This window comes from Bradysia coprophila, unplaced genomic scaffold, assembly GCF_014529535.1.
Source record: "Bradysia coprophila strain Holo2 unplaced genomic scaffold, BU_Bcop_v1 contig_358, whole genome shotgun sequence".
Classification (NCBI taxonomy): Eukaryota; Metazoa; Arthropoda; class Insecta; order Diptera; family Sciaridae; genus Bradysia; species Bradysia coprophila.
Window position 1 is genome coordinate 7591 of NW_023503616.1, and position 110911 is coordinate 118501.

At 33.9% G+C, this 110911-nt stretch overlaps 9 protein-coding genes across 20 annotated transcripts; 5 read left to right on the top strand and 4 right to left on the bottom strand.

Moving 5' to 3' along the window:
- Positions 1-2618: 2618 nt before the first annotated feature.
- Positions 2619-3612, top strand: LOC119081874 (protein Asterix). Its single transcript, XM_037191114.1, has 4 exons — positions 2619-2766; positions 2835-2943; positions 3286-3401; positions 3459-3612. Exons 2-4 carry the CDS (start codon positions 2835-2837, stop codon positions 3546-3548), a joined length of 315 nt encoding a protein of 104 aa, XP_037047009.1. The 5' UTR covers positions 2619-2766; the 3' UTR covers positions 3549-3612.
- Positions 3613-4538: 926 nt separating this feature from the next.
- LOC119081608 (eukaryotic translation initiation factor eIF1) lies at positions 4539-7304 on the top strand. Its single transcript, XM_037190650.1, has 3 exons — positions 4539-4708; positions 6500-6657; positions 6751-7304. Exons 1-3 carry the CDS (start codon positions 4681-4683, stop codon positions 6895-6897), a joined length of 333 nt encoding a protein of 110 aa, XP_037046545.1. The 5' UTR covers positions 4539-4680; the 3' UTR covers positions 6898-7304.
- Positions 7305-16388: 9084 nt separating this feature from the next.
- Positions 16389-41129, top strand: LOC119081606 (la-related protein Larp4B). 8 transcript variants are annotated; one of them, XM_037190644.1, is made up of 10 exons: positions 16390-17073; positions 28460-28598; positions 34791-35157; positions 35248-35497; positions 35566-35706; positions 35773-35988; positions 36053-36811; positions 36871-37693; positions 37754-38521; positions 39774-41129. In XM_037190644.1, exons 1-10 carry the CDS (start codon positions 16912-16914, stop codon positions 39965-39967), a joined length of 3819 nt encoding a protein of 1272 aa, XP_037046539.1. In that variant the 5' UTR covers positions 16390-16911; the 3' UTR covers positions 39968-41129. The 8 variants fall into 8 exon arrangements, with proteins under 8 accessions (XP_037046540.1, XP_037046541.1, XP_037046539.1 ...); XM_037190643.1 differs by having other exon boundaries at positions 36053-36766; positions 36797-36811; positions 36871-38521; XM_037190645.1 differs by having other exon boundaries at positions 16389-17073; positions 36871-38528.
- Positions 41130-52854: 11725 nt separating this feature from the next.
- LOC119081610 (mitogen-activated protein kinase kinase kinase 12) lies at positions 52855-73668 on the top strand. Of its 4 annotated transcripts, none has more exons than XM_037190652.1 (9): positions 52855-52989; positions 55555-55989; positions 67350-67784; positions 67851-68042; positions 68102-68635; positions 68698-68817; positions 68876-69023; positions 69095-69903; positions 69971-73668. In XM_037190652.1, the coding sequence occupies exons 2-9, from the start codon at positions 55868-55870 to the stop codon at positions 70323-70325; spliced, it is 2715 nt and encodes a 904-aa protein (XP_037046547.1). In that variant the 5' UTR covers positions 52855-52989; positions 55555-55867; the 3' UTR covers positions 70326-73668. The 4 variants fall into 4 exon arrangements, with proteins under 4 accessions (XP_037046547.1, XP_037046546.1, XP_037046548.1 ...); XM_037190651.1 differs by lacking the exon at positions 52855-52989 and adding an exon at positions 53596-53824; XM_037190653.1 differs by lacking the exon at positions 52855-52989 and adding an exon at positions 55407-55470.
- A 2567-nt stretch (positions 73669-76235) lies between these two features.
- LOC119081223 (proteasome inhibitor PI31 subunit-like) lies at positions 76236-77039 on the bottom strand. Its single transcript, XM_037189947.1, has 4 exons — positions 76911-77039; positions 76679-76828; positions 76322-76620; positions 76236-76251 (listed from the first exon to the last, which is right to left on the bottom strand). The coding sequence occupies exons 1-4, from the start codon at positions 77037-77039 to the stop codon at positions 76236-76238; spliced, it is 594 nt and encodes a 197-aa protein (XP_037045842.1).
- A 1516-nt stretch (positions 77040-78555) lies between these two features.
- LOC119081611 lies at positions 78556-80803 on the bottom strand. The gene is made up of 3 exons (XM_037190656.1): positions 80417-80803; positions 80218-80355; positions 78556-80147 (listed from the first exon to the last, which is right to left on the bottom strand). Exons 1-3 carry the CDS (start codon positions 80654-80656, stop codon positions 78573-78575), a joined length of 1953 nt encoding a protein of 650 aa, XP_037046551.1. The 5' UTR covers positions 80657-80803; the 3' UTR covers positions 78556-78572.
- A 74-nt stretch (positions 80804-80877) lies between these two features.
- Positions 80878-83383, top strand: LOC119081612. Of its 2 annotated transcripts, none has more exons than XM_037190657.1 (10): positions 80878-80933; positions 81105-81235; positions 81297-81476; positions 81538-81715; positions 81786-81905; positions 81956-82137; positions 82205-82532; positions 82588-82820; positions 82884-83061; positions 83137-83383. In XM_037190657.1, exons 1-10 carry the CDS (start codon positions 80931-80933, stop codon positions 83293-83295), a joined length of 1692 nt encoding a protein of 563 aa, XP_037046552.1. In that variant the 5' UTR covers positions 80878-80930; the 3' UTR covers positions 83296-83383. The 2 variants fall into 2 exon arrangements, with proteins under 2 accessions (XP_037046552.1, XP_037046553.1); XM_037190658.1 differs by having other exon boundaries at positions 81959-82137.
- Positions 83384-86178: 2795 nt separating this feature from the next.
- On the bottom strand, positions 86179-88233 carry LOC119081613 (cyclic AMP-dependent transcription factor ATF-7). The gene is made up of 4 exons (XM_037190659.1): positions 87853-88233; positions 86815-87787; positions 86493-86641; positions 86179-86432 (listed from the first exon to the last, which is right to left on the bottom strand). The coding sequence occupies exons 1-4, from the start codon at positions 87992-87994 to the stop codon at positions 86284-86286; spliced, it is 1413 nt and encodes a 470-aa protein (XP_037046554.1). The 5' UTR covers positions 87995-88233; the 3' UTR covers positions 86179-86283.
- Positions 88234-89724: 1491 nt separating this feature from the next.
- Positions 89725-92699, bottom strand: LOC119081614 (cilia- and flagella-associated protein 52). Its single transcript, XM_037190660.1, has 11 exons — positions 92571-92699; positions 92151-92514; positions 91983-92086; positions 91796-91924; positions 91443-91726; positions 91214-91386; positions 91042-91129; positions 90613-90971; positions 90311-90548; positions 90108-90251; positions 89725-90048 (listed from the first exon to the last, which is right to left on the bottom strand). Exons 1-11 carry the CDS (start codon positions 92632-92634, stop codon positions 89842-89844), a joined length of 2154 nt encoding a protein of 717 aa, XP_037046555.1. The 5' UTR covers positions 92635-92699; the 3' UTR covers positions 89725-89841.
- Positions 92700-110911: the final 18212 nt, after the last annotated feature.

Here is a 110911-nt window from a genome sequence, read left to right on the forward strand (position 1 = left end):
GTTTTCGTCTTCACAAAAATTTCCATAATTTTTTTTTTTTTCAAGAAACATGCTCCATTTTGGCTAATTTTAAGTTTTCGTCTTCACAAAAATTTCCATAATTTTTTTTTTTTCAAGAAACATGCTCTATTTTGGCTAATTTTAAGTTTTCGTCTTCACAAAAATTTCCATACAAATTTTTTTTTTTTTTTCAAGAAACATGCTCCATTTTGGCTAATTTTAAGTTTTCGTCTTCACAAAAATTTCCATACAAAATTTTATTTTTCAAGAAACATGCTCCATTTTGGCTAATTTTAAGTTTTCGTCTTCACAAAAATTTCCATACAAAATTTTTTTTTCAAGAAACATGCTCCATTTTGGCTAATTTTAAGTTTTCGTCTTCACAAAAATTTCCAAATTTTTTTTTTTTTCAAGAAACATGCTCCATTTTGGCTAATTTTAAGTTTTCGTCTTCACAAAAATTTCCATACAAATTTTTTTTTTTCAAGAAACATGCTCCATTTTGGCTAATTTTAAGTTTTCGTCTTCACAAAAATTTCCATAATTTTTTTTTCAAGAAACATGCTCCATTTTGGCTAATTTTAAGTTTTCGTCTTCACCAAAATTTCCATAATTTTTTTTTTCAAGAAACATGCTCCATTTTGGCTAATTTTAAGTTTTCGCCTTCACAAAAATTTCCATACAAATTTTTTTTTTCAAGAAACATGCCCCATTTTGGCTAATTTTAAGTTTTCGTCTTCACAAAAATTTCCATACAAAATTTTTTTTTTTCAAGAAACATGCTCCATTTTGGTTAATTTTAAGTTTTCGTCTTCACAAAAATTTCCATAATTTTTTTTTTTTCAAGAAACATGCTCCATTTTGGCTAATTTTAAGTTTTCGTCTTCACAAAAATTTCCATACAAAATTTTATTTTTCAAGAAACATGCTCCATTTTGGCCAATTTTAAGTTTTCGTCTTCACAAAAATTTCCATACAAAATTTTATTTTTCAAGAAACATGCTCCATTTTGGCTAATTTTAAGTTTTCATCTTCACAAAAAATTCCATACAAAATTTTTTTTTGAAGAAACGTGCTCCATTTTGGCCAATTTTAAGTTTTCGTCTTCACTAAAATAATAATCCAGAACAATAATATCATTTAAAACTTAGTTTTTTAAAAACAATCATGACGATATCATCGTCCAGTACTTAATAGCACCTAAGGGAGACTATTTTTACGATGTGTAAATGGCACCCAAGAGGCACTTTTTGCACGACGGACAAATAGCAGCGGCCCAGACGTACATCACTGTTTGAAAGTTGACCATACTTTGACTGATGGCTGGCCATGGTGGTGGTGAGTACGGACGTCAGAGTGGGCTCAATTTGTCGGCCGTGTGTAGACCAACAATCCTACAAATTTTAGCATATTTGGTTCCTCCGTACTCAAGATATTGCTAAAACAGTGTTTTAACCACCCTCTGAGATCATATGTCATGTAGACATATTACATTCGAACTGGATTTTGTTTAAAAAAAATACAGATACATGTTCGCTAGAATTGAATCCAATGAGCTACAACTCAATCATATCGGAGCGAGCTTGTTTTCCAAATGTCTGAGTAATTGGCGAATTGACTCTTAATATAAACTTGTCGAATATCCAATTAAATTAGGATCAGTCAAGGGACCTGACCCATCCACAAGATGGGACCTAGTCAATACTATACTATTTGATAAGGTTTTTATAGAGCAGAGCACGCTTTAATGGCTTATTAACTAGTAATTGAGAAACACTAACATTAGAGTGAATTTCTGTAAAGATTGAACAAAAGTTTCGTCATCCAAGCTAAACAGTGCCCGAGTCGATTTTTTAACTCTGGGTACGAAATGTACTGTCATGTGTGTGGTACGAATTTAGAGTTGTTTACGCATATGTAACTGTCCATAGCACAGCTAGTGAAAATCGACCTTTTCACAATAAATGAAAATCGTCTACTCTATTTCTCCCTAATTGAGTTAAATGTTCCTGAGTCAGGAATCCTGACTAAAATGGATGTCGAATTGCTTCTTTGTTTGGCAATTGAAATATTCTGTAATATAGGGTGAATACCTATCAGTGAAAAAAGTTTATGAAATTCGGTTCACCAGAGCGTGAGCAGGCATCCCATATGTGGACATCTATATATATCTATATGTTCTGAGATATATCATAGCATATATATCTGTAAAGTCATCATTTATAGTAAAAATATAGATAATAGGAATTTATTAAATTTGACTTCGTACCCTTCGTACTGTGCTGTCGACATTGCCTCCGGCAATTTCTTTATGCATGATAACAAGGCAAAGAATGGATAATGTATGTGATTTTAGGGCTCATGGCTTTTCACCAGGAAAGATAATGAAGTGAGAGGAGACGATGAGTTTAACATAAAAGGCTTTTGATACGAATAGGAGTTTCGTACGGGTCGGCGTCAGCTTATGTTTATTAGATTCTTTTGATCATTTTTTTTAGCTTGGCTGAAATTGGAACAGTCATAGGCTAAATAAATCTACATCGTGTTATATGAATTTTTTGCGCGAAATTGTAATAGAATTGGTTCAGTTTACTAATGCCGTAATGTTCGAATCGTTCGAACCGTTAATTCGAACGGCGAGCTGAGAGTGATGTAAATTCAACATACTCTGACAGATTGTATTTTTTCGGTGTCATCCGTGTCATCATATTATTTTTGAAGATTATTTTCATTTGTGCTTCATTCGTTAATATATTTTTCTAAATCGTAATGAACAATTTGCAGACAAAATTCACTTTTTCAAACAAATGTTAACTTTATTTTTGTATTTTCAGATGAATTCACCGGTGGATCCACGACGGGCAGATAAAATTAATCGCTACAAACCACCCAGTCAGGGTGCTGGCAGCGAGGATCTTGTGCCCGATTACATGAATATTTTAGGTAATTTGTAACCATTGTGTAGGACTCATAAATGTTTCGTGACATAAAATTGATTTCATTTGGTGAAACAAGTTTTTGAGTGTACTTACTCCTAGTTCAGTCAAATGATATTGATTTGAACTGAGTTTACAATGGCTGCTCTGCTAATGAGTTATCGTTAATTACTATACTTCGGAGTCTTATTGGCATTCGTTGACGTGACTCTTATTTTCCAATAAATTCAACTCGATTAGCCAATCTCACTTACAGTTTTAGATCGGCTCAATAATTAAGCATAGAAATAAGCAACAACCATATGACTCCACCTATGATCAACATAGTTTTACTGATTTCAATTCACAGGTATGATATTTTCCATGTGTGGTCTCATGATGAAGTTGAAATGGTGTGCTTGGATAGCCCTTTATTGCTCTTGCATCAGCTTTGCCAACTCCAGAGCGTCAGATGACGCAAAACAGGTATAATTCATCATTCTAGAATATAATTAAATGAAACTAGAATCGAATCGTTCTTAGGTGCTGTCTTCGTTTATGCTGAGTGTTAGTGCAGTCGTCATGTCATATCTTCAAAATCCAGCCCCAATGACCCCACCCTGGGCTTCATAATTATACATCCACTAAGCTAATATACGGATCAAATAAAGATACCTTTAAGTGAACAACTGGCAAGGAATTGTTATTTTTTAATCAGGACGAACCTATAGTTAAGGTGTTTGCCAGAATTTCAGATTGGTAGCATTATAAGAGTTCATGTGACCAAGGTGTTTTTTTCTCTCGTAATTGGTTGTGTCACTATTGTATGATTTGATGTTGTGTTTGTGGAATAAATTTGTCAAGAATAGGCTCTGGTCATCCCACAGGTAAATGGTTGTATTTTATGCAAGCAAGAGATTCATATAGTAACAAAAAATTGTGGTTCGCTATCGTAGAAAATCTAATAAAAGACCAACAAATGCCCGAGAACAAGAATCCCAACAGGAGCTTCTTAAAAATCTGTGCGAAACTCTACTATGATTATGTATAGCTCCAGAAAGCAAAACTCGAGAATTTCAATTGAAGCTTTGCAAAGTTTCCTAGATATTATCGAATGAGACAGCTGAGAGGATTTCTCTTTTCTCTACCTAAATATTAAACAGATGCCGTACATTATCACCATTTATAATCATTGAATCTTGTACTTCTTTTGCTCAAACTTTCAACTAGTCTTTGACCCAAGATCTAGAACTTCTTTTGTCTTTAACATACATTTTAGTCACGCCCATCGTCTTCTTTTTGTTGTTCAAGATAAGTAAAACAGATGACCCTCGAGATGACCTATATAACTTGTAGTCTCTGAGGAAAATAAATTGATTGTAACGCATACAGTACAGGTATTTCGGAGAAGCTAAGAAACCGAATTTAAATTTTATAAAAATTTAGAGGCTACTTGGAAAACCATATATGAGTTAGAGGCTAGTCCTACATCCAACATTTGTAGCAAAACTTAGTAAGATTCAAATAATTTCACCAATAGCATCAAAAGATTCGCCAAAACTATGAGCACAAACAAACATAGCTAACTTCATTTCGAAATGAATATTCGAAATTTTTTGACATTTTGTTTCCTTTTCAAAGTGACAAGAAGCTAACAAGAAGTAACGCGTTTTAGCTCTTGCAATTTTTTCAGTTTATCCGAACAGTTTGTTGTACCTGCGTCTGCAGTAAAATTATTTTGATCGTACATTATTTGTTATATCGTATGTCCATCCAGAATTTAAACACATTTGGTGAGTTGATTTTACGTTTTGAAATCGAAAAATTCTTTTGTTCATTCGAAATTTCGAGACAAAATGGCCGATTTAGCGATTTTTGAGGTCTCATAAATTTTGTGCCGAAATCTGATTTTATGAATCCTATCTATGTATGCCCACCGATGTTTTATGTGTAAAGCAAAAGAAAAAAATCTGAATATTTTGAAGTGAATTTTGTACCAATTCGAGTTTAAATTTGTGATATGAATGACGTATGCACATTATTGTTATACACCTGCAAGTTCAATGTTATAAACTCCCTAAGTAAATTTTTCGCAATGTCACCGACCGTGATAAATATTTGCTTTCGGCAATGCATCTTGTAAACCGTTAACAAATATAATTTCTCGGCTCATTACGTCATCAAATTATAAATAATTTTTTTTTCTGATGTTTCGATTTTCGTTTACCTAAAAAGCATGTCCAATCCAAAGTTGTAACTGTTTTCATTTCCGTTCGCTTTCAATGATTTCAATGATCAGTCGAACACGTTACCACAGCACCTTTAATATTGTGCATTAATATCAGTTTCGATGAGTTGTTCAATTGAATCAATTAAAAAGTATCATGCGGTCAAGTGATGATTCACTTTGTCATCATGTTATTAATATAGAGCTTTTTGCATGAGAGAAAATATTGGAGGCCCACCGGTAATTTCTATTGCTTCAGGGCGACGATTCTCGTATTTTTGTAACTTCAAATATTCGTAACTTGACAGTTGTGTGTGTCAAATCCCATAAGAACTGTCAAATTACGAATTCTTAAAGTTTAAAGTTACGAATGCTTTGAGAATCGGCACGATTGGCACCCAGAATATTTTCAGCTAGATTCAATCGTTCTTGTTAAAACAATTCAGAAAAGCAAATGAAATAATTCCAAGTTCTTGCGATAATCCCACTCGTTGACATTGTAACGTTGTAATAATGTGAACGACTAGAACTTGGTTCGTCGTAGAACTTGAATTTATTTGTTTTGCAATTGGCACATTCTGATCGTGACAACAGGTAAAGACTCAGAAATTTTCTATTGCTATAAGTTTACAGTTGGCTCGGAAGGTCTTCGTTTTTTTTTCTTATTTTCAGTTTTACGTTGTTGACTATTTAACGTGTTCTTTTTTGAGTGATAAATTTCCTGACTTGACTTGACGTGACTATTTAAATCAAACCGAAAGGGCACAAGCAATATGGTTCAACTTATAAAACATCAGGTTGTCTCTGTGTACTTGTTGTAGCTTTTATTTAAGAGCAATGAACCCATTGCACATTTTTAGCCTACATTTAGGCGTAAAAATATTCGTTTTTTGATGATTTCTCTGAACCAAATGTTTTTTTTTTGAAAAAATGTCTCAATTTTAAATTAAAAATTGGTTTGTGAGTCATGACTTAACCCACTTGGAGAAACCTGTGCAGATTACATAAATTCACACAATCTACAAACGTTTCGCCAAGTGGGATAAGTTATCACCCACAAACCAATTTTCAAATCAAATCAAATCATCAAAAAACGATTATTTTTCCGCCTAAATCTAGACTACAAATTTGTAAAGGACCCCCTGCTCTTAATACACAAATCAGCTATAAAAATGTTTCGTGCTCCTTTTCTAACAGAATGATATCATGCGGCGCCATTCCATTTTTTTTATCAATAAAAATTGTGACGAAATAAAGAAACATTCCATGAAATTCCCACCGGTCTCAGTTGTATAATTTTAAGTGAAATGTTAATCAGCCAGGAAATCTACAATATTTTTTCTATGTTCTTTTACAGACCCGTTTGCTGATGCAAGTAAGGGCTCTGATGATAATGTGCAAGACGGTCTCGTGCACATAAGAATACAGCAACGAAATGGTCGCAAAACATTAACAACGGTGCAAGGATTATCTGCGGAATATGACTTGAAAAAAATCGTTCGGGCATGTAAGAAAGTAAGTAACGACAACCTTAAGTTCCTTGACTGTATACATTCTAAAATATGACCAAAGGACTAAGACAATTCTTTTCTATTTGGTAATTTTCAGGAGTTTGCATGTAACGGCACAGTAATTGAGCACCCAGAATACGGTGAAGTCTTACAGTTACAGGGCGATCAGCGTGAAAACATTTGTCAGTGGCTTACTAAATCCGGTCTAGCAAAATCGGATCAATTGAAAGTTCATGGTTTCTAAGCGTATTTAAACTGAACAACATTAGATCAATAAACTCCATGAACGTTTATCATTAACAACACTATTCCTCATAATCAAATCGAAACATTAAAAAAATAATAATTTAAAAATTTAAAAAAATTAAATAAAAATCGAACATCCCCTAGCAAAAAATCAATAGAATTATAATCCGAGCTAATAATTGCATAAGCGGACACACCATTTGTCAGTGCTATGTCAATAATGCAAAAAAAATCTCATTGATTTTTGGTTATCATGAGCACACACAATTTTGATAATAGACTAAACACAAACAAACACATACACAGACACTTTAATGTAATGTTGTAGCTATGAAAAATCTTGTTCCAATGATGTAGAATTTTTACAGACACACAAAAAGAAAGAATAAAAACTTAAAAACAAAATTTGAAAAAAAAAATTGAAACTTAAAATATGATGAAAAATGCGGTCGGAAAATATGAAACCATTGTGCCCGCAGCATCCAATTTGATCATTTTCAAACGTTAAAACGTATATTTCTGTTTAGCAAAAAAAAATTAAATTAATTTTTGAAAAATTGATTTCGATTTTATACATTTAGCGAATAGGACATGTATATTGATGCAATCGATGTATTTAGGGAGGGACAGTGATGCGCGCAATGTTCTATCAAATTTGAAATGATTTTTTTTTTTTGATTTTTGATTATTCTTTTTTTTTACATTTTGTTAAAGCAAACAATTTCCTAGATGAATTCTTAGTTTATTTAAAATCATCATTATTATCGACACGGTCATTATTACTATTAGTGATTCTTGAATTAAAACAAAAATTTTCTTTTCTTTTCACTTTTTTTTATTAAAATAAATTTTCATGGAAATAAAAACAGAATGATTCGATTACTTTTATAATTTTGTGTTAAATCTCAACTCTATACAAATGAAATAAAATAATTTTTTTATTATTAAAACACGTGACGCTTTTCCTAACCCAACGTTGTTAATCGAATAATATTCGTCTAAGCTCTGTCTGAGATCAACTTGTGAAAAAAGTGGTTCTGAATTCAATCTACTCCAAAAGAAGACATTTCATTCATTCGCTGTGGTCCAGTTTCTTTGGCATTATTTTTTTTTGTAGTTTTAAAAAACTCAGGGTCAGACTTGAGGGCCTGCATACAATTCATTTGTAAAAAAACGAAACAAATCAATTTTCAAACAGAGAGGCACTTCGGGAATCGCTCAAATCATCAGTATAGTCAGTCCTTGGAATTATTTTTTAGTTTTGAAGGACTCTACAAACAGATTTAACTGAAAGTGCGGGTGTTAACGTCCAATAGTTACAGTTTTGGGTAATCTAAATTTGAAAGATTGGGTTATGTAGAGTATCCCAGGGCACACATTTATGGAAGGGGTGCCCAAAAATTCCGATCGAAAATCTCGAGTTATTCGTAAAAAACCGAAAAAAATGATGTTAAGTGCAAGCATTTTTTAGTTGTTCTACCAAAACCCGGGTTTTCAAACTTTTTCTTGAATAATTATTTTTACCACATTCTTGATACCCCCAAGGCCCAAAGTATCCAAAACCACTTAAAAACAAAACAAGGCATCAGAACAGTCGGAGCGTTTGCTGCGACTTAGCTCCGTACGACCCGTAATCCTATTTCGTCCGTAACCATAATACGTCCGTAGCCGTAATACGCCCGGAAGCCTAATACGTCTACAACCCTCTAATGCGTCTGTTACCAAAATGCAAGTCAAGTTGAGCATGGTCAAATTTACTGAAAGTGTTCATTTTTAAAATTACGCATAGGATGGGCGATTTTGTGTCGACCCCTCCCGAGCTGGGGCCCCATAAGTGCTTTAACGTTTTCCAAAGATTTCTCTGGCCATTTAAAGGCTACACTTGTAAGTGATACATTAAATGAACGGTATTTACAATACCTATCGACAAAAAAAAAGTTTATGGAAATTGGATGACCGACTCGTGAGTTAGACCCCTTGGTGTGAACTAGGTACAGGGCGGCAAGCCGTTTTTGCTTGTAGGTTAGTCAAATTTGAACGGATTTAGATGGATTTTGATTTATTTGATAGGTATTGACCGAACCAATCAGGGAAAAAATTCGGTTTACCGGAGTGTGAGCTAGGTCTCTTGGAGTGAGCTTATATGTGGCTACTCGGCAGTACAGTGAAGGTGGTGTTTTTTGTTAATATCTCGAGTAAAATTTAACCGAATTTCATGTATTTTTTTTTGTTTGAAAGGTACTAACGAATGTAAAGCAGCCGTTGTACTTTTCACCTCCTAACAAAATGGCCGTCGGCCGCCATTTTGGATTTTTGTAAAATCAATATAAATAGGTGAAAATGATAATTCCAAAATCACTGATCAGTGGGAAGTGTAGTTTGTGTTACATTTGAAAGGAACGTCGTACGGGGCTTCGTAATTGCGCTGTGCGCAATTTTTAAGACGTACGCATTGCATAAGAATTTTACGACGTTTACGGGCGCAGTAGGCTTACGGTAAGAGTAGGGCGACGGACGAAGTAGGGTCACGTGCGCAATAGATGTACGGGTTTGTACGGGGCTCAGTCGCAGCAAACGCTCCGACTGTTCTGACGGCTCGTTTTTATTGCGGATTCGTCATCTATTAACATAACCAAATGCTTTGCCCTTACTGTCTGCTTCCAATTCGACGTGTTACAAACGGCATATTAATCTTATAAGCCCCCAGTACTTCGTACGGGGCTAAAAAAGTTTTTTTACTCGTGAGAAATGAAGTTTCAAAGTCGAAATTTCATGAAAAATTTGATGCTGAAAACAAACGAGCATTCAAAACGTATTTTGGTCCTTGTTTTCATGACGAAATTGTCGCAACTGTCAAATAAATTTAGAAATTTCTCTATCGAAAATTGCGATTGCTGCATTTGTCAATGAAAACTAGGACCAAAACACGTTTTCAATGTCTCGTTTGTTTTCAGCATGACCCCTGCGAAACCAAACTTTGACTTTATACCGTCATACTGAAGGTGCGTTCCACCAAATTTTTGCGGAAAGTGGCTTAAAAACATCCGTGGACTATCCTGAACATTTTATAAGCAGCATGTCATAACTTTTTTCCACAAACAAAAATTTTTCTGGCATGTCGAAAATTTGCTTACACGCTAAAAAATGGCCGACTCGCAGGAAATTCTGTGAAGAATTTTCGATTATATTTTGTTTGAAATGAATTTATATTGGATGGAAATGCGCAGAATTTATGGATTGATTAAGTGCCGGTGATGCGGTCCGAGAGGACGAATTGCTTCCACCATTCACCAATAACGATTGTTGGCGATTTTGTGGAAACTGTTATCCATACTGAGAATTGAATTGTTGCGCTTGATTTTGTGGTGGCAGTTGCTGATGGGGCGGCAGCTTATTTTGCATTTGATGAGTCATTGGTGGCTGCGGCTGATATTGTCCGGTGATTGATGGAGGTTGAAAGTTGTATGAATCCGATTGAGTTGCCGCTGGGAAGTCCATTTGTAATGGTTGAGATGGAAACGACATTTTCGCATTAAGTATCAAGAGTTTAGATCAGTTTTGTCATTGTCAGTGGACACTTAGACTATTAGAGTCGCATTTACATTCGTTACATTAAACGCTCACAATTAGGGGGAAAATCATTTCATTTCAACAACAGATACGATACTAAATCCAACCGACGTATAAGCGATTTTCCTGGCATTATTATGTCGCGTCGCTCCATCCCTGGACGTTTTCACCACCTGGGTCTAAACCCTTTTTATGTAACATACTATTTCTTTCAGATAGAGTTAAACCCCGTTTTATTTGTTCGGAAATGTGATCTGCCGCCTGGTACAAACGAACTCAATATTAACTCACAGTTGGAAAACACTCATGGACATAATGGTGGTTTTCTTTGTTTAGATTCAGAGACTTTTATACTTTTATATCCATTGTAAGTTTAAGGGACCGATAGAATTTTTAAATTTTACCGAAAACTTTTTTTATTTCAGATCTGTCCGAATAAAAAGGTGGCTAAAGAGTTTAGAGCTGAAGGCCTTAATTTCGGGCAAACGTAATATCAGCTCTCACACTACCTTTTTTATTTTGTAAATAATCAAATTCTGTTTACAGACATGTTCAAATCCACGTTCTTCTACATCATTCGATGTGGCTCAAATGTCACCACAAGGTTTAATTGAACCAATTCATCGCCAGGGACAGTGATGCGTGCAATGTTCTATCAATGATTTTTACTTTTGATTTTTGATTATTCTTTTTTTTTTACATTTTGTTAAAGCAAACAATTTCCTAGATGAATTCTTAGTTTATTTAAAATCATCATTATTATCGACACGGTCATTATTACTATTAGTGATTCTTGAATTAAAACAAAAATTTCTTTTCTTTTCACTTTTTTTTATTAAAATAAATTTTCATGGAAATAAAAACAGAATGATTCGATTACTTTTATAATTTTGTGTTTAAATCTCAACTCTATACAAATGAAATAAAATATTTTTTTTTTATTATTAAAACACGTGACGCTTCTCCTAACCCAACGATGATAATCTCCAGACGTTGATAATTCACACATTAAATCGTTGATAGCTAATTGGAAGAGTTAGTATTCGTCTAAAAGCTCTGTCTGAGATCAACTTGTGAAAAAAGTGGTTCTGAATTCAATCTACTCCAAAAGAAGACATTTCATTCATTCGCTGTGGTCCTGTTTCTTTGGCATTTTTTTTAGTTTTAAAAAACTCAGGGTCAAACTTCAGGGCCTGCATACAATTCATTTGTAAAAAAACGAAACAAATCAATTTTCAAACCGAGTGGCACTTCGGAAATCGCTCAAATCATCAGTATGGTCAGTCCTTGGAATTATTTTTTAATTTTGAAGGACTCTACAAGCAGATTTAACTGACGCAACACTAGGTTCACAAAAAAAGAAATGATTCGTCAATTGTATGTAATGCGAGCAGGTCACGCTTGTCCGTATCTCATTTGGACGAAACCGCTGTGAAATTGTGGTACAGGTCGATTGAATTTTTGGAATTTTACCGGACTATTTACAGTGAATTAAGTCATGTTTTCTGATGAAGGTGATCAGGGGTTGTTGTGGTATGTATTTGTGTGTAAAAGTAATTTTTGAATTTAAAAAAAATGGTGTGCTTGGATAGCCCTTTATTCCTCTTGCATCAACTTTGCCAACTCCAGAGCGTCAGATGATGCAAAACAGGTATAATTCAACATTCCAGATTATAATTTAATGAAACTAAAGTCAATCGAATCTTCTCAGGTGCTGTCCTCGTTTATGATGAGTGTTAGTGCAGTTGTCATGTCATATCTTCACAATCCAGCCCATATGACCCCACGGTGGGCTTCATAATTATACATCCACTAAGCTGTTATACGGATCAAATAAAGATACCTTTAAGTGTACATCTGGCAAGAAATTTTTATTTCTGATTAAACGAACCTATAGTTAAGGAATATGCCAGAATTTCAGTTTGGTAGCATCCTATAATATAAGAGCCCATGTGACACATACAGGTGTAACTTTCCTCTCGTAATTGGTTGTATCACTACTGTGTGATTTAATGTAGTGTATGCGGAATAAATTTATCAAAAATTGGCTCTGGTCATCCTACAGGGCTTCATGCAAGCAACAGATTCATAAAGTAACAAAAAACGGTTGTTCCGAGAACAACAATCCCAACAGGAGCTTAATCATTTCTCCTGCCCACCTTCCAAGTAATCTTTGCTTCTCTTTGCTTTATAAAAATCTGTGCAAAATTCAACAATGATTATCCCCGGTTATGTATAGCAAAACTCGAGAATTTCAATTAACGTTTTGCAAAGTGCCCTAGATATGTACATTAGCGAATGAGACAGCTGAGAGGATTTCTCTTTTTCTCTTCCTAAATATCACATAATGGCCTTCTCTTTGTCGTTTAAGATAAGTAAAACAGATGACCAAAACTTGTAGTCTCTGAGGAAAATAAATTGCTTGTCATCGCTTGCAATCTACTCCAAATGAAGACATTTCATTAATTGCGGTGGACCCGTTACCTTGGCATTTTTTTTTTAGTTTTAAAAAACTCAGGAACAGACTTCGGGGCCTGCATACAATTCATTTGTAAAAAAACGAAACAAATCAATTTTCAAACAGAGAGGCACTTCGGGAATCGCTCAAATCATCAGTATGGTCAGTCCTTGGAATTATTTTTTAGTTTTGAAGGACTCTACAAGCAGATTTAACTGACGCAACACTAGGTTCACAAAAAAAGAAATGATTCGTCAATTGTATGTAATGCGAGCAGGTCACGCTTGTTCGTATCTCATTTGTACGAGGTGAAACCGGTGTGAAAATGTGGTACAGGTCGATTGAATTTTTGGAAACAAAATGGAATCGATTGGAATTTTAGTGCAATATTTGCGAAGGAAAGTGAATTTCGTCATGTTCTCTGATGTAGGAGATGAGGGTTTGTGGTGGTATGTATTGGAACGTTTGCGAACATGCAAAGAAATTTTTGAATTTTCTGATCAACCTTATAGTCCGGTAGCCATGGAAGTGCCAGTGTCCATGAAAGGTGCACGGGATGTATTGGGTGATTTGGATAGCTCTTGGCACCCTGAAAAAGAAAAGTTCGGCGACTCACCTGAGACAACTTTTTAACATTTTTCAATAAACAGCCAAAAGGCAAAGTTGTGTTTCATTGGAGGTCCGGGTATAAGTGCTACCCGTAATATCCTGTAGCCATTCCACAACTTCCAATATATATTTGTGATTTCAAAAACTCCTTGAACATAAAAAAGTTCAAGATCAGTCTTACATCAGATTCTAAAATACAATATCTAAAAAATTGAGTAAATAAGTAAGGCAAGCTCTATAATTTGATTGATGAAACTCATGTATACTTGAAAACATTTTCTTGATGAGAGGAATGTATGTTGGACAAAATTTCAAAGTTTGAACAGGGCCCATGTTCACAGCTAAAAATTGTCTGATACTAACGTTTCACAAGCGACATTTTTCGATACGAATATTTTCAATTTCAACAGGTTTATACAGATTTTACGTGTTACGGACAGCAAACATGTGACCAGTATTATAATCTAGTCTATCATCATAGATCAAAGTATTTGTAATCGGTTTATTTCAAATCTTGTACTTCAATTTTTTTAACATGCATGTTACTATATGAAGGGCTTTATTACCAAGAGCTTATCATTATTTTTGTCGTCGTTATCGATAACAGATAACAGATGTGACATGTTAACATGCATTTTTTAATTTTTTCAGTGCAGTGTTCAATTTTCAAATAATGAAAAACCGATGAAGCTCAATGAATTTTTTCGTAGAAGACTTTTCTCGTTGCTAGAATAGTCGCCTGAAAATCAGAAATACATTTATCCGAGCTGTATCATATGTATCAACTTCGTAGGGCAAATCCCGTTCTTTTTCTTATCTACAATTCGATATTTTACAGACAGAAGCGCTTTCAATTCAATTTCACGTATCAATTGTCTCGCGCCTAACGTTATTAAAAGAGGAAAAAAAAACTATGCTAAAGAACAGTTCTTCTAGTACGCTAAAGGTTTCACTGGCTTTTTCAAAGATGGTAGACTGGTACTACTACTGAAATAGGTATACTGCATAGGGTTTCCATATATTTTTTTATATTTTTCGAGGAACTGCCCTCCGAGGATGAAGCGAAATGACCTGTAAATGCACTCGGAATTATCTACTCCACCTTGTTGGCAAACCTACATCAGCATCCAAGGTTACCCCATCATATCCCAGAAATCTATGGACGAACTTTTATGCACATATATTTTCGGAATCGAGAAGAAACGACCTATGTACCATGGTATACATGAATACCTTCATAAGCAAGTGATACATTCAACACGTAGCCACAATAAGACATAATACAACTGTAACTCAACATACATATATTATATATCGGTGCAAGAGCAAAACATTTTGATTTGATAAAGACGCATGCGCTGCAATTTGCAATTTGAATAATATGAAACTGTACTCTTAACACACAGTTTGCGACTATATTCTCTCTTTTTTCAACTCTTTCATGTAAAGACGAAAGTACGTCAAAGGCCGTAATCAAGTAAATAAGATGTCAAAACAGCATATAGAGGCATACTTATACAAAACAAACTTAAATGTTTTTCTTCTCTTCCAAATCAGCAATTACAGGAATCGGCTAATACATGATAATATGCACATTCTGAGTGCTCCCATCCGTTACTTACATTTTCATAATAATATACAGTCACACTGTTAAATTTTTGCATACAACCAAGAACGCTTGTAATCAGGATTACTCCCGTACACCAGATATTTTGACTACATGCAATGCACTTCAAGCATGATTGGTACTCTAAATAAATTTTGGCACTGTAAAAAAATGTGTCAACGTTTTTCATACGAAATAGTACTCTTTTTGACTGTCAAATTTTCACAGCTGTTTCAAAGACGAGTAGTGTGCTGCAGATGATGTCATCTTAAACAGCAAAGTTTAGATCAAGTAGTATATTCGATAACCGTTTTACTTCAGATCATAAATGCCAAGAAAAAGTAAAAAATTATCGGACTGAATTGTTCGAAAATTTCAACCAACAAGAGTGTATGTTGCACATGAAGTACTTGGTATAATTGACAACGTTATTCGATTTCCAAATGATCATTTTCTTATAACTGCTTGCCTGACTCGTTTTTTAATCATTTTGCCTTTTGATACTTCGGAACGCTCAAATATTTTCCTAATATAAAGAATTTTGTTTTGTCAAGTTATTTTTTCTTGAATTGATTATGCTACACGATAAAATGTGATTACAATTGTTGGTTTTCCTCGTTCGCAATTCTCAATTTGAATAATGCTTTTTTGCAAATCAATTGATTTCTTTTCTGAAAAAAAGCAATAAACATTCCCTACAAAATGGACAAAAAATTGATTGATGCATGGTCATCAATCTAAATGGTAAAAATTAAGTATTGTTTTAACGTGTCACATACGGCTATTCATTTGTTATCGATTCGACGACAAAAATAATGACAATCTCTGGTTAATATGGTCCCTTATATAGAAAAGTGCATGGTAAAATAATTGAAGTACAAGATTTGAAATCAACCGATTAAAGATGCTTTGATTGATGGAAGTAATAGACCCGATAATAATATTGGTCATATGCTTGCCGTCTGTAACAACTTAAATATTTTTCTGGTATACGAGTAAGTACTACACACTTACTTGTTTATGCATGTAGTTAATAATATTGAGAGAATTATGTATGTTATGCCAACCGATTCAGACATGTTATGTTCGACATTCACATTTTTCTGTTATAAAATCGAGACAGTACGAGCGTGATATGTATATATGTATATATAGACTCTGCTCAGTATATAGCTCAGTATATAGCTTCAGCAAAAAAAGCATATGGCAAAAATCAGAATTTTCTCCTCGCCACCACTAAATCTCTTCAGTATATTCGTGTAAATTGTTGCGTTTAGTCGGTCGTTCCATATAAACTTGTGTTGGAAAAACCAAATCTTAAATATCAAAGATTGTGAATACGGTATATTGTTTGTGCTTTATTCGTTTTGGTAGCAAAATAGACCACCGATTTAATTGTATTAACTCAAAAGTGTAGCCGTGGAATTGAAACAGAAAAGAATTCGAAAAGAAATTTATATTGGCACTTTGGGTGCTCAACAGGTCGGCATGATATAAAAATAATCCGTTTTAAAGTCGCGATAAGCGTCGAAGCAATTTAATTATTATTATTTTTTCTGTTTTTATACTTTACTTAACTAAAACTTGTATCCGTACAAACAATACAAATACATACGTATTACGTGACCAATATAAATAAATTTAAAAAAAATATTTTTTTTTGTAAAATCTTATTGAAATTAGAACAACGTCCACAAGTTTTTGTTTGTTTGTTTTTTTTTTTCTTCATTACTGGTGTATTAAAGTTGTTCGGTGCTTATATTCGTTAAATGCCACTAAACCAAATACGTGGATTATTGGGCGATTCGCAGTCAACATCAACGATACATTCAACTGTTACACGGCCTATCAACGATACTGCCTGCATGGACTGCATGGACGGTACATATATTTGTACGGCGTACAATCCACGATGCTTTCTCTTACAAAAGGTAAAATTATCATTTCCATTGTATGTTCAAAAGCCCCAAATTTTTTACGGAATTGTAATACTCGTCTTGTAAATCGTACAATCGGCCAAATGCAATTCAGAGTAAAATATCTCCAAACAAACTTGGTCGTTTCGTCCGGATATAATCTAAACCATTTCATCGTTACCATATGTCGCAATTGTTTTTAATTAAATAGGTTTGTCGAAAGCGTTTTACTCTGATGGTGTCTTTGATTGTCTAAGTTACATGACTTCGAATCATTTATAAGGTGTCAGTGAATTGATATCAAAATACATTTGATTTATTGCGACACATATTTTTCTTGTTATGTACAAATATACGGCCATATTGGATCAATAGAAATTCTTCTATATGAGGTATAGAGAGTGCTAGCACAGCTGATTTTCAATTTGTGTATTGGTATTTGAATGTATAGTTTCGTGTGTATACATTGTCGAGTTCAGAACAAGTACTTTTTGTGTACAGTATCACATCAATGGAGAGTGTGCGGAGAAGGTAATGGAAAATGCGTTGGTGGAACCCATTCCTCTTTTTCAATAATTTCTAAATTTTGATGTATGTACTTGAATCATACATATATTGTACATCGAATGATGTTTATATTCATTGAATATTATTCATATTCACACGTAAAAAGTTTGAGAAAAGAGCAGTCCCAACACCACACAAAATTCTATTTAAAAATTTAATTTCTCTTTTAAACATTATCTTTCGTTGTAGCTATGTAGAACTTTGTGCATTTTTTTTATTTTACTGAAAATTGTTGTTCCTTTTTCTTCTGAATCGGTGGTCTTTGCATATACTAATCTATCGACTCAAGTTTATTTTTTCGCCACTGTTATCTGTCTCGCAAATTCCTTTAAACGATTTTTGCTGGTTGAGTCACTTCGTTCACGTCAATTTGGTGAACATTGTACCTATTTTAGGTATATAAATACATAAATGTAATTTGAATATTTATTTCGATGATGTCAAATACAAATTGTTTTGTTGAGACTTTACATTTTATTTGTCAATTAAATAATTTGTTCACATTCTTTTACCGAAGTATTTTATAGCATTATCTTCACTCAGTATAGTAAACTCTGTGCATACTCATACTGTATAAGGTCTCTTATATAATTCATATACTTTGTAAGAGCTATAAAATTTACATAAAATGATAAATTTGAACATTGAAACAATAAATCGTACGATGCTTTAAGGTCTAGTCTTCAATCAAACCCTGCGAAGGCAGGAGAATTTCAGAAAACACCATTTCCACTTTCGTCGGACTAGCACAGGCACTTGATGTAATCGTCAGATAGTAAATTTTTAAGTGATGAGATTTATCATCCTCCATTGTTACAGTAAGATCCTAAAATGTACTACATATCCGATAAGTAATATCTCCACTTCAATATTTCCTTTTATATCATTACTGTATTCAGTCAACATTTGTAAGTAATAGAATAGAGAAATTTCTAATCGTAAATTTTCGTAAAATCAACAGCAGCTCCATCCATAAACGTTTCTGTATTTAACGTGTAAACACACACTGTTCCTTGAACCCTTTAGTCGAATGATATATCAGAAACATCACAGTATACAGCCACACGCAGCTCCATAGGACGTCTTACAACAGAAAATCACTTAAGTTGTTAAACGTTATTCTCGTTAGCTGTGTACACGTTCTAAAACTTCTCCAACACTGTATCAACACTGTATCAAGATGTCAAGTCAACTTATATCCGATTGTGGTAGTTGCGAAAATATGATTCTCATGAGTGATTTTAGGAATCATTGACATGCCAGAGGCAATGGTGAATTTTTGTCAAGGCAGCAGTTAAGCTCTTTCGACCTTTTTTTCCAATTAATTTTAACGCTTTTTGTGTTGTTATTGCGTGATGTATTAGACATAGACATAAGGTTTAATAGTATTTTACATGACTAGGGATGCAACGATGTAAAGTAAAGTTTTCGTGAGAATTTTGTTTAACCGAGGCGTAGCCGGAGTAAAACGGAATGATATAGAATAATCTACTAGCCATCAAAGACATTCATTTCAATGATATCAATGATATTTCCATATGCGATATCAACGTTGTCATACATATACCATACTACTATATGAACGGAGATGAATACTGATGCATTCTGTGTATTGCATCATCAAAATGAAGTCGGATGCAATGATGAAAGTTTTAATTCTGTATCTGTATCGTTGTCATAAATTGTTTGACTCTCAGTTCATTAATTATTTTTATTGTCAAAAATGTTACATATAAACTTAATTTTATCTGGGGTCAGTAGATCTTCCTAGGCTTTTCCCTACAACACCAAATGTATTTATTCTGAACGATGACCATAGCTGCATGAAATGCGACATGTATACTCACTCATACTATTTGCTTGTTATCTTATGAATATTAATAACAACACGATGACTAATTCATTAAAGACTAACTTGTCTCCGCTTGTCTGACTGATATTTGAAATGAATGAATACATCAACAACAGAAAAAAAATTGATGAAACGACGCAAGCCGATAGAAGTAAATACAAAATAATCGAATTAATTGAGCGAAATTTCCGTGGACGGAAGGGATTTTAATTAAATTATTCCTTGAATTTAGATTTCGAGAACGGTCGTCAAAACATGTTTTTTTTTTGAAAAACCAAAGTAAAATTTTACTGGAAATACATATAATTCGACGAACGATTAGCATCAGATAATTTTATATGGCGAGTTCGACCGTCAATCCTATCTGCGGTTTGTCGTTCGTACAACTTTTGGTTTGTATGTAGTTTTTGTTTCCAGTCTATGCATTAACCTGTTACAGACGGCAAACATATGACCAGATCAGTGTTATTATTGGGACCGTTACTTCCATCGATCAAAGCATTATTAATCGGTTGATTTCAAATCTTGTACTTCAATATTTTTAACACATATTTGATTATATGAATGACCATATTAACCGCACTTGTCATTATTTTTGTCGTCGTTATCGATAACAAATGAATAGCCGTGTGTGACTGGTTAACGCACAACTTCTTCCGTTTCTTTCAAAGTTATTTTGACATATTGCTTTTACCACGTTCGATTCAGAAATATATCGAGCTTTGATAAAAACGATAAGACCAATACCCTCTCTAGCATACCAACTAGGAAAATTAGAGTTGTACAGTTACAGTATATGCTTTCATGTAAAATTTTACACGTCTAAAAATAAATTAAATGAAGTATGAGCAGCGATGTCCTTTTTTGTGTTGAAAATATTACGTATCACCGCACCATTAAGAAAATTGCAAAAATGAAATAAAGTTTCAAGTTTGTGTTTTTCGTGTGATGTTATTGCTTTTAGAAGATAGCGCGGCACAACAACTCCATTACAAAAAAGTCAGTGTCAAATTTGTGAAAATAAGATGGTATTTTGACTGCGTCAAAACAAAAATTGGTTGCTGGAGAGGGTATTGATAAACCATAAAGGAACGCAAAGTTTGACAACTGTAAACGTCAGTTAGATTTGTTAGATTGGGACATGAATTTGCTTGCCTCAGCGGTTTTTCAGCTGATCAACTCATACAAAAAAAAAACCTGCTTATACGTTTTTATACAGCTTTACGACTTCGACGTGAGTGTAACTGTTTCACCGATCAAAGACGTATAAGATTTTTTTTTTATTCCAGAGGGACCAGTTGAAAAACAGCTAAAGGACATTCATGTCTAAATCTCACTGACGTCGACTGTAATATCTCTGAAAATTTAGATGTGATATGAATACTCAAAGCTTACGCGATTTCGCAAATTCGGAAAATCCCATTACATCATTTGACGTTTTGTAAACTATTTTCATGCTAGATATAAAGTTTAATTTAAAACTAAACTAAATTTATTAAGAGGATCAAACATATATACTACTATGCGTACATACGAATACTATATCCGACGCCGAATTAATTATTAATAAGACTAGTCATTGATCAGATCCCTTATTAGCTCGAAATCCACGAGCTATTAAACTTTCTAGTGAAATTCCATACGCATTCAAAAACAGTGTCGTTAACCACTGGTGATAACCGTGATTACCTCGACTTCCTAGATAGCAGCGGTTAAAGACTCCTCAGGTAATTTGTACTTTTCACAGCAGTAAGGTGAGGTCCGAAATTGGTTTTCTCGTCTAAATCAATTCCTAGATACGACGCCGTTTTGGTGAACTTGATCTCTTTACCTTCGAAGATAGGTGGTGTAGTTTGCTTCCTTTTCGGTGAGTTCCTGACGGGGAATATCGTCGCTTGGGTTTTGGCAGCATTTAGTTGAACTTTTCACTTTTTGAGATATTTGTTGCACGACTTAAGGACATTAACGCCGTAAGTGCGGTCAAAATTCAAAATCTTTCTCGTGCAAGTCTTTTTAAGGCAGCGTCATTTTCACACAAGGAAGCGTTGAAATGTATTTTTCGGTTCGCTTTTTCATCGACTCGTTCAATTGGAATTCAAATTTTGGGCAAACTTACAGCGTGAATTGTGTAGCTTTTTGACAATTGTTTTTGTATATTTGGCTGCAATTAGGAGACCAGTGTCGTCAGCGTAAAATGACCTACAATGTACAGTCCACAACATAACTATTATTTTCTTCAAAGTGGACGAAAACGCGGATTTTCGCAAAACGCAAGCATGAAGAACGTTGTGTTCACCTCGGGGAGAAATAGGAAATTCTAACTTTCGCTAATGGTGAAATTTCTTATTTTTTCCCCTTGCTTAACAAATAAATATTTCTCAAGTCAGTAACTTATTTTAAGTAATTTCTGGGTGGGGATTTGTATAACCTATTTTGCTGCTGTTGAACAGACATCAGTGTTGTTGACAACCTATACTGTACAGTCTGTTTCTCTAAATCCATATGTGTGTAACAAATATCAGTTGAAAAGTTCTACTGTACACCTTTTATTAAAGCCGAAGCCATCACGAGATAAAAATCATATTATGACATATGCAGTGAGTAAGAAGTACTGACTTCCGGAAACGTTTCCCTGTCCGGAAATAATTTTTAAAATCCTTATGTTCGAATTCACTTCATTTTACAAACCTCTAAACTTTGTATAGTTGAATATGTTGCATCAGCAAAGAACTACTAAAATATAAATAAGTAAAAGAAGGTTGACGCTCTCGGAAATTTTACCTTTACTTCAATAATAAATATTCGTTTGTTAGGATTTGAACATGTAATGCCCAATTATTATTTTTTCGAAATCGAACAATAATTTGACAAAATTTAATCGAAATTCAAATATCGTACGAAGTGTATCATTACTATAATTTGACAGTAACATCGACAAAAGTCGTGTAAAAACCATAGTATATTCATAAATAATTCGTTATCAAAAGATTAATCTCAAAAGTATTGGGTTTCCTCTATGTAATTGAGGATGTATATTAAATGATATGTAGGCTTCTAAAATAAATCCTATCCAAATGAATTTCAGCTGGTTTCAACAACCATCGGTTGATTATTTTCCGAGATGACACTTGAAATAGAAAATGTACCACTTAATCTCCTCTCTCTCCTCTCTACCTCTTTCATATTAACGAACATTTGGATTTTATAAATTTTAGAAAATAAAAAACAGAAATGTAAATTGAATTTTTTGCCGTCATTGGCTAAACTATGTAATCACACAAGAGGTATAATGTAGATTACTGATACGGTGGGTCAATTTTTCGTATGTAGATTCTTCTTTTTACGGGTCAGGGGTGGTATATTGAAAGAGAATGACAAACATAAAGAATAGAAGACATTCGAAGGTGATTTCTTTAGCGGATCCACTTTGTTATCATATTACAAACAATATATTTGTCCGTCTTTATGTTCTACCACGAATTTAGGATTGTTATATAACACCCAATCCAGAAAAACAATCTCATTTACTAACTTAAACTTTAAATAACTTGGAACATAAAGTTTTATTTGATAATAACTCTAACGTCTCATTTGATATGAATGAATATTACAACTCTCATGGTTAATTTACTTTATCTACTATTTTAGTGCATACACACAATGCATTAATTCCTCATTCCGATAGTTATTTTCGTAACAACTCATGTGACACATACACACAAACGACAATATTTTTATCACAGAGCGCCACACTATTTCAAGCATAATGCGTGTACCGACGGTTTTGCCTCACAATAAAATAATCAGTTGAAACTTCAGTTAAACATTATTTATATATTTCAGTTGAGATAGTAAAACAGAATAATATCGGTATCTGTTATAATTCCTGGAACAATAATGCAACACTGAATATCCGACAGAACAGAAAAATTGGATTTATTTTATCTTATTAGTCAGAGTGTAGTTGGTAATATTTTGCTGATAGGGTAACTGTGCTAACATATAGAGTTCCAAGCGTTTTAAATCTATCTCTTATATCTCCACAGACTGTGTAGGTCATAAATTAAATTTAAAATATTCGAAAACAAAATAAACAAATTGAATTTAATGGAACGTTGTCCAGATATTGTAAGTCATCACATTTATGACTCGTTTGCTCTTTTCATTCATTCAATATTATTTTGGAATATGAAAAATTTCTAGCGAATTATTCGTATACATCCAGCGGTCTACCACACAGGGGTGTAACTTAGAACGATTTTTATTGTCGCTGTTTAGAACATTTTTGATTTTTGTACCAGCCTGTTGAATGTCGCTCAAAAATATTGGCAATTACCGGCAATTGCCCAAAATCTGGTATCTTACGACAATTTTCACAAGTAAATCACATTCATTAATCCTAAATTTGTACCTGTACATGACACAAATTCTACCCATGGAGTGGCTTCTATTCTTAACAAAAATTACCCTACTCTATTTATCCAGAACCATGGAAACTGGCCTGATTCAGGAGAATCAGGGGAAAACATTAACTATCGTTTTTTATTCTCATTCGAAAGAAGATAATAAACCTCGTCCAATGACTGGGTTGACGGCAATGTACCGAGCACAGAACCTGAATTTCCACGTTGAATGTCTATGGATAGTCTCTGCCGAAGGAAAAGCGTAGCTCTCTTCTCGTTAGTGATATTCGAGATTCTCTTGCCTAATTCGGAAACAAATTGCTTTGCATGAGGACCCCATGGACCAAGCGTTTCAAAACCTAAAGGAACAAAGATGTATTGGCCAATTAAAGAATTATATAGTGTGATCTTTTTATCCTCTGCCGTTTTTGTTACCCAACCAACATGTCTTGAACTGTTCATCAAATACGATTTTGCAACTGTGTCTCGGCAAGTTGCGTCCCACAGTAAACATTTTCCAGCAGACCATGGTATCAAGGTGAGTCCATCGGGATGTTTTCCATCTTCACGCGCGACTCCAGGTGGTTTCAAAATTGCTGGAACTCCTGCAGAAACTATACCTCTTCTAAGTGTTTCATTCAAAGATTTATGTCTCGGATGTCGGCCTGATGCTTTTATCCAGCTCAACCCATGATAGCCATAAGAATCAACGTCTTTGCCGCAGACGCATTTATGGGGGTGACAAATTTTTGCTCCAATTCGTAAAGCAACCGAAATTCTTAAGGTGTCGTTATCGAGGCATAGACCAAGAGATGTTGAAGGTAAAGCACTCAACCACAGTCCAGATTCTTCCTGAGATGATGCTAGTAAACGGGCTTTCTGACAGGCATCATTTTCAAAAAAAAGTAGCAGGTTGGCAAATTTTCATGGTAAAGTGGTACGTACACCCGTGGGTCGTACAAAATTTATATCTCGTTGCATTACTATTTACCAACGATTTCAAGAAAGAAAGACAAAATGCGGTAAAAATTTGATTGTGAGTAAAGTAGTCGATAAAAATTCGATAATAACTTCCGACCTCGATTCCGATAAACAGATCAAATGGAAATTTATTTCAATTTCAACTGTGAGCAAATTTAACTAAAAATAGCTCAATTCATAATACTTGATAAAAAAAACCATACAGCACGTATGCTTTATCAGAGCCCAGCATAGATAAAATCGCTTTCAAATACTGTGAAAAGTATTCTCATTTAACCGAACTTAGTACTTACAGTTAAGGACAATTGAATGTGTGCCTAGGCCTGCTGCAGCTGTTTCCACGCATGTTGTTATTCATTATTAGATTTCTAATTCATTTTTTTACATTCGAAACTGGCTATCCGCACTTATATAGTATTTTGTCAATACGTCCCAAAAAATTACTTATCTTGGTCATACGTCTCTACGTTTTCTCTCACTGGATTGCCATTTTAGATCTTCCTTGTAGGAGTGCCTTGGACCATGGCTATTTCTAACCACGAGCATAAATATTACGGTATGATAATTCAAGTCATTTTCGCCAACATCAATCAGCTAGACTGTAGAATGTTTCTGACTGAGCTGAGAGTTATGAGTCCTCGTTATGCTATGCCATCCACGATAAGAAATGCCATCCACGTTAAATCCACGTTAAAAAAATCTCATACAAATGAATGAATGAACGAAACATTTAACGAAACTTAAGTGAGGTTACGTGTGAAAGTACCGTATTTTGGATATAGAGAGAACCGTTGTTATTGTTCGTTTGAAAGCAGAGATCGATTGACTGCGTTTAGTGCAGGTACGAATTCAAATAGTTAGAAATTATTTATTACAAATCGTCTGCTGTAGCATGTTCCCAATCCTAACCATCCTAACTGTAAACGAGTGTCCCAACCGAAAATATATATCTAGCTACGCTAGATATCTTAGTTGCTCATTATTTTCATTTGAAACTCATTATTGGTTTTTCGAAGATTTATAGATATCAGGCATAACCTCGCCTACTTCTAAATTTATCCTTTTATCATTCTTAATAAAACCATATTTATTAACAACAATATAGCAGATGTACACGATGCGTGTGTTGTCTACTGCCACGTAGTTGTATCGAAATTTCTGGCACAGTTTTCAAGTACAATATAATTACTTGTCATTGTCATATAATACACCCTATGCGCCGTGAACAATATACTGACAAAGGAAAAGCAGATGTGAAAAAATCACTTACACACTGCCAAGAGAAGACAAATATCGGTCTTTTGAAATAAAATGAAGAAAAAAAAAAACGATCGCAAGGAAAAATGGCAATAGCTTCAATAACATCGGACTTTTTGTTTTTCCGTAGAAAAAAGTTTGTGGGTTTCATTGTCATAAACTTTAGGTGTGTCAGCACACACCGTCATCCCTACTGCTTCTTATGTGTACACCAGCCTTGGGTGCACTTCCTTAATTATTTGACAACTGACGCATTTTAGTAAAAACGTTTTCACAGGTTATTTTAAATCGACTGAAAATATAGCTCTAAACCAAATTGTTCTATGGTATGCCTCTAAGGTGCATCAATTTTTTTACAACCCTGATCGAAGAAATTAATATTGATTGATATAAGTACTCATTAGGCCCTGCTTAGTCAATGAAGTAATGGCTCATTTTTCGTGGGTGCGGTGAGTAATATATATTATAGGTGACATTTCTTCACTAACGTATAAACAAAAGTCCAAATTGTTTTCTTGACTACTAAAATTACAGTCCTTGTCGTCGGCTCCAACTCGGCGCCTGAACGAAAACTAACATGAATTGGCATTTTTAACAATTAACTTTATTACCCCCACCCCATTATTAGAACTTTGGAGAAAACAAAAACTTGATTGAAGCAGATTGAGGTCCAAGGTCATACGAATTGTCAAATTACTGTCAAATTTCATCCATAGAGACATAATCTCATCAATATTCGTATGAAAACCAATCTCTGTAGATGAAATCGTGTTCGTTCGGCAAAATTTGTGTTTACAGTTACTTGGAACAAACCTATCGAATGTTTCTATAAGCTAAAGTTCAGGCTTATTTGAAATGTCAAAAATCATCCACAGATAACGTTTCACTTCGTGCAAAGCAGTTCGATTGACTAGATTCAATATTTTTTTTCTAAATAACTGATAGCTGTGTCTGACGTTTGGAAGGTCATGAACATGATCTTAGTTTGAGTTTTCTTGTAAAATAGTGAGCTATTCAAGAAACCATTATAGATCATCTTCAAGGCCGTTTGAAATGCCATTAACGATAGGAAATGCCATCCACGTTAAAAAATCTCATAGAAGTGAATGAATGAGCGAAACATTTAACGAAACTTAAGTGAGTTTACGTCTGCAAGTACTGTATCTTGAAGATGATCTATAATTGCACCATTTATACTTTGGAAGTCTCTGAAATTTAACGTTTTTGTTGTTCCAAACGGCTCAATACATTCAATTTTGATTACTGAGTTTAAGTATTTCGTTTTCCATAAGGTGGCATCCAATGATATGAATGTACAAACCAGCAATGAAAGTATACTCTATAGGTATGGTCTAATGTCTAAAGTCAAAATTTGTATGGAGCGGAGGAAATCAATGAACCAGGTATGGTCTATCCATACAAGCCGGAGGAAATAGCGATTTCATATAAACAAACTCACCTCTCAATGATTTTCAATTTTTTTTTTAAAAGGTGAGTTTGTTTCTATGAATGCGCTATTTCCTCCGCTCCATACAAATTTTGATATTAGGGCATACCTAAATAGTATAGGTTTCTTCCATCATACGGTAAAAACGAATTTTGACAGGCCGAAAACAGCCAACCGTCATCCACAGATGCAAACATAACCGCAACTTAAACAAATTTGTTCTTTAAAACTTCAAAGTGAGGTTGTGTTGGCCTGTCTGTGGATGACGATTGACATTTTGAACGGCCTTGGAAGAAACCTATACTTTCATTGGTGGCATCTCCCAGTGTAGACTCAAACTCTACCTAAATTTTTTTTTAACTCACATCAGTACACACAAAAATTCATTTTCGAAAAGTGGTCACCCTACTGCATAGAAATCTAAAATCTCATGACATACCAGCGAGTCGTACCAACAGTGAAAACTTGAAAAGAAACAGTTTCTTGGTGAAAGTAATTGTTGTGAATAAACTGATTTTTCGTTTAATTTTATTAAGAATTTCCTAATAAACTTTTATTATTACTAAATGAAATATGTTACCATAAACACTACTATATCGGCAACATTAAATTAATTCGATCAAAAGCAGTAATTAATTTGTTATACGAATAAGTGTGCTGCATTCGAGTTCCGTTCTGATTTTCATTACATGTGTCAAATGAACTTTTTTTTCCATCATCGGTCACATATATAAAATATCATCGGTCATATAACATAAGTTTTTTTTTTGTGTGAAAACCATTTTGACTTTTTTTTGTGGTGGATACGATCATTTCCACATATAAACCGGCAAGAAATCAGCCTAAACTCGTGATTTGTGCAATTGATTTTTATTTCGGAACATTAAATTGCAGGTTGCACAAAATCCATCACCATCGATTTTGGAATTGGCCAGGGATAATTCGGAACTGAAAGTAGAATCAACGTTCGTAGACAGTTTTCATTCACCAGACTTTTGCTTTGAACATGATACAAATTTTATGGCAAGTGATGGTAAGTTGAATTGCGATTCGGTCGCTTCATTCATTTATTTTTCGTTCATTAATACATTTTTCGGTAATGAATTTTTTCCTCAATGTTCATAATGGTCTTATTGTGATATTCTCGTTTACCGGTTCATATCTACATTGAAATAATATGCTTGACGGAATCACGATTCCTTGTGTATATGTTTAGCCTAAATTTTTAATTAAGGTCCATTCATTTATTGTTCTCCTTTTTTAATTGTCTTAATTTTTGTAGAACTGAATGAATTTCATAGATGGCTTCATCACACTATTCCATCAAAATGTTTTTTTTTTACATTTTTTTTAGTTTCTCACATTTTTGATTGATATATTGTGAGATCCGTAGAAAATACGCAAGATGTCTCTGTAACGTTAGTGTCATTTCAATTTTCGAACTTATCGTCCCAGTAGTAAAAATGCAAGTCGACTTTTTCTTGCAAAAGGCCGCATCGTTTTCACGAATTTAATTGAAATACTAATCTTGATTGGTTGATTGTCCACATTTTATAACAATGAATTGCTATGCAAGTGTAATGACATCATCATAAACCTTTGTTCATGCATTTTATCATTGTTTAACCGTTTTTACGTTAACTTATATTTACTGGGGACGATGGAAGTGTGCACTGTGTGTGTGTAATGTGCCCAGTAAACCGACATCAGACTATTTAATTTCAATCAAATTTTCGAACATCGCCATTTTGGATATTCCGTGTGAAAATTTGTGAAGAAATTTTTTTGCAAAAATTCACACTGATAATTTACAATTAATTTAATTTGATTAACTGTAAAATTGCGGTGAATAGTTCGTTGATAGTTTAAACAATGTGTAGTGAACGGCGAGTTTGATGTGATGTGCTAAATCGGTATGCATTGAACGAAAAGCGTAATGACATTGCTAAGAAATTTGTCGTGACCATCCGCACCTAAAATTTAAAAAAGAAAAAAATGTGCTGTACAAAAATTTCCTTGTGAAAAAAATATTCTATTATGGAAGTTGTTCGTTTGTGATAATCGCACATGGTTTTTAAACATATATTGATTTGACAGTGAATATTTCAATATTACGGGAACCAGTTTTTTTTTGCAATTTATGTTCTATTCGCTGGATCTTTCGTAATTTTTCTTTTTGTTACAATTTTCTTTCGGGTTTTTTTTTTGGAGTTTGATAACCTTTTTTATGAGAAATTTGTGATCTTTTAACGAATAGTGTGCATATATGCCAACTACTGAAAGCCACTCCTATTGGATAGTTTGAATTTCATTCCATGTAAACTTGTGAACGATTGTAAACTTGGATGACTTTTCCAATAATTTATTGAAAAATATGGATGTCGGTGGTAAGTTTACATATCACAATTAAAATTCTATTCAATAGAAAAGTAAATCCACATCACATTCGGTGTGTGCGGTTCTTTTTTCTCTCTCCTCTTCTGAACAGCACTGGTTCGCGAAAATTGATGTAATAAAAATAGATAGATAGAGTCTGTGTCCGACATACCAATTATACGATTTTTTTTTCTACTTACTTTCTTTCGTCTTTGCATCTCTAGCACGGTTCGATCACACACATTTTTTACTTGTGTGTAATAGACAAAGTTAAAAGTTTCTTTAAATGAAATTTCCAATTCGAATTCAACTTATTTCATGTTTCATAACTGAAAATTCGGAGCCAGTCATTAGCTAAAACTCATCAAGATTTGCAATCTCATTGCAAAAAAATATTTTTTTTTGTAGAAAAAAATCTATTAACGAATTCAGTATTAGAATTACCATTGTCAATCTTATCGCTTACTCTTACGTCTGGGTGGAAATATTTTCTTTTTTATGTATTCTAATGTTTAAGTCTGGCACTCGGCAGACAAATATTCCCATTGCGATAACCGACATACTCTAATTTTGGTAAACATTTAATCACAATGAAACGTATTCTCTCCTCAGACTTCGGATTAGCTAGTAGTTATATATATACACAATGCGTAGCTGTGTAAATATTGATTACGTACTAGTTTCGAGATTTTTATTTTGACTGTGTCGTAAAAATGAAAATCGCCAAAGTAGTACATTTTACTTGCGAAAACCACCGGAAACGATTGTCTTTGATAGGAAACGAGTTTTCCGGGGCGTAGTGAGACGTATTCGATATACCTGAAATATAGGCTGGCTCACTGTTTCTGTTTGTCATTTCTTGCAATTCCAATGTTCTCCAAAAAAAAAACTAAATTGAAACTAATCACTAAATCGATTGATGACTTATCGTATGTATACCCTACGACCCGCCACGTATACGTACGAAAATCTAAAAATTTGTTGCAAAAAAAACCAGACTTCCATCTGTAATCGCTAGACAACCAAATCATTTTTTCATTATACAAGGTGCCATATCGACAGCACAATTTGTATGATTGATAGATATACACCTTTTAGCAGTTAAAATATTTAAAAAAAAAAACTTAATTAAATAATGGGTTCTGACCGTTTCTACAGCCAAAAGATGCATAAATATTCAATTGCAAATGATATAACACACAACTATAAGCGATCGCATAGTTTATATTTAAGGAAATAAGTAAATAGAAAAAAAAAACGACACAATCACAACACACATTGATCATCGTAGTTTAGTAATATATTTATACATCCATGTATAGATAGATATATAGAGCTCATTCACTGTCGTACTGCACTACATATATGTACACATTTTGTACTTATATCAATAATCCAAACACACTACTCACTCAAAGTAATAAACATTTCTCTGCCATTATTCCTCCATTCCATTTTTATTAGATATTTCACATTGTTGGCTATGTATATACATATATGTAAGACTGTGTCTAACTATATTTTTTTTTTATTATAAAAGTACTAACTTATTTGAAGCGAATATATATGTATACAAAGACACATTCCAACATTCTTTTTATTTTAAAATTTTTCGATTTTTTTTTTAATTTGAATTTTTGTTACGAATTTTGAGTTTGCAATTATTTAGGTAACATTACTAACCAACAACAACGTTCATTACCGATGATTTATTTAGTGATTATCCGTTTTTTTTGATCGTTTTTTTTCTTCTCTTCTCTTCTTTCACCAAAACATTTTCTGTAGGTTTCAGATCGACAGTGCATTTTCAACGTTTTAAAAACTAAAAAAAAAACGAAAAAATAATTTCTCTAGTCTTGTTCGATTGTAAATCTTTGGTCGACATTTAGTTGGCAAAAAGTAATGCTCTCTATTAACGGGTGGGATGTAATATCTAAACACGTTATTCATTAGTAGTATGCGAAAACATTTTTTATGTTTTTCAGTCTCCATGATTTTTCGAGTAAATTTTCTGGTGAATCTACTTGCACAATTTGTACATATATACGTGGACAGAGACGTTATACTAAAAGTTCGTACATCGCTCATTGATTTCCCATTACTTTATCTCGTGGCATTGTTACACCTTTTCAAATAGAAAAAGTTTTGAACGATTGAAGGAATATTTATCGTTTAACAGAAATTGTATTCAGCTAAAATTTAGTCATTTCTGCTTGTCTGTTATCGACTATCAAGTGAATAAATAGATCGAAAAATATGAACTAATATGAGGACAAAGTTTTGTACGAATATTTCGCTTCGCGCATTGCTCTTATTCCAATATAAATGAACGTTCATGATCGACCATTATCATTATTACTTATAGATACACACATATTTTTGACAAATGATTAGTCGATTGCGTCTTTGTTTCGTTAGTTTTCGTTGTCTTTGTTTCGCCGAAAGCTAAACCAGGGGGCTGTGGAAAAATCTCCGAACGTATTATCGTCAGGGACGTTTCTTGTGACAATAATATCGTTCGTTCGTCGATAATACAGCTTTTTGAGACGATAATAACATTTGTAAAAGGGAAAATCTAGTTCGACAATATTATTGTTTCTGTTACGATAATATCGCCCGAGTGACAACCATATCACTGGACGTGACAATATTATCACCTGTGCACTCGGAGATCTTTCCCGTCACCAAAAATTACGTACCCAAGTTATTTTACTCGAAACGCTCTGCGGAAATTAAATTATCTGGAACTCCATCATGAGAATAACTCATTCCGTAAGGTGCTACGAGTGAAAGGCTTCACCATTTTTGAAATATTAATTATCGAAGTGAGGACGCAGAAATATTTTGCTTGGAGTATGGAGTAAGCTCAATAATTCATTCTTGAAAAAAGATTTAGGGGAGTGGAAATCAGAAAAATCAGAACGATGAAACTGGCGTCAGATATCTACCGAATAAATATGTAGCACTAGCACGTCTTTAAAATTTTATTTTTGCTTCAAATTGTTTTTCCCCACTAATCTTGAATTCAGTCAGTTCATTGCAAAGATCAAATAATTGCCGCTGTATCTACCGTAAAGAATTGTTACTATTTATTGCTTTTAAGTAAAATCATCAACCATAAAAAGTTGTTAGGCTCGTAAAATTTAATTAATTTCAATTCACCTATTACGACAATGCAATCTCGTCATCTAAATTTTTCTTATCGGCAAAAAATTGTTTTTTTTTTCGTATTTCAATACTCTCAATGTTGATGTGTGTGTCAGTATAATGCTGCAAAACAATATGTTTTGTAATAAAATATGACTTAGGATGACCTAATCTATTACATAATTTCGAAAAATGATATCAAATGTTAGAACAATATCTATAGTTAGCAGTAACCAATCTAGTTTAATGGTTTCATTACATCTATAATCCGCAGTAAGATAAACTACTTCAGGTGCAGTATTTTATGTTCTTTGAAAACTCAATTGAACCAGTAAGGAATATTTACGCATGAGAGGTTTGATTTTCAGAAGACTACAGTTTAGTCAACATTTTACTGACAAAGCAGATAGTATGCGAATAAAGCAAATTTAAAGGAAACGCTTCACTAAAATTACATTTTCTACGACCTACCACCCATATTACAATAATTCTAAACCGATAATGTTCTAAAAAGCTTATCTCATGATTTTAAATGAAATTTCATTGTGACAAATTCGTTTCTGAGTCCTATAATAAATAGGCAATCTCAGCATTAAAACTTGTTCAAACATTTGAATACACACAAAAACTATGTTATGACATGACAGAAATTATCAAACATCTGAAGCTATTCAAAATTGTAGAGAGGATTGCTCTTGAGGGCTATAACATTTTCTCAAACAATTTGTCGATCGTTGCACTCGAAAAGGAACTATATCCCAGATAGTTTCCCATAAACAGTAAAATTTCGATAGTTTAACGTTTCAGTTGATAGCTTTCAACATTATTATCTTCTCTAGAAATTGTGGTCAGAACTAATTTTTCCGCTCTTATATTCACATTCTCGATATCAACTAGCTTGATGTGGTTGCACTTATTTACGACAAACCGATAGCGAAAAGTGACATTTTATTTTTAAAAAAATGGTGCGGTTGCGGTAGTTATGTATTATTTTCGAGAAATTTTACAAAACAACCTTACTGAGGTAACGCAAACACTGGTTCAGTTGACGAAAGCAGCGCTCTATATTCCACAAGTACAGTTTTCATGATGAATCGAATACAATTTCCATTACAATTATCAAATTTATCGAAGTTCTACCTTCAAGTTTTTCTTTCTACAAAATTTGAGGCGGTAATATCGGAATAGCTAATCCGATGATAAAAAGGGAATTAGTAAATGTCCGTCCGATATAACTTCGACGAAAAAGACAAATTGAACATTCAGTAATTGTTCGAAAGCAATTGTTCAAAAAAGATCGCTATCCTACACAATAAACACAAACCAAACAATGAATAACTATCGTCAGTGAATGTTGTACTAAGTTTAATATTTCTTTATTTCGTAGCATTACGTATGTGATTGTATATCCGTCATACGGGTATCACCACATGAAATATATGCAATTAAGTGATTTACAACTTCGTATATGTTTTCGTCATCAATAACACGCAGAAAGAGACACACAAAAACATTTCTGTTCTAAATGTCCCTTAGTGACGACTTGAAGAGTTCATTGTTTTGTTCTGATTTGATGTCGATATGGGGATGGGTAAACTTTACCATGGTTATGACTTTGTTTTCAAAATGTTCTGAACACCAACGAACGAACACCGACAATTAACGTAAATTCATTCCATTGTTTTTTTCTCGATCACTTCAGGTTATGTGTACATGAATGGAGAAACAGACAAGTCATCCGTTGGAACGATGTATGCGTCTTCTCCGGACCAACCAATAACAACTGTAACGCCGAACGAACAGCAATCGACATCGGTCACAGCAAATGCTAGCATTTTAACACAATCGTCATACGTATCACGTTCACTCGCTGGAACTGGTGTTCAAGACACGGAATTTTCAAATATGAATGGTGCAATGTCCGGTTCATCGTCAGATGGTGCTGAAATGTATCCGGATACAGCTGGCAACGGTGATGGTACTACATTTACGACACCTGAAGGCAACAGTATGCCAATGGATCAGTTGAAGCAAATGTTGTGCAGTCAATTAGAATATTATTTTTCGAGGTACGTCCAGACCATATCGGAACTCACATAACCGATGTTGAAAAATTTATTTTGAATTTTCACTGATAAAATTTTCCATCCCTTTTGCAGAGAGAATTTGGCCAATGACACATACTTGGTATCCCAAATGGATAACGACCAGTATGTACTGATTTGGACGGTTGCTAATTTCAATCAAGTTAAAAAGCTAACGACTGATATCAAATTAATCACGGACGTTCTACGAGAATCGTCTGTTGTCCAAGTGGACGAAGAAGGACTAAAAGTTCGTCCAAACCATAAGCGCTGTATCGTAATTTTAAGAGAAATTCCAGACAACACTCCCATCGAGGATGTTAAGGTAAAATATTGACGAATTCAATTAATTTTGGTCAATGTTCATTCAAATGAAAATTGTCAATTTTGTAGAATTTATTCAATGGGGAGAGTTGCCCCCGGTTCATATCATGTGAGTTCGCTCACAACAATAACTGGTATGTGACATTTGAGTCTGAAGAAGATGCCCAGCAGGCGTATAATTTCTTACGCGAAGTGGTCAAAGAGTTTCAGGTATTTAGACGATCAAGTTTGAGAGACACCCAGATCGAATGATTAAAAATTTTGATATTTTTGCAGGGAAAACCCATCAAGGCTCGTATAAAAGCCAAACCCATGAACAGGCTTCCGATTGCACCACCAGTGCAAATTCCTAACAAAAATGGCTTTCGGACGACTCCTCCTCCTCCCGTATACGATCCAAACACTTATGCTACTGCTCAGCCACGTTATGTGTACACAAACGGTGCAATTCCTCAAGGAACAGTTCCTTCTTATAATGGTCAAGTTATGTTTGTAAGTATAGCTTGCGTCTCTGTTCCCTTAAACGGATTTCTTTTCAATGTGCCCATATTTATAGCCATTCCAGCAACAATTTTATCAACCATTGATGCAACCATGGCCTACTCAAGCACCACCACCTGGTCAAAGCTACTACGAGCTTGGCAACGTTTTTTCAGCGAATGGCCTAACGCCACAAGTAGCGTTTGCGTCAAAGCCTCAGGCGCGATTCCCGAACCACCGTACTATAAGGAATAAACGAATTATGAATCACGACCATCGACAGACTGTTGATCAGTCCATACATCAGATGCAAAATCAAACGCTGAACAATCACCGAACACTACACGGTACTCCGGGCAATATGTCGCATCATAGCAATTCCACACAACAGCAACAATCACAGCAGCTTATCACCAGTCAACACGTGAATAGTTCTCAGCAATCACAATCGGTGCCGGCCAATGCAGCTATGTATAAATCACAATCAATTTTAAGTCACGGAAGTAGTTCGAAATCCTCAGATGCCTACCACTCAAACAAAATGCCCAAAGATAGTTCTTCGTTTCCCGTATCGTCCAATGTGCCACAAAACATTAGTCATAGCCATCACCATCCTCCCCCTCATTATCATCAACATCACCATCCTCATGCCCATCCGCATGCACATCCACATCCTCAGCCATCGCAACACTACAATTACCAACAACATCAGCAACAACAACAACAACAGCAGCAGCAACAACAACAGCAACAACAACACCAGCAACAGCAGCAGCATCAACAGCAGCAGCAGCAGCAGCAGCAACAACAACAACAACAACAACAACAACAACAGGTAATTATTACAGAACATTTGATTAGCGGAACCTGAAATAACCGTCAACTCATTTGCAGCAACACCATCAACACATGGACCAAAACGATGGCGTTCCATCAAACTCTGTTCAGTCGACAACCAAATTGGTTGCAGATAACGAAGATTATAGCAATGCGCACCGACCAATGCCAGTTTCGGGCAAAGAGCAATGGATTCCTCGTCGACGTCGACGAAAAGACGAAGAAATTAATGTCAGTGCTCGTTCAAGCAACAGTTCCAGCGGTAATCCAGGAAGCCATCATAATAAAATATCTCCAGCTAGTCCAAACCAGCCAGCATTTAGCGGTAACAATCGTGATGCTACGACAAGTGGTAATTCCGTTACATCGAGTGGGCATACAATCAATACTAGGCCGATAGCACAACAGCAATTCGATTTGGCAGAATCTTCCTTTCCACCACTACCAGTTCTTGACCAAAATATACCGACTTCTGCGGCTGCGCCAGCCAATCAAAATGTTATGAACAACGTTTCCAAATCAACGGAAGGCTCAACATCGGGAGACGTTGCTGGGACATTGGATGCAACACCCAATAAACTAGTGGCTGCAATTGTGCCATCAACGGCTGCTTGGGGAGAAAGCCGTCTTGCTGATGTGGTCAAAGGTACTGCCAAAACCAAGTCCAGCAAAACGGATAAAGATGTACACAGTGATACTCGATCGAATTCGGCCTCGCCAACTCCGGCATCACATCAAAATCAACAGCAATTCCACTCAGTGGGTAGCCAAAAATCAAACGAAAATAGTCATACCGTGATATCAGTGAAAACTTTACAAAATGTAGACACTTCTCTTGCTCAACGTAGCGGCGGAGCAGTAGGCGAACAACAAACAGAAGGTGAATTGAATGTGCTTAGTAGTGTTGCTTCACTTCCCCTGACGCCTCCCTTTTCACCAGAACAATGTGTCGCCCCAATAATAGCGACGTCAAACAATCCCAATAACAAAATCAAACCACCTGTGATAATCAAATGTACAACCGCTGACAAATCCACAAAGACTGACGAGTCGTTACTGAACGGCTTGACTTCAAATGCATCGTCTAGCCCATCGTCAGCGGACAACGCATCGACCATTCAAAATCAACTGTTGAACAGTTCATTTGAGAATATTTCGGTTAGTGGGGGTGTTGCAACAACCACTAGTGTTGCCACAATGACATCCATGGAAACTACTTACGGAAGCTCATCAGTTGCCAAACCTTCGATTGGTTCAGTAGTGTCAACGTCGACGATGACAACATCAATACCGAAGGCCCATACTCAGCAATACAAACAGAATACATCGAAACCAATTCAACAGCAAAAGTCCTCCACGAATAATCCTAGCCAAACTCAAGTCTTCATCTCACAAACGCAACCAACTTCTCCATCACCTGCATCGCCCGGTACGGGCCATTTAACCGAAAATTTTGTTGCACTTGCATCGCCACCGTTAGCTAATAATGTAATTGTTGATCATAATACTGCCTCATCATCGGCCCGATTGAGCTACGCTCAAGTTGCACAACACAATAAGGAATTGCTGAGCAAAACTGCCGAACCGCAATCAGTTCCAACGCAGCAAACGGACAAGCAGGAAAAACACGTTGAAAAGGATCATAAGCGAAAGGACTTTTCGCCGCAACGTGTTACTTCCCATGGCGATGCTAGATTGGAACGAGCAGGTAAGACGTAGGTACACAATCAATGTTTTTATGTTTTGTTGTCTTCTTCTTTCCTTCTTTACATAGAAAGATGTGACTTTTAGCTAAGATCGTTTAATTCATTGATCATCGATCATTGAATTTTAATTTCTATCTTGTGGACGAAATTAGTTTCTCTTTGTGAAGTTGATTTTACCGAATTCGACCTACGACTAGTAGATGGTAGATCACAATAGCTATTTCCATAGCATGTGCGGTAATGGTAATTGTGCGTAGTAGATGTAAAAATTATCAACCCAATGTATGCTGAAAATTTTAGTTATTTGTGTAGTCGTATAGTCCATTGCTAAGGCGCAACGTAAAAAATACTGTATTGAGTACTTCATGAGAAATAGGGTTGTTTTTTGTCACTAGATCGTTTGATAATCACATTGTGTGACAAAAGCATGTAATTTCTCAACGTCTTGCATTCAGTGATTTCTGCAACCAGCTACGAAATGCAAAACATACAGAACGCTTTGAAAATTGGTTCACTGCGCTTATATATATCTCAATGGCCGAATGGTTAGAGGTCAGGCATGACATTTATTATTATCGGTCAATGATTCAAGAGGAATCACAAAAAGTATTTTCTCAGTGGCGCTCAAATGACGCCCACTTTTTACAGCGCCGTCGAAGAAAATGATTTTATTCAACTCAGTATCATAATAAACTGCGCACTGTCGATGCCTCTGTTGCATAAAACTTCCTATGAATTTCGATGCAAAGTGCTTAGACACTAGATGTGTAATTGTGGCACTCGAAATAACTATTATTTACATGATTAGGATCTTCAAACGTCACATTTACGCACTAGTGCGTATGCGTAAATACATAGATGAAAAACTATATATGAAATACTTCGATCGCACTGCAGTACATAAATATCTACATTCAAAATAATTGCGGCTTGTCAACTTTCGGCACCCTGGACTTTACTTAAATACTCGTGGAATACCTCCAAATAAATTTCTAAAAATCTAGAATTCAGTTTTTGATTTTTAGAAATTTATTTGGAGGCATTCCTTGACTATTTAAGTAAAGTCCAGGGTGCCGAAAGTTGGCAAGCCGCAATTAATTTCAATTTGTTAAAATGTGTCGAAACATTGAAGTCTTTTTCTTACTATCTTTTTTTTGTGGCTCTAAAATCTAGTTCTTCTTCTCTACTTTCAATTGCTGCATGCAACGAAAAATGTTTCAAATTAAAACTCAACATTCCATTTCAATATTCCAGATAATATTCGCGATGTTCGCAATAACAACAACAACAATAACAACAATCATCCTCGTAAAGAACATCATCACATCAAAGAAAATCATCGATCGAATGGATCAAATGTAAATAAGGCTGTCGAGTCACGTCATCGTTCGAATCGAACCCATCAATTCAAAGATTTTTTACAGCAGGGACCACGAAGTCCCAATTGACAGGTGATTTTTTGGTTTTAAAAAAAGCTATTTACAACAACAAACCTACATAAAAAACAATAATTGGTTTCGAATTACTATTTTTTTGTTTTCGATTTCTCTTCTTCATGATTTTTCATTAAATTGCCGAAATTAAATTTAAAAATGAAAATTTTGATTGAGATAATTTTTTTGCAAAAAAAAATGTAAATTTAACAAACAAAAAAAAAGTAACAAAATGAAATGTAGTAGTTAATGGTCTTAAATTTGGTGCTTAAAGATACGTATATTGTTTCCAAAACGGACACTTCATTTATAAAAAAAAGATACGAATGACTGGACTTAGGAGAAATCCAAGACAATTGAATATTTTTTTTTCGTTTTCCGTATTTTTGATGTAATTTGAATTGCTGACTCAAACTATTTTTTTTTTCTTGTATGTTTTGCATTTTTTGGTTGATGTACGTATCTTTAAGTACATATTTCGTTACCTATTTGTGCATAAACTACATTTATAAATGCCAATAAAGAAGAAGAAGAAAAAAAAACTGAGTGATGAGAGAGCTAGAGAGAAGAGGGTCGATTTATTGTTTTTCTTTTTTTTTAAATATATATATGAATGTAATGTTACTTTATAAACATAGATAAAACCTTATAAAATCTAAAATAATATTTAATATTAAACAAAAAAAAATAATTTAAATTGAATTAAGTAATAAACACAACAAAAAAAAACATAAAACATGATTTATGAACTAAAAAAAGTAAAAAAATAAATTATTCTTATAAATATTATATATTATGAGTGTGTGTATAAAAACAAAACAAGAAAAAAAATTAAAATAAAAAAACTAAAGTTAAAATAACGATAATGAAAATTAAAAAAATGCAAAACATTTAATGAAATTTAAATTCGGATAATTAATTAAATGTAGACCATCCATTTTGTAGGAATAAAAAGAAAGAAAATTTAAAAAAAAATGTTAAAAGAACTACAGACAGACACACCCACAACACAATATATATACACACACACAGCCACCACAAACCACTTATTATAGACACAGAGTCACATATTGAAGAATTTGATGTCTGAAATTTAATAAAAGCAAAACAAAAAGAAAGAAAAACCGAAAAATTTTATCGAACAAATAAACAAAGTGTTTACAGTAACTGCAAAAAATGAATTTTATATTTTTTTTCCTTCTGTTTAAAAATAAATAAATAAAAAAAAAAACAAGAAATGATAATAATTTTTACAAAACATAAAATCAATTTATGCATTAAAATATCTTAATATTCGATCACATTTAAAGGTAAATAAAATTCAGGATGTTATTTGTGTTGAGTTTTCTTTTCATACTTTTTTTTATCATTTAAATAAAAACAATAAAAACAATATTGCATAATATCCAAACAAACAAACAAACAAATAGTGGAAAATATACAAAGAAAAATATTTTAATAATGTTTGATGAAACTATATAAACGAAAACACAAAAACAGCAAGTTAAATGGCAAATCAGAAACAAAACTGAAAGAAAGAATATTATTTAAACGATAAATTACAATTAAATGTTCTTAGTTTATCTTTTCTTTTTTTTATTTTTGTGGGTGAGAATATAAAATAATTTTTTTTCATAATTTTTAGTTGGCTGAACTAATGAATTTAAAATGAGAGAGAGAGAGAGGGAATTGCGTTTATTTTCTAATTTTATTTATCGAAATTAGGATGTAATTCATTTAGATAAAACAAAACAAACAACAAACCGATATTCACGATCCAATTTAATAAGAAAAGAATTAATTTTTAATAATGCAGGCTTTCGACCAAAATATATAATTGTCCCCCTTTGTTTGTCTTTAAATTTCTTTTTTGAAAATTATTTTTGTCTTAGACGCATTACGTATCTGCGCGGATTGAGTGTTACTTTCAATTACTTTTTTTCTTTTGTTTTTAATCAACTAATTCTTTTAATTAATTATAAAGAAAAACAAAGAAGACATTTATTTGAAGATAATTTGAGAGAATTCGGGGCTGAAGTTGCTGTGGTTGGATAGTGTAATCATTTTCGTTAAAATTCATTCAACTGTGCAAATGCCGAGAATTGATGATTTCGGCATGAATTTCCGTCTTCAGTTTTGTATTATTTAAAATTTCATCTTCGCAAAACAAAAGTTCTGGAAGAATACTCTATCTCGTCTACTATACGCATAAAATGTTAAAATTTCTGTCTGTGATTGCACTAGGATCTTGGTTGGAATGAAAAATAAAAATATTGAAATCGCTTGACTGAAATGGTGGGAATCGTGAATTAAATATTTTTATTGACTGGACTGATATTATGAATCGGGGAGAAAATCCCATAGTTTATTTGCAGTGTTTGTGGATAACGACCGTGCCACAAAATATATGATGCACACATCATATTCAATTTTACACACGATTTGACAGATAAAATGACAAATCTGACGAAATGTATGAAATATTGGCGGGCAATATTGTGTCTAAGAGTGAATATTACATACAACCGATGCACGATTCTCTCAAATTGATAACCGATTTTCATTAGAGAAACTTTGACTATAACGATTTTGTGAATAAGTGCTGAGAGTGAACTAATTTCTTGTATTTAAAATCAGTTTTTAATATTTTCATTCTATTAAGTGGAACGACAATGTCATAATTGACAGAGTAAGAGCAAACAAAGCAACTAGGAAATGAGATAGATACAGAAATTTTAGCCTAAACAATTTTTTTTTGTCGTCAATGTGTACAGTGATCGATCGATCAAAATTAGCTTCAGAATTTGCTGATCAAAAGACAGATGAAAAAACAAAACAAAATAATTGAAAAATTGCTGAAATTATTCTCTTCCAGGTATGGGAGGAATTTTATTTAGGATTTTTTTTTTCTTCTCTTGTATATTTATAATCTTCTCTATTTAAATTTTCTTTTCAATTTAAAGTTTTTTTTATTTTATAATTTCTGTATAGTTTGCTGTGTAGACCAAACGGTTTTTTAGCATAAAATTTAAAAATTAATTCAATTTTTAAAAAAACGAAAAAAAAACATTATTCACAAAATGTAAAAAAAAGAAACAAAAAAAAATATTGAATAAGTTTTGAAGGAAAATTAATTTTTTTTTGAAAAGTTTATTGAAATGTTATCGATGATTTTAACTATTATTAAAAAGAAACAAAAAAAAAAGAAACAAAACAAAAAGCAAAATTCATTTTTATTTTCATTTTTCCTTCGTTTGTTTTCGTTTGGTTCATCTTTTGTTTGCTGATTGAAGACTTTGATTTCGACATTGAATTTTCAACGTCTAACGAGTCTGTGTCTAAAAGCTCCAAAAACCACATTTCTGCCGGCAACATGCGAACTGTGTGTGTGTATATTCATCGTACTGTTCCATTTATAATCGAACAAGGACATCTAAAAAGAAAACCTAATATCCCAACGCATATAGATAACAGCTCTTAGCGAACATTATCAATCATCGTCGGACACTCTTGTCTAATTACAATAATTCAATGGTCCCACTTCCTATACAACGCTTGATTATTCTAACATCTCTGCTAAGCTGAACGGTAAGATGTCTCATCATTTTCTTTTAAGTTGTGTAATGTCCAGTAGATTGGTGCGATTAAAATCTGATCATCGCCGAAAATAAACTCAAAATTATTTGTTACAATAAAAATTCTGTCTACCTACCCGTCGATGAGATATCGTTACCTACTGCTGTTCGATGACTAATATTTATATCAAGTTGTCGTTGAACTGTCTTATCTTACAAATATGGCACAATAGAAAAGTTCTCCAGATTTTCATGCGAAATTAGATTGTGTGTCATTGTGTAACAGTTTCGTTATTGTTTTTTCTTCATCTGTTCCGTACAAATTACATTATCGTCGAAAGGATCAGTAGAAGTAAATCTGCTAAATTGCTGAAACATTGCTGAAAATCGAGTGTAGATGCGATGGGAGAACTAATTTGTTTTTAGTCTGCGGGTAAACAGACCAGACAATATAGGATTGTGTTAGTCGTGTTCTGTGTGTTCTGTGTGCAGGATTAAGTTACTACACACGTATACAATATTTCAGTTTAATCAGTGCCGAGACAATTTGAAATCGATTTTTATAAGTCTATTAAGTGAGGATAGAAAATGTGAAGGTAATGAACGTAAGGTAAACTAATGGGGAAACGGATTAGAAACTCAGTCATTAAAGTAATTTTTAGTTCAATTGACGTGATATTAGTTTAAGGTTCGGACAAGAAGAGACATATTTATACAGTAATAAAATTCACTGCCAACAAGGCTATTCTCAATCCGTTTATTTACCTTCTTATATTTTTCCTTGTTGAAACTATTGCAATGTCAATTGGAGTTACAGAACTGGTCCTTTCAGATTTACGGTCTCAATTCCCTTTTTTTTTTGACACACACATGAGAACTCATATTACAATTTTGAATATAATTTCGTGATAACTGTTGATTGGGTCGGTTCCTTTCCACTAATAGGTCTGTTCCATCGTACCATAAAAACGATTTTTGACAAGCCGAAAACAACCTAATAGCCATAACCTCAACACTTTTGTAAACAATAATTTTTTGGTAATGTCCTTATGGATGACGTTTTGACAGCTGAAATAACCTTGGAACAGACATATTTTTGGAGAGACTAAAATTATCTGAGAAGAGCAGCAATAATCAACGACTTTTGCACATCTGAATTTAATTATCGGATTCATTGAAATAATTTGGATGCGCCTTTATGAATTATAGATGTCGCTTTCGAATTGATTTTTCACTGACAAAATATTGTTTCTCTTTGCATCAAATTCGCAAAGAAAATTACATTTTAATCGCAATAAATGTTAACATGATGTTTACTTTTTATAATATAAATTAAATTCAATGTTTGTACGTTCTACAAATAAAATTCACAAAATTTCTTAAGAAAAAAAAGAGACAAAAAAATAATAATAATTACATGTGCATTTTGCTCCTTTACAAAATTACTAAATGTACTTATATTAATAAAATGTAATTATATCCTAATCCTGTCCGAAATTATAATTTGAATGGCAAACAAAATATTAAATTAAAAAAAAATATCAAAAAAAATATTTAAGGTAAAAGTAAATAGTGAACGTGGATAGTTATAAAAATTTAAAGAAAATGGAAATAGAATGAACAAAAAAATGGTAAATAGATTCAACCTACAACAACAAAAGAAGTTATCACAAAAACAATACCAACCAATTTAAAAGTAAAAAAAAGGAAAGCTGCAATTCGATAATTAGATTTTTAGATTAATTAATTCTCATTACAGACTAAAGTGCCTAATTCTTTTTTCAATGTTGAAATCAATTTTTATGTTTTCTGATTTTATGAAATTCGATTTGTTTGACGTTAAAAGAACAAAACAGAATTCATCCCAACATCAGCTGACTTAGTGTTAAATTATTTCGAATTTCTTTTAAAATCTTTAAGGCTACTTAGTACCAGGTAACAACAATATGCCAAGCAATAGATTAATCATTAGAAACTCATAAAAATTGCTAGCAACATTGAATATATTAACCGGAAACAGCATTGTAATATCAGCTTGTTTGAGAGGTTTTTTTTACATAAAATATTAAAATAAGTAAAACCAGAATTTATTAACGAAAATAAAATGATTAAATCGTAGATTGCATTATGAATTTAACAAGCTATACAAATTGGTTAAAATATTTTTTTTTTCTTGGATTGAATCCACAATTAATTTTCCCCTAATTTTTAGAAAGAAACAGAAAAAAAATAGAATTTAGATTTTAGAAATTTTAGACACATAAAATTATGATACAAGCTGATCTACACTGGCATATACGGGAATTTATTATGAATTTGAAGAAAGAAGAAGAAAAACAAAGAATTCAGTTGGTTTAATGACAATATTTGTTACTAGCTCAACAATAAAATATCTTTGGGCGCGTTGAATTTCTACTCAACTCAGTTGAACAGAAAAAACATTTTTTTGTGGAAAATTGTAACTATTTTTGAGACTGATTTGAATTTGGCATTTCCATTGTGAAAAGTCTAATCTTTTACAAATGGAAAGTAACCTGCTATCGACAACGATTACATAGATAAGCGACGAGCTGTTTCTCATTATGTTAAGCTTGTATCGTTCGGCGATATTTTACTCAAAAGATGTAGCAGATTAATTATAATTTTACAATGTAAACACCACAACAAGTTTGGAGATCTCAAAATTATGTTCAATCTTGAATTTGTGACTGATACTGAACACGAAAAGCTACATAAATTATTTGAATTTGATAATCATTTACCTCTCATTACACACTATAGACAGATTACCTTACATTGAGTTTCGTCGATTGTTGTTCGTATTGTTTGTGACTATTTTTGTCCATACTCTTCAATTTTATCGAAAGTCAAAAACTACCGACGAGGAAATTGAGTCCGCAATTCTAATTTTCTTCCATTACCCATAAAAAGTGTACTAATCATTGCAGAATGATTTATTTAAGATAGTCAGTACCGGACTGGCCACACTGGGAATTCGAGCGATTTTCGAAGGGCATTTTGCATTTTTGGAAGGGCCTTTTTTGAATTGTTAGGGTCTTTTCCCGATTTTTACGTAGGGCCCTTTGGTAGCCCATCCGGCACTGAAGATAGTTTTGTCTGTGATAGATTTATCGTGTCGAGGCAGCGTAAAAGATCGGAGTACATCAGCCCACTCCGTCTTTTACTCACCGAAACTAGGAAAATTCGATTTACAGTTTCTGACACCTTCAGTGACCGCACACAGAACTTTTAGAAAAATGTCAAAAGAACCAAGAGCAGTGCTATGGTGTCGCGCGTATTCTAAGTTTTGTTTCTTTTTTGTTTAAGTTTTAGGGGTCAAAACTCATTGAATGTCACATTATAAATTAGGACTTAGCACAAAAATGGCTATTTGGTTTCAGTGGTTGGACCTAGCACTGCTGAATCTACATAAAACGATCTTTTAAACAAAGCGTTATCAGTAATCAAGCTGCGAGTTTTACATTGACAACTTTTGCTTTAACACCCGGTATCTGAGTCTATAATTTGATTTTTTGAGATCAGATCTAAATAGCGTAACTTAACCTTTTACGAACAGCGGCATTATCATATGTTATAGCCAACGACGACAAAAGTATCTTCATGCACAGCACAATTTTTACTTGTTAAAACAAATGAAGTAAAAGATTGTATTTTAGAAAATATCTAGTAATGGATTCAATAACTGTCATTGATATGCTTGCCGTCTGTGAAAGGTTAAATGCTCAACGACTAACATTGAATAGAATTTTTGAAGATCTGATCAATTCATTGAATCATTCAAAATATGATCATCTAGCGATCAACGTAATTGATGTACTATTCATTACACATAAGACGTACGTATCGTAACATGACGTATCGCCTATCGTATTTGGAATGCATAGAATAGTTTGGATCATATAAAATTCGTTCCTTGTAGCAAAGTACAAATAAATCAAATTTTCGGTTTATTTTGTTAAATGTTGCAGTCCTTATTCCTGCATATGAATGAAGTGACAAGATCATATTCGTCCTGATTATATCTGAAGAAAAGAAGTGCTAAAAAGCAGAATAATAGCATGGTGTTTGAGAAAGATTTCGTTTATAAAATCACTCAGTGTTTAAGCAGGAAGTCATTGTTTATAGAATTAAAACTGGAGCCAATATTGGTAAATTTTGATTTATTTTTCCTTCGAATGTCAAAAAGGCTAAACGAAAGAACGACTTGTAAATACATTATAAAATTAAACAAAGAACACAATTACATTTAGTTGCATATAAAAGGAAATAAAACAAAAAGATTAAAAAAACTATGGTGTAAAGGTGTAAAAAAATTATATATTAAAATGTATAAAAATAACAAATTAAAAAGAAGAAAATTAGCGTATACAACAAAAAATATGAAAATTATACCTACAAACAAAAAAAAAACATATAAAATTAGTGTATCGTAAGAAATAACGACCTTATCATAGAATGGAGAATAATGAAAATTAATTTAACATTTTTTAATTAAAGTTTTCATTTCAGAAAAAAAAATTATTTAAAACTTTTGTTAAAAGAATGAAAGGTTTTTATTTTCGTTTCTCAACTTATCAAATTGATTTTTTTTTTTTTTAAACAAAAAACATATACTGAAATGTATGGAGTTCGTTATGGTGTTGCAGAGTTTGTTACAGATGCAATAATCTAACATAAAATAATGTCATCGATGTAACTAAAAATTGAACTGATTAACAAAACAAGTTACTTGCGAGAAAAATAAAAACTAAAATCAATCTTTTTTTTGTGTTTTCGAGAATTTATACTAAAAAACAAAAAATCAATTTAAAAATGTTTTTCCTGATCCAAGTGTTAGCTTCCTTAACTGTACAACTTTACTTTATAAGCTTTTCTAACGAACTCTGTTCAACCGACCGAACATGCGGACATCCATTGTTTTTATTTTGATTTTGATTTTTTAATGACAAAAAAAAAACAAAAAAAAACCTAATTGAATAATTCATAAAGTGCTTTCAAATTATATAAAAATAAAAAAAATGAAAAAAATATGTTATAAAAATAAAACTTTAAATTTTATATTTTTTGAATTTAAAAAAAAGATGAAGAAAACAAAAATATTAATAATACTAAACATAAACAATAAAATTATTTAAAAATGACGAGAGAGTGTATGAATGAGGAAAAATTGGATTTATAGATGACGAGAATTAATAAAACACAAGAAAACATAAAAAAGTGAAAACGGTGATTGTACAGAAGGAATTTATTATTATTTTAATTTTTTAATCATTGCTTAGTGGTATAATTATCATTATGATTATTAATTAATATTATTATAATGGAGATCAATTAATTGATTTTCATTTTTTTTAGTTTAAGGAAAAGTTGTTTTTGCTGTTACGAAAAATAAGAAATTTATTGGTTGGAAATAAAATCTGAAACGAAATTTTACGTTGTTTTTGTTTACATATGTAGCAGCATCTATGTAGTCAATACCCTCTCTTGAAAGAATCAAGTAGCCTTTGGAATTTGGATGCACATTACAGCGGAGTCAGTACATAAAATATAAAGAAATAAGGTGTGAATTTGACACAGAGAACTGAGAGTTTGTTTGCTAGAGAGAGTATTGATGTAGTTCAAAATGTCAATCTTCGGCAATCAGTCAAACAAAACACTAACATATAGAATTCATCCCAGTAAAACCTGATTCCATCTCAGAATCCTAACTAATTTTGGCATGGTTTCCTTCTTAATGTGAGTGCCCGAATTTTTGACAATAATTTCCGAAGATATTGTCTTTTACTGTTGCTGCCATGATTCGGCTCGTGCTATAGCATTACTAACACTTCGCTAAGAACTAATACTTCGCACGAACGAAAAGCATACACATCGAAACATCGTGAATCTAACATAAAAATGCTTTTACTAGGTCTCTGACCGTGACTGAAGTTCAAATTACGGCATTCCTGTTCGTGCTACAAGGTTCACTTAAGGATGTGAGAGGTACAGTTGAGTTCAGATAACAGTAAAATACGTACTTGCTTGGACATTACTATTTTTACGAGGCCAAAGTCCCGATAGGAATTTAAAATAACGTCAAAATAACTCAGACTTAGACAACGCGATACATTTTTTGTTAAAGATAACATGGTCTGTAATTCTTATATATGCCTGGTCGCCAGGCCCTGGCGACAAATAATCGTCATTGAATCTATTACTTATTTTGTTCAAAGTCTTTTACTACATTCATTATACTTTTCATTATATATAAGACATCAGAAGGCATTGCTCATTTTTGTCATGGTTGTCTATAACAGATGATGATTCCTGATGGATCTCTGATCTGCCAACATAGCCACAGAGAAGATGCAAAGAATTACATAAGAACGGTTCTATTCAAATTGCTTTCAATTTGTCGATTATTTGAATTTGAGAAGAATAGTGATGGACTGTACTTTAGACAAGATTATCATGATTGAAGAAATTAATCTCAACAAACCTTTAAAATGTCGTATTGTTCTAACCAATTAATATTGAATCAATTAATGGTGAAATTCTAACAAGTTCGTCTTAACGATCATTTCATAGATATTTTTCTGCTTAAAATGCATTCATCTAATCAATTGCAGTGGCTGTCGTAGTGTTTTTTTTTCATATTGTCTCGACTCACTATGTAAATCGTGACACTAGATGTAATTTGAAGTTCGTTGATACAGCCTCGTATGCACATACGCCTCCTCTCTCCAATAATTACTTCTATAACAAAAATTATAAAGACATACTGTCTCCCCTTCTACATCCTGATGTTATAGCATTCAAGTTCACAGCAGTATTTTTAGTGCCAACAAAAATAAGGAAATTTATAATATCCGTCCGAGTATATTTGTATCGATTGAATATAAATTCGCCGATAGAATAAAAGAAAAAAGCATAACAACGGGAAAGCGCATGTGTATGATAATCCCACGCTTCTTTTCCATTTGTGTGGTATTTCCTTTAAACCGTGTACTTGTATACGTCGTAGTGTCTGCAAGTACTCAAAATGTTCATAAAATTTATTTTATATGTGGATTGGGTTGGGGGTGGTTAAATAAACAGAGACAATATCAATTTCTGTATGAGAATAAGCGGGCAGACAGTGTTAGACTTTTCCGAGGCTTTTCTTGGAAATTCACCATACCAGTTCTGGTATCTGTTCTCTCAACAAAAAAGAAGAGAATTTTTTGGAAAGAAAAAAATGTTTTCAATGAAATATTGACTGTATCAAACGGAATAAAACAAATGCTCGGACAATATTCAATATCCTAAATTCCAAGAATTTAAGAATGAATGGACAAAATTTCTTCGTCTTTTATTTTGTATTTCTGTATAGGCAAAGAATATGCCAATTACTATGCGTGAAATAAAATCCATCCTTGTACGTGCTTTTGGCATTATTTTCAACATGCAGGTGTTTCAAGTTATTGCATTTTTGCTTTGTTGTTGTTTTATGACAACATAAAACGAAAAAGGAGAATGGTCCCGTTCAAACGGCATAAGTAGCTCGTTTGCATTTTTAATAACTTTCTTAAAGGATCAGCGAGAGTAAAAGGTATAGTCAATGCAAAAAGGTTGATTTGGTTTTTCTGAGAAACCAGTTTGTTTATCGGATATCATTCTTAAATTCCATCAGTGTAAAAATAAATAAATCGAGTAGTACCACCTCGTTTTTTTGCTTATATTGGTGGTACACTTCCTTTATAGTGTACCACCAATATAAGCAAAAAAACGAGGTGGTACTACTCGATTTATTTATTTTTACACTTAAACAATTATTTTGTACATACAGTTACAGACAGTGAAATTTCAGCATGAATTTACTGCAGCTGTTTTTCAGCTGATCCACACAAACAACCAAAACTGTTTATACGTCTTTATACGATTTTACCACTGCCATGCGCGTGCGTGTAGCAGCTTCAACTGGATCAGCTGAAGCAAATTTATGCTGAAATTTCACTGCCTCTGACCGTATGAACCATATTATTTTTGTACACAAGAAATATTAATTTTATACTCAAAAACCATTTTTGTAGAAAATAATTGCATATATCGTATGCAAAAGTAGAAATCATTAATTTTCCGATAAGAATTGTGTACAAAATATTTTTCACTTTACATAATCAATTTTGCTTGTGCACAAAAAATCCTTATTCGGTCCACAAAAAACCGTTTTTCTTGTACAAAACTAACATTTTGTGTACAAAGGGCATATATTTGAAAAAATGTTCTTCTCTTGTTTTAATTTTAAGAACAGAATCCATTGTTGTGAACAAAATAAAATGAACCGTAATATGTAGTTCAAATATGCAGTTTTTATATTAAGTTATCATTATTATTTTCACCGCAACACCCGTCACACTTCACGTAATAAATGTGAAAATTGTCAACCCGAGTCGAAGCCAAGGTTGACAATGCATTATATGTGCAAAGTAAATTCCTAATTTTTACACACAAAAAAATCAATTTACGCACTAATGTCACTACTAAACATGGTTATTTATGCTACTCAGCATCATAATATGCAAAATTTGCAATTTTTGGATGCCTCTGTGGCATAGAAAGTTGTATGAATCTCGGTGCGAAGTACTTTATTAGGCTCATTAGGCAAATTTTACATATTATGATGCTGAGTGGCATAATAGTTATTTGTGACATCGAGTGCGAAGTACTTTATTAGGCTATAGATGTGTATTATGACACTCTATGTCTTAATAACTATTATGACGTCGAGTGCAAAGTATTTTAAAAGCTCTAGATGTGTGATTGTGACGCGAGGTCGCAGGCCGATTCATATACAACGACTTATGCAACAGAGGCATCTACAGTTTCCAAATTTTGCACATTATGATGTTGAGTTGCATAAAGGCAATTTATGTAATGCAGTTTTCACAAGTTATTTTTAATTGACGCATACCTTATTGCTTAGTATATAACGTCGACAATTTGTGACAACTTCTTCCCCCATTATCATTACTTATAGATTAAAAATAAATTAGTTTCTGCAGAGACACACGAGACATTTAGGTTATTCTTCTCATGAACGACCAAATTATTGTCTCTAATGATAGAATGGAATAATACGGATCATTACTTCAACATAAGGTCTCGCTTTTCTATTGTAAAAACAGAAAACCACATAAGCATCCTTAAACTACGTACGAGCCAAAAAGGACATACATAACACCTAAAAGCTTTCATTCATTGGAGAGATTTCAATAAAATCAACTATAAACGAAGTGAATTGAGTATATTTTTGTTGGTAAAAGATACGCAGTGTGACAGTGTTGAGGCGACTATCGGTCGGTGCGAAGGATTCTTTCAAATAAAAAGAGTTTCGTGGAATTTACAATCGATTAGTGGTAATTTTGTTAATGCAATTACTTGAGTGAATTATCCATACAACATTGCAGTGCTGAGACGGTTAGTGTAAAGCTCATTTTAAACTTTTCTTTACGGTCTTTCATGAACTTTCATTTAATAATTACAAATCAATGGTACAAGTTCACACAATATATCGCTCTCTTTTGTTTCACCATGTTCGACACTCTTTTCTGCATGTTAAAGTGGATGGCATACATGTACCACGTTGACTGACCACTCTTTAAATAATCTTGAATGTTATCTAATGAAGAGCGAAATTATTGGGGTGAATCAGTTAATATTGAAATCAACTTTCGCTGTTTGATTCATCAGCATAATGTTAGTCCAACATCAATTAATTCCAACAAAAAAAAGCAATAAATTTTAGTGGTACTACCTTTTCTTCATACATCAATAATGATTCACATTCACTATTGTATGTGTATGTTTTTCAGCTGAACGCCAAGAGAATATTTTCTTGTGGTTATGTAAAATTTTTTAGATACGAATTATTATGTTGATGGTATATCTGAGGGTATTTTCACATGTATACGTATACGTATGCTATAATGTTGAGTGTGCGCAGCGCACAAGAAGTTACAGAGGTAAATGCGCCATCTTGTTGTTTATGTCTTTCTGTATGAGTGTTACGATCTTTTGCCATATTATTTAGCATATAGAATACAACAAGACAACAGTGTTCCATTCTTGGATTGACGGTGTTCTTAATTATTGTTATTCAAATTCAACTTAAACTCAGTCGTTTAACTTTTCTTTAAAGTATAATTGCTCGGAATCAGTCACTTCAATTGTTTTTCATTTAAAAGTTATTTCCATGAAGAGTGCGGGTTTTAGTAATTAGATAATCGCTTAAAACAAAACATTACTATAAAAGGTGAGTTCTGGAAATCAATATTGGCCAATATAATAATGTCGAAGAATATTATCGTCTAAACGTGTTGTTCTATACGTTTGACATACACGATTTTTAATTTAATTTGCTAAAATAAACAACAAAAAATCGATAGTCAGTACGATATGGTATAATATGAAGTGAAAAATACGGAATTTATTCGGCAAAAGACCATAATCTTTAACAATGAAATTTATTTTCTACCTGTCGTACAGTGGTGGTCTAAAGTAACCCATGATGCATAACAAAAAAAAGGTGCAACATAAGATGTATACAAATTCTCGTTTGTATTATTGTAAATATTTCTATGTGTTAAGGTTCCACAAGTAAACCTGCTGATCAGAAAAGAGAATTGAATAAAAAAACAAGTTTTAGTTAAAGTAGAAAAAAAAGTTCTAGTTCTGGTTATTACACATAAATGAAAGAGGGGTGAAAATGTTGTTATTGCTTTCCATGGTGGTATTATAATATTCTTACAGAGGGTGTATCGAGGAACGGCTAAAGTATACATTTAAGTGAATTTTATATTTTTGCATTCGGTTATTCTGATAATTTTTAGCGTACGATAATTTTTCTTCTATCTTAAGTATCAAAATTGCCTTGATCAAATGAATTTTTTGTGTAAATATTATTGGAATATTATGTGTGCTAATGGTTGAATAAAATTTAAACGTAAAAAAAGTCTTCAAGGATTTAGAAAATGAATTTATAGATTACGGTAATGATATGATGCCTTCTGAAATACCGAAAGACACCATTAAGATAGATATGTTACACAAATGACTATAAGCAGTCGATTTATTAGTTCAAAATGTGTCCAGTCTCCAGAGTCGTGTCTACTATACGCACAAATTTAATCTAATTTTTCGAATTTGGGGTCTTGTTGGAGAACCAAAATTTTTTTGATCTTATCCAATGCCCTGGACAATTGTCCAAATGGTCTTAAAACACGGCACTACCTGTCTCAACGCGTCTTAAATGGCGAGATATTTTATAATATCCAATTTATTTTGTTCTCTAACAACAAAATGGTTTTTTCCATGTTTTTTTGAGCTGGGAAAGGTAATTAAACTGAAAGAAATCGATTCGGAGAGCAGAAGGAAAAAAATACGCACATACACGTCCGCAAAAGCGCTACGAGCTTGATACTAAAACAAGACGACTAAACAATCAATACGAGTGATTTGTTAATAATATAATTTTTGTGAAAGTATTGACTTTAGTAAGTCAAGTATTAGAAGTCTGATTTCGAAAGACTCTGATGCGGATAAATAGAATTTGTCGCGTATATGTTTGTGAAAAGCATCCCCAAGTGATTTTCTACTGGCAAAACCGCATTTACACCTTTAATAAAGGTTCTCCATCGACAGAACTTGTTTCTATTGAGGCAATATGATTTTGAATGACGAAAAAAGACGACAAACAAAAAAACATTTGCATATTGACAAACATTTAATATTTAAATAATAAAAAAGATTTCATCAAAAATGAGACCAGATGAGCCAGACATTGACGAAAAGACATTGACTTTATACTGTTTAAGATCAACAATCGCATCGTATTTTCTCTTTCGTGGACAGCGATTTTAATTGCAAAGCACGTGTTCACTCACTACACAAGCAAGAATTGTACACATTCTCTAGATCCATTGAAAATCAAATTGTCAATTTATTTACTACAGATTAATGTGAAAAAAAATTCCTTTTTCGCAGATTGAATGGATACATAACGTCGTCACAACGTAACACAAAAAAATACATCGAAAATTTCGCAACATGTGCTCATGGTCAACCAATAAGAAAGAAATGTTTTTGTATTACTAAAGTGCAAATAATTAACAAAATATAGAAATTAAATGGTGGTGTGTTCGTGGGCTTGAATATAATTTAAAAAAATAATTGCCTCCTGAATTGTACAGCATATATGAACAATTAGAGAAAAATGTGTGTAACATACTTGGAACAGTGAACAAAAATAAAAAATGCAAATGAAATTGAAAATGATAATGTGGACAACAGAAGTAATATGCACCCTTTAAGTAATACCATGGAGCAACACAATCTACAAAATCCAGGTGACATAATGGGGGATGTTAAACAGGAACAATATGGTTCGACGCATTCGTTGGACAATGCTGAACGCAAAAGGTATTTTCGCTTTTGAGATTATAATTTAATGAAAACGCAATTTACTTTCGATGTCATGAACCTTCTCAATTACTTACATACCGACAAAATATATTTTCACGCATATAAATATTAGTGACAATTTGTGTAGCTCGGTATTTTATATATTAATATTATACTTAACATGTTTACATGATGTTCAATAACAGCCAATCTCCGTTTCAAACAGAGAAGGGAAAAAAAACTATACAGAAAAGCCAGTCCGATACACACATAAAATATGTGTTTCCATAAAATACACAAATAAAGTGGAATTTGATAACGGTGCTCAACTGTGTAAATGTGCTTACAAAAAGCTTTTCAATTGCTTCAACAAACTACACGGTTGAAAGTATCACTTTTATTTCATTGTATGTCTCTTCCTCTCTCGGAATGTAAGCAAGCAATTGTCGATTCTGTCGCGTATCAGAATTATATTTTTATTCGGCCCAATGTAAATATCGCGTGTAATATCTGATGATTATGATGAAATTAATTGTTTGCCAAGTCTGAATCCTTCATTCAGGTCAAAGTTTTATTTTTCGAGCTAGACGCAGCAGCGCAGTTTTTAATATATAGCAGCAGTGCTGATGTTAATTTTGTAAGATAATAATTTTATTTTGAATTTTCGTTGAAGAATAAGAATATAATGTTTCTTCAATTGGTATCACAATGTAAATTAGCCTATCAATCGATGTTATGTTGGTTTCCAAAATAAACTCTCCGTCAGCCTTTCAACCGTATGTAACTAGGGAAGGGAAACTGGTAAATCCATTACCGGTAAAGCCGGCAGTATCGGGATCCCGAATACCGGTTTTAGTATAGTTTGAATACCGGTTTTCTACAGAAATAGAAAAAGGTGTCGAAACTAATGCTACTTTCTTTAAAAAAATTCAATAAACTAGATAGACAGATGAAAGCGAATAACTTTGCCTTTCAAATTTGCTAGAAGTACCTGTATTACAATATTTCAACCCTTTGCTTCTTCCAAATTAAGACACAAAATCTTAGGATGTCTAAGAATTTTCGTTCTGATCATGTAGATTTCAACCAAAAATACTTCGTCTTATAAATTCTAAACTAAAAGGAAGTGATCCCTAGATATTTGTTAATGATGTAACATAAAAATTTTGTTTCACAAACGTAAAAAAGAATGTATGGGCTAGGGAGTAATGTCTGGTTGTCTATACATGATCACATCGAAGCCAGAAGAATCTTCCGGTGGAAGATTGAAACAGTTTTGGGTATAGGGAAAGACCGATCGGTTCTTTTTATCCACAAGCATTAAAGCGTACTAAGAGTTTTGTCGTCATACCGAATGTTTGTAAGCAATAATGGAGACTTTTGTAAAAGTCAACACTATTGATTTTATACCAAGCGTCTCTCAAGCAGTGATAAAAGATGGAACTATGTCAGATAGTGGACTTTTCTCATTGAATATCACATGAGATATTCTATCGTTTATTTTTTGTAAGAAGAAAATGAGGACAACACGAAATTATTATAAAATGAATTTATTCCCTCTATGTATTTATAGAAAGTGTCCTAATGAAGTAATGAAAGCAATTTTCAAACTAAACGAAGTACTCAAAATAGTAATCTGCATTAAAACTGTTTGAAATGATTCTACACATTAATTTCTTCGATTATATTTGACATTTAACGAGAAATAGAAATTCGGTTTCCTTTCTCTATATGTAACCCTCGTCTTCAACAGGAACCTTTCGAATAATATCCTCAGAATTTTCTATTTCCACTATTTCTAAACCCTAGGCTCAGACCTCCACTTTGCAATAAGCATTTGGAGGACATAGTCACTATTTACCCTGGGTAAATTTAACTGCAATGCAGAACTTGTTACAGCTGGTAATTTACCAGCTGGTGCGTATGCTATTTTTTATAAGATGTATATTTGTCGGGTAACTCACTCACACTGGTTGTGTGGGCAAATAAACCGGCTAGAACATTACTGGTATATACAATAGTATAAGACCAGCTGTTACAAATTCTGCACCACAGAGTTGTGAATGTTCTTCTTTTAAAATTATCCTAATATCCGTATAAATTGCACAACACGTTTAATAATCCAAAATTATTCGATACAAATATACGTCTTCTCTATCAATAAAGTTTTATTAATTTACAGTGAATTTGAATTTCTCAATGTTTGTTCAATGTCAGTCACAAGCTTTTTATTTTCAAAACTTAATTAGTATCAATCTAAAAGCTTTTCCTATGTTCCGAGTTACTCCTAGACTGTCAGATTTCGGTTACTTGCCCAAAAGAAGTGATCTCCTTCTCCGATTTATCATTTTGCAAGCAAGACATACAAATTATTTCCTTGCTGACCTAACATCCACCTCGATTCTGCAGATAAGCTAGGTACAATGTCCAATAGAATGTTAATAGACATTAACTACAAAATCAACCTATTATGGCTTCCCCAGTCCAATATAGGTATTTTCGTAACTTTCTGTGGAATTCGCATAAACAAAAACATTTCAGTCTTAAACGTTGTGATAAGAAGACGCAAAATACTGAAGGCAAATTAACATTTAGAGAAATCAATATACTCTACCTAATATACTACATTAAATAGCAATTACTTCTTGTTATTTGCAACATTTGAGTAGTTTATGTGTGTTCATTAGATGTCTATGTGTATTCACTATAAGCTAAGGAATGTGGTTGACACAGCAAATAGTTTCTGTATAATGTTTCAGATTATGTAGAAATGTAGGAACTTCTGAAGGTATGAAAAATAAGCTTTTGACTCCTTAGTGTTGAAGTTATTGAAACTTTTAGGAGGAAGATGTTTCTTTACCACCAATAAATAAGTGTCTGGGAGAAATCTGAAACTAATTAATGCAGAATGTAGATATGCATAGTGTACGTTTACATGTCCCTATCCTAATTTTAGCAAAACTCTGAAGGATTTCTGATAAAAATGTGTGTCAAACAGAATTTTCATTTACGTATTTTGAACAATTTGAATTTATAATTAGTCGAGAATTATGAATTTTCTCGTTCGGTTAAACCTACAGTGGTAATGACGACAATGGCATTACATCTGCTTCTCTATACCTGCAAGTACTCTGTAGTTAACAATTTTATCTGAAACTTTTCTTTAACACAAACGAGACAAACACCAAAACATCTATAAATTTGTGAGTTATTTTGTATTTGTTTCGATTCGATACCCAAATAACGTATCATTTATCCGCATGTTATACAATAGAATGTGTATTACAAACAACAATACTTATAATAGCTTTTGGGCGCTCTGTCGTCGCTCTGTGCATATAGCTCTCACTTCATACCCATATACATCCACAAAATAAACCGTACAGAACCACACAATAGCAGTGTGTGGTGTATAGCAGTGGGAAATAAATAATTTTTTAATTTTTTTTCCCCCAATAGCTTAGTACTTAATTTATACTTGTCGGGTAATGAACGCCGCAGAATTGTGTTCTCGAATAAAAGAAAAAGAAAACGTCTCGTTTGACGTCATCGATCGTCAGAATGGAGTGATGAAGATAATAATACATAAAATTGTGATAAAAAGAATTGTATCTTGATTGTGTGGTATTGAAAAATCATTTGTAATTAGAAGAAAATCTGTTGAACTGAAACCGAAACTCAGTAAAGAGTTACAACGCAAATAAATATCTTGAGGTGCCTCAAGATGGTGTTTTATATTTCATTTTGGAATAGAAATGCTGAACCACCTGATGCTTACGAAAAAACAATTAGGCGAAGGTAAAAAAAATTAGATTTTTTTTTCATTTAATTGTTTTTGCTGAGGAGTTTGTAGGCGAAACAAACACACTCCGCAGTATAAAACTTTTTTTTTCTGCTATTGTATTCGTATATATGTAATATCAAATTATGTGTACCTATACATTCGAGTTGAGAGACCCGAAAAATTTCAATGTATCGATATATGGTGCTAATATTTGAACAGGTTTTTTTTGTTCATATGCGAAATAAAAAAGTCTTTTTTATATTGATTTATTGATGATGATAATATTGAAAATGTGGCAACAATTTGTTGTTTTTTTTTCTCTCTCGCTTCCAACTTATTTAATAACAACATTTGACGAAACTAATAGTTTGCAAATTTGTTACCTAACTGCGGTGGTGTACGGAAACTTAAAATTTACCAACCAAAAAAAACTGTAAAGAAAATCTATTTTTGTGTGCTGTGTCTTGTTAAAATTTACTTAGTACATCAATTTATAATTATCAGATACTTGCGATGATGACAATAACATTGACAATTTAAAGGTATTACGTTTCATGTACCCATTCCACAGACAAAGTTGCACATTTTTATAATGTGACTTCTGTTGTTTTTTAATTAATTTCCAATTCGATTTAGCTTTTCGCGACAAGCTCGTATTAAAAGCTTCGTTGTGATGTTCCTTTTTACCGAGAATAATGAGCTTGTTGCCAATATAATATGTAAGATGAGATCCCACATATAATTTATCGACTTTCCTTCCTTTGTTTATTTAATTACATTCCAAAGTCCTACTTTACGTTACAAGTTCCAGTAGGAGATTGTGATTTTAACCTATAAATAAGAGTATAACTTGAAATTTATAAGGTGACTCTCCACTTCATATGCTTTGTGTGTATAAGTATGTCAATCTAAAATTATAAGTGAATATCTCAATCTCCCTAGCAGTGTTTATCTTGCGCAATTCACCGAAGGTCATGAAATAAAAATTACATTCTAAATATCACGAAGAAAATTTCATTCTATAGAAGGCTCTTGTCAGATGTTAACCCTGTACAGAATATATGTATTTTATCAACTCAAATCACTTATTTAAATATTTATTAAAACTGAAAGAATTCTTTTTACTAGAAGCACGGCAGAGTAAAATAAACCAGGCAGGAGGGCTTCATTTGTCTAAGGGACCTGAATTATCTAGTTACCTAATTGTTTGCGAATAAAATTTTTAATATATTGTCAGTGTCCATCGTGTCCATTTAAGTTCATTTTCGTACAGTGTATTATATCATTATAGGAAAGATTGATTTATACGACAAAATTGAATATTCGTGGGACAAAAAAAAACCTGTGTTGGTCACACTGATTTTGAGCTAGTTAGATCGTCTCATGCTTCATTGTCTTATACAATTTGACATCTAACTAGCTCAGTGTGATCAACAAATAAAATTCCAGCCCACGTTTTTCTTATGTCGTATGTCGTATCGTCGGCAACATGACCAAATGGCGTATCTCCGATATCTCAGGAACTACTGAACCGATTTTGAAAAACATTTTGTTCTGTGAAAGATAGTACCAAGTTATGAATTTTGAGCATAAACAGAATTTCAGTGAAATCAGCACTTTTCGTCGTATTCTCTAGAGGCTTTTCAGTTTTTCCACAATAAGCCGTATGGCCGATTGACTTCATGCCGAGCTCAAAATTGATTCCTTTTTACTACCTTTCAGGGATAAATAAAATTTTAAATATCAAAATTGGCTCAAATGTCTTACAAAAAAAAAATTGTTTAATTGACTTTACGTCAGGCTTACAATTCATAACTTCTCGCTGCCTTTCAAGGTAAAAAAAGTTTATCAAAATCAGTTCAGTAGTTTCTGAGATATCGGAGATACGGCCTTTAGTTATGTTGCCGACGGTATATATCTCTCGTTATATGGTATTATTTGACATTTCAAAAATGAGCCGCTCCTGCCTGGATTATTTTACTCTACCGTGCTATAAGAATAATGACAACGATTGAGATAATATCAATGAAAGTAGAGAACAGGTATGGTCGATCGCCGAATTCGTCTTAAACGCACTCACATTTTATGTCAAAATAATATGAAAATGAGTGCGTTTAAGTACGAAAATCAAATTTTTATGTCCTCCGGGCGGACAATAGACCATACCTGTTTTACACTTTCATTGGATAATATATCAATTAAATATGACTACAGCTGATGTGGCTATAAAATGATGTTCAATTAGAAAACTGTATAGAGGTCCATTGCCGCACGGAACTTACAGTGTGAGAAAATAAATAAGTCACATTTTCAATGATACAATCCAATTGATATTATTCATTCCGTTACATACGTGAAGGTCGCAACATTATTGGCAATGTGGAATGAATATACATAGATTTGGATTGTGTAATTGACCAATCTAGAAATCGTTCCTCACACGAGAATCTTAGTCATTCTTTTTTTTTCTTTTTTCGAAGGAACAGGATTAGGAACGTAGAATTAGTCTTGAAAACTGCGAAAAAACTTAATGCAAACGACTTGAATGTTTGCCTATAAATCATATCTGAGCTAGAAACAATGTACAGATGATATGACGTGGTGTTCCACAAAAAATAATTTTATTCCAAGCTCAATGTCAGCTGTTACACCAATTTTCATTTTTGTTTCTCGAACGGAAGTTCCATGTATCGATAAGAAATCGAAACAGAAATTCGCAGAGCATTCGATATCTACAAAAATGTTGAAGTTTGAACCTTTAATAACTTGTGAGCAATAATGCTTTACATGCCTATTTACTGAATTTTCATTCTCTTTTTATTTTCCAAAAAATCTCTTCAATTCGCGGCAACACTCTGAATAGAACATTTTATATGCAACGCACATCATTCAACAAAAACAACTTTTCCGTATTTTTCATTATCAATAATTGAGTTGATTCGTCGCAAATTATAATGTAGGTTGTAGGCGTTTAAATCAATGTTGTGATATCAATAAAGTGACAGATGTAGTGGAATATGCTGATCAATGGGATGTGTTGAAATGTTAATCAATTTGCACGTATAAGCTACATAGTGTAGAACAAAATTAAGTCTAGGAAAATAACACTACGAACTGGTGTGCACATCAATCTGAACCTTTTTTTTTCTCTCCACATACAAATGAAATGCAATTATCTTGTATTTTTATTGCAATAAGCACTACACAACCATACTTACACTACCTTAGAATTTTTCACTTTGTTATCTATCATCACCAGACCAGTCAAATTATATTATTAAAAATCTTATCTTCGTTCAACGTGACGATAAAAAGTTCAAATTCTGTTCCTTGTTAAGTGATAACGCGCATTATCATGCCTGAATCGAGTAGTTTTATTACCAGTTATTAGGAAAATCGCAGGTTTCATTATTTCTAGTTTAATTTTGATAATAAAGTTGTTTGTTCATTGAATTTTGAATGTCAATGAATTATGGGTAAAAAGAAGGAAATGATATCGAACGCAGCAAGAAGTACAATACAATTAAGGGCCACACTGGTATACGTAATTAGAGAGCAAGCAAAACCAATCGAATATTGAGAGAGGTAATGATGAATTTTGTGTGCTATCTGAAGACATTTCAATTTTTTTCTTGCTCAAGATATGATTTAACCTTCAAAAATAGTTTTTTTTGTTGTTGTGTGATTGACCTACTTTACTATTGTAAGTTTAGTTAGACATTTTATTAGCACCTAAACGTTAGATTTTTAATGAAATGGATTAATTACGTTTCATTTATGGTTTATCAAATAAAAATCTCGGTATTAGACTGGACAAATTAAACTTGTTTAATGGTTTGACAAATTGATAAACTAATATTTTGTCGTTGTCTGAATTTATCTTGTAGTTGTATGGTAAGCCCCGTATGCATACATAAACTAGAAGAATGTATAATAGGTATATATCTCATTTGCGCAAATAAAGCCGTAAAAATAGACTCTTATCTCTTAAACACTCAACATCATTTTAGCATAGCAGCGCGTTTATGGCATTGATACAGGCTTTTTTACAATAACTTTTTTTTCGGAATATTCGGTTTCTTTCAACATTAATGTTATGTGGAATAAGCAAATAGTAATTAGGTACTTGTATAAAGCGACAATAGCAGAACACTCCCAAAAAACTATTTCGGAAATAATTTTCGTCAATCTCTATATACCTTACCTCCATCATATTCGATTTTGGAGTCTCTCAAAATTTTTCTTTGTTTCTAGGATTGCAATTTTCCTATTAACGCGAAATGCATGACAATAAAGAACAGAATTTGTGAAATTTTAGCTTTGTTCGTAAAGTAGTCGATGTAATGTAATCGTTCGGAAGAAAAGTCATTTTGGAAACTTTGGTCTTTTGTTACATGCTTGGGGATCTTAAAGATTTTTTCGAACTTGCAGCCTGCATGTAAAGTTGTGTACTCGTCTGTCTTATACGGGTGATTTGAGACAATTTCGTTTTTTTTTCTTTTTTTGTTTATACATAATCTAAAACATATCATTATGGGCAAAGGAAACCCTTCTACTTTACGTTGAACTTGACTCATTTTAAAGTATCGCACATGAAAATTAAATAGGAAAATTAATGAGCAGAAAAAAATTTACTGAATACTAAAGGAAAGCAAAAAGGAAAGAAAACTCAGAAGGAGAAAACTGTGACACTCAAGTAAGAAAAACTCTTCTTTTTATCAACCGCTCATATCAAGCAATGTTCGGTAGACTCTGAATCCGAAACTTGCATAGGCCGAACGATTATCTTTTTTCCGATCATTGGTTCGTGTTGTTCGCTTTTGTTGTAGTGAGAAACTTTAAAACAACTCTATTAGACTATGTAACGAGGCTTTTGTATTATCAAATAGTATTATCTACTGGTCTGACGAAGTACATTTTCTAATCATTCGTCTTTATTCTCTTCCGTATTACGTCGTCTCTATATGATTTTCGTAGTAATATTAGAAGAAGAGAATTGAGAATGTATTCCGTAGAACCACTCCAGCATTTGAAGCTCTGATAGCGTTAGTCCGAGGTTCTTTAATCTATCGAGCTAAACGAGATAAAGAGTGTAGCAAACGATAATTTATCACACGATGCCTGAAACATACATAGGCCGGAGTGTGAACACAACCATAGACTCAATTGGAATGTTTTATCGCTTTTCTGAAAATTTATTTCTTTCATCACACTCGAGATCAAGAGTAAAGTAAAAATATGATGTTTTGCGATAAGGTATCGTATAATATATGGGATATGATTCGATATCTTGTGTGGCGGAAGCTGACGCACTCGCATATTTATTTTACCCATTTTTATACGAAAAGGTTAATATGTTCAGCGGGGCGAAAACTACAAATAATTTTCCTTAGTCGCTAATAATCTTAACATTTTCTTTAGTTTTCGTCTCAACATTCAACCAATAGATACAAATTTTATATGTAAATTCAATGGATATAATTTGGGTCGGTAGATATTTTCCTCCCCACGCTGTACCTGGTTTAATGTTTCAATAAAAACTAATGGAAATGGTACGAAACTGAGCCAAATAAAAAATTAGTAGCTTTGGCAACGCATGATGTTAAGTTGAAAGCACACGAGCAATTTTGCGTTGATGGGATCGACAATTATACTGCGTTTTCCATCGTTCAGCCTGGGGTGAATTTCGAAGTACAATGGAAAACGAAGCATAGTTTTCGATCACATCAACGCAAAATTGCTCGTGTGCTTTCGGCCTAAGGCGCTCTCTTTAAGATTGAAATACACGTGAAATTTTGCGTTGATGTGGTCGACAATTATGCTTCGTTTTCAATTGTTTAACGTAAATTACTCGTGTGTTTCCGGACTTATTAACATGAGCTTTTTGTCCGCTCTTAAAGAAAACTGTAAAATAAGCTCACGAGCTCATGTTACAATGAAAACTAATGGAAATGGTACGAAAACAAGCCAATTAGAGGAATGAGTAGCTTTAGCAACACACTATGCTAAGCGCTTTCATTATTAACCTGAGCTTTTAGTTCGTTCTTCATTATTATACAAAAAACTGTAAAATAGGCTCAGGATAGCTCACTGCATTTAATAGATATTTATACTAATAGAACATAGAACTGTAAAGCGGTATCTCGGTTCGAGATGGAGTAACCGGTTCGAGACGAAGTCGATATCCTTGTTTACAACATCGAGATCCGAGATATCGTACCACAGTTCTCTTAGCATAAATAGTTTTATATATCGAGCTACAGAAATTTCGCTTGCTTCACTGTAAAGTGCACTTAAACATTAAAGCTCGATTCTTACTCGTTTGTTTTTAACGACTATGTCCTTTAATTCATTTAGTTAATTCATATATATTCAGTTCGATACTAAACTTGCTTTAAAAAAAAGCCTCTCACATGATAGTGAAATAGTTATTTACCTATCTGTAGTGGGTGGTACTACATTTTAGGTAATCTCGTGAATTGTAGCCCGAACGAAGTAAGGGCGACAAGTGAAAGTGCCTAAAATCAACCATCCACAACAGATGCGTATACAACTATAATTATGAAAAAAACTCTGATCGCTTCATAATCGAAAGAGAAAAGCCTGAGAGGAATTTTGGATAATGCACTGATATCAGATATTATAAACTTGGCAAATAGTGATTTACTTATGTGTCTTGGACGATTGATTTTAGGAAATTTAGCGAAAGTGCCTGAGATGAATCATCCGAGACAACTACGTAACAACTTTACGAAAATCCAAGAAAATGATTAAAATTCCCTTATTTTCGGCCCTGTCACATGTATTGGTCACAGCTATAAAAATTCTACAGAACGTTTCGTTTTGAACGAAAATAGTGCAGATTGCTGGATATGTTGGATTTTCTTTCCGGTCTAAGATACAGAGATACAGTCATAGGGAAATTTAACAAGATTATAATGAAATTGAAGCTCATATCAGTTGGGCTTTAGTCGGTTTGTGTTTCTATTTATAAGTTTAAGCATTTCCTTATTAATTTCAATGTTAATACATTGCTGTACCAAATCAGGCAGTAATTACTCATCCGAAACTGCGTCAAAACATGTTTTTCTTATTCTTGTGATATCTCCGGTCTTTTGATAAAATATTTGAGTAAAGAATTTGTAAAACTAAGCGATTTATTTTTGCCGAAGACATTCTTGAAATCGACAAATGCTGAAAATTGGATCATGTTTATAGTCTTCATTTGTTGAAAAATGTGCAATTATGTCTTATCGGTCAAAAATTAATTTAACGAATGACTTAGTCCAAAATAAGTTACTGAGCTTTACGATTCCAATAGAAGAACCAATAAACCTAGTGGTATATTTTTGGCCGAGTCACTCTTTAAATCATTTTTTACTAGGAAACCATTGTATGTGCAAATATAAAAAAATGTGCAAAAAAATGCAAAAAAATTAGCCATCACGAAAAAATGGGATCTCAGGACCAAAAATATGTCACTAAGTTCTATGGATGATGAAATCTAAGTTCTATGGATCCGCACGTCGAATATATATTAAGATAATGACATTTGAAACAGCCTCCTAAAACACTCAAAACCAATTCATTTCAGTATGGTGTGCATTCAGAATGAACTCACCCAAATGTCAAATCCCTATCCGGCGAACGAGAAGCCATACACCAAAAATGCCACAGATAGCAGCAGCGTGGAGCGTCCGTGCCCGAGTCGTTGGCCGGCTGGATCCGGATTTGCTCAGCCCGGAAAATCAACGGGATTCTTCGACAATTTCCTGGGATGCATGCGTCCGATATTCTCCATACTAATTGAGAAATCGTCGGTGAATGATATGACCAGCAAAATGGAACAGTGGGAGATTCCTTTCGAGAGCATAACTGATTTGGAATGGTTGGGATCAGGTGCACAGGGCACGGTTTTCAGTGGTAAATTAAAAAATGAAATTGTGGCCGTGAAAAAGGTGAGAGATTTAAAGGAAACGGATATCAAACACTTGCGGAAATTGGACCATGAGAATATAATAAAGTTTAAGTGAGTGGCGACATCTTTTCGATTTCATTCGATTTTCAATTTAAATTTTCCTCTTACGTTTTTCAGAGGCGTTTGCACTCAAGCACCGGTATTTTGCATAATTATGGAATTTTGTCCATATGGGCCATTGCAGACGATTTTGAAGGATGAAGAAGTTGTACAGCCACAACGGATCGTTTCATGGGCTAAGCAAATTGCGCTTGGCATGCAATATTTGCATACTCACAAGATTATACATAGAGATTTGAAGAGCCCAAAGTAAGTTAACTCAATCCGTAACACACAGAATCGTCAATGTAAAACCGTCTATTTTCCAGCATCCTAATTGGAATTAATGAAATTGTTAAAATCAGCGACTTTGGTACGAGTCGCGAATGGAATGAAATAAGTACCAAAATGAGTTTCGCAGGTACGGTAGCATGGATGGCACCAGAAGTAATTCGTAACGAACCATGCTCCGAAAAAGTGGATATCTGGTCATTTGGTGTAGTTTTGTGGGAAATGCTAACCTGCGAAATTCCGTACAAGGATGCTGATTCATCCGCTATTATTTGGGGCGTTGGTAATAATACTATGAAGCTGCCCATACCAGAAACGTGCCCGGAGGGATTTCGTATTCTAATTGAGCTGTGCTGGAAAGTCAAACCAAAAAATCGTCCATCGTTTAAAATCATTCTCAGCCACTTGGAAATCGCCTCGCCTCAATTGCTGAAACAAACCGACAAGCAATATTTTGAGAATCAAAAATCGTGGAAAAAAGAAATCAAAACGCATATGCAGCAAATGACTCAGAATGGTACAAATATCCATAAATTCGAACAGGAACTAATTCGAAAGCGAACGGCCGAATGGTATGATTTGATAATGATTTTAAGGCAGCGGTGGTAGTTTCTAAATCACAAATATATTCTAGGAAACACGCCAAGGACATCCGAATGGCCTACGAAAATAAATTGGAGAAAACCAACGAACTTTTTTTGGAACTCAGCGAATGGATGATGTGCTTACAGGAGCGAGAAAGGGAACTCAACGAGTAAGTTTTAAGATTAATTGTATGTGGCTGTGAAGAGATCAACACAATATGATTACAGACTTGAACGTAAAATCCCAAAAGTGTCTAAGAAAATGGCAACCACGTTCGGCAAAATGCAACTACGTCGATTCGCTTCGAATGCTTTGGTCAAATCGTCGCCAGATCACAAATCATCAACCACTAGCCCAGTGGACACAACACCGGACGTATGTATCAACGCTCAACATTAAATCGAGGACAAGTTCTTATATCTAAACGCAAAAATTATTATTTACAGAGTCCCGTCAAGGCCACGCTGTACACATCGCTAGACAAATCATCTCAGCCAAAATCAATTGCCATCGTCAGTCATCAGAAACACAAGAAATTACGACATCGTCGAAATGGCTCTGGCGGTGGTGGTTTTGCGATACCACAAGCGAGTCCTGTTCGCGATCGTCGTTATCAGAGTGAACCGGAAAATCGTAAAATCAAATTAGTAGACACGGAAACCCAAACCGATACGATGGACATCAGCGAAACAGATGCCAGTCCGAGTGCATTTGCAGCATCACGCGAACTGTCAATGTGCCTCAGGGACACCGAATTGGGCGGTATGATTAACTCGGCTATTGTCAATGAGGAGTACACTATGCGCGACGAAAATAATTCGTCGAACGGAAATTTGATGAGTCGCAGTGACATTACGTATCAGGACGCCTGTTCCAGTCCGGACCAACTGGATGATGCCGATGCCATGAATAGCAATGAACGGTTGAATATACGTGACTGCAGTGATGATGATAATTTGGAGCAACTGGGACGTAAAGTCAGTGAATTTATAACTGAAAATCGTCTGTCGATTCAATCGAATCATTCGGATAATGGTAACAATTTGGTCGACGGTGGACTGACTTATGACATAACTCCCAGCCGACGTGGATTCGTATCGATCAACAACGAAAAAGAAGTGACGCTCATTCGGTGCGGAGGAAGCAACAAGAAAATTGTCAGCATTTACAAAGCGAAAGATGATCGATGTGATGATAGTTGGACTGATGAAGAGGGGGAAGATACTGATCACAATTACTCATTGAGAAGAAAAAGGTGAGTTTGTGGTTCACTTGTAGACTGGCGGTTACAATATTGTGAACGTGGAAAATCTATGTTACAGTTTTGCTCGTCAGCCGATTGGACGTGGTGTTCGTGCTCGAAAATATAAATCTCAGTACTCAAACACTCCAGCCGCCATTCATAGACGCTCGAACAATGCATTAGCCTCCGATGAAGAAAACACATCCGAATACAGCCATCCACCTTCCAGCCAACACTCGACATTGGAAAGCAATCCGGATGTTGCCGAATGCATTAAAGTCATAAACCATCACACCAACGACAATTTCAGCGATTCGAGTAGCGGATCGGAATCGGACAACGACGTTGGACATATTGATGGATCGATAGCCGTAACACCGTTCCAGCGAGACAGCTTAGCTGAAGAGTCCGCTACGGTGGCCGTACAGGCATAATGTAAAGGTACTTATCGAAAGATGTTATTAACGCGCTTGGGTAGTTTCAAATAACAATTTATTTTGATAAAGAAGAATAGATATGAAATTTGGGATAGTGAAACATAAAGAAACCCGAAAAAGTGGAACCACTTAGCGTCATGAACTCTAATGTTTTCGCTGAAAAAATTAATATTCTTCCATTCGTAACATTCCTCAATTTAAATAAACAATGAAACTCTTGACTTCAGTTTGTGTTTCTATGTTAGGCTCTTTTCGATTCAGTCGCAGATTCATGTTCGATTAAACCCGTTTCACCTGCGAATTTCCAAACGAATGAACTGTAAAATGCACATTCAAACGACAACTGTATCGCGCCAAAAATTGATGCAGGTGTACTTGGGCCCTGCCAAAAGACTACTAAACGATCAAAATATGAATCCTATCAAATACTCAGATAATCATTTCAATAAATCAATCTTAACCTTTTAGAAATGGCAAATGGTGCCTGTTTATACCTGTTCTAATCGTTTACTTTTCTTGTCAGAAGTATCGCCTAGTGTTTGACTCAACGTCTTGTACTTCATTTCTTTTTAACGTTCATAATTATAAGAGCTATGATCAATAGTTTATCGCTTATTTCTCGTTGGTATCGATAACAGATGATTAGCCGTTTCTAAGACCTTAATTATGATGAACCCATTCGAACATACAGAGTAGAAGCATAGTCTTATCAGCTAAATGCTTTTATTGAATTCTAAATTTACAACAAACTGTAGAAAACTACCGGTATTTCATAAGTCATAAAGTTGAGTCGGTCTAGAAGTTCGTTTGTCCGTCCACACATTGAAAATAGATTTTTTTTTTCTTAATTATTCGTCTTCAACAGTAACTGGTTGTATGGGAATTCTTTACTATCGATAAGACATAGAATCCATATTATGTATAGTGGGTAAAGAATGAAAACCATAATATTTTTCGCGTTTAGGCTAGAAGTACTAGGCCGCCTAAGACATCATACTTTAAAAAAAAATCACCAAATAAAGGAGGAAAGTTTTAAAGACTTGTGCTTATTTTGCGAGCGATTTTACATGGAAAGGAGATGAATCATTTTGCTGACTTACATGAGATTAACGTAGTCATTTTAAAAATTAACCAGGAAAGAATTTCGTTAAGTATTGACACGGTGCAATTATTTCACATAACACTCATCTGGCGAACATTAGAAAATGTTCAAATATTAAATTAAGACGGACTTCATATTAAGTTGCACTCCAATTATCAAAATATTTAGGGTTTTCCCAGTTGAACTAAATTTTGAAAACCGTAGTTTCAATCCGTCTGCGTAAGAGAACTAAAGTGAATTCAACAACGAAGTGAATTGATTTTATGCGACTAATTTATTGTTCTGATTTACCTTTTGAAGTGGATCACGACGTAATTATTAATTCTGTTAGGTCGCTAGAGAGCTCATCGCATTTCTTTGTCATCGACAACAGATGACTAGCCGTTTAAAATAGAGTTTTACTAGGCCACAATTATGTCTCTTGTTGTCACAAAAATTTAAAGCTAACTTTCGTAAAAATAAAACAAGAAAATATTTATAAAAGTTCATCATTCAACTAATATTTAAAACATTTTGTTCATGATCCATACCAATAGGCAAAAAAAATAAATTATTTGTTCTATTGACATTCAACGTTTTATAATTTTCGTCCATTTGTGTTATTAGATTTTAATTTAATTTTTTATTTTTAATAATTTTTTTATACGAAATTTATAAAGTGCAATTTTCGTCAATTTATTTTCAACAACGAATATCATTTCCATTTCGATTTCGAATAGATCTTTTACCAACAATTTATTTTTATCGAGATTTTTTTTATTTAATTTTGTAAAGAGAAATATTTTTTTTTTGCATTTCTTCGGAAGATGTATTTATCGTTACATTTTGTCGTGTAAATATCAACAAAAAAAATAAATAAAAAATAATAATAGAACAGACCTGTACGATTGTGTGACCATTAAATTCCCAAAAATGTAAATTTGAATTGGTCTTTTGGATTTACATTTAACGGAATTTTCAACCGTTTTTTCCCCCCTTTTACACAGTCACACTCATAAAGTCATAAAGTTATATACTGCAATTCGATCGAAGCAGTGAACAATAGTATTTTAAATTACGAGAGGCGAAAAACGGTTTTTAAAAATTCGAGTTTCCATTTTGTGCACAAATTGTAATAGTGAAGATCGAACTGTCGTATATAAGATCTTGTTCCTAATTTCTACCTTAAGTGGAATTTTGAAGTGAACCTCGACTCACACATTACACAAAATTTTTCCATTAAAACACATCTCGGGAAAATAACTATTTTTCACTAATATGTTATAAGTCAAAATACGTTTTTTTTAATATACACAATTCGTGCGGGTCTAATTAAATTTAAAAAAAATAAAATAAAGTGAAACTTGAGACTTATTTCAATAAAACAAAGATATGATAAGTAAGTGTATTTATAAGGAAAGTTTAAATGAAATGAAGGAAAATTACAAATTATAATTAAAGAGAGAAAAATAAATTAGTAAAATATTTCAATAAAAACTCAATGAATTTCCTTCGAAAATTAACACTGTGTGTCACACATGTTTTTTCAGCTTTGAGAAATGGCTGAACAAAGTAAAAGAGAGAATTAATAAAAAAAAGAAAAATTTAAATTTTGTTAAATATTTGATTGTAGAAAATAATTGGCAATTGACAAACTAATTAAGAATTAAAATCATAGTGGTCTTCTATGTGGTACCTGCTTACTTAAAAACAAACAGAGAAATAAACAAAAAAAAAAAAATTAAAGAAAATTTTTAATTAAATAAACAAAAAAAATGCTGCCTTCATGTATGTACGTCAAATAATTTTTAAGTCAACGAAACAAAGTAAAAATAGTATTAGATCCTGATATAATTAAATGAAGAAAACAGAAATTAATTTTGAAATGAAAAATAAAATGAAATTTAGATCATTGAACTGTACAGCACATTACACCCTTTTTTGATAATTTTTGTTTTACAAGTCTGGAGAATATTTAATTTGGTGTAGCAAAACAAAATTTCTAGATTAAAAAAAGTTCTTGTTTTTAGTGACCTTGACCTGGAAATTAAAAAAAAAAAACATTGAGACAAAGAAGCATTTTTTTACATTTATTTTTGGAGATACCACAAACTTGACACCAATAATGATATTAATCTCTTGTTTAAAATGTAAAATTTAAGATAAATTAGCAATTAGGAGTTAAGTCCCAATTCATTGTATAATAAGTTGTCTTGTTTAAGAGTAAAATACAAACCCCGCAATAAGAAAACACAAAAACGTTTTTTTTTACTGTCACGTACATCACGCTTTGACTCGCAAGAATTCGGTGTTGAGGAATTTCGCGCCGTGTCATTCACAATCATTCACAAAGTGACATCTTCCTTATACAAAATGTGTCATTTTATCAATTATTGTGAATGACGCGGCGCGAAAGTCCTAGCAGCCAAGAATTCACATTAGCACCACTTTCTTCTAAACAGCCTCAATCAAACACACACGCCACACCATTTGGCCCGAAATTATATGCAGTTACCTTTCTAATAACACCCCACACGACCCTGTACGGCTCGTGTAACTGGAAATTTTGGTCAGAAAAGTGCATGTTTTCGGCTTTTGATCACCTTTCAACAGCCACACAAGCGTCGAAGAATTTTTTTGAAAGTGGTTTTGGCTTCAAGGGTCGAAATTCCAGTAGAAAATGCGTCCGATTTCGGTAGGCTGTTGTTATTGTTGCAAAGGTTTCATAATTGATTCAATTATCCATCAATTCACAAACTGACTCACTCGACTCGAACGGTATGGAATGAAGTAATCTTCAGAGTCTCTTAAGATTTGGCAAGATTTAAGATTCTTAAATATCCGAAAACGGCATAATATATTCCTTTAGTGTTAGTTTTTATTATGAGAGGACGCCAGTTTTTTTGGACAAAAACGATAATGTCCAACAATAACAATAATTCCCAAGTCAAAAATGGCGACCATTGTGAATGCATACACATGGTCAATTTTGTATTTATTTTTTATTTTTATTCTAAAAGTGCGTCCGGATCTATATTTTATTACTGCAATCCGTAGATCTAATTTGTAGGAAGCTAACGACATTAAGCTGGAAAAAATCTGTTCATCTTTCAACGAGAAACATCATCCACTACACAACAAACACATGCTTAACCTGCAAGCGGAACATATAATCAATAAGAGTCTGATAAAACTGAAAATAATCGGTATTGAGTAGGTACATACACAAGTGACTTCACAAGTACAGCAACTAAATGTCTTCTTGTAATTAGGAGTTCGTTGAATGCAGTACAACTGATGTTAGACATAGGGTATGAATTCTGGCGCGGATCATTCATAAATGACATAATGTTTTCACTTACCTATTTTAAAAATATAATTTTGTGAATTATAACCTTCTAAAGTTAACCAAATTTTAGTAACGAAGCTACTGGTTTACAACTTTGGGTTAGTGTCACGAGATTTAATTTTTTTATTAGTAACTTGATTAGTAACTTTATTAGACTTGACATTTAAGAACAAAATTATAAAAATATTCAAATCATATCCATATGAAAATAGCTGAAATGTGCGATTTGATGTTTTGCTTGTCCGCATGAGATGATCAATTATTCGATCAAAAGAGTTTATTTTAATGTCATTTCGGACCTACGTCCAAATATTCTGACGATGTACACAATTGTTGTTCAATTGTACAAGGCTCCTGTATCGATGGCACATTTAGGAGACCTCTATGGACTGTTTGCCACCGACTGATGAGTAGCAGTTCCAAGAGCTACTAAATGACGAAACAGGTTGTCTCTGTTTAGAACTTGATTTCATCAAGATCACCTTCTCCTTAACGGAGTGTATAGGCTCCAACGAGAGTTCTTGTTTGTGACGTTTGTCTGAAGCTACATGTCGTATTATACTTAAATGGTCCGTTGCCAATTTGCGACGTTAAAAAACTGAGTGAATTTGTGCACTCCCTGACTAAGACGACAAATACATTACGAATTCCGCTTAATTTTTAACAAAGTGTGATACAGTGAACGACATCTCAAATGTCTTACTGTCATTTTTTTCAGAGAATGTCATTGTGAATTTGCAATGACACAATAAAATTCTCAGAAACATTTGACAGTGAGACATTTGAGATGTCGTTCACTGTAATCAAAAAAATCATTTTAAATTTGATAGAACATAGCCTCCCTAAATTGCATCAATAGCCCTAATTAAATTAAAATCAATTAACTGCAATGTTGAAAATGAACAAATCAGAAAGTAGCGGCTTCATATATTTTTAGACGGAACATTTTATGTCATTATTTTTAAAGTTCAGTTTTGTGACCGTTTTGCTCATTAATTTTATTATTTGTCGTCTGCGATGTTCAAGTTTAACATCTCCCATATTTGTATAATCTTAGCATTTGAAGTCTGACTGCCATATCTCGGTCTAGTTGTGCTGACCTGGAACAAAAACCAAAGCAAATGTAAAACATTTGGTGATTTTCTGAGATTGGTCTACCAGTGCTGTAACTAGCATCCACGATACAGAAATGACAAAAAAAAAGTTTATATGTAAAAGCAGTACAGCCATTATTATAAATTTCTTATTTCTCTCATTTCTCTATACACTCATTATGGAGAAATGAAAGCGGTTTGGAGAAATAAGAAATTTATAATATGACGGTACTTCTAAAATAAAATAATTTGCATGGCTGTAGAGCAAGCGAACTTTTAGTTACTCAATAACTCAATATATGAATAACCATTTCACAGTTCTAGTAGCATAAATAACTATTTAATACCCAATGCCGCCTAGTTACGACTCTGGTTTCTACTTCTTAACTACTTCGTCGACTTTTCGGCAAAACCAATTTAAATTTTTCAGGTTTCTCAATTTTACATTATAACAAAATTTTGGACATACATAGAACGTTCTAGTTGAAGCACATTTTGTTTAATTTGTCCGCTTTCCGCTAACTTGTGTAACATCGCCCTTTCCTTTTCTTTTTCCAAGCCTTTTTTCAACCTTTCATCAAACTCTTCGGCGGTAAAGTTTCCACGGATGTCTACCATAATGCGAAGATGACCAACAAGTTCGCTATGCAAGCGACAAAGCACGGGTTCAATGTCTGGTATTAATGCCTTGAGCGTTTCTCCTTTGATTGAAGCAACAGTTGCATCCAAAGCGAAGGCAGCCTTGGTTGCTTCTAATGACGTAAAGTTCTATAATTCATATAAATGAGCATTGCAATAGGTTGTGGTAACGCGGGTAAATCATTACCAACAAGTTTAGCACAATGGAATTCCCATCCACTGTTCCGACAAGAACGAAAATTTCGTATTTATATTTATATCGTAGAGCGTATGAGCTTTTATTAATGCTCCATTCATCAGGTAATAGTTCCATCTCTATATCTGAATCTGACAATATCTGAAGAAAAGAATTTTTTTTTGAAAATAATTATTTAACAAAAGTTCGTTCTGTTTATCTTATTCCATTATATTTGCATTACCGAGAATCCAACGCATTTCATTCCAGATAGTAATAAATACCAATGTACAACCGCTATTATAACATCGGATTTCGTCTCGATAGCTTCATCAGCCGTGTTGTAAATTAATTTCCACCAAGTACTGTCCATGTTCTGTTTTGAACTGAATTTCGACTCTATATTCTGGTACATGCAAAATCCTACGTTGAGGAATATATTTACATAATACAATAGAAAAAAGAAAACGTTGTGTTTCCACCAATTAAGGTAAAAGACTAACAACTTTGTGTTCCGCAAAGACATTTATTTTGGAATTAGAATAAACAACTACCTGTGAAACTCAGTTTGTTGGTTTCATTTTTTATTGCTTCAATGGCTGGACCCTTAATTCAATTTGATGATGTTTCTTACTTGCAGATGATTTAAAAACAGAAAGACAAAAAATGTTTCTTTTTCTTATGGCCGCGACATCTGCAAGCAGCCGATCATATCATTTGATTCACATTTCCAATGATTATAGTTTGACATAAGCCGATACCGCAACTAATGGTATGAATTTGAAAGTGTCAGGTAAATACCCATCGGGCAATATATGGATAACTACTCAGATGATCACAATGATTTGGTACTAAACCTTCCAAAAATCACATATCACAAAGTCAATTTAAATATACGAAGTCATAACACTCCAGTCAGAGAGTTCAGTGCCGGACTGGCCCTATGGGCGTTCGGGCGATTCCCGAAGGGCCTTTTGATTTTTGTATGGATAAGGGTCAACTGATGGCCTTTTGAAAAATTTCTTCATACAACGCCCGAAGGGCTTTTTTGAACCAATCCGGTACTGGAGAGTGTTGGAATAGAGAAACATTTACCGGGAATGATCACGGGTCAAAATGAAAGTTTGAAAACTATCCAGCTCCTGTTTAGAAAGTTAATAGATTTGAGACTGTGAGACACGCTGTGAGCACACGCTTTTCAAATTTTTGGCAATTTTTGATCTACATTTAGGTATATGACGGAATTTCGGCTTACAAAAAGCTCTAAATGGGAAACATATGGTTTATTATGTAGGTAAGATGCATCGGAAACGTTTGTAATTCGTGAGTATTTTAAGTCGAACCTAAAATTATATACCTACCTTATTTCAAATCATATGGCTTCCAGCAAACTTCTTGCCTTACATATTTGTTCTGTTGATCATAGGAGTGCAGAAACCTACTCCCATACCAAATCTTTGATGAAATTCTTTTACTTACAGTAAACGTCAGTGAAATTTCGACACGATCGGCTGTAATTCCACTCATACAAACAATAAATCTTCATATACTTTTACCACTTTCACGTGAGTGCCTGTAATTATTTCAACTGTATAAAGAAGTATTGAAGAACTTTTATTTGTGTAAGTGGTCCAGCTGAAAAACAGCTGCAGCAAATTCAAATCTAAATTTCACTGACGTCGACGGTACTTTGTTTTTGCACATAAGAAAAACTCAGAGGTTCTTTTATTGTCCATAATAGATGAAAGTGGAAAGGTTTCTTAAACACCCGAGCCTAAGCGACAAGCCTATTACAGTTTAATTTTATCTGTGTTTTGTACTTACCACTTTTCATCCACCTTCTGCAAAGCGGACATAACTTTAGAAGAAAACAAAGGCAACTTCAGTGTGGTTAGTGCAACAAAATTTATTGTTTAATTTGAATCTTACATTTTTCTGTATCAATAACATTTCGTCCGTGAATGTTTCTGCAATGAGTCTGCAAATTATTTCTGAAGCTAAATACTTTCGAACAAATTTCACACGAATATTTAACCTTATGCATTTGTTCGTGAGTGTGTCGGACACCACTTCGACAAAATGATTTACCACAACCAACTCGACAAGGATACTTCCGATCTCCCGTATGAACAGAACGAATATGAGCTTGAAGTACGTTATCTTGGTAATATTTCTTGTCACATAGCTTGCATGCGTAACTGCGAACGTGCAAGTGCGCGCTCTTTTCATGTACTCTCAACCTAGACGAAGTAAAATAACTGGCTCCACAAAGATGGCAAAGAAAGGGACGATCTTTCGCGTGTACACCGTGGATATGCACCCTCAAACCTGACAATTTGCTGAACATTTTTCCACAAATATCACACATGCATGACGCTCCATCGTGTACCTCGATCTGGTGGTCTCGAAGAAGTCTGTATGTTCGGAATTTTTCGAAGCATAGACCGCAAATCGTTTTATTTAAATTTAGTGGATTCAAGTGAATGTTTTGCATGTGATAGTCGAGACGCAACGGACCAACACGTGCTTTGCATATAGGACATTCAACTGCATCTCTTAAAAAATTGTTTGATCTCGACACCTCAGAATCTTCAGTTGAATCAGACCCACTGAAATCATCGGTAACAACATCACTATCTCTCTCGGCTTGGTCTTCATATTCAGACGATTCGGTCGAACTCTCATCGTCGTTGCTTGACTGGTGATCCTCCGTCCTCGATGGATTTTGCACGCCGTTTGATTGTGCACTAATTTCTGGACTGGTCAGAGAATGGTAGACATCGGAAATCAAATTTTTCGATTCGGTGTAGTATTGTTCAGCTGTTGTCTTTTCAATGTCGAACAGGTCTCCGAGAACTTCAAATTCTTCGTTCAGCCGTTGCTTTCTAAGACCTAACATTATTTTCATTTCCACCCATGAATCGGTCAACACATTCGTCATCCTGTTAATTATGCGCAGTAGTCGATTGAAATGACTCGGTTCCAATCCTATGTAGTACAATGATTTCCTTTTCATGAGCTTTATTGTCAGTGGCATCATTGGGGTGAATTTTATCTCGGCTTCACCATCGAAATCATTTACACCTTGGTCTGCGTGGTCTCGAGATGGTAAATTATTGTCTTCGAAATTATTACAAAGAAACGTCGACATATCTAGCAACGAAATGTCATCAGTGTTGGGTTCTAATTCTTCGGTGAATGAAACATCGTCGTTTGTAGGTTCAGGGTCAGGATTCGGTATACTAGGCAATCGGGCTGTGAACGATGAGACTTTCGAACTTTTCTTCTTGTATTGGCGCTTCTTTGCAGTACGCCTTTGTGCTACGAGTCCGATGCGCCTTTTAGTAGCCGGTCTGGCCCTGCTTTTGGGCTCTACTTCTTCGGTGAATGAAACATAGTCGTTGTTAGATTCTTGTTCTTCGCTTTCCTCCCCTGATTGAAGTGAATCATTGTCGCAATCATCACGGTTCAGTTTTGAAGACTGAAATTCAAAAACAACACACATAAATGATCATGACCATGCATTTGAATAAGATTTGCTGTTGAGTTACCTGTCCACTGTCCTGGCCTCCTAGTATTTGCCAAAGTCTTCTTGAACGAGACGGTTTTATTGATGGATAAATTCCAGATCTGATACTACACTCTGTCGATCCATTCGCATCTATTGCGATAATGCTGTCGGTTTCAATCTAAAAATTACAGCAGTGCGGTGAGACATATAATAACTTACTGTAATGTAGACGGCCTTACATTAAAATGAAGTTCACAACAGTATAGAGTGCTCCGTGGAATAATGCGTTTCAGAATCCCAATCTTTTTGTCGTGCTGTGACATACTGGAATTGACAGCCACTTTCCAGTGAAGACCTTCATTTCCTTGGGGAACTCGAAAAAAATGTATTGGATTACCGTCAACGATCTTCTTGTTTGAGCAATTCGGAACGAAGCAATTGACATTCGCTCCATTTTCGATTTTAAGTGTTTTTGCCATGTGAAGAAATATTTGTGAAACGGTTTCGGTTTTTGATCGAGATCGATTCGTTGTTCCTTTTGTCTAACTAAATTTTGGTCAGCAAAACATCAGACCGACTTTTGTTTACATGTTTCTGTTCTTCTTCTTCTTCATTTGATTCAAACTATGTGAATGGTGCGTACGGTGAGGTGAAAATAATGTTTTGATGGTGAATATAGTAGCTGTCAATCTGTGGAATCTATATGAGTCCAATCAAACCGCCAGTTTAACATTGAAAGTTAACTGAAAAAGAATGGTAAGTAATCTGTTATCGATAATGACGGCAAAAATAATGACAAGCTCTGGGAAATATGGTCCTTCATATAGTAAAATGCTTGTTAAAAATATTGAAGTACACGATTTGAAATCAACCGATTAAAAATACTTTGATCGATGGGTAATATATCCGATCTAATTACATTCCCAGTCTGACAACAAGGAGATTTTGAAGAACTTGGGCCTGCATAACATGCTGATTTCGCCCGATTTCACAAATTTTACTCGTTGGTTCTGCGAATTGACCGAGGAAAATCATTTAAGTGAAGAGGAGATTGTCAAGTAAATCATTGGCGTTTCTATCGGCCATCGATGAGTTTCATTATCATGTCAAATTTTGTAGAATCAACGAACTGAAGTCAGCTGGTACATTCATCGATGATATTGACTTGCTGAACCAACGTATTAACGAAGTTTTTGAGGATAGACTCACGGATCTTGGAGAGATCGAAGAACTACAGGATGAATACAATGATCTCAAAGACACTGAGGAAGCGTTGGAGAATATGTTGTCCGCAGCAAAGTGAGTAAACTTCATTTTGTGCCTTCGGCCTTGATAAGTCAAATCTTGTAATTCTCTTTAGTGCAACTGAATTGAAAATGGATGAAGAATTGAATCGATTGAACTCAGATATTCAAGCCGACCAAATGAATATTGAATCTTTGACCCAGAACTCTCAAGCCGATGCGCAATTTTTGGAGGACCTGACTACGAGAAATATTGAAAATCGTTGTAGTTTCCTCACATCATTCTCAAGCCAAGTAATAATAACATCGACACGAATGCACGAATGTTCACTTATGCCCCCATACGATAACAATTTGTTTACAGCTATCGCATCCTATGCGTTGGTGTCGGTTGGACTACGACAACTATTTGGTCGGCTGCGATAATTTTTCATTGTCAATGAAAATGATCTTCGAAAAGACGCTTAAATTAAGGGACAGTTCGGTAAGCAAACCTTCAACAGCACCAACCGTATTTATGAAATATTCATTTTTCAGAGCTTTGTGGAAGAGGACCCTGAGCACAATAAGCGTTTATATGATCTTTTCACTCTTCAAAACACTTTCACTCGAACAGCGTCAGCTCTACACGAAGCGGAATCAGATTTGTATCGAATCGATGCAATCATCGATGCATTGTCCAAACCAGTACAATCGATGAGCCCTGGATTGATGAGGTAGAGTCGAATGACGAAAATCGTTTGGAAGGAAAATTTCACGAATTTTCACACAATTTTCTTCCAGCGAACAAATTGAACAGCTCACTTGGCAGAATGCGGAAATGGAAGAGAATCTGGAAAATCTGGAATCACTAATCCAGGAAAAGATCGCTCAATTGGGTTATCAGGAAGCAAAGTTTTGCGAAGTGGAAAATAATAGAGAAAAACTGGTGGCTGCCGAGAAACGTGTGGATATAATGAAAAAGTGCGCAGCGTCAATTTCGGAGAACTTATTGTTAACCGAAGTATTGTGCCTAATGGTGAACTTGGAGAAGGAAACGATGAATATTATTTTGGATAGCGTAGCTTCGGCTCATTACGAAGAAGAAAATGAACAATGCGCCAGTAACTTGGTTTGTAACGACTGAAACAGAAACTTTTATGTTCGCTCCATAACTCATATTGCAGGAAATTCTTACGAAAATATCCTCCAACTCTATGGCCGATCATGTAGGAGAAGAGTTTTCGGAACAAGTTGCTGAAATGATTGCAGATGATATCGTTGCAGACAGTACGATATCCGAAGAGCCTGCCAATCCTTTTGCCAAATATGCAGAGCGGGTCAATCACTTTGCAGTGCAATTAGAAGACATAATTTCTGATTCGTACCAAATTAAGATCGCCGATTCAATCAAAGATTTGTACGCTATGGACGTAGCTTTATTGTCAAGTTTTTCTGATATTTTTTTTTAAATGTATTTCAGTAATGGCATATCGGCACACTTGAATGCATTCATTGGAAATGGTCCATCGCATAAGCCGAATATTTGGAATTTACCCGTCTTAGCTGAATCGGAAATTTATAAGCGGAAATTCGACTTGATGTTCGATTTGTCACGCATGATGCGGCATAATTTCATGGAAAAGTACCATCAGCCATTTGTAAGGCTTCAGTTCATAATCGCATAGCTCAGCGCTCGAAAAATGTGTATTTAACAATTGACTTATAATTCGCAGATGAACGATGAATTGTGGAAGCGTCGACAATTGTTGTGGATATGGTTTTTAACGGATGAGGAAGCATTTTTGGAAGCTTTTCAAAAAACCGTTGCCGATTCAAAGAGGACTGCAAACCATGGAAATGTTTCCTTTGGTGGGTTGAAGCGAAATCAATAGTTTCAGCAAAGACAATATGTGATATACCGGATAAACTGTACTGGCCATTAGTTATAATTTTTCGAAACAATTAAATATTCATTCTAATTATGGCTATGGTTTCACGATTAAACATTGGCGACGCCTGTACCGGAATACATACGGATGCGGCAATTGAGCCAAAATTCAAATCGAAAAGTCAAGTGACGAAACATCAAATTGTTCGAAGCGAAAGTTTTGGGTGCGACCAACGCACTTCAAGCAAAAGTGGTACTCTAAATAGTGTAATAGGGTACTGAAACTTGACAGTGCTTCATACAAAATTTTACACTGTAAAAATAGTGGGGATAAAATCTCATACAAAAAGTACTCTATTTGGCAGCTGTCATAAATAGCACTTTTGCTTGAAGTGCGTTGGTGCTACGAATATCCATAGAAATTTAAATAAAGCGTGTTGTTAAAGAGACACATAGCTAGCTGCCATCGCTAAGAAACACCGTTTGAATGCAAGAAATGTACGAAGAAATTCAAGTTATTTAGCTCGCACATGCAAATTTTCCGCTCAATAATTCAGAAAAAAATATATTTTCCGTTGAACAAAGTAGTTAAGCGACGAGCAGTTTATGGTGTAAGAGATCGGCGGAGAGATTATGAACTTGACATTCAAAAATACGATTTTTATTTAAAATTGTTGTATTGCTTGGCCAGTAATTCGACATTAACTAAATGTTGTATTGACCAAATTGTTGAAAAACATTTTTTTGAAAAAAATTCTTTTATTCAACCAACGAAACGTGTTACCGTTTACAATTCATGACGAAACGTTTTACCGTTTACAATCAAAGTGGACGAACAACAAGGACAAACAATGCTGATTTCGGTGTATCACACCTCATCAGTGCACCTTTGCGATGACCATGTGCATATCAGCACGACCCAAACTGAAATGAGCAATCATTTCAATTGTACGAGCGCACACTTCTTCGTTAGGGGTGTCCAAAAAACTAAAGTACCAAAATGTTTGGGGCACAGGGCAGAAAATCAATCTATATGGTCCCCTGATAAAAAGTGTCTATGGGACCGACTCGATCCGAATCGATTTAGGGGTCGCTCAATGACGAAGTATGTGAAAAATAGCCAAAATCACTTGCAAACCAGGTTTTTAGAAAAAAAATTATTTCGGACTGATGATGAAGAGTGATGTTAGGACATCTTCGTTTATATTAGTGTAATATCATCATGAGAAAACATTTTTCAACTTTTCCCATGTATCGACACCTACTCTGTCCAGGCAGCGCTCGTCAAAGATCAGATTCATAGCGTATATTCTGAGAGCGAGTCCGTATTGGTGACGAGCGACACTCAAAAAATTATTGTGTGGAAATGTTCAGAGAAGCGAGGGCTTCAAGATATTGCAAAAAAAGTTTAATTATTTCAGATTTGTTTGACAATATTCAGATAAAACTTAATACTGGGTACCCTCGGCGAACTTTGATGAGTTGTACTGGATGTCCAGCCAATTGTTCCAATCTTGTTTTATCATTTCTTGATAGCTTACCATGTGGCCATTCAAAATAAACCAAATTTGTCATAAGGTACAAACTAAATCGACATCGACGAGACCTAATGTGTGCCCATGTCGCATTTCTCGAAAATTTCAATATGAAAAAAAATGAAAATTTCGAATTTCATGATTTTCGGAAGTTTGACGAAACAGAGCTTATTTACGAAACTAAATGAGAATAATACTTCAAAATAATACACCTTGAAAGTGTTTTAGAAAATAAATTTCATCTTTCGTATTTTTTATATTGAAATTTTCGAGAAATGCGACATGGGCACACATTAGGTCGCATACAGCTTTTTTGGGAAAAAAAATAAATACGATGTACACTTTCAAAGTTCGAAACAAGACTTTTGCGATTTGGGCAAGATGCAGTAAAGAAAAAAAATTGAAGGTATGTCAAAGGTTCTAACAAAAGGTGGTCGATACTCGTTCTATGTATTCTCTAGAATTGAAAGACGAATCAAAGAAGTTATAACTTGCTTGAATCGCCGATTTTTTGTTTTAAAATTAAACAAAAAGTTTACCCTCTCACATGTCTATTGCTTGATTTGAACAGATTCAACATAATCCTTCATTTGAAAGTGAATTTCTCACTGTAATTCGACGACACCGCCACTCAGTACGAAATTCCAAAAGACAAGAATCTAGGTTTTCATTTGTTAGGGTAGGATCAAAATAAATACTTTTCTCCTACTCCTATTAACTGCACATTCTGGTTTGCCACTGTTTGATTCCAAATATGTCTTCTCAAGTCACAGTGACTTCAATTGAAGAAATGTAAATGTTTAAAAACGTACCAGGTGAAATCGAACGCATGTTCTACTGGTCGTTTTTATACGTCCCTAGAAAGGTGTTGACATCTAGAAGTAAAAAAAAATGTGAAAAATTCCTTAACTCTTACGTGGCCAGGTGAAAACCAAAAACATTCACTTTTTTATAGAGGTATCTTGAGATACATGAAAGGTACAGGGTTGTTATTGTATACCAGTTTGGGAACGCTGATCTCCAAAAAGTACGTTAGCAGTTGGAATTAGGAAGTACATACATTGTAAGATTCAATAGTTATTCTCACCGTATATGAATTTAGTCAAGCCCTTGTTCCGAAAAGCAAGGTGTGTCTCAATTATGTCTCTCATCGCTTCCAAAGTAATAGCGAATATACCTTGGAGCGATGAGAGACATGATTGAGACACACTTGCTCAGACAATACTCAGAACTATGTTGACTTTACAGAAACAACTAATCATCTGCTATCGATCTAGTTTGCTTCTAAATAGCAAAGCTGTAAAAGTGTTGAAGTACAAGATTTTCTATCTTAATCATTAAAACAACAGACGTAACAGATACGACCATATTATATTATCATAGGCTTGTCATTCGCGAAAATAAATTACAATAAAAATTGAGAGAGCCAATCGAACTTTCGAACAAGAAACTTACATTCAACTAATACTGACGGTTGAATTGTATTCAATCGGCTTATTTACAATTAAAAACACTGGATTCATTGTGACATCGTTCATGATTGAAATGTTTTCCGAATTGTGGTCCTTGACTATGATTTTGGGCAATCCGACGGGAATGGGCTTTCCTATAAGAACCAAAAACGATTAGACAAAATGAATGCCGAAATTGAGTACAATAAATGTACCAGACGCCATCGCTTTAGCCACCGAACAGTCTTGATGGGCCAGCAGTATTGACTTTAATTGCCTCACTTCAGCTCGAAGGTCCCTATTTTCTTCCTCCAGTTTAATGTTTCTTTGCTTCGTTTCATTGTGCCACATTTTCAGCTTATTTCTGTAGGAAGTAGATAGAATGTTAGGTGTGAATAATTTTTTTGATAACTTATTGGGTATCAGGTAAATTATTGTCTGAGTAATTTATAGCCTGACACAGACGGGAGATTGATCAAGATTGTTTAATTTGTTAGTTTTAACAGACTATTTGTTGAATTGCAAACATCATTATACCTGTAACGTTTGGCTGCGGCTCGATTTCGTGAAACTTTCAACTTGTCATCCGATTTTTCTGTAACGTCTTTTTTCAGTGTTTTCTTATCGGTCACCGCTGGCCTAACATTCCTTTTAACACTCGATTCAGCGGTTTCAAGATTCGTCTTCAGTATCGTCGCTTTCAGCTTATCCTTCACTGACACGGTATTTTCTTCTACTGGTCGAGACTTGGGCAGCAATAATCGCTTACTGGACTCGTTCAAATTAATTTTTAAAATTTTCGGCGTTGTTTCAAATTTGACCTTTCGCTCCGAAGTGGTAGTAATTGGAATCATTGGCAGAATTCTTGTCAATTTTGGCAGGGGTTTAACGACTATTGTTTTCGCATTCTGAGCTATGGGTTGAGCTACGGATTGTGGAGGCGCAGTGTTTGTTTCCCCGCTTAGTGTTTCGTCAACTATTTTTTTAAACTTTGAACGTAGACTTGACGGCTTTTTCGATATAATGAGCCCTGGTGGCCTCGGTTTGTGCATATGAAATACAATAATATCGTCTGTCTTATCATCAACCGGTCCATTATCACCCGAAAAATTCGGCTCACTGTCAATTTCTTCAATCAATTCAATTTTCGTATCAATTGTTCCACTTGTGTCTGTTTCAAAGGTACAATCTTCCAATTCATTGTCACTATTGCCTTGGCTGGCTATGACCTCGTCACCTAGCGTTATAGATTCCTCTTTAAATGTGCAATTCGATAGATCATAGTACGGCAATACGTTCGGAGTGTGTAATGTCGTCTCGTCTTGTGGCAATGTATCGTCCACAATCATTCCGTGGTCCAACGTCGGTGTAATCGATGAGCAATGTTTGGATTCAACAGCTTGACGAAATGTTTCTTCGAAGGGATTGACGTGTTGCAAATGCAAATCCTCAAATAGGCCGACTTCATCGCAATTTCGTATCAGGCGTGTGGGGGTCGGTGTTTGATCGGCTTTAAAATAGATAGTTTTAATTACATTACACTGGGCAGTGGGTGCAAACAGTTCGTATCATTACCAACAAACGCGGCTTTATTTCCTAGACTCAATTGCAAAGACATTGCATGTTTCTTTGTGTGTACATTCAGATGGTCTAAGTTCGTGAAACTCATGGTACATCCTTCAGCTTTACAAGCGAATGGTTTCTGAGTTTCGTCCATTCTTATACAAAACGAACAGGAAATTGTTATGCAGGAAATAACCAGGAGTCGATCAACTAGATTTCAGCTTCGTTTTTCATTAAATTCATCGGCGTAGCATTTGGACTTAAAATTTTTTAGTTTTGCAACATTGTCTCCATTTTAGTAACCCATTTTAGGATACAGTTAATTGGGAATATTAAGTTTTTCCAAACAGATTTTTCGGTCCTTTAAAGTTTAATGTCAAAACAACATATTTTTGTGAAACAAACGTCACAAATGTCAGTAATAAAATAATAGAACCCAAGTGTGGAAAGTGGGAGATGCAGATTTAAAAATTTGCGCGAGAATTAAAAGCCTTCAAATATATGCGTAAACATTTCCATCTGTTCTAAGCCTATTCTGACATCATGCTACATGGCCGAAAACAAGAGTTTCTCTACACCATTTTAGCTTTTTCGGCACCTTAAATGAACCATTTCTTGCATATCTGTTTTGAACGTTTGATTTTTTCGGCGATTTCGCAAGTAGTGGCCTGAACGAAATGTCGTTCAAAACAGATACGAAATAGTACATTTCGTACCTAGGACTAAAAGTCTTTTTTCCAGAAGAAGTTTCCAGACAGAGCCGAAGGCGAATCGAATACTTTTCGGGTCCTAGGTATGAAATAGCAATTTACATAACTAGGGATAAAGAGATAATAAGTAGATTTTTTGTGTTAATTTGGTTGATCCGAGGCGTAGCCGAGATCAAATATCACACAAAAACGAGTCTTTTCATTTTTAACCTGTTATATATTGGATTTTACATGCTGAGGGTAGTAGTTCAGAAGACATGCTTGAACACGAAAAATACGATTTTCGACGCATGTAGAATGTAAATCTCTTTTTTATGTATACACCGTTAATATGACATCTGTCAGAAAACATCTGTTCTCACCGCACTTCGAGCATGAGTAGTACTCAACATAGTGTGCTGAAATTGACACTGTAAAAAAACCATTTCATAAAAAATAGCACTCTATTTGGCAACTGTCGACTATGATGCTTGAAGTGCGTTGCTCTTCTAACAAAACAGGATTTGTCAAACTTTAAAACGCCCCCCAAAAATAAACGGGTCAATTGATTTTTTCATATGTTTTCCACTTTAATAAACAAAATATTCTCTTCTAAATCGATGGAGTCACTAGAACTGATAGTCGATAATTTTCAATTTGTATAACTAAGTCATGACTATCGGTGCCACGCACTAATTTAACAATCAAGTAATGGCAAGCGGATCATGTTGTATAATGGAAATAACGAAATCTATTAGTTTACTTAAAGTGCGTTGATCAAATGCTTCATGCTTCATACTTCAATTTCATGCATTTGATCAAAACGCACTTCAAGCATGAATGGTACTCTCAATCTAAATAGAGTACGAAAGTAAAACACTGTAAAAACTTTTTCATGTAAAATAGAACGTTCTTTCTGTAGCTGATCACTCATGCTTGAATTGAGTTGATTTGATACACAATCTACTACTTCCTTAGTTTAAACATATAATATGATGTACATATAGAAATTATAACTAGAGTTCAACATTTATTTCGGTCATCGTTCTCGATAATACATGACTAGCCCTTACTCAGAATACTTCAGATAGGATAGTCGGTTCCTATTTGAAATTAGAATTATTACCATTGCACTCATGTGTTTTTAGTTTCGTATGTACCAATTGAATTAAATTAAAAATGAGACAACAATACACGAAACACAAAATTTATTTTCCACACATTGATGACAAAGTTCTTACAAGCTGACAAAACGAACAAAAATTTGATGAACACTGAAGAATGGCAGTTCGTACTGACTTCGTGACACTGTTTAGAGGCCTTTCATATAATCTTCGTTCATGTCTGGTTGAGATTGTAGATCAACTGCCGGACATTTACTTATATGGACGTCTTTGTTAGAACGACTCGTTTCCAATTTGTTAATATGTTCGGGTGGCTTTCTTCCTGACAAGCTGGCCTTACGCATTTTTCTCGTTATTGCCACGAATGGATCGTTTCCTGGCTGAGGCCAATGTTTCTGTAGAGAAAGTTTTAAGTCAGTGGTCTGGTAAATCAACATGGAATTACAGCAATAACCTCAGGAACTTTCCAAATGAACAGTGCACCAGATTTATCTCCAGTTACTATAATCTTTCCACAAGGACTAAATGCACAAGTTAAAATGGGAGATGCATGGCCGTATCCTGCAGAAATTACTTGCCCTGTTTGATAATCCCACATCTATAAGAAAAATCATTAAAAAATTTCCTGTGGTTCGCAATGAGAATCGCCACGCTAACTTTAACAATTTGATCATGTCCAACCGAAATAAAGTGTTCGCCGGTCTTGTTTAAAGTCACACAATTGACCGGGCCTTTCTTGCTAGCCTCTACATCACGAACTAGACTAGCATCATACACTTCCCAGTAGCTGACTCGTCGATCAGTACCAGTTGCTAGTATTTGAACACCAGTCGGAAAGAATTGCGCGCAAGTAAATTGAGTGTTAGCGTACAGTACGTGCCTTCGAACTAGCCGTCTTAAATGAATGAATAAAATTAAATTCACAGAAAAATGCTGAACAACATCAGATGAGCACTTACACTATGTCCCATATGATACACGTCCCATCCGATGAGGAAGATACGATTTCCGTATTAAATTTATTGAAGCAAACGCTGCCGATTGAGGCAGTATGTTCTTTCAGTACACCAATTAAACTCTGTCGGATGGCTTCAATTTTCCAAACTCGTACTTGACCCTCCACACCACCACTGACCAACATTTTTCCACAACTAGAAATCGTTAATGCTGAGCATCCCTTGTTGTGTGCATTCGGAATAGCATAAATTAAGCTTCCACTGAGTGGGGTAAATGCTCTTATAACACCGTCATTCCAGGCACTGACAATGCTTTTACCATCATGCGAAAATACGAGAGCAGCAGCGCTAAAATTTGGTACCTAATCAGGAACGTAATGAAAATATTTGTCTTCTTCTGAAATTGTCTATACGGAGACGCTAATATCGTACCATAATTCTTAGTAATTCTAGCTTTTTGGAAACAGACCAGATGCGAACAGATTGATAGCTAGCGGTTGCAAATACCAAAGATAAATTTCTAGGAAGAAAGCGGAAAGTCATTTTATTAGCAAAGTGACTTCAAAAGATAGATATTTTTATTGCAGGAACGTTTTGTACTCACGGTGGGAAGGCAACATCGTACACTGTTTCCGTATTGCAAGTGATGAAAAGTTTTATTTCGAAGGATTGAAGGTTTAAGAAATACATTTCGCAGGCTTCAGTACCAATGATCACCTCATTTGTTTCGAGTAATTGTAGAGAAGTGACCGCCCCAATTACTTTTGTCCGCTTCAGCTATGTACAAGTTATATCGTTCAATGTAGTCAAATGTAGTCAAATAGATCACTCACCGTTTTCAACTGCGGAACAGTAGGCGAAGGATAATCCTTAAATATTTTATTCCTTTCTTGAACCAGTTCAACTGTTCCATCACCCGCTCCAATAACTAATTTATTTTCTAGCAATAATACGTCTCTCACGCCATTCAAATATTTCTCACAATCTTTTCCATACGGTCGCTTAGCTACATGTCTTCCATAAACACCAACCAAAACTGGTGCCTTGTCTCTTTCTATCACATCCGGTTCATGATGACAATTTAACTGAACTTTGACAATATCTCCGCTCATTGTTCCTAAGTGGATTTCACATGTTTCATGATTAAAACGAAAGTCGTATGCTACCTTGTATTACGACCCCTTACCAGCATAAAGAAAATCATCGGTTGAACTTATACACATTCCAGTGTACGATCGCCGACTCCGTCCTACAATAACGTCATGAACTCGAAGTTTCCGATTAACTTTGTCAATACACCAGAGTCGTAGGTTATCTTCGAGCAATTTTGGGCATGAAAATTTTAATTTTAATTTCAAAAATGTGTTTAATACCATCACCAGCGCTCACAAATATAGCATCGCGTCTCTGCAGGCAGCGTACACTTTTACAATTTCCGGATATTTCAGATGCTGCTTTACTAGTACATGTTGCAGCGCTAGTTTTATCAATCCATTTATATGAGTTTAATATTTCAAATACCAATCCAATAACAGACATACTTCTTCTTTATATCCCACACAACAATCATCTGATCATCCGGTCCACCTAAAGATATGAGGCTGTTTTCATCTGAACTAAAGCTTAGCGACTCAACCAGTCCCTTATGAATTTCGTAACGCGTTTTCTCCATTCGCGTTTTCCAGTCCCAAATGATAACGAAGGCTCGAAAACCCATGTAGCTCATTTGACCGGATGCAATTAGATCTCCAGATTTTGAAACGGCTATTTTCGATACTTGGTTTGTGTGTCCGCATAGAAATTGTTGTTTGGACGTAACTGTATTCATGATCGAAACCTTACATCCAAGCGGAAATATGAGATGCTCTTTGTCCGGGTGAACTTGAAGGCTACATCGAATGGCACCTAATGTCGAAATGGTACAGAAATGTTTTCCTATAGCTTTGATAGTACTTCATTACCATCGAATCCGAAAATAGCGATATTTTCCAGCTCTTCAACACCAATTTTCTCGGCTTCACACATTTTGTCTGCTAACGAATGTAAAATCAGTCAATCTAAACTGAGTAGAAGCAAACGGTTACTAAGGCGATGAAGTATCGGAAAACAAATTTTCGAGACCAATTAATTCGTCGCCCCTTACTTTCATATGCATTATTGACAATAATAACAGACCGGTAACAGAATTAATATTGAAAACAAAATAAAGTTTCCACGGCGACCGAATCAAATATTGAAAGGAAAATTTTATTTGACAATGCATTTTGAGTTTGTTTCTAGAAAATAATCCCTGTTTGTTTCGCCCTAAGCGAAGGTAAATCATGATCGGTCACGCGCTACCTAAAATTCATCAAAAGTGACTTGGGGGTCGTTCACAAATTACGCATGCTCTCCAGCTAAGAGAGGGAGTTTTACAGTAGTGTACGCTTCAGATTATCGAAATTTTCTCCATATATTTTGGCATATAAAGTCGAAGCATTATAATTTGATCGATTCTACTCATTTAATTCATTTTTAAATAATTGTAGTTTTCGAAGAAATCATTTCGAAAACATTACAGTATAAAAGCTTAGACACGTGCATTTGAACGGATTACCCGCAGGGATACCGCGAGTAAACAGCTCTAATGCGCATGTGTAAGCTTTTATACTGTAATGTTTTCGAAATGATTTCTTCGAAAACTACAATTATTTAAAAATGAATAGAATCGATCAAATTATGATGCTTCGACTTTATTTAGTAGCTTGGGGGTCTGACATTCATAATTTTTTCGCGTGTGTTATTTGTGAATGGACCCTTATTGCCCATCTTTCTATCTCGTTTTGACTAAACCATTTTATGTGTTTTCGCCGAATCGACCTACACTTATCTGAAGGCGTTTGTACTTAATGATCCTCCACCATTGGGCAGATCTAATTTAGATCATCTAAAGAAAATGTTGCGAAAAATAAAAATAGAAACAACAACGTTGGAAAATGTTGTTGTGTATAGTGCTCTTGTTGCTGTTACCCGATTTTATTTTAATTTAATTAAATTTAATCGAGTAGTAATTTTATAGTTTGTTTGCTTTTTCAAGCAGATATTTTGCTACCATCATCAGTTACTGCAAGAACAGCTAAAGTAAAAAAAATTCACACACGCTTCCATTGAAGAAAATGAACATCTGAAAGCGTCGTCGACATTCGAACTAATATTAATATCAAATGAAAACAACGATTTTCTCAAGATTTTCTCGAAATCGTGTGAAGTAAGCCGTCAAATATTCCGCCTTTACTATACAACATGTCGTTTTTTTTTTCTTGAATAATATATCTATAATGTGGGACCACCCATTTGTACAACGTAAACTTGGTGTAAAAATATATTGTAAAAAGAAACCAAATATAACACGATAGATATATGTATAGATTAACACCACAACACTATACCGTTTTGAATGCATGGAAGCTGCTCCATGACAAGAGTGTGGATTATTTACATAAACAAAATCAATCGGTTTGAGGTAAAATATAGAGCTGAATGAAAATGAATTTATTTATGATTTGAATTGTCATATGGTTCGTAATAATTATTCGGTTTCGATCGCCATACTGTTGATAGAGAAATTATCGGTTTCGTAAATATTTAAATAAATCAACTATGAAATTTTCAATCGGATTTCCTGGCTTTTCATTTTCCATCTTTTGTTTGCATTATATATACGTATTGTTTGCTCTCCTGATGTGTTGCATATTTACACATATATGTGTGTGGTATTAAATGCTTGACATTTTTTTTCCTTCCAATAGTACATTTTACTTGCATTTTTTGGAACGGGGTGTATTACACAAGGGCCCTATCAAAAGAACAAACTGACAAATTAAAATGAAAAATCATTGTATTTATCATTGTATCATTATATTGCTACTTCCGCAATATTTACTTCCGTGAGTTTAATGAAGTACTAAATCATATGAAGGAAGACAAAAATTTCATTTCTTAAGAAGCCGATAACCTTTTAGAATCTGTAGATGCTATTTGCACCCGGGTGCAAATAGTCATATAAAGACTATTTACATCTGGGTGCAAATAGACATATAAAGACCATTTGCACCCAACTCCAACTAAATCCAAAGTAATCATGGTTTTTTATGGAAATTATTAGAAAAAAGTTGCCGTTTAACTCAGGACAGAGTAAAGCTAACCAGGCAGGAGCGCTGATTTGACTAGGGACCTGAACAATCTAGTAGCCCAATATTTTTTGCGAACAAAATTTTTCAATTTATGTCAGTGTTCATTTGAGTCAACGCACTGTCAAGCACCGAAGCTGACTTTGACATCACTCAATTAGAAGGCAAAACACACACCTGTTGACTACTTTTAAAAAAAAAATTGATGGCCATTGTACGAAAAAGAAAAGCCAACTTTGATCGGTTCAGTCCTCTATCTGAGTGACGTGAAAGTCAGCTTCGGTGCTAGACAGTGCGTTGTTTGAGTTCATTTTCATACAATGTATTACAGTCAAAGGCAGTCAATTTTCAGCATAAATTTGCTTCAGCTGTTTTTAAGCTGATCCACACATACAATCAAAACTGGTTTTCATTGTTCATACGGTTGAAGCTGCTACACGCACGCGCATGAAAGTGATAAACCCGTATAAAGACGTATAAACGGTTGTGATTATTTGTATGGATCAGCTGAAAAACAGCTGAAGCTAATTTATGCTGAAAATTGACTGCCTTCGACTGTAGGTCCCTTATTTGACGTTTCGAAAATGAACCGCTACTGCCTGGTTTATTTTACTCTGCCGTGCGTTTAACTTCATAAACGTGAGCTTATTGTTTTTAAAAAGTAACGAAGAAAGTATTACTTAATGAATGACGTTTTGGGAGTGACGATGAAAACATTAAAATGGAACTGAGTTACAAAAAGAAATAATTCAGTTATAACTTTGCTATTGAAGGGAGAAGTCCTAGCGCTAAAGTATAATAAGCATGTATTCACATTGTACGATTTGTGAGCGCAATATCACCACTGGTTACAATTTGAGACGACATATGGAACACAAAATACACAAATACACAAAAATCAGGAAGAAAACACTAAACAACAGAGACAAACAAAAAGGACGAATCAAGCGGAAGTTCCAGTGAAAGTGGATATAGTGAAAACGATGCGTATGACGAGGTTTGAGCAATTTTGCCCTACGCATTAAAATGTAGTGAGAGTTACAAAGGACAGCTCAATTCATTCCACCAGACTCCGTCGAACATCTAACTAATTTTCCGAACTTTAATGCGTTGCTTTTGAAATCTTAACATTATGACAACTATTTAGATAAACAAGAAAATTCACAGCACTGCCGATGGTTTTGTTCATACTGATACGATAATCTGAAGTAGAGCGGAACTTTGAAGTAGATAACTTTTGGATGTCAACTAGGTCACTGTTCTCATAAAGTTCAAACTCAATATCTGAGCTGCAAGCGAGTATTTTTGTTTCCATTTGTAAAAGGAAAAATCTAATTGCTAAAGTCCAACAGTTCGCTACCATTCGTAAAAGGAAAATCTGAGAGTATAATTAAAGTCCAACAGATTATTATCCTCATTCGTAGAAGAAAAAGCCTAATTACTAACGTACAATAGAGTAGTAGTGTTCCCATTTGTAAAGGTGTTTTGTAAATTTTCTGAGCTTCAAAAAAGTATTTTCGTTTGTTTAAAGCCAGGTTGTAAAACCGACATGTTTTTTCAGTTAACCTGTTACAGGCAGCAAGCATATGATCAGTATTAGTATCAGGTCTATTACTTCCATCGATCAAAGTATTTTTAGTCGGTTGATTTCAAATCTTGTACTTCAATTTTTTAACATGTATTTTACTATGTAAACGTCCATATTACCCAGAGCTTGTCGTTATTTTTGTGGTCATTATCGATAACAGATGAATAGCCGTATGTGACAGGTTAAATGGTAACTTTTTTCTTATAATTTCCACAACAAAAGCGTGATTTACGTTAGAAGTAACAGATTATTTAGAGAAGCTTTAAATGCTAAATCTATAAAAGCGTACGTTTCAATTAAAATAAATTTTGTAACTGGACCATTCAGAATTTAAATAGTTCAAACTGTGATACTGTACTGACCTTCCACAAGATATACTAGACTTTGCTCGGAAGACTATCGTGCATTCCACAATTATTACTTCAGAATGTAAATAATTAAATTTGAAAATATATATATTGAAACGCTTTTACCAATTTAAATAGATTTCGGAGATCTGTTTACTTTAATATTCCAATAACATTTGAAGGACTAGAAGAACTACATTTGGGATTCGTTCAAAGAAGATTTGCTTGTACTTCATTAGATGTACAATTTGCATTGAAGGATTTTTTTGAAAGAGGACCAGGCTCCGTCGTAGCTATTTTTTAGCGACGCTTTGTAAATCTAAAGAAAAACATTCGCCATGTGCGAGAATCACCTTTTGAAGTTCATCCAAATTTCTGGCCTTCGGCTGAAACATTCTTTTTGTTATTTTCGAACAATGGTTCACGAACACACCCTTTTTCGACTTTTGATAGAAGTTCACTCCCCAATAAAAGAATATGAAAATTAGACGACTGCAGTTTTAGACTATTGGGCCAATGGCTATCTGGGCTTGTCACTGGCTATTAAAGTGATCTACTTTTACGGACCTTAACTTATGAGCTACCAATGTCAACAAGACTTCTAGAAATGCTCCTGGCAACAATTGTTTGCATATTTCGATGACAACTAGCTTTGCAGCTTGCAGTTGATTATTATTATTATATGTTTAGTTAAATATTATTTGTAAAAAATGAACTCATTACGTAACAAAATTTGCCATTTTCATTTTGGACCGACAAAAAATTTACAGTCAACTTGAAGAAAAGATGAAATTTGATATTCATAATATATTCAAATCTTCACCCAAGTAAATTTTATATTTTGAATTATCTAAATGATGGAAAATACAACCATATACCATATGTGTTACCCATAGAAACAATCGTATAAACCATTCAACTCCAGCACAAGTGCATTTCAAGCCGATTTAATGGTTTTGATGACGGTGAATTTCCTTTGAAATCAAAAACTTCCAAATCGAAGTTCAAAAAAAATAATTTGTTTTTGTTTGTTCTTTAAAACGCTTTTTGATTTTTTTCCTTCTTCAATGAGTATTTTAGTTCTGTTCAATTTGAAATCATTAAAATTAAATCGGCGCAAGAAAATACACTTTCACGTTCATAACATATCATATCATCGTGTACGAGCTTAAACAGATATTTGAGAAAATGTATTTTTAGTGATATAGATTTACGTAAAGGAAAAAAAATATAAATTATATGTCTAGTGTGAACGCATCAACAAGATCAAAGAATCATTTCTTGATTATTTATCTAACTGAAAACTCATTCTTTCTGTACTTTGGTATTGAATTCATTCAGGTGATCTCAACAGCTATATAGTTCGCTCGATGCACAAACGCCGAGTATTTTTCTATTGAAAACGATTACTTCAGATGCATACAAAGTTCAAAGTTAATCCTGACAGTTGAGGGTATGAGTAGCGTTGTGAGGCAGTAATTAACGTTACAATTTAACAAAATTGAATAAGCGATGAACTAATGCCTTATGTAAATATATGTTTATGTTCAACCAACCTCTTGAAAATGTTAGATCAAAAGAAGCAACAAAATTGATAATTTAACGTTTGGCAAATGTGAGAGGTCAAAAAAATAGAAAGAAAATTAATTTTAGTTGAGGGTTTTTTGGTGATGAGCGCACAACAAATTTTTAGAATGGGGTTTGATGTGTTTGTGCCCGTCATAAGAATGAAGGGCAGGAGTTCAATCTGATGTTAGTTATAAATAACAAAATAACAAAAACTTATTTTCGGATTCACATTTATCTTCTTCAAATTCATTAAGTAATATATTTCAATAACATCATCAGGAATACTAAGCGTAAAACTGTACAATTAACTGAGTTAATTTAACTCGCTGGTGGGGTTATTGTAACAATTGAACTTAGTGACATATTTTTGGCAGAGTTTTTTTTTCAAATCAATTTTTTACCATAATGACTCATTTTCGTCCAAATTCACAAATATGTAGATCATGATGTCTTGCACACTTTTTTGTCATTTGTACAATAGTAGTCTATCGTAGAAAAATGGTTTAAAGTTTACACTAGGCAACAGAGGTCATGTACATTGTACACGGATGGTGATATAGAGCGTTGGATAGGTCTTGGCCTTGGTTCTTGCCCTGAATATGGAACCCACCTCCGTTCGTCCCAGTGATTTTAGGATCAGCCAGTAGTCGCCGCTGATACACTCTTAGCCGCCATTAGCCGACGTTTGGTTAGCGGCTGTATCGGCTGAAATCCTCATCAAAGTTTTTTGAAGAAATGGTCGAAAAACATTCAAGTCTTCAACACATCAGACAGACGTAGATCAGAAAATGAGGGCGACCGTGAGATTCACTATTTACTATAACTTGCTGGTCGGCAATATCGATTTTTTGTAAGAACTATGCTAAGGAAATGTCGACACTTTCAATGTTGGCAAAAAGAATACTGTCTACCCTGATGACTAGTAGCAAAAGAAAATTTTTCATTGCTGGATTAGTAGAAAGTCGAGCCTTTTGCTAAGCAATTCTAACAATTTTTTGTTTATACAAAACAACTATGACTTTAGTACAGGCGTCCCACTCGTCCGAAATGTCCGAAATTTTACACATTTGTCCGAAATTGTCCGAAATGTCCGAAATGTCCGAAATATTCTTCAAGACCTGACCAGAATTAAATATATAAACTTATAAAAGTCTCATTTTCAAAAAAATTGCCTGCGGCGCGCTTCACAGAATTTTTAATTGAACTTTCAGTTTATCAATACTTTGTCCCTAAATTTTTATTCACTTGACTGTAAGTCATATGGGTCTTTATGGCAGAAAATACCGGAAAATGTGTATAGGTACCGCGATCACTATAATTGAAAATTATGTGGAACTATGACGTTAAATATGAAACGTTAAATGTGTAATATTTTTTTAAATTGAGTAAATCTAAATCGATTTTCAAAAACGTTTTGTTCGAAGGAGAACTGAATTCCTCAAGTCAAGTTTTTAAATGGGCGTTATCAGCTCAATGGTCTGGGAGTAGTTCTCGAAAAACCGATATGCTCATTGTTTTTTTTCCTATGGAACACGATAACTAACTCAGCTAATTCAGCTAATTTTCTAGACCTGGTTTTCATTCAAAAAAGCATTTCCTCAAAAAAAAATCCTGTTTTTCAGATTATGGTACTCGGGCATAATGTTACAATTCTTCCTTCGAGTGAAAATCAATAAATCAATATTAAGATAATAATTTAACGAGTGAGCGCAGCGAATGAATATGTTAGAAAATAGCTGTAGCTCTAAAAGACAGCCACGTTAAGAGTTTCCTGCGTCACATCTTGGCTGACTCCAATATCTTTTTTAAGCATTTTTTCAGTATAGTCGACATTAAAAAAATTCGAATAGAAGGGAGAATATGATCGAATTTTTGAAGTAATAGTAAGAAAAGTAGACAAAAATTCCAACAGGTTTAATGGAAACTAATTACAAGATTCGCCTGTGGCGCATCGAAATTTTAACCTTGCTTGTGATCATTATTTCTTCCATCCTTCGATGAAATACATGCAAATGATGTAGGTCGACGAAGGAAGTGTATTGACTAAAAACCACATATTTGAGGAAATTATTCTATGCGAGGAAAATGTATTTCTCAGCATTTGTCCAAAATTTGAGGAACGGAAGAAGCCTGATCCGTATTCAACCTGGTTTTTAGATATTATTCTTCCGCGACATGCATTAGTTAACCTACATCTTTAACACTATCTTTTCGTGACGGTTTCAAGCCCTCTATTCAGGTTTATGATCTGTACAGCTACAGGTCATGTCAAAGTATACTTTTAAAAAAAATCTCATCTCTCTCACTTATTTTTTGACGTAGCCGGCCGCCGATACCCACCGGCGTCAAATTATCCGCCGACCTCATCGGCTGAGACCAGCGCACAGTTCTACGTCTGTGTGGAGAAGTAACCAGTTCAAATATATAACAATGAAAGTGCACCTATCCGGTCGGCCGTTGGTGTAATAAGGTACTCGGACAGTGAAATTTTTTTTGGTTTGAATCACAGATAGGTGATCGAGACCAATGGAGTTGTTATTTGAACTCAGGAGGGCCGACGCACTATGTCACCAGCCGTATACATGACCTCTGTTGCCTAGTGTTATGTTCTATGAGACTTTTTATAGCAAATTGGGACATTAAGTACAAAGGATGTAACTGAAAACTAATACCTGGGTCCTACCAAGTAATCATCTGCTATCGACATGACAAAAATACTCTAATGATTCAATTAAATCTGCCAGTTTTCTTTAGATTATGGTAGATTAAGCCTGAGGATCTTCATATATATAGCAAAATGTAATTTTAACCAATTGAAGTAAAAGATTTTTTATAAATTTTTTTGCTATACTTAAAGCAAAAGAAGTGACAGTGTTAATTAATATATTGCGAAACGCTTGCTGTTTCGCTGTTTCGTAAAGATTGAAAGTAAAGATGTTATTATGTGAAATTTTAATATCTTAAGATTAACCTGCAGTGAATTGAATGTGGAATTGAAAATGTTGTTCTTTAGTAAGAGACACTACCTCGGTTTCGTATTTTTTATAGTCATAACAATACACTACGTAAACGCAAACAAACTTAAATAAGTTAACCTTTCGGGCGTAATCTAAACAATACGAAACTATAACATTTTATGACTGGTATAGAAATATAGAAGATTTCTTTTTATTATTTCCCACTAGCGTAATATAGTTTTATTGTTTTAAGTTTCTGTACATTTACTAAATTTATTCCATAATAAAATTGGAATCCTTTTTTGAACCAAATGTTTTAAATAATACAACCACCATATGTCCGTAAGAGGCTCAAGTGTTCTCTACATTGTTTTTTTGGTAGAGTGAATAGTTAATTTTACCTAATCAATTTCATGAAAGGCCCTTAAGCCATTGACAAAACCGTAGTTTTAGGAACAATTCTGAGAATTTCATCTGCTACCAACAACGACGACAAAAAAGGTAAGCTGTGACTAGGGTTCCTTTGTACAGGGAAACATATATTTTAACAAAAGAAGTAAACCATCAGACACTAAGCGAATCAAAAGAAGTAACAGATTTAAGTTTCATGAAACCATTTATGAAATGTTTAATGAAAGGTTAAACGTAGTTATAGAAGAACTTCATTCACAACTAATCTACTAATTTAACCGGATTAACTCAAAAAAAATCGTTTTCCAGATGATATTTTAAATCGATTTTGGCGACATCTTTCAAATCTTTAGAAGAATGCTTCTTCGACTTTTACTTTTTAACTCATTGTCCTCACAGAATATTAAAAGAAAAGACAGAAAAGACAGAATAGAATGAACATACGAAAAATCAGGACCAACGTTTCTGTATAATGCATATTATACGCACCGGTCTGAAAATATGCATATTGTGTAGCTGCTTACATGTGTTGTTGCAAGAACGATTTATCTCATAGATGTGTACTAATAAAACGCATATCCTCGCATAGTAATTAAATCATAAATGCTAAGAAAACTAAAATGTGATATTATATTTTAGTATTTATTCGTAAAAAATACTCTCAACGAAATAGATTCCAAGCCACACAAGTTGAATCTCTACTGCCTTTCTTATTATTTTAAATTAAATTAAAAAAAAAGAAATAGGAAAACGGTTTAAATTTAACCCACAAAAATTATATGGTCAAGAGGAAGTCGAACAAATGAAAAATAATCGAAAATCGCATGAACGAAAGAAAGAAAAACGTTATTCGAAAATAAATCCAATCTTAAATAATTAAATAAATTGATTTCTACAGCCTTTTAAATGGTCTCAATCACTTCCTCTTTTACACACTTTACTTCATGCAGTTACACGAAGCACTTTCCCATTTTAAAAGAGGTGACTACATATTTTTCACCGGTGTGAATTGATATTTCGCAGCCAACGCACACAATGTCTGTCTTCACCATTGATTTTAAAAAGATATAGAAAATAAAATTCAATTTAAAATGCGTTGCCTGGTTTTTCTCAGTTCATTTTATGGTTGCCAGTGCACAGTTAAAATGGTTAAACGGTTGAAAACATGATTAATCAATTTTTATGGATATTCCTCGATTCGGGCTCGAAATAATTTTGTATTTTAAGACTGGATCATTACACTGACGAACAAATTTAATATGTTTTTTGTGCGAGTGGGGATACATTGAGTCAAATAAATTTTTATAATTATTCAATTAGATCATAAAAATCTCTGCTCACTGCTCACCCAAAATCTACGCTTTCTTCATCTCAAAAGAATGCTATGTACCGACGGAAAAAAGACGCTGGTTTTAAATTTGTTAATAGAGATCTGAATGGATTAGATTCGGATTATTCGATCGGTGAACTGACAATTTTTTAGAGATGAGTAAGGTGCAGGTATAGAATGGATTGGAAGCATGCAGCTTTTGTATTTACAATATAAACTACACTTGTAACTTATGACCGAAATAATTTTCTTTGGAATCTAACGTCGCTTTTCCGAGTTTCTTCACTGTTCTAATGATTCTCTTCAGCTCGAGAACTGATACATCAATTTTCATGTCTTGAGCTCGCATTCGATTAATGAAAATTACACTTAAAAACACTGTTCGCACTATCACCCATCTCTGATTTCTAATATTTTCATCAAACCAATTTAAATCGAAATAGAAATCTGCATTGTATATAATACGTTTGTAGCAACATTGTAAGTACAATATGATTTCACATAATGAGTGTTACTTTAGCATTTTTTAAGTGTTTCAAGAACATTTTCGTTAATACACCACAATAAACAAATAAAGTTTTCATTCAATAAAAGCATCGGGGCCAAACTAAATCATATTAATACGTTTTTTGGTGACGTAGTGTAGTGTGCTTAAAGTAAATAGTAAATGATGCTATTTGTTATTATTGAAAAACCAAAATGAAAAAAAAAATCTAAAGAAAATATTTATATTCAGTTCCATTGAATGGAAAAGATTGTTTAAAGATAAATCCTTAAATACTCACTATTGTTTATGGATTTTATTTATATTGTAAATAAATATTTGTGCTATATAGATAAACAGTTTTTGTGATTGCGATTATAGGATTGACCCAGTCATACTACATTTTTTTTAAAGTTTGTAGTAGACACAGTGTCTATGCTTTTTTTGTTTATTTAAAATATAATTTAGCTTTAATTTCTGTTATGAAGAAGAGCTATTGAACTTTTATAAGAATTCGATTGAATTGTTCATTGCACTTGACCAAGAAAATCATGAATTTTTTTTATTATTATTATTCTAACAGCATACTGGTGCTACTGGTTTTAGTGGTTACAATACGAACAGATCTTTTACATTCACAACAAAAAGGAAAAAATATATGAAAAATGAAGTCGCCAACGTCCACTTCAAAATATGATCTATTTTCCATGTTATAATGTTTTGACATTTCTGGATGCAAATATTTTCTGTCTCGGCGCCATACAACAGCCAACTGAAATAAAATGTCCCTTTTTCAAGCCTCAGTTTGGTTTAACACATGTATTTTTGAAAGATGAACATGATTTGTGTGACTCAATATACTTACTGAAAATAGGCAGATAACATGCGCCATTGGGTGGTCTATTGTGACTTGTGATTTTACTGTGGATATTTTATGGTTTCTGTTCGGTTAGGTAATTAGTAAAAATGTTACATTTTGTTTGTATCAACATCGTTATTGGATGTTTATTAGTTTGTGATTTGTTAAGACTTGTTACAATTATTGTCCGGATGAGGCAGGAGGAAGCTATTTTCAATTTCAATTTCAATTTATTTTATAATCCTTCATCTTAAGTTCAACCCTAATTTTTAAGGTTGTGGCATACTTTGTAGCTCGTTGCTTATATGTTTTACGTCTCATCGCTTTGATGATTTCAAACATACATTTTCACAGCACAGGCGAGAAAATAGTGATTTTCTCATTTCAGCTGAAACTTCGAAAGCCTTTATTGTAAAAAGCGTTGCGCTGACCTCGGGAAAAAAGTAGGAAATTTAATTTGGTCGGGTGATTTCTGGCCCTTCCTCTCCAACAACAACCTCGAAATGATATTTCCAACTTTTTTCCCCTAGGTTAACATACAACTATTATTATACTGCTTAGTCACGTAAAATACAGTACACCCACCCTACCAAAATTTTATTTTGAAGTGCGGAAATACAGCCTTCTATAAGCTGAAAAGGAGACGATTCAATAGCATAAGTTCGATAAATTAGAACCGAGGGCTTTTTTAGCGCTACAAGATTGGCAGCGGGCTGTATGTACATACACGAAACTCTGGACGGACGACTACTCTTATGAACCAATAATCCGGGCGGGTCGAGATAGGCCTAACAGTCAGTCAATGATAAATGATCAAAATTTGACCAATCGTTTGCAGAAGGCATACGTTAGCCGACACTTTATTAAAGATCAAAAACAAACAATTTTCTTTTTCCTGTCACCTTTATTCAGCCTCTAAAGCATGGAAGCACATTTAAGTCTAGGTTGACAGACAGGGAATGGGTAGGACAAAATATTCAAACAATTGCGCTGAAATGCCTATCAAAATTAATCTAAACTCGAACCATAAAATAATTACAAGCATAACAGAGTCAATACTCTTCCCTCCCATGGGTTGCGTGAAGCAAATTAGAGACGAATCAGGTTGTTTCGACCTCCGATTAAAGGGGCGGTCAAAGGTTAGAGTAGGCTAACCATCTTCAGTCGTTTACCCTATAACCGTTACACGATACAGCATAAACGAAACTTTCTTTTTGAACTAGTATTGCGAAAGATCGTTAAAGAAGCTTTTTGTCCTAGGACGAGTAAATGGTGAAAAATCGGAGACTGCTGTGAAAATCCCAAAAACACAGTCCACGAACATTCAAAATTTTAAATCATTCTCTGGAAAGAAACACGCTACACACCACGCAGTGAAATTATGCCAATTGCATCGGACGTACATAAGAAAAACACACTTTCCACAACTTTTTCATCTAACAACTGAAGAAATATCAAACTGAAAACGCTTGACTGTGAAACCAAATTAGTTTTCACAGTCAACGTTGATCGCGATGTCCTTCAAGCGGCTCCCAGGTACCAGTATGATCGCCAAAAAAATCCTTCAGCACCAGGATGACATTCCAGTGGTAAACACTCTTTCCGGTTTCGTGACACAAGACAGGCTAGGTGTGGGGTGTGGGGATTGACGCCACAGAAAAATAATTTTACGTAAACCATTTTGAAACAATATTGTTAATGGTACCGGTTTTACCAATCATACGTTTCGCATCCCATGTGTTTCGGAACTTGAAAGCAATTTCGGGAGAATTATCGATGTTGTGGTCTGGAAACTCAAGCAGGTGCGCGGAGATTTCGGAAGTATTCATGCGACGTGATTGTTGTATCGATCGTTGAACGTCAGTAGTTGTGGATATTAAGCTGCAGGTAAAGTCACAGTTTGAGCATTTTACTTGGAACATTGTATTCTTCTGGGTATGGTTTGGTCTCGAGTCTTTCAATCGTGAGAAAATGACATTCTTATTTCTCGCATTAAGTCTTCTAAAAGTGTCGAATAATAACCCTCGAATCTTGGTATATTATTTAGAGCTTTATATATATTTAGAGGCCTCCAAAATATGAATCAGAAACAATATTGGACCACTCAATATCGAATCGTCCACATAGAATGCGTCAGAAATATCAGAAAAATTTCGAATATCTTCAGTCTTAAAAATAAATATTAAATCTTTATAGACAACTATATAATGCTAGGCGTCAATGCTTAACAAAATGATCATTACGACAAGGTTTTAATGTAAACAAAACCGTTGAATTTATACCGTGATAATAAAATCCGATTGTATTTATAGATCCAATATGCGCGCACCGAGAATAATAACGGTTCGTATGGCCGTATATAAACGCAACATACCATTGTAAGATCATTTGCTTTTTAGTATTAAAATGTAACTGCTTATAAGGATGATCTGTTTACACTGTAGTATTTCAAAATAATCGCTTGGTGTATCGTTGTGATTATTTTAGTTTCACAATACCCGATCCACAATGAGTTACCGAAACTACTGACATCGATCGAATATAATGTTAGGCACGAGGTATAGAATCACGTTATATCTGATCACAGTACAATCAACAAATCTGCTACATCTGTCACTCAACCTTTTTCTAGTTGGATTCAGAATCTTTTACTTCATTGATGTTACCATACTCTTTGCTATATATTTTATAAAATCGAACTGATCGCTTATTCACAACTTCGTTCGGATGCTGGAATCGAATTCGATAAAAAAAAACCTTTTAGGATAAGTTAGGAACAACGTTTTTCCCGAACAACTGTGGAAATTTTTTAACACTAGGAAATGTTAGGAAATGTTCTTTACTAACAAGTGTGGAAATATAGCGACTTCCTCGCGTATTTGTCGAGAAACGTTGTTGATAACTTATACTAAAAAATCTTTTTTGTCAAATTCGGTCATACACATCGTGAACCTAATAAATTACTTTGTATCGAGATTCATACATATTCAAGAGATGCATCTGAAGTTTGCAAATTTTGGAGTTGCATAAAGATCAAATTAAGTATCGGATTCTACTTCCACATCCAACCGATTTCGATACATTATCTCTCTAGCACGACAGAGTAAAGTTAACCAGGCAGAAGCGCTGATTTGACTAGGGGCCTGAATAATCTAGTAGCCCTATATTTTTTGCGAACAAAAGTTTTCAATTTATGTCAGTGTTCAATGAACACTGTTCATTTGAGTTCATTTTCATCCAGTGTATTAGGTCCCTTATTTGACGTTTCGAAAATGAACCGCTCCTGCCTGGTTTATTTTACTCTGCCGTGCTCTCTAGCCAAGCAACACTTCATGGATAATAATTACATTGAATTATTAATTATTAACATGCTACAGACGGCAAGCATACGACCAGTATTATTATCGGGTCTATTACTTAAATCGAGTATTTTTAATCTGTTGATTTCAAATCTTGTACTTCAATTTTTTTAACATGCATTTTACTGTATAAAGGACCATATTACCCAGAGCCAAAGCACCTAGCAGGGTAATAGAAAAAAATAAAGTAGTACTTTAATAGAAGTATGCGAATATTTCCATACCTTTTTTTTTCATAATGTCATTGCAAAATTACCATTAAGGCTGCTAATGGTATTATTGGTATCAAAAAACTACTCTATTTGACGTGTAAAAACCTCTATTACCCTGCTAGGTGCTTTGCCAGAGCTTGTCATTATTTTTATCGTCGTTATCGATGACAGATGAATAGCCGAATGTGACAGGTTCAATTGCAAGTGACTAGACGAAATCTAGTGGTAAAGAAATTATCTATGAGCAGCTCACTTTTCTTTAATAAAACGATAACCTTGTTAAAATTCTTTGAAACTCATCGAAAAAAAGGAAAATTAAAAGTAATGCGATACGATTGCATTCCTAATGTAAATTAAAAAGAATTTAATTAACTTAAAAACACAAACGTGTCAAATGATTTTAACCCACCCACATCGGTTCCCACAAATATCAGCTTTCGAGAGAAGTCACTTTGATTGTAAAATATGATTACTATATTGAAATAACAGAATGTGAGTTGTTGTTATTTTTTCGCGTTCTAAGCGTATACACATATTCGTGTAGGAACCATTGGAGTTTCAATAACTTAATATGAAAAATGTATCACGTCATAATTTAATGGGACAGAGATTATTATTCAAAGTGGAATGACTCGTTAACGTACTAACAAAAATAAATATTAAAAAATCTTTGTCTTTCATTTCTCGTCCTAAAAATTCTTATTGAAAGAAATATCTTCGGCACACACAGCCGTACGTACTCGACGAAATTTAATACAAATTTCAAATATGTATCCAACTGGTGTTTAATCCAAATATTTTTATTTATTGTTATTATCGTCATTAAGACTGTAGCTTATAGTATGTTGCGTTAGGTTTTATTATAGTTGAAGTGGTAGAATAATTCGAAGTATGTAAAGCCAAAACGTCTTTGCAGTATCTCAATCACTATGATTTGAAGGATATAATCGCATGTGTTCAGCAATTGTGCGCTTGAGTTATTCATAATTTTACAAATGAGGATTTTTGCTTACAAACCCTAGTGAAAAACAACGTCCGAAAAAGGAATGTTACCGTCTCAAAGACCAAACGTCTTGAATTTTCTGTTTAAATACTTATAAAACGGATATGATCATCTGCTATCGACTGCAGCGACTAGAAAGAACGATAGCCTCCGGTCAATGTATAGTTTTAAATACTAAAATGAGTGTTAAAACGAATGAAGTAAAAGATTGTAGGTGATACTTTGTACAGAAGAAGTAAAATATTCACGCTTACCATTTTGAAAAAATTAAATGGACCCGGAAAAGTAGAATATCCTTTGTTAAATCGATATGCTTATATCACATACTAAAAATTAATGCAAATTTAAGTTCTTTGACTTCAGCTATAATTGGCATAGGAAATTATGTAATCTCTTTCAAGAGACTTTTTCTAATTCATTTTCGTTCCAATTTTGGTTATAATTTAACTGTTTCGTTTTGGATTTGTCTGCCTGCCCGTGTCTGCGTTAAGAAAACAAACATTTTTTCATTACAATGGTTCAGAATTTTATTTCGAAAAGGAATTGTTGTGTAGCAATAGTTATTTGAGCGAATTACGGCCGTTAAGACTTCCGTTGCCTTTTTCTTCAAATTGTTGTTAAATTGTTTCGTCACTGAGTGGATAAAATGAAGATAAGTGTGACTATGGTTACTATCATTGTAGAGGGACAGTAACAAATAAATTAGCCAGATAGGAATATTCGTAAAAGTACAATAAGGGAACTAAACTTTTCCTCTTGTAATTCTAAAGCTTTAAAAATGTCCAGAGCATTGCATCAGTCCCAACAGACTAGTACACCAGTCATTGTACGAAACAGTTACTTCTATAAATATGACCCTACGAATTCTTTTGATGTACAATTTTCAATACAATTTGCGGCGTTTTACACAAAAACTATTTTCGAATTATAGAACTAATGACCAACGAAAACAAGCATTTTAGTGAAATGTTGTTTCGCGTAAGATTTGCCTTCTTGGCTGATTAACGAGCAGAAAAAAAGAAAGAATTCACAAATCATTTTCACTTCATTTTGTTTCCTTGGATTCTGTTTATACAACCGAACGTTTGGAACGTTACCTACATAAAGCTAATAATTCCAAGAATAAAATGTACCTACTTAGTTTGATGAATTTATTGATGGTTGGTTATTTTTAACGAAAAAATGTTTCATTAGATCTTAAAACTTCTCTTGTGTACAAAGAAAATTATTTTTCTTATACTCTATGATTGCATACCATTCGAATACATACGAAAACGCATGAATGTACATCTCGATACGAAGTGACTGTGTGAGTGTGCGAGTAAAGATCTGTTGTAAACGAGAGATAATTTCATTAATGAAGATGTAAGAAACCACCAATCACCAATCAGTGGTTTCTTTATTTATGTTTGACTCCGCCTAAAGTTGAGTCAAAAGTCTATCAGGAATGTAGAATGCGGTTTTCATCATTAAATTTGGATATTAATGTTAATATAATTGAGAAATTATACAAACAAAATTCATATCAATTTGATTGTTAATTTATTGAAAATCTACTGGCCATAGGTCTTTTAAATGAAAAGAGTTGAGGTCTGGTTTGAGAGGTTCCAATAATTTTTTGCATTTTTTTTTAAATTTAACTTATGGCTAGGATATTAAAGCAGTTAATATGTTAAAACGAATGAAGTAAAAGATTTTGTATCAAACACTATTCAATAGCTTCAACGAAAGATGGACGACATATTTAACGAAAGCATGAATGGAGAAATAGTATATTTTACATGATTAGGGATAAAAAGACGTAAAGTAGAGTTTTCGTGTTAATTTTGTTGATCCGAGGCGAAGCCGAGGTCAATAAACACACGAAAACGAGACTTTTCACTTTTATCCCGATTTATGTAATGGATTTTATATGCTAAGGGCGTCGAAAGACGTGCTTCAAACATGAAAAGTACGGTTTTCGGCGCATGTAGCATGTAAAACATATTTTCGCAACAAGTGACAAAAAGTAGGA

Bases quoted from the DNA above. Each gene is read 5' to 3' on its own strand.
- LOC119081874 (XM_037191114.1), top strand. From the start codon at position 2,835: ATGAATTCACCGGTGGATCCACGACGGGCAGATAAAATTAATCGCTAC. The intron at 2,944-3,285 runs GTAATTTGTAAC...TTCAATTCACAG, and splicing joins CGATTACATGAATATTTTAG to GTATGATATTTTCCATGTGT. The intron at 3,402-3,458 runs GTATAATTCATC...AATCGTTCTTAG, and splicing joins CGTCAGATGACGCAAAACAG to GTGCTGTCTTCGTTTATGCT.
- LOC119081608 (XM_037190650.1), top strand. From the start codon at position 4,681: ATGTCCATCCAGAATTTAAACACATTTG. The intron at 4,709-6,499 runs GTGAGTTGATTT...GTTCTTTTACAG, and splicing joins CCAGAATTTAAACACATTTG to ACCCGTTTGCTGATGCAAGT. The intron at 6,658-6,750 runs GTAAGTAACGAC...GGTAATTTTCAG, and splicing joins TCGTTCGGGCATGTAAGAAA to GAGTTTGCATGTAACGGCAC.
- LOC119081606 (XM_037190642.1), top strand. From the start codon at position 16,912: ATGCCACTAAACCAAATACGTGGATTATTGGGCGATTCGCAGTCAACA. The intron at 17,074-28,459 runs GTAAAATTATCA...ATTAAATTGCAG, and splicing joins GATGCTTTCTCTTACAAAAG to GTTGCACAAAATCCATCACC. The intron at 35,158-35,247 runs GTACGTCCAGAC...TCCCTTTTGCAG, and splicing joins TTAGAATATTATTTTTCGAG to AGAGAATTTGGCCAATGACA.
- LOC119081610 (XM_037190652.1), top strand. From the start codon at position 55,868: ATGCACCCTTTAAGTAATACCATGGAGCAACACAATCTACAAAATCCA. The intron at 68,636-68,697 runs GTATGATTTGAT...AATATATTCTAG, and splicing joins CGAAAGCGAACGGCCGAATG to GAAACACGCCAAGGACATCC. The intron at 68,818-68,875 runs GTAAGTTTTAAG...ATATGATTACAG, and splicing joins CGAGAAAGGGAACTCAACGA to ACTTGAACGTAAAATCCCAA.
- LOC119081223 (XM_037189947.1), bottom strand. From the start codon at position 77,039: ATGGACAGTACTTGGTGGAAATTAATTTACAACACGGCTGATGAAGCT. The intron at 76,829-76,910 runs GTAATGCAAATA...TCTTTTCTTCAG, and splicing joins TGAAATGCGTTGGATTCTCG to ATATTGTCAGATTCAGATAT. The intron at 76,621-76,678 runs GTAATGATTTAC...TATGAATTATAG, and splicing joins CCATTGTGCTAAACTTGTTG to AACTTTACGTCATTAGAAGC.
- LOC119081611 (XM_037190656.1), bottom strand. From the start codon at position 80,656: ATGGCAAAAACACTTAAAATCGAAAATGGAGCGAATGTCAATTGCTTC. The intron at 80,356-80,416 runs GTAAGGCCGTCT...TGTAATTTTTAG, and splicing joins GTTGTGAACTTCATTTTAAT to ATTGAAACCGACAGCATTAT. The intron at 80,148-80,217 runs GTAACTCAACAG...TTTGAATTTCAG, and splicing joins GAGGCCAGGACAGTGGACAG to TCTTCAAAACTGAACCGTGA.
- LOC119081612 (XM_037190657.1), top strand. The intron at 81,906-81,955 runs GTAAGCAAACCT...ATATTCATTTTT, and splicing joins TTAAATTAAGGGACAGTTCG to CAGAGCTTTGTGGAAGAGGA. The intron at 82,138-82,204 runs GTAGAGTCGAAT...ATTTTCTTCCAG, and splicing joins ATGAGCCCTGGATTGATGAG to CGAACAAATTGAACAGCTCA.
- LOC119081613 (XM_037190659.1), bottom strand. From the start codon at position 87,994: ATGGACGAAACTCAGAAACCATTCGCTTGTAAAGCTGAAGGATGTACC. The intron at 87,788-87,852 runs GTAATGATACGA...TCTATTTTAAAG, and splicing joins AAATAAAGCCGCGTTTGTTG to CCGATCAAACACCGACCCCC. The intron at 86,642-86,814 runs GTATAATGATGT...TACTTCCTACAG, and splicing joins GCCGCAGCCAAACGTTACAG to AAATAAGCTGAAAATGTGGC.
- LOC119081614 (XM_037190660.1), bottom strand. From the start codon at position 92,634: ATGTGTGAAGCCGAGAAAATTGGTGTTGAAGAGCTGGAAAATATCGCT. The intron at 92,087-92,150 runs GTATGTCTGTTA...TGATAAAACTAG, and splicing joins GTGTGGGATATAAAGAAGAA to CGCTGCAACATGTACTAGTA. The intron at 90,049-90,107 runs GTTATTGCTGTA...CTTTCTCTACAG, and splicing joins TCATTTGGAAAGTTCCTGAG to AAACATTGGCCTCAGCCAGG.